This window comes from Sander vitreus, chromosome 13 (assembly GCF_031162955.1).
Source record: "Sander vitreus isolate 19-12246 chromosome 13, sanVit1, whole genome shotgun sequence".
Classification (NCBI taxonomy): Eukaryota; Metazoa; Chordata; class Actinopteri; order Perciformes; family Percidae; genus Sander; species Sander vitreus.
The window spans coordinates 19,613,230-19,757,408 of NC_135867.1; the positions used below are offsets into that span (position 1 = coordinate 19,613,230).

The window sequence follows — 144,179 nt, forward strand, 5'->3', positions numbered from 1 at the left end:
GACACACAAAAAAACACAGGTCTGGTCATCATCAACCTTGATTTTGGAGAACTACATGCCATCTTGCCTTTGATTTGGCTGCAGTGAGCAGCTCATTCAGTGAGTTGAGACTGTGGGAGGTCATCCTGCCCTGCGAGTGTAGGGATGAGTCAACATGCAAATGCAGTAACATCTCTGCTGTGCTCTCCCTGGTACCAGCCAGTCTCCAGGGATTCCATCATCTAGTCATAATTTTTATTTCCAGGTCAGTCACTTCTAGAGCTTAAACATTTGAAATGATCATTCAAATATGTAAATAAAAGAGTAAAGTAGTAAATAGATTTGTTGGAGGCCATGATGAGAGTTGAGGTTAAAAAAAGAACAAAAAGTACAAAATCAGGCATAGAAATGCTGGACAAACCCAGTCAGCTTAAGAGACATCAACTAAATACCTTGGTGACATGGACACATGTAGCAGTAGTAATGGACTAAAGAGAAGCTGAAAATTAACAGGTTAAGACATCATCAGCTAAGGGCCGCTGTGGAGGAGAATGTATGCTAGTGTACCGATTTGAGCTGCAAAGAAAAGAAGACGGACAACTCTGACAGTGTTGGCGACAAATTCTCAATCTGGTGTGACCAAGGGGGTAAGTCTCTCTCCTCAACACGTACCTCATATGGCGCCATTTTGATGCTACCTAGCGCTCAGCCCCCGTTAGCATTCCATTGACTGCCATTCATTTTGACGTCACTTTGACAGCAAATAACTTTACATCTGAAGCGTTTAAAGACTGTATTTGTCCATTGTTTATTTCTAAAGAAACACGACAAATGTATAAAAGGCTCCATTACCTTGTATCTCACGTTATAATTTTTGTAATTTTTGTGAAAACAGGCTAACGATTAATTGTGCCATAACCACGCGACTTACTGTCGCATAGTAGAGGAATTACCGTATAGTACAGGAGAAGCTCAAAGGCAGTTTCGACTTACATTAGCTGTTTAAGTTTAATTACTAATGTTAACTAGCATTTTAGTTAGCAATAATTAGCCTGTGCCCATGTTATCGCCTTACATATACCTACGCTCTCCGTCTCTGCAAGATTGGGAATGATTGAGATTTCTCTTGGCACAGCTACCAGAAGACTTTCAGACAGGTTGCTCACGTCACATTTACGTCTTCAAGCTCAGTTGGAGGATGCGCAGTAACGCTCAGCCCTCAATGGAAAAGTGCTTCTAATATACTTCACTGGTTTCCGTCCAGAGCAACGGGATATGTTGGTTTATTTATTTAACTGTCTATGGGTGTGACCAGGAAGTTTCATCCAGAGCAGCCACAGACAGATGCTATATATCAAGCGTGTATTACACACGAAAAAAGAAGACGTATTTTGGTTTACTGAGCACACTGAGTGGGGAAAAGTGTGGTTTGATGAGTCATCGTGCTCTATTTGGTGCAAACCAAAAGACATAAAGAGGCATAAGGTCTGATAAAACAGTCTGGACTCTCTGTTATGGTGAGGGAAACATTTTGTGACAGTGGAGTTCCCAGGATGATATTTACGGTATCTCTCTACAGGGCATAACGGACAATTTGATAACCACAAAACAACGTTAACAACACACACTATTACCAGGGTCACCACATCTAAGCCCAGCCGGAAGTTTCTGTAGCAGTGCCTGGATGTTTTCCATCATTACAACACAATTAGTAATGTATGTGGTAATGGTGATTGTCTCCAACACAGTTGTTCCTGTACAGATAGCCTGTATGTTGCACATGGAGTTCAACAAAACAATGTAACCTTTCATGGAAATGACCATTACTGTGTGATTTAACTAAATTATTATTTCTGCTTAAACTTTAGTCATACAAGCTGAATACTGGTTAGGAACATAAGGCTGTGAATGTGTGACATCATTTGTTGGTCGTCATTGACATTTTCATCATGTTTTAGGCTTTACCCCTTGACATTTCACTTTACTTTGTAGTTTGGGCACTGATGATTTGGTCTCTTTGGAGCTCTGTTAGTTGTAACTACAGTAGTGACCTCTTTTATAACTTTCATTCAACCCAATATAACCCAACAACAACAAAAGTTAAATTGGTAAGCATACCTTAGAGTGTAAGTCATATTCCATGCACCATTGTGTCTACCTCTTGTAATTACTTAAAAGTAACTTTCATTATTGATTCAAACCCTCTTTATCTGGATGCAGTTGCAGTATATCTTCACCGTCTCTACATGACCTCCCTTGGCGCCACCAGGACCGCACTGCTCATTGCATTCGCTTTCTTTTTTTGTGCAAAACTGAAAGAGAACACAGATCAGTGTCAAACGCATAGACTCTAAAGAGGTCAGACACATGGAAACGAATGAATTGAAAAAGTAAATGTTGCCAACCAAACACACACTGACAACTAAGATGTTCATGGTTCAGTACATGATCAGTAGTATACTGGGTGTGTGCAACCTAGACACATCATTTTAAATAAAATCAAAATATTGATTTGAAATATGTACTTAAGCTGAAGCAAAGACCAAGAGATTTAAAACTACTAAGTACTCTCTATTAGTTCAATCTGTGAGTAGCCTATGTAGCTTTTCAGCCCATAGGACCCCTCATCTAAACCACAAAATGGAATTTTATGATTATTTATTCTTTATCATATTGTTTGTGTTGTTGGCAAACTGCACAAACCCTTAAAAAAAGTCTGGTGCTCTGATGTTTTATTTAAAATGTATAAAAGTAATTGCACTTCTTGTAAGGCTGCTTTAATTGGTGTTCATGTGATGTAGTCCACATTTCTATGTTCTAATACATGAGCAAGAGCTGCCTATATGGATCTGTGTTAAACGTGTCTGGGAGTGAAAGCGCTGGTGAACTTTTTGGCTGGGAGGAGAGGCAGTACACTGCATCCATGATGATGCGTCTGCTGCAGGCGGAGTCTGCTGGCCTGAACCCTCTTTTTCTGTCTGGCTGCTGTCCTGTTATCGGCCTGGGTGTGGTCTTGCAGTCAGGGGTACCGTTAGCAGGAAATCAAGCTCCAGTCCATTTCACTTTAAGCCGAAACAAAGAAAATAATATTCTCACCGCGCTTAGGGTTGAAAATAGTTCTTCGTAGTCAAGCTAAAAGTCACGTTTGTGTCCTCGAGACGGGAAGGCGTTTGATTGGCGCCGTTGTTCTGATGGGAAAAAAGTTTTCTGCTGGTCTCGCTAACATAGTCGTCTGATTTAATAACTTTTTTTTTTATAATCCCTGAACCGGACGTTAAAGAAAGGAAAGATGCCGAAGACGGTAAGAATGAAAACTGCATTTCGTTATCATGTAAAGATGACCGTAGGCTATTTCTTTTGTCTGCATGTCGACCTCTCTCCGGCATCCCTGTAAAATTACAAATGGGACTTATTGTTTGAAACTGGTATTTAATATTAACCTTAAAATAGCCCTAATTGCATCCCTGGTACACATTATGGCATTTTAACATCCTTTAAATTACATCAGACTCACACGGGTATTGCTGGCGTAGCCTACTTTCCGTTATGTGTGTGGGTGCGCGTGCGCGCTCCCGCTAGTTTGTTCATTAAAACTAGCGCCTTTAATCAGAAAATTAATTCAGCCATTCGGGTTTAGTACGGTACGTTATTACGTTACTATGAGCTTCTCTCCGCAACTGAAGAGCCCGTAATCACATTTATAGAATCGGCTTTCGGCGGAAGCCGCTGTGTGGCATGCAGTAGCAAACGAGCTATAGGCCTTCTTTTCAGTCAGGTCTAACAAGGAGGGATTTGAACTGTCATTCAGGCCAGCTGCTGTGCTGCCCAAATCTGGAGCAAATGGAGGCAAACTTAAAACAGGGAGGTGGCATAAGGGGAGGCAGAAGAAGAACTATTATGCCTTATTGTTACTGTTAAGAAAAGAGGCCAAAATGTTGGTCTGCGCTGTGATATCAAATGAAGAAGCACCCAAAGCTTCATACATTAGTGCTGATGTAGCTCTGAACAAAGAGAAGGATGGCCACACACTCACACCCACAGACTTGACTCTTTGTTTTATTCAAACAGCACTAGAATAGGCAAAGCCCAAGGTTTCCGCTCATATCTTTAACCACCTAGCACAACCAGAAGTGAAAGTGGTGTCTAAACCATCTCTGCTGGCTTTGACTCAGCATAATGCTTTTTGAATTAAGAAGATCGTATACAAACTGAAATCTGTGTGCAGTCCTTCTTATCCACAGTTTGTTCGGAGATGTAATACCCACATGCACTCTCGGATAATAAAAGGAACGTTATGCTACAAAAAGAGGCACGCATGACATGGCATGAAGCTGATGCTAAGTACCAAGCCATTAAGATGTCACAATATAGACACTGTAAATCATTAAAGCACTATCTTAGTATTTATTTTTTTCAATGGAACAGCATCAGATTGTCTTGTGTATTATTATTCTGGGTACACGCTTTAGACTCACAATCTACCCCTTTTTTTTTATAAAAACTATATCATTTTAAGCAATGTGATACAAGGTCATTATGTGTTAGTGTAATTATAACAAACTTGCATGCATGTATATTGTATCACTGCTGACATATCATTAAACCTGACTTGTAAATCCCCTGACCTTTCAAATTACAAACAGAAGTACAAATAGTACCAAAGGTTGGAGCTGCTTTCTTCCTGCTGTATTGTTTCTGCTAGTACTCCCTCGATATTCTTTCTAGCTGTCAACCTAAAAAAATGCCATAGCATTCTGGCATTTGAAGTTCACACTTAGAGCGTTCACTACCCTCCTCTTCCCCGAAAGGAATTCCTCTTATCACGTCAGCGTTTTAGAAAAAACTTTACAGGGCCATTTTGTTTAAGTCAAATTGTGCAATTGTATTACTTTATGAATTAGTTATTAGCAAGGAATTGGCACATTGATTCATAAAATGTTGCTTTCAATTTTATGTGCAGAAGAAAAAACTATTGTGACACATTATTGATCAGACTCATAGGTTAGTATATCTAACCTAGTCAATATCTGCAGTTAAGGGGGACTTTCATGTATTCTGTACTGCACAGAAGCTGATAAGAATTAACATTGTTTATATTTTCCACTGCAAGTGTTTACTATGCTTTTCATATGTATTTGTAGTTCTTCGCTTAGTGTCTTTGTGCCAAATCTCTGCAGAGGGACGCTGTTAGCCTCAACAATGCCAGAGTAGTTGCCTGTAGTATGTGTAGCAGCTACTGAAGTAACAGCTGGGGACTTGAAGGACCTCTAAATAATCTGTTTGGCAGTCACGATCAGTTCACAAGCACACAGACACTGCAAGCTGCAGCTGTGTTGCAGACCTTCGCCTGTACATACTAAAAAGAAGAAACTAGTAGTGGACAGAATAGTAAGTCAAGAGGAAGCAGCATGATTTCTTCAAAATAAACAGGGACAACAAACGATGACAAAATGTTGTTGTGAGATATGCTAGACAATAAGGCTTATATTCATTAATGAGCAGCCTATGATGTGTTTCCAATATTAAACATATAAACTAGGGACCACTAAGAGAAGTTATAGTGCAGCAAAGCCTAAATACATCAGGCTAATATGCTGTCATCCCATCCCAGGATCAATCATTGCACCTTCTGTGGATTGTGATATCAGTGTTGATGAAGTGGTCTGCTTCCTTTAGTAAAGCTTGCGACGCCATGTGAAGATGCCGTAGACAAGGCGTATGAAAGAAGGAAGCTGGATGCAGTGATTCAGCAAATGATCCAAGGCTCACTGTGCTGTGCTTAGTGAAAGTTATTTCCCTGATTTGTAGTCACATTTACAACAAGCCAGCTCAGGGAGTAAAATCTGTGGCATAAAAATTAACTGTTTTGGTGGTTTAATTAGTTTTAACTATAAAAACTTTGACATTTCACAAAAGCAATAATTATTGAGAAACTCTGCCTTTGCTGGACTCCTCTTGGCAGTGCTTAACGTTTCCCAAGGAAGTCATATTGTGACTCAAGGTTACTCAAGACTTACATCAGTTCCTCTCTGGTAATTTCCTTGCCTGCAGCCTTATAAGGACTTTCACATCACAGTCTAGCTGTTTTCTCCTCCCTGCTCTCCCCTAGCGTGGTCTTCAGATGCCATGCTCCACTTTAGATTGCATTACAGCAGTGCAACAAGTTCAGCACTTGCTGTAGGTCTGTTTTTACTAGTGTCATTTTACATTTTAGTGGTTATTAGTTTTGTATTATCGATAGATTGATTTGCTGTGACGTGTAGTGCGGCTTATTTGCTTTTTTTAACGGAAGCACTCCCAATTTACATAAAATTACGTTTTAAATAGGCCATTTCTTCTCAAGCACGAAAACTAAAATAATGTTCTGTTTGGTTTAATTACTTAAATCTGACCCCATGTTGTAACAAAAAATATGTATTTTTCCAGTTCACTGACTATATTGCTGAATGGTCCTTAACAACAGTGTGCTCTCTTGTTTTCCTACTTGCTGTTTCAACAATAGAACCATTTTAGTGTAAGTACAGCAGACAACCAGTTTTCGAACCAGTTTTTCGTTATTCACAACAGGTGAATAATGTTAATCATATTAACACTTAACACCTTTTTATACACAAATACAGAAACCGCCTGTTATTGTTATTACACAAAACTTGAGTCTGACTTACCATTTTAGCCTGTTATGTAGAAATTACGACAGCTGCAGTTTTCTTGTTAGGTGGACCAAACTTTTAACAACTGTGGCTATGGAGAAATGGTAAATGAAAAGACCCAGCAGTATGCAAGCAGGGGATTAAATGAGTGTGTCGTGCACATAGCAGAGAAGATTAACAGTGTGTAGAGGTACTGAGGTGGTGGAAAAACTACAATCAAAACTTCTGGAGTTTTTACACAAATAGCCAGTTCAATATTTTCTATTTGGAGGGTGTGAGAAAATCAAACTTCTGAAAGTAAGTAAGTCTTTGTTGTTATTCATTTATTATTTATACTATTTATGTAGCATACTAGTTATCCTTGGTTTTTGTCTATTTCTAAAGCTGCTGTTGGAACAAAATAAATCATCTTAACCAGTTTCTGTTTAAATCATCTAATGTTTTTTTAGTGGATATAACCTACCATTACAGACATTAAATATTATTACAATTAGATTTTTCAATGACATGAGAGATGAATAAATTATGGTTATTTGGCCCTCATTGTATTGAAAGTGTCTAGTACAACCTTCAAGCCAGACAAGTTCAAACTGTGTACATAATAAAAGAACAGCATAAGCAAAGCACTACAGTAAGCATTAGTCCACATAATACTGCAAACACAAGAGCCTGTGGTTTGTATCAGTAGACATCTTGTGTTTATGTGGTAAACGTGTCCTTAATTATTACTACGTGTACACCAAACAAATAGAGCATGAGGCTACTCTACTCGACATAATGTATGTCTGAGTGTCACCAGTGGAAGTCATACTGATCTGATGATACTGATGATTAGGCTAACTGAAATAAAACCATGCCAGTCTCTAGGTATGGTGAAGGGGATGTGATGATGTGAGGCTATTTTAATTCCAAAGGCCAAGGGAACTTTATCAGGATGCATAGTATCCTGGATCCATGAAATAACTGGCCTTTAACAATAAAAATCTGCCTGCCTCTATGGGAATTTAACATAGGGGTGTACTTACTTATGCCCCCTGTATTTTAAGGAAGAACATTTATTTATTTACGATACATTATTCATTCACAAAGAAAATTGGTGTCCTTAAAGATTGGATTTTTCCTCATTTTTTTAATTAAGGCATTAAGATCAATTTCCAAAAGATGATTTTTTTATTCCTCTTTTTAGTCAACTTTAGCATGGGTGTCCTAATTTTTTCACATGACTGTATATGAAAACATGTGACAAGGTGGAGAATATAGTAAGACAAGCATTAGCACCTTCATGTTTCGGCATAGCCTTTTTTGTTGGTTTTACATATTTTTGTGTATATGGCTGTAACAATATAACACAAGGATTTGAACCCAAAAGCAGACTTGGCAGACAAAAACCAGTATGGATAAAACAGTCCTTACTTGGTCAGTAGGAGGCTTACAGTTGGCAGTATGATGGCTGGCACAAATGCACGGGTCAAAAGGAAGGCAGTATGTCATCAGAATAAAGGCAGTCCGAACAGAACAAGTGCTTGAAAGCTCAGGCAACATATTCAATTTGGCAAGGAGTAGTAGCATCCAATATAAATAACAGGATTAATAATAATGGGGTTATGTGGGACAGGTGTGCAAGGTGGTCACCATACATAGGTGTGATAATAAGAGTCAATCAGCAGGATGCAGATGAATGGAGAGGATGAAGCATGCTAAACAGCTATTTCGCGTATATTTGTTTCTATTTCTGTATTGTTTATTTGTTATTAATGTTAAATGTTTGTGTATGTATGCACCATTCCCCAAGGCAAAGGTGCATAGGTGTAACTTACTGTGGCAATAAACTCTTTTCTGATTCTGATTCAGCAGGCTACCATAATGGCTGTCAGAAAGCCATTTTATTATGGTTATAATGACATTTGATTCATTTAAAAAAAGTGGTCGTGGGAAACAGTTCTCAAAGACCCTTTGCCTTTGTGTTTACTGTCCCCTGCTTAGAGAGAAACCTCATCCTCTTCTCTATCCTCCCTCTTCCTGTCGCCAAGTTTGTTCCCCATATCGTTAGGGTTTCTTCAGTGTAATGCTACAACGCACCCAGCACAGGACCACAGGCTAAACTGGATAGCAGACAGGATGAGAACAGATTACAGTACTTCTGTTTTTACTTACTAAAATTTGAATTGTTTTCTTGTAGCTTAGATACTTTACTGTTGGCTCACTGCAAACTCACTTCTGTGGTGGAGGGTAATATGTGTATATTGGCTTTAGAGGATATAAACATGCTTGTTATTTTGCTCAAGTCTTTTCACATGATTTCTCTTGTATTATTGGCTTCAAGTGATAACATAACAAGGCTGTTATGCTCTGCTTCACACAGACTTGGTCATCACTGTCACATTTTCCCACATATTCAGCGTGGCATAAGAACTGTTAACTGTATGCTGATGGGAGTGACACGGTTAAAGTTTAGATTTCAAATACTGTACTGTACTCACATTTTATTATAACTTTTCCACCTGACTGGATGGAATCTGACCCCCAATTTCAAATTTGGTTGCCTCTGACATCCGCAGTTTGTCTTTCAGATAGGATGTGAATCAGGTAGTGGTAGATGTCAGTAGCGTGGTTGCTGTGGTTACCAGGGTGGATCCACTGTTAAAGAGATGTGTAGCGTATAAGCTGAACTTGTGTGACTGTTGTGGACAGCATGACTTAAAAGTACGACTGTCATGTAAAGTAGTTATGTTTATTATATTTGTCACACGTAGGATGGTCTTCGAATGAACGGCCTGCCAGACATGTGCTGCTACGCTCAGTTGATGCAAAACATTTTTTGAGCCTTTTCAGAGCGTTTCTTTATCCCAGACTGTATCTGTGGTGTAGCCAGACCTTGCTCCACAGCACTGTGGAGATAGGTCTGGCAATGTGAGACTAACATTGTTGTTCCCTCCTGCTCCTAAAACCACTTAGCTGTCGGTATCTTCTTTGTTGTCTCAGCTTTGGTTGGAAGGACTGAGGTTGTGAACAGCACACAGAGATAACACTGGTGTAGGAATGTAAGGGTGGTGACTGAATGCTGGGATGTCGAGGGTTCCAAGGGAACATTTTTACTATTAAGTCTTCTTTCTGGAACGTCTATGATTTTTTATAAGGGGATGTTCACATATATGTTTATTTAATGTACATCTTAGTGGAGAAAAAAAACTATGCTAGACTGTACTTACATCACTGGGTGTGCTCTGGGCTATACTGCTTTAAATCACACTGTTACAGTGTTATATTGGTATTGGAATTGGTCTTTCTAAATGTTTAGCTTCTTAAAAATTGTTAATAGTGTTGCTGTGATAAAAAACAATGAAGAATAAGTCATGGAAACTTGACTCATGGGCCTGTGAGGGGTATTTTTGCGCATGTGCTAATAATAGTGTGTTAAGTGTTTTTGAATTCTGGCCATGAGAGACACACCCAAACCAGACAGAAAATGTACGAGCGCAGTTCCTTTTTTTCATGCAGAATTAGTCATTCTGACTCAGGAATTGAAACCCCGCAGGGTGGTCATAAACTGAACTCTTATCTACACACTAATGAAAAAATGTTCATTGAAGTTCATAATTGTCACATTAAAAAGTGGTATGTCTAGATGACTTGAGGCATCTGTGTTGGAGTGTAGGCCCAGGTTGTAGGTTTCACTACAATTCTTTCTGCTGGTGATGACAGGAAGTGACAAGAGGGGCAAGTATCCTGAGCAGTAAATGGGGTCCTGATGACATGAATGGGAAAGAACGCAACTCTAATCAGCCACGCAGCTGGGAAATAATACGTACCATTGTTGGTCAGGGCAGGCGTGGGCCTCAGCCTGCACAGTTTTTTCCCAATAGACATGTTTGCTGCTGTTTTTGTCATCTCTTAGAGAACACAGAAAATTAGAAATGCCTACATGGTCAGTTTACTCTGTGCAGAATTAATTTATTCTCTGGCCGACCTCATTGAGGCTCTAAGGTTAAATAAATTCAGTCAACCCATGACATATAATTTTGCAATACACAAACATTCCCATTCTCTTAAATAAGAAGAGCCTCACTGACTAAATAACCAGTGTGTTACCTGAAGAGGATAAACCTACTTAACAAAGTCTGTTCTTGTTACATTCTGCTACACAGATAGCTTAGCAGAAAGCTGACAGGTTGCTTGATACATGACAGGATGTAGGCGACTCTCAAGAGAGCTCAGTGTTCAGCAGCGGCGCCTCAGCCACCAGAGGATGTGGTTACTTCCTGTAGATAAGTTCTATACTGAGATAGAGCCAGATTGGCACGTTTCTGTACACACTGTGGGGTCATGAGACATGAGCTTTCATGAATTCTACATAAGTATATAAAAATATGGTGCGATGATAGTGTGGTTGGCTGATTGTTCACAGTAGGCCTGATCTTACTGTGGAGTTACCTTGTTCTCCAACAGACGCGGCTGGTGGAGTGTGTGCCCTGAGGGTTGTCGGTGCACCTTTGCTGCTTGTGCACAGCCCGGTTTATTCAAAACCTGCCCTAAATTTAAAATCTGACGAACCACTGTATGTAGAATTATATGTCAGTATATCATCTTTTCATTGTTCTTGTGGCATTCTGTTGATTGGATTTTCTAATACTACCACTGGGGGGCAACAGTGAGCAAATTCTACATATAGTAACTTTAAAGTGCTCATATTATGCTTTTTGCCTTTTTCACTTTCCGTTATCGTGTTATATATGTTTTTTTGTGCATGTTATAGGTTTACAAAGTGAAAAAGGCCAAAGTCCAACCCAAAGGGACTTACCATCTCCAACAGAAAACACTGTTCACAAACTGCTCCAAACAGCTCTATTGTAGTCCAGCCTTTACTTCCGTGACGAACGTGCGTCACTTTGTAACACACGTTATAATGCTCACCTAGGCTAGCTGCTAGCCTGGCACGCCCTCATACTCTGCTTCTGACTGGCTTGTAGTGCTGACCTAGGTACTGCTCATGTGCAACTCCCAACAAAGATGGTACAGAAGTGCGATGCTTCACTCTGTAGCTAAAACAGAGAGCTCAACACACAGGGTGAAAATAGGAGCTGCAGCAATGTGCAGTACAACAAATATATGGTGTTTTTTGAAAATTAAACCATGTAAATCTATTCTGGTACAACCTCTAAATACAACTATGAATCTGAAAATGAGCATAATATGAGCACTTTAAGTAAAGTTCTTATTTGTTAATTTTCAAGCATCAAAGGGATTGTCGACTATACTTTAAGACAGCTTGCTTATGCTGGATGTGTTGAGTCATTAAAAATGGGCTAAATGCTTAAAGGCTAAAACTGAAACTGAAAACTGATGAAAACTGATAAGGCTGATCAGTCAATTTTTACTTTTTAAACAATCAATTTCTTTGAGCGACAAAAGCCAATAATCTCCTGGCCATGCCAAGAATAATAATAAAGCTCTCATTTTGCCACAATGATATATGTGAGATACATTCACTTTATCTAAAATGCGTTCTATGTCAATTTAGAAAATTGCTCATTTGTCCATTGTGCTCTCTTCCTCAGATTAGTGTCAGAGTCACTACAATGGATGCTGAACTGGAGTTCGCCATTCAGCCAAATACAACAGGAAAGCAACTCTTTGACCAGGTATGAAAAACTGATGACTTGTAACCAGTGTTATGTGCTTTCCACAGTAACAGACTTTTAAATCAAACATCATTTGGAAGCAGAAGTTATGGATTGTGTTTGTTTGTGAGTATTTTCAACCCCTAAATTACTGTAAAACAGAACATGATGCTATAAGCAATATGTTTTATTTTGAAATACAGTGTAACTACCATACTAATTACTGCAATAGTTCTATAACTTAGTATTAGGTACATAACAATTGCCATTGTTAATGCAATATATTTTATTTTCCATTGTAAAAACACATTGGATATAATATTGATATATATATATATATATATATATATATATATATATATATATATATATATATATATATATATATACTGTAGTGCAAGGAACACACACTTTATTTTAAAAACATAATAATAATAATAATAATAATAATAATAATAATAATAATAAATTTAATTTATAATGCACTTTTCATCAAAAGTTTAATCTCAAAGTGCTACAGGTTAGAAACAAAAAAGATAAGCATGAATGGTAATGCAGTCAAATTTATTTATTTATGTTTTTTTTTGTTACAAGGAGTGAGTGTGTTTTTTGATTCCAACAACACAGCACAACAGGACTTTTTAATGTCTCAGAATTATTAGTATTCGTTTTTTATGTTTGTAAGAGTGTATGAAACAAACATACATTAGCATGACAAACGGAAAATGACACCTGTTGCCTGTGGCTCACTGTTCATAAACCTGTTATAGAACAGAGTGTGCTGATGTTCTGGCGGGGAGGCACATTAATAATACTTCTGCTTTTATGTTTTTCAGGTTGTTAAGACCATTGGGCTGCGAGAGGTCTGGTACTTTGGACTCCAATACCAGGATACCAAGGGTTTCTCTACATGGCTCAAGCTCAACAAGAAGGTGAGCTCCTCTGTATTTTGCTTCATTGCAGTGTCTAATACACTGTTTTGCCTTTCTCTGTCAAAATTGAACTACTCTGTTGAAGTCAAGTCTATTTACAGAAGTATAACCATTAACCCTCACCCGTGTCACGCCTTATTTTAGGTGACAGCCCAGGATGTGAGGAAGGAAAGCCCGCTGCTGTTTAAGTTCCGTGCCAAGTTCTTCCCCGAGGATGTGACTGAGGAGTTAATCCAGGACGCCACACAGCGGCTGTTCTTCCTGCAGGTGAAGGAGGGAATCTTAAATGATGACATCTACTGCCCTCCAGAGACAGCAGTCCTCCTGGCCTCCTACGCAGTGCAGGCCAAGTATGCTGACTACAACAAGGAAGTCCACACACCAGGCTATCTGTCCAGTGAACAGCTGCTCCCTCAGAGGTAACACAGCTTTATATCACCGTTTCAACCTGGCAGTGAATGTCAGATAGATGTCACCTTTCAGCCAGCGTGTTTGTACGAGTTTCTCTCTGCATGACTTCTGACACTCGGATGTCTCATGTTCTCAGAGTTCTGGATCAGCACAAACTCAACAAGGAACAGTGGGAGGAGAGGATTCAAGTGTGGCATGAAGAACATAAGAGCATGATGAGGTAACAGCTGAAACAAATGCTATTTCAAGAGAATCTTTTATACTCTTACCCCAAAATACTGACTGAAGTGTGTATATTTGGGAGATTATTGCACCTGACTCTAGCTGACTGGAGTGTCTGTTTAACTATTTCTTAGTCTCCTCCTTAAGCGGGATTTATGCTTCTGTGTTAAATCCATACCGTAGGTACGTACGTAGCTACATGTAGATACGGACCCTGTGCCGTGGCCTGACGTGCACCTCTCAAAAAATTAAACTACCCGTCGCGGCGACCCAGACCGCAACAACTGTGATTGGTCTGCTTGGCCGTGGCTTGGTAGCGTTGCATTTCCTCCTACTCATTTCCGGGGTCTCCTTCTCAACATGAAATCAAGGAGAGGGTTAACTTTTCCTGCTACAGCTTTCCCACCATGGTTAGAAAGCACAGGGGAGACACTTTGTTTCTCCCTCTACGCCCCCAGAGTCGGTACTTGCTCCGAAGGTAGTCCCCGTCGCTCTCTCACTCGCTCTACCACAGACCCACCAGCATGCACACATGCTGGGTCTGCTGTTCTCTTAAAGAGATACGTTAGAACGACGCAGACACCAGCGCACAAGTATAAACTTCAGGCCACTTGACGTAGGCCATGGCGTAAACTCTGCGTAGAGCCCCCGCAGAAGCATAAAGTGATGTCATTTGTCTTAGGAGGTCTCAGTGAACACTGGGTCACACAATCTAACTCTCACCGCCTTGAGAATATGAAGCTTGAACTTTTTCTTAATTGTCTGTCTCTTCTCAAGGCTTGTTTTGAGCCGTGTTGCTGTACATTAACACATCCCCGGGACACGCCTTCTTGAGCTCCTGATTGTAGACTACCCTGTGTTTCCAACTCAAAGAAACATTTCAGGCTTTGGTGCTCCTTAATCACTCTCTCTTAAGCACTAGTTAAAGACAGGTCTTATTTGTCCACAGAGAAGAGTCCATGATGGAGTATCTGAAGATCGCTCAAGATCTGGAGATGTACGGAGTCAATTACTTCAGCATCAAGAATAAGAAAGGAACAGAACTGTGGTTGGGAGTGGACGCTTTGGGGCTCAACATTTATGAACAGAATGACAAGTAAGTGATTCCACAACTATGTGAAATTGCCATAATGTGAAAATGCACTTGTTCAGCATACTTTGTGTTTATTATCATTACTAGTTCCTGTCCAATGTAATACAGCAGAGTTTTTGCATTGTCTTCAACAGAATGACGCCCAAAATTGGATTTCCTTGGAGTGAAATCAGGAACATTTCCTTCAACGACAAGAAGTTTGTCATTAAACCAATCGACAAGAAAGCACCTGTATGTTAACCCTTAATAACAGACAACGTGTTAACAATTGATAAATCATCTGCTTATGTATCACTCCTAATACAAATACCTCATATCGCTGTTTTAGGACTTTGTATTCTATGCTCCGAGACTGCGCATCAACAAGCGCATTCTGGCTCTTTGCATGGGCAACCATGAGCTGTATATGCGCCGCCGAAAACCGGACACCATAGAAGTGCAGCAGATGAAGGCTCAGGCTCGGGAGGAGAAGAATCACAAGAAGATGGAGAGGTAAGCGTCACAAGCTGTTGTCAGAGAAACTACACTGCTGTATGTGACTCCTGATGTTTGAAACCATTTAGTAAATTCAAGGAAATAGCCCAGTACTGTAAATGTACCAAACATGTAATAACCAGTTTGTTATTGACCAATATAACCTGGTTTAAAAACATCATGCAACAAGAGGGTCAGGTTTGTTCTTTGTGACAACGATTATGGAAATTATAATTATACCCTGCATTGTGCGTGTTGGCTGTGTGACTGCAGGGATGTGTAAACTAGTATATTATAAATACCCTGTGTATAATATGGTGATCATCTGCTCAAAAGATCCTCCTGATTACTGTATAATCCATTACATCTTGTATCTTGTGTACGGTTTCTGTTTCAATCAGAGCTCTGCTGGAGAACGAAAAGAGGAAAAGAGAAGTTGCAGAAAAAGAAAAGGAAAAGATTGAGAAGGAAAAGGAGGAATTGATGGATAGATTAAAGCAGATCGAGGAGCAGACGAAAAAAGCCCAACAAGGTGCGTGACCCATCGGTATTCAAGAAAAGCTTGTCGTTGTGCTGTAATGAATAGTGACAGTGTTTATTTTCTCACATGGCGCTGACCTTTAGTGCTTCTCTGTGTGTGTGTGATGTGTGTCTGCACAGAGTTGGAGGAGCAAACACAGAGGGCTCTGGAGTTGGAGCTGGAGAGGAAGTCTGCTATGGAGGAGGCTGAACGTCTGGAGAATGAGCTGAAGGGTGCTGAGGACGCCAAGGTGGCACTGCTGCAACAGTCACAGAGCCAGATGAAGAACCAAGAACACCTGGTCAGTTATCAAAAACTATTTGTCTAACAATAGGCATTCAAACTAGAAAAAATGTAAGGCTTTGATGGCTGAAAAAATGTGTGTTCTGATGCTTCAAATATCAATATCAAGAAAATCTAAAAGAAAATGTCCTTTTAGGCGACAGAGTTGGCTGATCTGACATCGAAGATTTCCCTCCTGGAGGATGCCAAGAAAAAGAAGGAAGATGAGGCCATGCAGTGGCAACAGAAGGTATATCTCAGTTACTACTTTTTTATAGTAACCCAATAGTCTTTTTCCTTTGATCGCAGTGATAGTTATAGTTAGTGGAAATTAAAGGAGAGTATTGTAAGTAGAGTACTTTACAGTACTTTAGAACTGATGACATGAAAATAAAGTGTTTGTTTGACTCTGAAAAGTCTTTTTACATATGCAAATAACTTGCATCCATAGCAGCGTTAATAGGTAGTTACATACACAGTTACACAGCTACATTTCTTCTTCGTCTTCCCCCTCTTTTAGTTGATAAAAACTATAATGATGCATTACAGCCATCATGTGGTGAGAAGTAAGACTGACAGGCAGCCAGGTCACTCCGGTGATTCTCATGCTAAATCTCTGTTCTTTAGTTTAGTGTTCACCAAGGGGTACAGTAATTACTGCATTGCTGCACTCAATATTTTGTGGTTGGAAGTCATGGGACAACATAAATAGTTATGGCACCTGTGTTGTGTGATAATCTATGTTAGCATTCAAAATGAGCTGAGTGTGAACATGGCAGAAATGATATTCTGCTGATCATGTTGTCCCTCCCTTGTGACACAGTGAGGACAGACATTCCTGAGGTCTTGTTGTTGTGTGTTTCTGGCGGAGGGGTGAGAGCTCATAGCTCGCCTCATGTCTTTTTTGGTAAAAACCATGTGCCAACCCAGCCCCTTCATTTTTTTGGGCAGTGTGACTCATGCTGACTATGGTAGTGACGGCTGTCCTTGTGTGGAGGAAATCCTGTTGCACCATTACGATGTTCCGTCTGCTGTGCTAAGTGGTGGTTTCCATGGTGTGCATATTTGGCAAACAGTTTTGTTTCAGTTGAAATTCCAGTCTTACTCATAATTGGCTCGTAGCACCCTCATACCACAAACACTCTGGTCAGTTACAGTATGTTTTTACTTTCTCAGTAGCTTTAATTTTTGTTCAGTTTTTTTTGTAGCACAAGTTGTCCTCTGATACCATGTGGCTGAAGTGGATTGTTAGTGTCTTAAATTAATTTTTAGTGTCCAAAATTATAGAAACTATGTTGCACATCCAGCATGGTAGAGCTGAAATGAAAAGTCAATTCATTTTGGATCATTGATGGATCAGTCACAGACTTTTCCTCTAGCACCACCTTGAGGTTGATGTGTTTGGCTTTTAGAGAAATGTCTCAACAACCATGGGATGGATTGTCATGTAATTTGGTGCGACTTTCATGTTACGCTGGATGAACGTGTTGTTTGGCCAGTGTAGAACCAGTACTACTTAATAAAAAATTAAAAAATAAACTGCTTTTGTCAGTTGTTTTGGACACTAACTACATTTCCATCCATTAAGTCTCTGTTGAAATTGTGGCGAGCCCTCTACATATATCGCACAATCACCTCATTGGCGCTCTCTGTTCCCTCAGGCCACCACGGTGCAGGAGGACCTGGAGAAGACCAAAGAAGAGCTCAAAAACAAAGTGATGGCGGCTCACATCCAGGAGCCACTCAATGCAGAGAACGAGCAGGATGATGAGAACGACGAGAGCAACGCTGAGGCCAGTGCAGAGTTCACAGATGCCGCCACGTACAAGGACCGCAGTGAAGAGGAGCGCATGACCGAGGCTGAGAAGAACGAGCGTTTGCAGAAACATCTACTCGTAAGTCTTCGCTCATATCTCATATATAAGTCAAGTTTGATCTGTCATTACATTATTGGATCAAAAGATCAAAAGGCTAATTGTAGAATTTTTATCTTATAAGACTCACATGCGCAAGTGGCTTTTAATTAAAAAAAAATTAAACTAGAATAAAATGATGTGTTGAAGTAAATCAAACTGCAAAAGAAAAAAAATGGCATGTGGGTCTCATTACTGCTTTCCTTCCTTCAGTATGTCAGTTTACAGCTTCAGTGTTGCAGTGCAAGTAAGTTATAAAATTGCCCCGGAAATTAGGGACATTTGCTCTTCTCATGAAGTAGACTATTAAGATGAATCTATCATCTGTTGTTGATTTCTCTTTATTAAATCCATTTTAAAGATACTGCTACAGTCAAGAACATAAATATAGAATAGCTATATTACAATAAAAAGTATGTAAAAAGACACTTTAACAAAATAACAAATATGTACAATATGTAAAGGGTAAGAAGGAAGGCTGTACGGTTTAGTGCGGTTTGTACAAAATATTGATCAGGGTATATATAAAATGTGCAATGATCAGGGGTAATAGTCCAGGATGTGTGTTAATGTAATATGTAGTGACTGTGGGTGGGGGGTCAGAGTCTGTCAGTGGGGGTCCCGGGCCTTGTTGATGAGGCCCACTGCAGTCTGGAAGAAACTGTTCTTGTGGCGTGAGGTTTTGGTCCTGATGGGCTGCATCCTCCTGCCAGATAGGAAGATTTCAGAAAGTTTGTGTCCAGGGTTGGAGGGCCCGCCTCAGGGTCCTGGAGGGATGGCAGATTGCAGCCAATCACATTCTCAGAAGAGCAATGATGTCTATGATAACACACTGCTGTGAGATGCATTAATACTGTGGTGACTGTATTTCCAGGCTTTAAGCTCAGAGTTGGCCAACGCTCGGGACGAGAGCAAGAAAACAGTGAACGACATCATCCATGCAGAGAACATGCGAGCAGGACGAGACAAGTACAAGACCCTCAGACAGATCCGGTCAGGAAACACCAAACAGCGCATTGACGAGTTCGAGTGCATGTGATGTCTGCATGCACCAATGCAAAAGCCCACACAGCTGGGCCTTTCTGCCTGGACTGCAGTCCTGCCTCACACAAGCTGTTTCCTCTTTACCCAAATAAATCAGATCCACATCGTGACATGGTTGCACAAGCACAGCATAATTTACAAATATGGATCTGGGAACCTCCATTTGTTATCATTCCTAACTTTGAATTTAGGCAAGTCACTGGTTGAAAAGGGACATACTGTATTTTATTAGTACATCCCTCACAAGGGGTTCATGTAGCATATTAGTAACGGGCTCATGCCTCATTTCATGACACATTGAGTAAGCATTTTTAATTTCTTTATATATTTCTGTCACGTTTTTGTATCATGATTTCAAAATTAAAGGCTCAGAGACCAATCCAAATCAAATTCAGATTGAAAACTATGCCTGTAGATATATTTCTGCTGTATGCATGTAACGGTTCTTCGAAGCAAGCTGGATTTTTCAGTAATATTTCTCCCATGATCTTCTGCCCGTAGTTAAAAAAAAAACAAACGCACTGTAATCTGTCTATGTGGAGCATTAATTGAGCAGTATTATTTTTTTGTAAATTTACTTTAAATTGACTTATCATTTGAGTGTATTCTGAATCTGCCTACTGTTACAAATCAGTATTTACACCCCACTCACAAGGTGATATTAAAGATCAATTTCATTTAAATATTTTGTCTGTTTTTATATTTCTGAACACCTTCGAGTCGGTTTGCAACTGCAAGTCTTTTGTGTAAATGTTGCTGTTATTCAGTGTCATCATGTATTCGATTCAGCATTCACTTTATTAAACTGATAGGACATTTGAAGTTGATTTTACTGTACCTTAAAGAGTTTTACCCTAGTTTTGTACCTCTGCTTTATTTTTTAATTCTGCTCAACAGTTTGTTTGATAATCAAAATAAAAAAATGTTTTGCATATAACCAGTACAGCATTAGGAATTACACTGTAGTTGTCACACGTCAGGTTGGCTTTTCTTGGTGGACAAATGCCAATAGAATCATCTGGAAGGATAAAAAGTATAGTTTAATCACAGATGAGAACTTTCTTTCCACAACATCTTCATAGAATTTGATGCATAGAATAAAATAATTTCATTAAATATGCACTGGAAAACCATAGCTTTGCAAAATGAGTCAAGACAGACTTATTACTGTCCAAGGTGGGCACTATTTCCAATGCATGCATTTTTTTTTATATACTGTATGTATTTAATTACATTTGTGTATTTTGTAATTTGGATTTTTCAGAAGTGATAGAATTATGTATGGTGGAAAACACACACCACTGAGGATATTTTTGTATTATAAAATCTAGAAATACTTGTCAGTGGTAACAGTTTGTGATTAGCAAGAACAGCACTTTGAAAACAGTATTTTGTTGTAAACTAATTGAACAGCTCACTGCTGTGATAGAAAGCTGATGGAACAAGCAGCACCCCAAAGCCTGTGATAGGACCAATGAAAAGCCAGATGCTACAGGAAGTTCTGTTCATGGTATGTTAATGACAGGCAAAAATGCCATGCATAAAGGTTTTAAATATGGCCAAAACATTTTGCAGAAAAATGAACATAACATCCTTGTGCCATTGTTCCAGATTACATTTTGCCATTCGGACACGTGAAGGGTTTTGTTAGTTCTTGGATATTTAGAAATGAGTGTTTCAAAGATGTATTTACGCTATTTTGCAAGTAAACGTATTTTAGATTTTTTGAAAATTGATATTGATTTCTCTTATTGAATGAGCGTTTGTCATTTGTACCAAGATGCATTGTGATATACAGTATTCTTGCCCATTGCTGCGTATAGTTGTTGTATCTACCATGAAATGTAAAAATGCGGTCGTTGCTATTTTGGATAACTTTCCATGCATGCCTTTGACAATAACTTGTATAATGCTGCGCTGTATGTTCTACCTGAAGCGCCATGTATTGACAGCCTTCTTTTAACAATCAAGTGTATTTTGAAGTCATAATGTGTGCTACTCAATATTTTGTCTTGAATCAAAAAGGGCTGAAACATAATATTGTAAATTGACAGACAGTGCCTTGACCAGGTTTTTCATCAGATCTTGCTGCTTCAAGTCTTCTCTTCACCAATGAATAAAAGTCAAATTAAACTGTATTTTTATTACCAGACTATTCTTTTTCAACTGCTGTTGCTACCATTTCTAAAGTATAAACCTGGTTTATTTGTCGTGTCTCATAAGCACCCTTATACTCCGTGGATCTTTAAGTTTATCATGACCTACATGTAATATTTTACTATGTTTATATTAACTCTATATTATCATCAGATCCACCTTTGGCCTTCCAAGTTCCCATTACAGCGGCTGATGGGATTCTAGTTGCAGTCTTGCAATGAGCCACATGATGGCAGTTTACCCTCAACTGCAGTTGTCAATGAGGGTGACATGGCAACGATTTGAAAGTAATTCTTTTTATTCACATCAATGAACATTTGGTTGATGATAACTTGATTGTCATGAATATAAATGTCATGTCAATTGATTGTGAACTTATCTGTACAAAGATTTAAAGAAATTAGGTTAATTTCCCTCCAGTTTAGCAAGTTTTTTCAGAATAGAATTTCAAAACTAGCACAATTGTCAGATAAGAAAACATGGCTGTACAGGACATCCGGACCACAACCATTCAGACCCTCAATACATAATTATTTTAAAATGCTAAAACATTATGCACTAAAATATCTCCTAGAGTTGTTTTTCCCACTTGGAAAAAGACTCCATATTTGTTGTATTTTTGAAATCCTACTTGGAGCATTCAGGTCTAGACCCAAAACTTGAATATATATTAAACTCAGGACTGACAGGCAAGCAAATAAGAAACTCTCTGTTTGTTTTGCGATTTAAAACCCATGTATCTGTGAGCAGCTATCATTTTGTCATTAGTTTATTAAATGAAAAAGAAGTGAAACTAATTATTTTTGCTGTATGTGGGCAGCATATAACACAATTCAATTATTCATGGTAGCTTCATTACTTTCTACATTTCACCAAATATATTAAGGTAGTCATAAGAATTTTCTGCTTTTTTGCAAGAGGAAATTCAGTTAATTCTTGTCGAACGACTTGATGAAAATCAACCATCACTTTCTCAACACCGAAGGGTGGTGGTGCTTTTCTCATCTTCCACTTCCCCATTATTTGTGGTATTAGTGGCCTGAAAAGGGTGTTGAAATGGTTCACATTCTGAACTGCCACTTAGAGATAAGCTGCGACAAGTCTTACTGTCTGATCAAAACTCACAGTATCTACCCGCATTTTCCACATACAATGACTCAGGATCTCTGTAAAAAGCTTTCCTCGGTTCGTCCTTCTTCAGGTTGTGAGCTGGGAACTCTTACTATATCCTGTTGCCCTTCAAGTCCTTTGCTATAATACTGTATTCTCAAATTGCCAAATATATTGTTCTGAATGTTACCAAACCAGGGTTTTGTCTAATGACTGGAATACTTAATCCTTACACACCACTGGTGACTCACAAGTTTACAAGTTACAGGATTGTACAGTTTGGGAGGTAACAGAAAGTATTTTTAAAAGGGCAGATATCGCTAAAAGCCATTTTGTTTGAAGGTTTCAGGCTTACAAATGATCAGCATTTAACATTAAAATAATGTGATAAGACTATCAAGTGGGTCATAGGCAGCATCTGGGAACTTATAGCCAATCTGTCAATGTAAACATTTCCACTGCCCTCTGCACATTTAAATCATGTATCATGTCAAAAACACAACATAATCTACTTAGTGTTCATGTTTAGCTACATTTATTGTTGCACCATGACCGAGACCCAGGTGGGGACTGATGGCCTCTGGGCAGTGAGGAAGTGTTCAGTAGTATATACACAGATTATATACACAGGTTGGAAACTAGTAACGCTGTCTCTGGAGTGAAACTTTCCACACAGCACAATGCGTTGTTTTATGATTATTGCTTTTCTGTTTTTTTGGAACAAATGTATTGAATACATTATTCTCAAAATCAGACTGTCATAAAGGAAAATAAACAGTATTTCTATGAACAAATTATTTCTTTAGTGGTGATAAGTAGCCTAATGTTTAAAATGTTATGTTTCTTTGCATGTTTAACTTAACTTAACTAAAGCATGTTGACACAACTTGACCTGTTAAATTTCACCTTGTGTAAAAACTTAAAACGGTTTAAGGCAACAGGTTTCCATGCAAATTTCTAGTAAAGTCAACTAATTCAGGATAACAGTGTAGATTTTTACTGAATAATAGTTAACAGCTTTAACATGTTGTATATGGACTGTGAAATGTTAAAGCAAACATAGTGCTGCAGTGCAGCATTAGAAAAACTGAAAGTTATTTAACAAAACATAACCCACTGATATATCCTCTTAAAATGGAGAAATGGAAAAGCATTTTTGCAACATAATCTACAATACAATACTATACAATACTATACTATACTATACTATACTATACTATACTATACTACAGTATATTATCAGGGCCTAAAGTTAACTTTTTTGGCCACCAGCCACACCAGCCAATTATTTTTTTTGCCTCATAATGGTGAAATACAGGAAATGCACGAGCATTGTTCTTGAACTTGTTAAGAATACACATTTAAGTGCTGTCAAGTTATCAAAGAAATCAATATAATAGAGAATAGTTAGTTAGAATATTTTACTCTCTTTTCCTTTTCTTTGAATCATCCTCATCTTTTTGTTGGTTGCTTGTTTCAGCCCAGTAATGTGCTGATACATTTTTCATCTTAAATCCAAGGAAATGGTGGACTTGGTGGAAATGTGAAAGGACAACAGTGGCAACAAACAACTGATGAATCACTCAATTCTCATTGGCTACTCACCAACTTGGCAGGTAGATTGACATTTTCACCCGCCAAGGGCAAAATTGAACCTCATTCACCTGTACTACACTATACTATACTACACTATACTATACTATACTATACTATACTACACTATACTATACTACACTATACCATACTATACTATACTATACTATACCATACCATACTATATAATACTATACTATACTATACCATACTATACCATACCATACCATACCATACCATACCATATTATACTACACTACTAGTATACTATACCATACTATACTATACTACACTATACTATACTATACTACACCATACCATACTATACCATACTATACCATACTATATAATACTATACTATACTATACCATACTATACCATACCATACCATACTATACCATACCATGTTTCCTCCCCTGCATGCTGCTGCAAAGAGATTGGTGGAACATTTGTATTAGCCTGGTACACACAGGTACAGTACATTGACTCAGCTGAGCATCCACCAGAACAACAGTCCACTCTGAACAGTGGGTATACAATATATTCAATGTTTAGTCACTTTGTGTGCGCAGTTGTGGCTGCAGAGGGAAGTCCAGTGAGTGATTCGTAGTGCATTAGTCCAAAGTAACATGAGGACGTTACACAGCTCTGTGCAGAGTACATTCTGCACAGAGCTTTTTGTTTTGCCCTGATCCTTGTAGCGTTCCTGCACGGGGGGACCAACTGATCAGACCACCAATCAGCAGTGTAGACTAAACGTTGACGCTTGTGCTTGAAGCAGGAAGGAGCAGATGATGGCCAGTGACGCATGAAGAGACACGGTCCAAAATTAAAGAAAAATACAACTGACATTACCATTAATGGAGATACTGTATCAAAATTGTGTGATACAGAATAATAAAACAGACCATACCCCTAATTTGAGTTTATACTACATTTTTAACACTATTCTTAAGTTTAACCTTGCCATAAAATACCATCCATACTCTACACTATCTGATCTGTAATTGTCATTAATTAAATCTCACAAGGGATTCCTTGATTTTGAATATTATAAACCTATATATGTACATACAGTTCCATATGCACGTTCTGAGCACAATAGTAAGAACACATGCAACTGTTGAATATGTCTCAGCAAACCATTATCTCTAAAGCTGTGAGCCACCAAAGCCTTCAACAGCATTTCACAACCATGACATGTTGACACTTTATTTCCACATATTTCCTGAGAGCTAGCTTTGCAGTTATCTTCCTTGTTTTGACTTCCTCTTCGCAGCTTCAAAGCTCAATGGTCAAACGAATTGTCTTGTGCACAGTGTCATCATTGTGAGAGAAAGGGGAGCGTTGCAATCGGGCTCTGCTTCAACTTCAACAGAACTGATCACTCAGGTAACAGATTGGGAACAACTTTCTAAAATGTTGTATATACTAAAGACAACATCTTAATGAAAAATGGGAAATGTGTGCATGTTTTTTATTTCTTTGATAATGTTTGGTTGGACCGCTACCAGTGTCTTGTTAATTTATTCCACAGAGCCATCATTAATGTTGTGAGATCAGGCCCCCCACTTAGTGTATTTGACAAGCTGAGTTGGACACTCTGTATCACCGAGTGTCAGTTTGTCAAATACCCCAAGTGAGGTGTCACTTGTCTACAAATATAACCCATCCTGGGTTACTCCAAAGACTGACCAGCCTGCTCCACAGGGTAATCTACTCATAGAAATAACATTTTATTTTATTGTCATTTCTATGATTCTACCACACAAAGGAAACTGACAACACCATGGCAACGGGCTCGGAACCCTTTTCTTGTGAAACATTTGAGTATATAGAAAAGGAACGAGGTTTAATGTGGTTAAAATGGTAATAGTAGAGACAAATGTTTAGTTGTTGTATTATCCATTTATTATCCAACTGTCACACTTCAATTATTGTCATACAAATTATCATTTTAATGAACAGAAAGATTCATGTTATCCCATGAGAGTCCAAATAAGTGTAATTAATGAACCAGCAAAGGCTTGATAGAGATCTTTGAATAATACAGGTATGTTAATAGATTTAATTGGCCAAAAAGGCCAACGCCAATTTAGTTTTTCACTCTCTTTATTTCTAGGCTTATAGAACTGTCACTACTCATCTCAGCCAAATATATAACGCAACATATTGTTATTGTCAGGCCAGGTAAAGCTGCTCTGAAATTCCATCATTTGGTATGTTTGTTATGTGTATCATTTTATTTATCTGTTTTTGAAAATGTTTTGAAGCAATTTGCTTCCAGAGGGATACAGAGGTTATAAAAAATGTTGGTTAATAAGGTTATGAACATTTTAGAATTTTTAATGAAAAATGTTGAGAACAACCTAAATGTGAGGTCTAAGTTTGATAATAATCTGTTGCCAGATATGAAAACATTAAAATGGACACCAAATGTGTCTTATCGTATGGATTTACACACATCTTGTGTAAGAGCAAATCCTACTGGAGAAAATGATCGGTTTCTACAAGACTGAAGGGATGACCAGCCTCTTATGAGACTGCACATTTGTTTAGGTATTGGCCTCATTTTTCCCATTTATTTTAATAAATTATTTTATTTAAACTTAACGGAAGTGTTCTTTCCCTGCCAACATGCAGAAACATGACTTTTCAATTTCACTTGTGAAAATCAGACTTTGACTTGGGCGACATGCAGAGGGGAAGATAATAGCCCAATAAAATATACAATGCCTAATGTGTCCTCTGAATCTTTTGATGGGAATTTATGTGTGATAACACGATCTGCCAAAATGCATCAACCGTGTATAATAAAGATGAATGAGGTGCAATTTTTACAGGCCGATCTGTGATCTCTCAAGGGTTTTACTTATGTTCTAAAACTGCTGGAAGTGCTGCAGAAAGTTATCATCCAACTGACGACACTTATCGGTCCACTTTGCATTTCCTGTTCCTGTGAGGAAGTGCTGCATTGCCTGTATGTGTAAGAACAAATTTCTATACCTACATTCTCCCTGTTTCTAACTCCCAGTGAGGCCTCGTTGTCATAAAGGTAAAAGCACTAAATTCAGTGGTGGAAGAAGTATTTAGATCCTTTACTTAAGTAAAAGTACTAATATCACACTGTAGACATACTCTGTTACAAGTAAAAGTCCTGCATTGAAAATGTTACTTAAGTAAAAGTATGTAAGTATCATCAGGAAAATGTACTACGGTTACGTCATCATACATCGTCGCTAGCTGGCTGCTACAAGTATTGAACATAAACTTCCAAGATGCCGTCTGCAAGTGTGTGTATATGTCGATTGCATGGGTTTTGACAACAGTGTCATATTCATGTATATATTTTATAGTTCTTTTATGTTCACTTTGGTGGTGGTGGTGCCGATGCAGATGTTTTTATCTGTAGTAGTACACTTAGGTCTGTTTGCAATAAATATTTTCATACACACTGCATGGTGTATATATGTTTCAGTTGTCAATGTTTTGAATGTCATTGATGTTCAGAAACACTTTCTTTATTAATTTAGTCTTTATTGCCCAATAAAGTAAACATAACAGAACAAAAACATTATATAAAAATATATTATATTACAGAACCATTATCAACTGTTAGAACTGTAACTTACATGTCACACACATATAAAAAAGGCACTCAAATGTATAAAACAAAAAAAAAAGACACACAAGACCACAAACAAACAAAAAAACTACAACTATTCTGAAATTCCAGACCACAGTCTGATGCCTGTTGGCCAGTAGCCTTTCCCTCCAACCCCATTTCTTTCATTAGTGTGCTGTATCATAACCAACAACAATGTACAAGGCAAGGCAAGGCAGCTTTATCTGTATAGCACATTTCAGCAACAGGGCAATTCAAAATGCTTTACATTTAACAATTTTAACAATTAAAAAGTTAAAAACAGAAAATACGAGAATAAAAGTTACAGTGCAGTATAAGAAATTAAACATTAAAGAGCAGTTAAAAACAGTTTAAAATATAAAAGCAGACAAAATACGAGATTTTATGGCGCTAGTATGGGACAATGTATAAGCCGTTGCTCTATACACGTAATCCACCCGCAATCCTTGCCGTTCCCAGAACGGGCTTGTCCCACCGGTCTTACTTTTTAATTCTCTTTATATGCTTATATAGATTGTCATACAGTTTCAACAATGCAACTTCAGTATAAGAAATGAACAATTATTTAAAGAAAGGCAACATCAAAAAGAAAGGTTTAAAAGAACTGAGAGTTGCGGCGGACCTGTAGTTTTCTGGGAGTTTGTTCCAGATATGTGGAGCATAACGCTGCTTCCCCCTGTTTAGTTATGACAGGTGCATGAACAGGAATGAATTACAAATGATTACAATAATACAGTACCAATACAATAATGAATGGCTACAACATGAACGCATGACTCACTCCCATAGTTGCTTTGCAGCATATTTTGATTTAAGAAACTTCTGCTCGTTTTCAGCCCGAAAGTGGATCAGCTGCCGGGTTTCCTCCAGCGTCCCTGTGTGATCCAGGACTGTAAAGCACGTATCGATGTCTCCAAAGCAAGTAGTGGTATCAAACGAAATTCGCTGCTAATGGAGTTTAGTTAAAACTGTAGACATGCATGGAGTCCATTCAAGGCAGAGAAATGCGGGACTGTTGCAAATAAGCAATGTAACGTTAGCCTAGCAAACTAGAACGTTTAAAATGTTTCAATTAAGAACATGGTTGCAAATATATGTACAGGACTGTGTAGAGCATAAAACAAGACTGTCGTAATTTTTAAATCAATTATTTAAGCCGAAAATACTTACATTTATGGGACTCTCTTTCTGGTTGATCTGGCTGCCATTGTTGCCGGTTGCGCAGTGTATTCTGGGTACCCCTCGGTTTCAAGTAAGCTCGCGACTTTGCTTGGTTTTAAGGGGTATCTACCCATTCCCCTTAGCCCTACCCCTCGATCAAAACGAGAATTGGGATAGCCCTTACTCTCACGTGAACGTGCAAAACTAAGGGGAAGGGGTGAGGGGAAGGGGTAAGACAGAGAAATGAGATTTAGCCTGAAGTATTAAAAGTAAAAGTACTCAATGCAGAAAAATCCTCACATTTTAGAAACTGTTAACGATCAAAACAGTTCTTTCAATCAACTAAGTGTTTAAAGGTGCCGTAGATAGGATTGTGAAGATCCAGGACTTAGCCAAAAAATTTGAACATCACCAACTTCTCAGTCGCTACTAACTTTCCGCTGAAGCCCAAAACGGTCTCCTAAGCCCCTCCCCCCACAAGGGAGAATTAATGTGTGTGTATGAGCAGTGATTGACACACAGTTAGAGTTGTGCAGCTTCATGCATAGCTGCAGACCTACTTTTTGAGGCACTCCCACATACAAATACATTAATTGACTGATTTCTGGCCATTTGGCCGTTTGTTTAATTCCAATTAAAGTATTTTGAGAATAACATTTTTCAAATTGTTAAGCTCTGCAGCCCAAAACTGTATCATGTTGCTCATATTGATTTCCAGATAACTTTTTTTGAAGGTTGTCAAATGTCAAGACGTACTGTACACTGTAACTGAATCTTGTCTAACCTCCAAGGCTGTTGAAAATGTTCTCAAATTAACATTGGACTGACGCAGGACATCAACAAATGTTTTAAAGCCATCTGAATAACTCTGAGACTGTAAAAGAATGCTTTATGTTTTTTTTTATTATCCATTAAACACAGTACAGACATCAATAATAAGTGCATTTTCTTCAAAATGGCCAGTCACCCAGGCTGTACATTTGGCAATGCACAGCCTGGGTTGTTCTCAGCCTACTTCATTGCACAAGAGCTAAGACTGTCCAATAAGGCTGCCAAATTGTGCATCACATTGTGTTACTGCACCCCTGTTTCCGAGATGAAGTCTAAACCACACTTGCAATACCACCTGATGTCAGACTGAATTGCAGAAAAAAAGTGTCACTGTCTTCTCTCTCAGACATACAGTTAGAGTCTGTCACCCATTTTTTTATTACAAGTTTTAATGCAGACTCCAAAATTGTCTCTGTATCTGGTTGATTCACACTTATTCTCAATTATAGTAAGGGAAGTAATTTAGGTAATATGTGATCAATTGTGACAGCTGTGTTTAGGAAATTGTTAAAAATCATAAATAGTATTTTGTTTCAAAATGCCACTGGCTTTTCTGGATTTCTTCTATATTTCCTGTCTTCTTTGCTGTCTTTCGTCATGCATTTGTTGCTGTAATTCTACCAGTAAGTGGTGGTAGAGCTCTATTCTTTGAATTTGTTGCTAACATGAGGCCAGTTTCACATTAAAGAGTCTGATATTGAACACAATACACAAAGCAATGTCTTGCTAACATGTTCAGTTTGTCGAGACATTTATCCTTTACGGCAAAAAAAAAAAGTTCAAATATACAACATGTATTATCATCAATACTGCCATAACACAGGCTCAAAAATCTTTTTCTTTGTTGCGGGGGGGGGGGATTTGAGGGTGTTGAGAGAACAGTTCCAATCACAGATTTGCAATGGCACAAAAAGAAACTATTTTTAACTTTTCAGAGAAAAGTTTTAGGAGTGTGTATTACCCATCATGGAGCAGCAGACTCAGATAACCGACATTAAAAAGATACTGCAAATAGTTATCTTTGTCAAAACTGCATGGAGCATCAATTCCGTTGGGACCTCTGTGTTTTTTTCAGTTACTGTAATAGCTATTAAGGCATGTTTTAAATATACTCTACATGAGTAGCCAGACAAAAGGAAGCCCCCACCACCGCAGTAGGGAGGCTATAAGTCTGACTCCTCCACCTGAACTGGAATAAAATACTTTTTCTGAGGCAATCGAATAGGCCCAACATTCTGAATCAGATGGCCATTAAAGAGGTGTTTGTTTCCATTACTGTCCTTGAGGCTTTAGAGATACTCAACCATGTTGTCTGTGTTGGCAACTACGTTATCATCACCATTTAGCAGGAAGCTAACATTTTCGACATTTTCCTTTTTATCCATTCTAGGAAGAGTATCTGCTTCAAGTTGAGGTTGTAGAATGTGTCACTGAAGTCCCATTGGTGAATGTCGTACTCGCGTTGCTCCAGCTCGAGGACTTTGTTCAGTCTCTTTTTCTCAAAACCAGCGGCCATTGTTCCTGAGATGAAGATCCTGCGGATCCAAACACCATTGCGTAACCTCATGTTAGCCCAGGCTTTGCGCAGAATCTCTTAGCGATTGTGATTCCCAGGGAAGCTTCTGATGACTAGTAGACTTCTGTGGATCCATCAGCTCCTCCACATTTTTCAGGAATATCTAGTTGCGTGGGGAAATGTCGACAGTGTATATAGTAGAGAAAGTGTTTTATATGACCAGGAAGTGAGGTGAAGTGTGATGTTGGCAGCAGGCGTGTTTTGTTCGCATCTTGGCCAGGAGTAGGAGGTATTTGTGGTTGGTGTCTTTGTTTGACTGCCATCCTTTCTCACATCTACTTGGTGGTGGACGGTTTTGTAGTCAGTTGTAGAATCTTCATGGAGATAAAGGAGCACGAGAAGAGCTCCTACCACCATGCAGGTTCCTTTCCTCCCAAAAATTCTGCCATGACAACAGAAATAAAGAAAGAAATCTCATCAAATTGTCTCTATCTGACATAATATTTCAATGACTACTATTACTGTACTAAGTCAACAGACTTGAGAGGCGCACAACATGGACCCATCCCCCGGGTTCCACTGTGAATGACAGGTGTTCAAGATTCGTAGGCAAGTCCAGTTGCCTTTGACTTAATACGTCCAGATGTGAACACAGGATGTTCTAAGTGTTTGGACAAATGACACATGTTGTTTTTCTGTCAGTCTCAAAGACACAAACCATTCTTGATATTTCTCAGACAATGTTCTGTTTAGGTGAAATGGCTGTGACGATGCCTTAAACTGTGCATTACAGGCTTTGAAAAGACTGGGCATCATTAGCATGCACTTTTTCATAGCATTGATTTTAAAGTAAATAGCGCTCTCAACCTGAAACAATGGGAGATTTTTTTTTCATGAAGCAGTCTTGAAATTCAGCCTAGTAGGAGGGGAATGATGAAAGAAAAATCTACTTAGGGCAATTTCTCACTCAATTTGGAATTCAGTCAACCAATCAAATGCCTACCTGAATCCACAGAGTGGCTGGAACATACCGTAACCCAGGTAATTATCTGTCATAGGAGGATAATTTCCTCATCTCGACAACTAGTAGATGAATTTTGAACAGTAGACTTGTTTTTTTTCTTTCTCATCTGCCCCCACACAAATAAATAATCAGAGTTGTGCATATTTTTGAACATGGCTTTGATAACCCCTCTATTTTTTGTGGGTTTTTTTTGCATGAATTGAGGTCATGTTGAAACATTGCAAGGCCATGGAAGAAAATGATGAAAATGAATTAAAAACCTCACAACCATTCATTGGATATAGTTAAAGAGCAGCTGCTGTACAAGCTCAGATCACATATATATTATAGACTATAAGCTAATGTGTTCTTTGAGAATGAATAGATGAGTCAAGTATGAAAGTTTTCGCCATCAAAATAAATCCGACCTCCAAATTCTCTGCTTTTAAAAATATTTACATTAACGCAATCAAGTTAAATATAAGCTTTTATATTATATAGACTAGAATAAGTCAATCAAAATAATAAATTCACACATTTATGAGGCACACAATGAAACCACCCGTCATTCAACAGTAATTACCTAAACATGTTGGCAGATCAATGCGAGCGGGTGAGTGAGTCTCCCTCTGATAGACAGTAGTCAGTGCAGATTGCGATGGTAGTAAAGGTAATGTACAGCATGTCTCTGGGCTCAGCCAATCAGGCAGAAATCCCCCTCTCTAACATTTGTTCACAACCCTCCCCCTCTGCCTGCATCATGATTTCATGACCTGTTCTGTATTTTAAGGTATTTGTAGAGAAAATAAGAAGCAACCTGTTACACTGATTATCAAAATGTATTCCAGCACTTTTCACTCTGCATCATTGCTCTATTGTCTTACTGTTTAAAAATGTAATTGTCTATATATATATATATATATATATATATATATATATATATATATACATTAGTGGCTTTGAGTGATGTACTAGCACCATAAACAGGTAAAATCATTAAAACATGCCTACGCATGGCTAGTGTGAGGCAGTGTTGCATTAACCAATAGTAAGAGCAGTGATTCTAAAACATTTTTCAATAATGTACCCCCTTTGAAATAACTTTTTAGCCAAGTACACCCTGACCAGCGCAAAACATTTTTGGTAGAAAACAAAAACCCTATATAAAGAGGTACAATACAGCACTGCGCCATCAGTATCTAATTTACAAAACAACAACCTTGTAACAAATGTCTCAAATCCATCAATAAAGTAATTCATTACTATAGTATACTAATTTGGAACTAAGCATGACTACTATTTTTCTATTTGAAAAAAAAAATAATCTAAGTAACTACTAAGTAAGTACCCCGATTTGAGAAACGCTGAGTTAGAGGCACAGGTTCACCCTCCTCATGTCCATACTGCAAAACACCCTGGCCAAGGATTAACTCATGCTCCAGTAAAATGTGTTGAATGTGATTGGCGAGATACATTGTCTTTTTTCCCCATTATTTAAACAACGGTTGACTGAAACACAAGTAATTTGCCATATAAGTTGATGTTGCAGAAAAGCGAACTACTTAAGTACTTTTGTACTCAGTAGTTCAGTGTGACCCCATTCATTGTGAATGTTGCACTCTCAATGTCACTCTGACTTGTGCTTGGAGGAGCCAAGCATCCTTTTGGAGGAGACTGTTAATTGAGGTAGAAACATGGTTGAAGGAGGATTACTTGTTCCCTGCCTGCTGCTAAAAAAGTAATTCAAATAAAAACATAATTGAGCTCACATAATTACTTTTTCAGTGACTGGCTGAATATCATTATGTTCAGTCATAGCTCATGCAATGATACTTAATCAGAACAATATTTTAGTTTGAGGATTTTGGGTAAAGTATGTCCAGTATAAATAAGACAACAGATAGAGCTGTTGCTATAATACGACTTACACAAATGCCACAGTATTAGATTTTGGCCTGGTCTTGTTGGACTTTTTCTCAACTCTTCCTTCTATTGCAGACCTATATTTGGTCATTTGGTCCATTTCAATAAAACTAGGGATGCACCAAATCCAGGATTCGGCTTCGGCCGAATATTGGGCTTTTTGATAGGGTTCGGTTTCTGCCGAACCTTAGAATTTTTTTCCACTAAACTGAACCCTACGCTTGCACTACGCACGCTACACTGGTCGACGTAATGTTGCTGCCATTGATTACAGGAAGGTGTTTGCGTAGGTAGACCGAGACAGAAAAAGTGTTGTTTGGCAGTACTTTCAGCCAAAAGAAAGCATTTCAAGTCAAGCCACATGATAAATTTGCAATGCTGATTTGTATCGTGGTGGCAAGGACCCTAAACATTACACAACATCGGCGCTTTTAAAACATTTGTGTATGAAACATCTGAAAGAATACGAGTTGCGCATGAAGGAATCTACAGACAGCAGCCAAAATGCAGCAACTTCAGGTATGGCAAAGGAAGGACAGTCACAGCTAAAAAATTGTGTTAACCAGACAGTGCCTCTCCCGGGCTGTCAGCTGTTCTCTCTGCAAATGAGTCTCCCTACAGTGGGAGCGGAGCGACCGCACGGCTGGCTGCTGCTCGTTAGCTAATGTTAGCTTTCTAATTTCACCCACCCAACACGCCTTCATCATACACTGGTTAGCGAAAATTTGCCAAACAAAATTGTCACTCATCTGGCAATAGCGATGTGCTTTCCTACGATGTGAAAAGAGCGTGTGAATTCAACATTAAGTTGTTACATTTAACTATTTTAGAAGCTGTGGACGTTGTTTACTTCATTAATGTGTTAATGGACTGAATATGGAAGCAGGATTCGGTAGAATCTTTTTTTTTTTCTTTTAGATTATTTTTTTTCGGAATTTTTAGGCCTTTATTTCCACAGGACAGATGAAGACATGAAAGGAGAGAGAGAGGGGGAATGACATGCAGGAAAGGGCTACAGGTCAGAGTCGAACCCTCGGCCGCTGCATCGAGGAGTAAACCTCTATATATGTGCACCTGCTCTACCAACTGAGCTAACCCGGCCACGGATTTGGCAGAATCTTAACCAGTGGATTCGGTATTCAGCCAAACACCAAAAATTTGGATACGGTGCATCCCTAAATAAAAAACAAATAAACTTGAAGTACATTTGCGTATTGAACAAAATACTGTATTACTGACTTTTGCATTTTGAGTGCTAAGGTTGAATTTAAGGTCATGAGACAATCTGAGCAAAGTTTGGCAAAAGGGGAAGGTGTTTGTATATCTGTCAAATGGAGAAAACTTGGAATAAATGTCCCTGTTAGAGAGATTTATTTTTACTTAGGCTGCTACTGTCAAAACAAACTTTTAAGGCTTGATCACAGATTTAAACTCCTATTTTGTAACATGCTGTGCATTTACAAAGCCAGAATGAGAACTCTTTACCTTTAAATGCTCAAATAGTGAACATTTAAATGTATTTTTCTCTTACAGAAGGTGAAAGAAATCCCAAATACTTTTCTTTAAAATATAGGCACATTGTAGTTAGACATTTGCCATCATTCTTCTATTGGCTCAGTTGCTTTACTCCACCAAAGTGAACCAGAGTTTGCAGCCTGACTTGAAGAGACAGTGTTTAGCCCTCCCTACTGTACAAATAACTTTACATCACAGCTAATTTAGCAAACCATGACGGAATATATTTTTTTCAATACTTTGGTTTATAACCAAATACCTGCAAAACTAAGTTGTATTGTCGTACCTCAGTTGTACGCAATGACTGTACATGTGATACATAACCCTAATTTTACAGACTATGGTTGTACGTCGTGCTTAGTACTTAGACGTTAGCATGCTAACATAAACCTAACTAAGATGGTGAACAAGGTAAACATTACACCTGCTTAACATCAGCATGTATGTCATTTTTAGCATGTTAGCATGGTGACTTTAGCATTTAGCTCAAAGCACTGCTGTGCCTTACAAAGCTGCTAATATGGCTAGTCTTGTTTTAACTGTTATAATGGATTCCATTCATTTTGTTGTACAATATAAAATGTATTAGCACAATCTTAAAACTCTCTTACTCTTTTGAGTTGTGTTATCCATGGCTAAAGCTACATTAACATAGTGAGGTTATGCCATGACACACCATATGGAAATTAATGGAAACTGAACTCAACTGACCAGCTAACGCATTGCTCTACTGCAGCTATTTATTAGGGGTGGGAATCACCAGAGGCCTCATGATATGGTATCATCACGATACTTATGTCACGATACGATATTATTGCGATATTAAAACATATTGCAATGTTCTGCGATATATTGCAATTTATTACCTTTTTTCCAACTTCCAATTTTTCTCAATTTCAAACTATGTCCCCAGAAGGAAACTTTGTCAACATCTGTTTTATAAATAAAAAGATAAATTTCTCTGTTTATTCATCTCACTTAAATTTTATTGCTGCAAAATGGGATTGTCAAGCAGACAAACTGACAAACACATATATAATAAAAGGTTGATACTTGGCATCTGTGTATCAAAATAGAATTGCCATGGAATATATCGTGATACTATGCTGTATTTATTTTTCCCCCACCCTTACTATTTATGGTTGATTAGGCATTGAACATTTGGCATTGAGCAGTTCCTTGATATTTGATATTTTAACTTTGAGTTTGAAACACTCCGTGTTGAATCACTAAACAGTAGACCTCCTCATATTTCATTTTCAGGTAAAATTAATGTCATCTTTGACTTTGGTACAACATAGACCTTTTTTGATATGTTTAGGTGTTAAGACTTCATTAGCTCATATCCCTCTCTACATTTCTTTCACCAAGTCTGAACAAATCAAATCAAATATTATAAAGTAATAAAAAACTCTGTAAAAGAATCATAGAATCTAAAAAAAGTTTGCTTTATTTGGAGAATAAATTAGATGTATGATTTTGAAATGAAAAAGCAAAATGTCAGTGACAAGACTGCTCATGTTGGCATACAGTTTCTAAGAACTGTTTCACTGCAAGGCTTACTGTGCTTACACCATTATTTGAATTTGACAGGTACTGTATTTATATAAACAGTCTACACTCAGGGGTTGTACATAAAATTCGATACAGCAGATACAAACGACCCCATCGTCAGAGAGGGCAACAAAATGCACACCTTTGTATTTTGGGGAAGGAAGACATTCAAACTGTAAACCCAGATTTAGTTGTAATTAAACTTTTTAGTGGTCACTTCTTATTATTTCATGTTTTGTTAAAAACCATATTCATTACTAAATCACATTAGTTGTTTGTAATAATCAGCCTAAGTATGCAGTGCACCGATCATATTAAGCATAGATAACTATGGATGTTAAGTTTCTGTATCGGAGGGGCGGGTCGTTTGAACTGTTTTGTGATGCAAAGGCTCATGGGAAACAAAATATATGTTTTGAACAGTTTCTGTCCTAGTTAAAGTGTGTTTTAATAATGTTCTATTAATGTTTAGGGTGTCAATTTCTGCATGGGTTTTAGTTTTGTATGGTTGATTTAGTGTTCATGTTTATCTGTATTTATTGTTGCACCATGACCGAGACCCGGGTGGGGACTGATGGCTTCAGGGCAGTGAGGGAGTATCACATACAGATTGAAAATAAATAATTTTGTGTCTTGAGGGAAATGCCCTTTGCAACACAGCATATTAGAAAATATTAAATTGCTTGTTTTCCCTACTATTTACTTTGGAGCTAATGTGTTGAATACCTTGTTATTCATATTAGATTGTCATAAAGCTGAAAACATATTTATGTTAGCAAATAGACTTAGTGTGTATTTCAGACAACATGACTCCAGATTTTTTTTTTTTATGTTTACTAATGCAAAACATGATTACATGTACATTTTAAATGGTTGCTGAATGCCCTTTTATTCAGTGTGAACATGTGTGTCCTGGTATTAGACACAGGTAATACTGTAGATGTCAGACTTGGAAGAACAATGACGCAGAGATATTTTAAGTGTGGTTAAAGCTCAAATACGTGCAGTTCAGGGGTTAAAGCAAAGACTGCAATCCTGCAGAAATTGCCTGGTCTTGTAAACTACAGCCTTTTGCCACAACTCTGAGCTGTTACTGTAAAGAGTAAAAATACAACAGTGTAAAATACAACAACGCTACTTAGAACATTTAATATCTCGTAGTCGGATAGGTTTAATAGACATCGTGCTCTGGTGCTGAAGTCACAGGCTTTGTATCTGTATTATAAGACCGGCTTTCCGACCGGAGGGATTTTTGCAGTTCCTAGAACATAACGTTCCTAGAACCCTTTTTTTCTTGTGTTCCGACTGGACCAATTTGGGGATTATTAAGTTCCTCTCTCTTTCAGCTCCTACTTCAGGGCAGGGTCTTTTCCCCTTTTCCTTTCCCACATGTGGTGGTTAGATGGCTGTGATTACAACACAAGGTCAGTTTCTATGGCCACTTGGCCAGTGCGAATGCAAATAGCAAAACCGGTTTTGGGGGAGAGTAGTTAATAGAACTGTTTAGAAGTGGACTGTTCTTATAACTGTCTGCAAAGACCAGTGTCTCGATGTCTCATACCAGTGTGTGTGTGTGTGTGTGTGTGTGTGTGTGTGTGTGTGTGTGTGTGTGTGTGTTTGTGAAATTTCTCAATGTTTTGAACACCACAAACAAAAGCCCATTTATTCTTTTTTACGCTGATCCATTTTATGGCCATCACTTTGCAAATCACAGCTTCATTTAATAAAAACAATTCATGGAAAATCCATCACTTCCTGTTAAAATGATTGATGACATACTCTTTGACTTAAAGTCTTTGAACTGCGTCTGCACATATCATCTGTACATTGTGTATCATTAAAATGCATTTCCTCTATTAGCCACTAGATGGGTATAAGGAAAGCCACATTGTACTAAAGTCCTGAAGAAAACTCACAATGTCACTGTGGTCGCAGTAACAATGTTTGAAAACCACTTTATTAAAAACATGTTAAAGCTTAAAGAGAGTTTAGGAATGATTTTGCTTAATCAAGCATGCGTATGAAATTGGTTCAAACCATTTAATTATTCAACCATTTTTCTACATTTTTTTCCAGGCAAGCTCTGAAAGCAAATGTAGTCATGTTCGCATTATTTCAGAGTTGTTTAGGTAAACTTGGAGTCTATCAAAATTAAAGAACACATGGTATTGTACTGTTTATATAGCAATAAACAACATATTTATCTCTATTTCTCTGTTCCCCCACTGTCTTTCCATGAAATGTGCAAAAGCTTTGTGTCATACAATGAATAGACACAGTCAACATTTTTTATTGTTAGTGAAGAGCACCTGGATGAAGGAAAACAAATTTCAAGAAAGAAGAAACACTAAAGTACAAACACAAAAATGTATATGATAATATATATATATATATATATATATATATATAAAATGCTTTGCAACAATTCTAGCAATACAGTAGGCTAAATGGTCAACAGATAAAAGTAAACGTTTTTGTATTTTCATAACATAGCAGTAACTAAAACTAAATACTGTAAGAACTGTTTCTCAGTTGTTTACTATTCAAGTACATGCAATGTCAGACTAACCTCATTAGGTTTCTGCTGTACACAAATTTATAAACATTACATTGCATGACAAGTTCCCAGCTTAAGTCATATTACACCAATTCAATATTTAAGTGTGTTTGATGTAATACTGATATACTAAAACTAGGCTTTATATCGAGATGAAATTACAATATGAAAATGGAGAGTAATGAAGAAGATGCTGTTTACGGAGACATTTAAATGTATCTTTGCATGTTTCCTGAATTACATGTACAGACGAGAAATTATGGCTTTTCAATGCACTTGTTTTCAATTTACCTTCACTACCTTGCCTGGTATGATCATGTAAATCCAAAATAGAAGTACATTGTTTGTATAAGACTCCCAACAATTTAGGGACGGTTCGTTATTTAAGGGGCCAACGTTGGAGTTTTGGGACCTTCTGCCAAAAAAGACGTGACCCTCCTCTTGCCAGAAATAAAATTTCTATGACCTTCCAAAACAATTCGGAAAAAAGGGATGACCCTCCCCCAGCAACTTATCGATACCTTCTGTACTGGTTTGCACTTGGCAAATACACAGATTCCCATAGTTTTTGAACAGCCATGACATAAGTGATTAAACCTCTACATTCTCATCTGACGCATCACACTCCTCTGTTATGGTGTGGTGGCCATTTCAGTAGATTTACTCACTAACATTGTTGTGGAAACAAAATAAGCATGGAAACTAAATGCACACTTCCTGCATTACTGCATTACTTCAAATACCAAGTTACTCCTCTAGTAAACTAGTATTCACTTGAAATAAAACAATAAAATACTGAGACCATTCAGCAAGGTACTCTGGGTAACATTCAACACACAAACTGGTTGCTATGGACTCGTCACTAGGCTTCATCCACTTTGCCGTTTAAACAAAGTGTAATAAACGTATAAAAGTCCAAATCTACACAAAACCCGCAATTAATTAGTAAGCTGACATCAAATGTGGCATTTAGGAAACCTTTATTGCAACCTTGGCACGGTAAGATGTCCAGACTAGCAGTCATTTTCGTTTTTTACGTCCTGCTGCTGCCATCGTCAGCCAGGAAATACTTTTTTTTACTAAAGCAGTATATTAAATCAGATGTACCTACAACCATTTAGTTGTTTTGTGTTATTTAAGATATTTATAAAATATCTGATCATGTCAGACGTAATTATTCCACTCATTTTTTAAACATTGCAATTATCCGTTTCAGCCACCAGGGGGCAGCTCCCCGTGCCCCACAGCAAACTCTTAATACATCCATCGGTCAGACCCATCTGGTAGCGAAAGAGGGCCGAGACTAAGAGCTAGAGGAGACACACCAGCCCGATAATCGGCCGTCGGACCGTCTGGCGAGGTTGGTGACTCGAGTGTGTTCGGTATGTCCCGTGCCGTCGGCCGTCCGAAGAGCCATCGGCCTTCATTTGGGCCGACCCGACAGTCTGGAGACAGGGCAGTCGGGACTCGTCTGGAAATGGGGAGCGGATGAGCCGCTCAAAATCTGACAAAAATCTTTTAAACTGACCTTTGTCAATCTGAAATGAAGACAGATTCAGAAACTGCATGGCTTATTTCTCGCTTAAAATGTTTTCAGAAACACGTTTCGGTGAACTATTTTAGTACAATATGAGATCGTAACAAGCCGCCATGACAGTCTGGCTATGAATTTCCGAAGAAAAAAGAACCACGTGACGCGTTCGTCCAATCAGCTGCCAGTTTTCATTTTCTGGGAAATAATCAGACTGTTAATGGAAACAATACAGAGCAGCGCTGCCTGCTGCTATGGAGACATATTACTTTTTGCGCACGCGCAGAGCGTACGCTCAAGTCGGCGTTGCCTCAGTGTGTTCTGAGACATTTTTTGGACCTCGGGGACCCGACTGATCAGTCCGACTGTCTTTTCTGCCGACGGTCGGGCTGTCTGGTTGGTGTGTCAGGGCCTAACATGGAAAAATATGCACCAAACAAACCACTTTCAAATGTTGCTGTTTCATGAATACAAAAGTTGGGTGTGTGTAAAAAATAGCATATGCATGCATCTTGTCACCTTAAAGAGAAGCCATTATTGACTGCAAAAGCAGCAAAGAAAATTACTAGCGTAAGGAAAGCCATCTTGAAAACTATGGCAGCATTTGCTTAAAATGAAAACTGTCTAAAGCTCAACAAAAGGGATTGATGACCTAACAGGATTATTGTGGCATCAAACCACAAAACTACAACCTCAGAAGTTACCAGAGAGTTGCAGAAATGCCTCCGTGTCAACAAAATATGACACATGGTGGCCAAGGCTTCTAAAAGCTACAGTCAGGCAGTGACTCCCTGGTATTCTTTCCTTTCCTTCTCATCCATTCAGTTTTACAACTGAGAGACTTTGAGCTGAGTTTGGCATGAGCCTGTGTGTTATAGACAAACAATTATAACATTATGAGTTTCAAAACAGACCTCCTTCTTGTTAGGTCATTCCCTTTTTTTAAGGACTGAATTTTGCACTATGAAGGCCATGAATGACTGCCAGACAGAAATGTCCCCGATAAGAAGCCCACTGCAACATTTAACACCTGCATTTTGTACTCTCTAGTAGCCTTGCTTAAGCTGAAGCCAGTTGAAGTGGGAGTCTACCAAACTCACTATGATTTTTTGAGACTTTATAAGCTGTGTTCAGTGCAATTAACTTGTTAACTTGCCTCCTAATGTGAAAAAAAACTTTATATTGTAGAAATAAAACATGCAAGGTAAAATGACAGAATTCCAGTGCAGTGACATTAAAATGTTCCATTTGTGTTTGCTCTGGCTTAAACCTCTCAGGCTCCACAGTGTGAAAACCAACATGCAAATTACATTTCCCTGAATAACTATTTGGCAAGAATTCACAATAACAACTTAGTGTCATTTTTGCTTTTTCTGATAGTATATGAAGCCTAATATTACCGTTACCCTCGAGCTTAGAGTGCGTGGAGATAAAGTTGGGAATGTGTGGGAGAGCAGAGAGGAAAAAGCAAGGTTTCTAAGAGGCAAAATGCCAAGGCTGAGACATTAGATCGTCTTCTCCTAAAAAAAACAGGGAAATCTGTGAAAGTGAAAATTCAAGGTTACAAACAGCATGGGTGTTCACAGTTTGGTCCCCAAGCCCTCGCTGGGGAAACGTCAGATTTAGCAGAGTTTCAATTTAAATTTATAATGCACATATGTGTATCAGTTTCTGTCATTGCTCGTATAAACACAAACATTTGAATCCTGATTTCCTTCAAGGTAACTGACAGTAATATGTGCCTAGATAGAGAGACGCACGTTGTTTCATTACAGCAAAATACAGTTTTTCAAGCCATAAAGTGTCATTATTTTAAAATAAGTCCATCCTTTACTTCCCCCAGTTTAACTGGCTTCTAAAGGATCTCAGTGCTTGTCCTCAAGGCTTAATGGGCTGATCTGGGCATCCTACCAGTTGATCTTAAAGGCCGCTGCACTGCAGAGATGGTTGTCCCGGACAACATCAAGGTAAATGTGGATCAAAAGGAAGGATCCTTGGCCTACATGTACTGCTTTGTAACAAGCCAAGGCTTGGTCACATCGGTGACTGGTTTTGATGCTATAACACCCAAACACTTACACTTGTGGCCCTAGGTTACTGATAATGTAATCTATAAAACTAACTTTATGTTTCTTCTTCATATTATAAATCAAACTTAATAATCACGTCAACTAACTCACTCTCGCAAGTATATCTGTTTTCAGTTGGTTAAGACAAAAGAGTTGATATTTTCATGTTCAGTGTACTAAAGAACAGGGCTTTTGGCTTTATTGGATAGTTGAGAACAGAGAGCAACTGGATGGAAACATAAGAAGGCAAAGAGGGTTGACATGCAACAACATGCATTTACATCTTTATTTGAACGAGTGCATGCTGGACATTGGATTTTACTCTTTCTGATGGTTTTCACTTGAATAGTTTAATGATGGATTGCAAGAAAATACAATGAAAAGCAACGTGATTATTAAAGTTAAGATCCAACAGCTGCCGTGTCTATGTGATTAAAGGTCTCATGGCAAGAAAATTTCACTTCATGAGGTTTTTTAACATTAATTTGAGTTCCTCCAGCCTGCCTATGGTCCCCCAGTGGCTAGAAATGGCGATAGGTGTAAACCGAGCCCTGGGTATCCTGCTCTGCCTTTGAGAAAATGAAAACTCAGATGCGCCGATCTGGAATATCCTCCTTATGACGCCATAAGGAGGAAGGTTACCTCCCCTTTCTCTGCTTTGCCCGTCCAGAGAATTTGGCCCGCCCATGAGAAAGAGAGAGACATCATGGCTTGACAACCATAGACTGTATATAGAATGGACCAACAGATCCCGTTGCTCTGGACGTAGACCAGTGAAGGCCACTAGAAGCACTTTTCTGGTGAGCGCCGAGCGTTACTGCGCAGCCTCCAACTGAGAGAGACGACGTAAATGTGACGTGAGCAACCTGTCTGAAAGTTGTAAGTCTTCTGGTAGCTGTGCCAAGAGAAATCTCAATCATTCCGAATATTGCAGAGACGGAGAGCGTAGGTATATGTAAGGAGATAACATGGACACAGGCTAATTATTGCTAACTAAAATGCTAGTTAACATTAGTAATTAAACTTAAGCAGCTAATGTAAGTCGAACCTGCCTGCAAGCTTCTCCTGTACTATACGGTAATTCCTCTACTATGCGACAGTAAGTCCCGTGGTTATGACACAATCGTTAACCTATTTTTACAGAAACGTATACTACGGAGCCATAACATGAGATACAAGGTAATGGAGCCTTGTATACATTGTCATGTTTCTTTAAAAATAAATAATGGACAAATAAAGTCTTTAAACGCTTCAGATGTAAAGTTATTCGCTGTCAAAGTGTCAAAATGAATGGCAGTCAATGGGATGCTAACGGGGGGTGAGTGCTTGTTAGCATCAAAATGGCGCTATAGGAGGTACGTGTTCTGAGGAGACGCTCATGCCGTGTTCTATTTACCTCGGAATTATGTTTTAACGAGGTCAAAATCGTAAACACGCCCCCTGACCTCGGATTTACGAGCTCGGAACTCGGACAACCTCGCAGTAGCCGAGTTCAAAATCCAACATGGCTGCCCCCTGTATCAACAGTTGTGAAAAGCTGCAGTAACATAAAGTTATAAGCACTTCTGTCTTATTTGTGTCACTAAATCAGTTGTTCACACAGGCATGTACAACTTCTATCTGTGGACATGTTGTTACGCTGTTTGCATGCACAAAAAACGGTGTAATGCGTTGTTATCAACTGGTATTGCTAACAATTGTTAACCGGGCTAGAGCTAATGAAAACAATGAAAATCCGACTTTTAAGTAGAACGCATTCAACTCGGGTATGACGTCATTCCCAGTTCCGGCTTCCGAGTTCCGAGGTAAATAGAACGCGGCATTACCACGCTTCTGACGTTAGCCTCTGCCGGGAAGCTAACGTTAGTTTAGCTAACAGCTAATTCGGCTAACCGCTAGCTGACAGCTTGATTCAGTCTAAAATAACGTTAACTCAAACTTAACACTGGGTAAAGCCGTCTACAGCTGACGTAACAGCCGTTATATATGTTAACGGTTATCATTCAGGTTTTATTTTGAGGGTCTTTTAAAGTTATTACATGCTGTCTCAGCTAGCGGTTAGCCGAATTAGCTGTTAGCTAAACTAACGTTAGCTTCCTTTGTTCAGTGGTGCGCGGTGGTTTATGGGATGAGTAGTTCCTTCGCTCTGAGATGACGATATGTACACAGTCTTGTACCTTTGACTTTTTGGGGATTTTCTGTTTGTTTTTTTACTCAAAATGATACGTTGTATGCTTTTGAGTCACGTACCACCTGGTTAGCCTAAGGCATGGTCTAAAACTCTTTATTTACGGATTTTCATACGATTTTCCAGACGTCAATGGGAGAAATGAATGGGAAATTTACTTCCGGAACCCAAGGTCTCTCAGAGGAGGGGCGGGACTGTTGAGCTCTATAGCATTTAAAGCTACAGACACAGAAATGGCACATCCTAAGGAATGCTCATTGTGGGACTGGCTCTAGTGGCTGTAATTCTGCACCAAGGCTTAATTTCGGGAAAGAGACTTCAGATACAGTATTAGGGGACCACTAAGGCCTATATAAAAGCAAAGGACCTTTAAGATTTTTCAGATTGGAGTTGTGTCTCAGAAGATTTTGATTGATTGGGCAGCTCATGTTTTGGTGCTAGCGCAAAGACATATATACTCAGCAAAAAAAGAAACATCCTCTCACTTTCAACTGCTTTTATTTTCAGCCAACTTAAAATGCATAAAACTTTGTATGAACATAAAAAATTCAACTACTAAGAACTAAACTGAACAACGTTTCACAGACATGTGACTAACAGAAATGGAAAAATGTGTCCCTGAACAATGGTCAAAATCAAGAGTCACAGTCAGTATCTGGTGTGGCCACCAGCTGCATTAAGTACTGCAGTGCATCTCCTCCTCATGGACTGCACCAGGTTTGCCAGTTCTTGCTGTGAGATGTTACCCCACTCTTCCACCAAGGCACCTTAAAGTTCCCGGACATTTCTGGTGGGCATGGTTCTCGCCCTTACTTATCCAAAAGGTCCCAGACGTGCTGGGATTGAGATCCGGGCTCTTCGCTGGCCATGGCAGAACGAACGGTATGGCTGGTGGCATTATCATGCTGGAGGGTCATGTCAGGATGGGCCTGCAGGAAGGGTACCACATGAGGGAGGAGGATGTCTTCCCTGTAACGTTCTGCAACTTTTGATTTTGACCATCCTTTGTTCAGGGACACATTTTTCCATTTCTGTTAGTCACATGTCTGTGAAACGTTCAGTTTAGTTCTTAGTAGTTGAATTTTTTTATGTTCATACAAAGTTTTACTCATGTTAAGTTGAAAATAAAAGCAGTTGAAAGTGAGAGGACGTTTCTTTTTTTGCTGAGTATAGTTAGATGCCTGTGCAGCAGGGCCATATTTTACCATATCATCCTGGATAACATTTAAACTTTATATAATAGTAGTATAATATAATAGTAAAATAATTAGTATTTTTTGAGAAGGTGGAAACATTCCATGGGATTTAACAGGAATTTATGGTAATTAGCTGGAAATAACAGAAATAGAGAATGTATAGAATATATGGGTTATGTTTGAGTAATATGCTCAAGCTGTTTTTACATTTGCAGATGGAAACAAACCTTTCGCCATATGATACATAGACATTTTAAACCCTTCTATAATAGAAAGGAAAAAATCTATTTATCAATCAATTAACCCTCTGAAGAATAAGCCCTTTGTTCATTCTTTGTAATTAAAAAAAGCCATCAATTGGTCATATACATACAATGTGAAATGTGCTTTGTGGTGAGTTAGCTAGCAAGTTAACTAATGGGGAAAAGTACTTTTCTAATTTGAGCCGACAATGTAGGCCATGTGCAAACTTTGGATTTAAAGTGAACAACTAATTAAGGTACATCAGCTAGCTAGCAAAAACTAGCAGAATGTGTTAAAAGTTTATAAACCGTGCACTTTGCTGTGATGAAAGAGTGTGCTGCTGAATGCAGAGCATGGTTACAATTCAAGTAATAGGTATAGTCGTTTTAGATTTTTTAATGCAGACATATTACATCATTATCTTTAACTATTGGAATTGTGCAATTGTTCCAAAATTCACAAGCTTAACTTCCCTTAGAAAATGTACCTTTTGCAACCCTTGTCTCTAGACTTCTGTTATGTATTTTAAAGAGTTGACTGTCTAAAGCACTTCGCTTCAGCAGTTCACTGTAGTTAATGTGGTATTGCTTGAAGTCAGTGGTATAGTAGCTGTTCACAGGCAAGACAACAAGACAAAAACACAAACAGCAACATCAACTGTTGTTCACATTGTGATTTTCAGAGCAGTCTCAGGGCTGCTTTGACAGGCATGACCAACAATATGTAAACTGTTTGACAAGAACAACTTATGTTGTATGATAGTTAGCCCACGTGTAGTCTTGGTGTTGCAAGATATTTGAAGGGTTCCACCAGCGAAGAGAAGCCTTGACATTTTATGGGAGAGCTGCAGGACAAATGTGTGTATCTATATGTTGCTGTTTGCACTGACTGTGGAAACAAATATCCACCTGGGACAATACATCTAAATCTAATACAGTCATGATCAGTGTCAAACCAAATTCACAGCATCAAGGACACAGCACGAGCAGGGAAAACCCCCAGACTTCCAAACATGTCACTGCTGTGGCAATGTAGGACAGATGTTCATATGTTATTGTGCTACCGAATGCTTCGGGACCGTCTGCTGGACAGCAGCAGGCAGAACAGTTAATGGCTGGGATGATTTGGGTCTCTGATAATCCTGTTGACCTTCTTCTTACATTGCTGGGTGTAGAGCTCCCCCAGATCAATGACAGAGGTGTTGAACCTCAGGTCTCTAAGCTTGGTGACAAACGGCATGTATATCACAGCTAACCTAAGGTCTTACAAAGCTTAGATAAAACTTTTGTCCGATTTCAATTTAATGCATTTTTGGGTCTCATTAGGAGGAGGCAAGCTAGCCCTCATTGATAGAGCTCCATCCAGTTCAATAACTCAACACACATATCTGTTATAAGATTAAGATTAATTAAGATTAGAAACTCATTTAGTTACCTCAACTGCCTCGACCTTGCTGTTGCAACAACAAGTAGTTTTTCTGGCCAAGTTTCTAACTTGGGAAGCCAGAAGATCTGACAAGCGTTTCCCAGAAAAACCTTGGCCTTCAGCTGTTGTGGCCATGGCTGGAGAAAAGGAAGTTCCAAAAGCTGATGGGTGCTATAAAAGTAATGTAGAGTGTTTTTTTTTTCTTCCCACAAACAGAACTTCTTCAACTGAAGAACTCCCACAAAAACGCTGGAGATCAGTGGAGCGCACAGTGCGCACAGCCATGTTGCAGTAAGGACTGTGCTGACTAGTTTGAAATTGGTATGTCTATGAGAAGTTGCAGTGACCTATGTGTGAAATAGTACAGTATAAACATGAAATATAACAGGATATGCTGACAAATATTAATGAATAAAAAAAAATTCGGAAAAAAAATTCTGATATATGTTTGAAAAAACATGTATTTACACTGTAAGGGTTAAGACATAAAAATGCTCTGCTTTGAGTAATAACGTGAGTCTGATATGTTTTTTTCCACAAAACGTTCAGTGACCTTGTTGAAAATTACAACTACTCCCTCTTCCTCATTGAAAAATCTGAATCTTTGAATATGCAAAAAGTGTTTATTTCAAAAGTTATACTGGACCCAAGCTATTTAGTCCATTCTCGGTGTACGCTCAGTGGAGGCTTTAAGTTTCCACATCACATTAAGTTGAATATTAGGATGTTGAGATGTTGTGATGTCACAAAATCCTTTAATAGTAGGAGATGTCTTAAACTCAGATATAAGGTGTTCAAAACGAAACCTTCCTCCTTCAGCAGATGAATATGAAAACAAAACACAGATGTGCACACACATCTTCCTGCACAGTAAAGGACAAACATTAAAGGGAGTTTAAGGGGATAGCAAATACGCCCTGAATTCCCGTAATAGCCCAAAACGTATTCCTGAATTCAATGTGTGGTGACAACTGGAACATTTTTGCTTTTCTTAATATTTAATGGATGGCTCTGTAAAACATCTCTGATCCATGTCGGATAGAAAATATGTTGTACATTACTGAATGTAGCCCACAAAACGTGCCTGTTTGAAATGAAATATCAGCTTATTTTGATAAATCCCACTAAAATAGAAAATGGTATGTCCCTTTGACCCATTAATTCATATTGCTGTGTATAGTTCTTCTGGAGTCTGACTGTGCACACAGACCATTGCAGATGTTAGCAGGTGTAACATCTGTATTATCTGAATAACTGACCACTGGCCTATAGCAGCATGTAAACTGTGGGGCACTGTGAAAACACCTCTGTAAAATGATGAACTTCAACAATCACTTTTTAATTGGTGAGTAAAAACAGAAACGACTGAAGAGTATCCGGGCTGAATAGGAAATAGGCGAGTGAGAGAAAGCGCTCGCATTTGACGGATACAAAAGTCCTCTCCTGATTTCCCTTCCCATCAAACCCAACTTGAGCGAATCGCTCTACTCTGAGGATCTCAGTTAAGGAGGAGTTTGTGACTGCTGTAGCTCCCACCTGTTTTTTCCTCAACGTGGGGCTTAAAGAGACCTTTCTCGTGCAAAGTTCGGTCTCTTGGCCGAGTAAACAATTTCTGGGAAATGAGCCAAACTAACCGACAGTTATCTCAGAGCAAAAGTTGGCCAAGTGGGGAGAAAAGAAAGACAGGCGACGTTGTGAGCGCTCCCAGCATGGCGCTAAAAACTGAAGAAATTCGGGTCTATTTTACTAAAAACTCAACAGAAAACGGTGTCGGTGGGTTGATAGAACCCGACAGTACGGACGCAAACATTTACGGCTCCGGACACATTAGTCCGCTAGCCTGTGACATGGAAAAACCCTGCTGCCAGACAGCTGTTGCTCCTCATGAGGAGTTGTTAAACGCTGACTGCCGTATGGACGACAGTCGCTCTTTTTCTGCCTGCGCCACAATCTCGGAAACGACCAGGGAGCTGTGCAAAGCTGTGTCCGTGTCGCTGGGACTGAGCGACATGGACGTTGCTCTGCCCCCGCGTGCCGCAAATGACCAAATGAGAGGAGAGTATTTGTTCGGAGTCGGAGCCGTACCTCTGAAGTGTCCCGGAGCTCATGGTACTGTCACCGAGTACACGTGCCCCGAGCGTCCCCTGCACGACCAGAAGCAACTGGTGGAAATGTTCAAAAGTTCAGAGACTGATGCGCGTCTTCAACACCTTACCTCCACTCGGACATCTGTGGACGAGCAGCACTTTACACTAGTGTGCGAGGCTGATGACACAAATTCAGAAGGGATAGATCATCTGGACAGAGCGCGTGCCGCCTCTTGTTCATATTATGCCACATCCGCGCCAGGCAACTTGGCACACTTCGGTCAGACGGCTACAGAGCGACCGTGCCTAGTTTACAAGCCACCCGATGAAGCGATAGACTTTGGGGAAGCCATGGAGAACAAGTTCGGGGGTTATCAGCCAGAACAATATAGCGTCAAAGTGGAATATGAGGACACCGGTGAATCTGCCGGGGTATTGTGGGGCAGTAATTACACCTTTAATGAGAAGTACAACACTCAGTGTTGGGGCTCGAGGCAGTGCATGGATGCGCAGAGCACAGGCGCCAACACCGCGTTCATATGTAATCCATATGAAAGGAGCGTCATCCGTCCTGAGCAGTGGTACCCTGGCGGGATGCTGAGGCCGCCTTATCCCAACCCCAACTACGTGAAGACTGAAGTTGGCGAATGGCTAGATGGCACCTACAATGACACCAGGTAAGCAATAATAATAATAATAATAATAATAATAATAATAATAATAATAATAATATTGTAGTATGTTATAAATAAGATGAAATAGCCTAATGTTTAGAGAGCAGAGAAGGGTGAGTTTGTTCTAACTTCTAGAATATATTGCAACACATTTACACTCTGATCCTTATTTAGTGCTCCCCATCTCCAATGTGACCACAGTCTAACCTTAATCTGACCCAGACATGAATGTTAATCCCACATAAATTAGATGTGTTTTAGTAGATTGACATTTTAATGGCAACAAAATGCAACACTTTCTCATAATATAACCTAAACGTCATCATAGATCTATATAGATTTAGGCTCTCATTCTGCTTTAAAAAAATGTTTTTTAAAGACAGTTCTTTTTTTTTTCTTTCTTTTTTTTAAATAACAATGAATACATTTATTCTCTTATTTTTCTTCAGTTAGAAACCAAATGTTAAACTGAACAGACAAAAAAAAAAAAATCACATTTTCTACTGCATTGACAAAAGTGTATTTTATGACATTGTTAGCCTACTTTTAATAAATGCTTTGCAAACTTAAGCTCATCAAACTGAGGTTGTACTGCATTTTGAAACAGATGTAGGAATATATTTGGCTGGTTCACATCCTTGACATTTTAACCCAGAGCTGATTTCATGTTTTTTATATTTCTATTATTACTGACTAAGTTTTAAAACGAAGTTCCTTCTGATTATATGAGAGTGGAAAGAGCCCTTGTTAAAATAAATTATTGTAAACATGTTCCTTTAGTTTGAGTAATTCCCCATTATAAAGCCATGCGTTATGAAAGCTAACACTGTAAATAAAATGGATAAAGTAATAATATCTGTAACATTTGTTAAACATCAAAATTCACAAAGTTCTGTTCAAGAACAATTTTTTTCGTCCTTGCATGCTTTTTCATCAAACATAAAGAAATATTGTTTTCAGGGTTTTGTCTGCAGCACCTGCTCATAACATAACATCCATTTGAACACAAATGAAGAAAGTGTGATTCTTTTCTTTAATACAACTATTTTAGAATGCATCCAGTGAAAATATGCATATCACTCAAATGTGTTCTTTGTCTTCTGATATACTTTGCTTGCAAGCATAAATCGAGTTTTCTTGTAGGAGAATATTCTCACTGAATTTGTTTGATTGTTTTCATAAATAGGTCAGATTTGGCTTTACAGAATACACACAGAATTACAGAAAATAATGTTTGATTCAGACGCATGCTGATCATTTTACAAATGTATCCAAAGCTTTTCACATGCTTTGTTAGTGTTGGGTTCAACATTTTCTCAACGTTATAAATTATTTGCATGGTCTGCCAAATCTGAGTGTTGACTCCAGGAATACAAATGCCACAGAGTGGACATGTTGACTGACAAGGTACCATGTGTACCCCAGACTAAGGCAAGGCTAAGTCATGCTTTTCTCCAACTGTCTGTGATTTCACTGGGCTGGTAAATCATTGATAATGATTGTTGACCAGATAAATATCAATGAACTGCTTGAAATACATGCTTCCTTACATAGATTTGCTTCTGTTTGTTTCAGGTTGTTGGTTTATTTTCATTTGTTTGCCTCATTTGAGAACAATGACACCAATTGGTGGCTTTAAGAGCTCAGTACATAAGTGCCAACATGCTCCAAACCAAACAACCATATGAGTTGTTTATGTTACTAAATTAGAAACATCTAAGCAAGGAATATAGATGAAACAGTAATCAGTGGTGTTCTTAATGTGAGGACACAGAGAAACACTGTGATCTAAGTTTTTCTGTGAGCAGAATGTCACCAAGTGCATAAGCATAAAGACACTGGAGTGCTGAGAGGTACAGGTTTCCTCTTGCTTATCACCTCAAGTGCTGCGGAAATTGGGGCGGCTGTGGCTCAGGTGTTAGAGCGGTTGCCTACCAATAGGAAGTTTGGTGGTCCAATCCCTGACCCTGCAGTCCCATGTTGAAGTGTCCCTGGGCAAGACACCAAATGCTGTGCCATCGGTGTGTAAATGTGTGTACAGGTGGCCCCTTGTATGGCAGCCTCAGCCACCAGTGTGTGAATGGCGAATGGTTCCTGTACTATGCGCTTTGAGTAGCCGTTAAGACTAGAAAAGACCTATTTAAACACAGTCCATTTACAAATCGATAAAATCGACCTATAATGTTGTTTAGGTATGAGGATGTGTTGCACATGTGATGATCTTATAGAATAGGATGTATTGCTGCAGATTAAACTGCCCAACAGAACATAAAGGAGTTTAAATTAGCACAACCTTAAACATTTAGAGCAGTAAATTGCAACATACACATTAATGCAGCAGTTAATTCAAAAACATATATTCAAGTTTCAAGTTCATTTGGCTGATAACACTTACGCACTATTACTTGAGTAAGGTTTTGAATACAGGACCTTCACTTGAAGTGGAGAATTTGCTGCTTCAACTTACTGTAAGTGAAAGATCTGAATTCTTTAACCACTGCATTCTGGCACAGCTGGTTGAGCGTACATGGCATGGTTATGTGTAGTTTTGTTTGAATACTGGGACTCTAGCTGACAGTGTGGCCTCACTGGTCTGGTGGCATTGTTCTGTATTTAAACTTTCTAATTATAATTGTCACACAAACAGTGATGAATTTATCTTTAACCAACCAAATTTTAAGACCTAAAGGGGCTTTAGCACAGAGCAGAGTGTGAAGTGGACCCTGTATGCTTTCGATTTGGACTCATCTAGTGTGGACTGGGAGCAGAGCACTTAATCATGAACAGTGAGCGCAAATTTCAGCGAGAGGAATGCACAGTACAGGAATTCAATAAAGAAAGCTCGCTAGCTAGTGATAATGTTGGTGCACTTGCAGTATATGATTGACCACCCTGTCCTCTGACTAAGAAGCAACTGCATGCCGTTACCTCACAAATGAGTGAAAACAGATGTTAACTATTTACCCCATGGATAAATACTGAATACACAGTTTCCAAGCTCACAAGCTTACTTCGACTTCAAAATCTTCATGAATGCATATTAGTTTTAGCAAATAATACAGAGTGAAATGAGGCGAACAAATGAAAATGAAACAAGCTGAAGCAAATCTGTGCAAGAAAGTAGGTATTAAACAGCTCATTGACATTTATCTGATTAACAATCATGGAAGTGGATCATGCAGCAGCATTCGATCCTCAGGCAGAGCTCTGCTGGCTCTTCCTGTCCTGGTTCAAGGCTAAAAGTGACCAACTTTTTTTTATTATTGTTGTTTTTATCTAATATTATTGTTGGGTATTTTATCCTATTTTATTTTTGTATTATTTTAATTGACAGATTTTATTTAATTGCAGTCCTGCAACCCAGGTTCTACAACCTAAAACGCTTTATAAAGTTTTCCATTCTAAATAGAACACTATGGCTATTGCATACTGTACATACAGTAGAACCCCAGGTATGAATAATCCTACTACTCTGCTACATTAATCAAACAGCATTGTGCATGTGCAATGGCTTCAATTAGATTTTACTGACATTTATAGTTAAAAACCATTAAAATACGAAAAAGACCATTCGTTTTATGTAAATAAAGACATTGTGGAGATGTTTCACACAAAATGGTTTGGTACCAGTATAATGTAATAGAATTCATTTATCTGTATGGGTCAGTGAATATATGTGTTTCTGCACATAATTTAATTTTCTCTTGTGCATCATATGTCTTTATATTTTGTTATACAATACTTTTTGTTATTAAAATATATACATTCCAAGGGTGTGGCTAAACATGGATTTGATAATAATCAATAACAGAAATATAAAGCCAATCTACAATATAAGTATAGTCAAATCTGATCATTTAAAAGATGCAATAATAATTAGTATTCAAGACAGTATGTCAAAGAATCTTCTAACACCTGACAAAGAATGAGTTATCTATCTATATATTTAGAACATACAGTGTAAATCATTTCCATGTAACACCAGTGTCCCCATTTTTCCTCTAATTCCCCTAATGTGACCTAAAATCACCCAGGACACAGTTCAGCTTCACCCTTGTCTCTTTTACAGAGAACCTTGATATCTAAGTTGCACGTCACTGAGGCAACGTTATGTCTGAACCTTTTCCAATCTCTCTGTGTTCAAGGTTGAATCTGGGCACCCATCGTTCCAGCCCCCCCTCCTGCTAACCTTCTTGGCAGGGGTAGGGAAATACTGTGAAGTGACCCAGTGGGGAACATCAACAATGGCTTCTAATGAAAAAAAATAATGATAATAACATTATACAGATATAATACCATTAAACAACAATCAAATGTCAGTCATCAATAGAGGATCAGTAAAGTTTTTTCTTTTTAGTCATCAACGAGTGTCTTTTACTGTAGCGTTCATGGTTTATAGAAGTCCTGTTTCATATGTTTGACTGCAGGTTCGAGGCTGGCAGAGAGCACATGTTTCCCATGGAGTTCTTCTTTCCACCACAGAGGATGTGCCTGATCTGTTCAGACGAGGCATCTGGTTGCCATTACGGTGCACTCACCTGTGGCAGCTGCAAGGTTTTCTTCAAAAGAGCTGCAGAAGGTAGAAGTTAAAGGGGGTCACTTGGGTCCCGAGTTTTTCTACATTGATGCTAGTACTCAACAGCTAAACCTGTTGCCTTTTATCTCAACTGGAATCATGTTTACAGATTCATGTACATCCAGTGTTTAATATTTTCAATCATTCAACAGATGTTTGTCTACAAGTAACCTCTGGTTTCTGTGTCCAAGTAGGCAAACAGAAATACTTGTGTGCGAGCAAAAATGACTGCACCATTGATAAGCTAAGAAGAAAGAACTGTCCGTCTTGTCGGCTGAAGAAGTGTTTCGAAGCTGGAATGACTCTCGGAGGTAGGATGGATTAACATACTAAAATCTGCTTTTAAAGAAACGTTGTTTATTTTGTTTTATTGCTGCGGTTAATTATGGTGTTACTAACCACTGATTATTTTGTTAGTGTTACCTGTTATCATCAGTTGCATTTCACATTAGAGAGAATGTGTGCAGTAGGAATGTGCATTAAAAATATATACATGTGTGCAGTATGGACTGCAATAAACACTGTGCACTACATACAGTATGAACAAAGCACACTACAGAGAAAGTGAAGCCATAAAAGTGAAACTATTCATGGTTTCCCCAAGACCAAGTACTTTATTCTCTCTGCACTGCACATCTTAGCTGGCTCTCCTCAATTGCAGCATCATCACAATAGGGGATGTTACTGATAATCAAGCCCCTGACTGAGCTGCCATGCAATTTAGACCTATTCCATTTACTTCTCCTTACTGTCAACCAGACCTGTTCGTCATATAAGGCTGTAAAGATTGACATGTAGTGGACTAATTTTAGTCCTGTGTTCAATTTTCACTCTCTTCCATTTTCTCATTCTGTTAACGGTGACAATTGTGCTGGAAGCACAAAGCTGACATGAGACATGTGAATTAAAGCAGCAGACATGCTGGTAATTTTGCCACCAGTCACTGACAAACCCATGGAGGGAAAATGTGATCTAATGTTGCGATAGTAAGTAAAAAAGCACACCTTTTCTAGCTGTGGTTAAAAAGAGCCTCCTTTCACTTATGTTCTCATCCTGGACATGTAATTCACTGGCAGAATTTCACAGGAACATTTTTGACAATCATTTGTAGAAGTGGAGGCAGAAAAATTTGGTCTCATTATCCCAAAGGGTTTTTACTCAAAATACTTAAAAGAAAAGAGTCATGAATACTGAAAGAAACTGTGATTTCTAATTCGACTAATTGGATTTTGATTGGTTTTCTTTTGGAAAATCGCTAATTAATTTGAAGTCATACCAATTAAATTATAAACTTTGTGTCATATTATTCTGTTATTTACTACACCTCGTAGTTTGGGTCTGAAGAGAAGCAATGAAACCTCAGAACCTTGTGTTCATTGAGTTTGCAGCGTTATTAATTACATCCATAAATAGAAGCTGAGCAGGGAGGCTATTGTTGCCAAACCATGATAGCAGTCTCATTTTAAGGAAGTTCGCTGCACATCTGCATTCAGGCTTCTTGTGTTGAAATGCAAGTATATTTATATATAGATTTTATTGAACAAATTGTGTATCTAACCCAATGCGTACACTTTGGCACATGTGAGGCATGCGTCCATAGCCACTCCAGCTTCTTTTTCTTTTTTTTAAGAGAATGAATTTGCAATAATAAAAACAGAAAACAGCTGCAAATCCTTACATAGGAGAAGCTGGACCCAGACAATCTGTGGTACATTTTCTTCAGAAATAACTGAAACAATTAACCAATCATAATAATCATTTAGTGTGATGTTAGTGTAAAATGTTAACATGTAAAATCTTGTTCCTAGTTAATCATTCTGTTTGGTGTTAAGTTGAACAAAACCATATAACCATCATTCAGAGATAATGGCTCTGGCATTTTTTTTAAGTCACTGGAGTAATGTAACAAGTGATTTTTGCATTTTTCAGACAAAACTACAATTTATGGTTTCAAGTCAATATTCTGGCCTTTGATATATTACATTTGAAGTGATTATTAAACAGGTGTTTATTTTAGCTCCAATTTGGGTTATTTCACAGAAACTATCCTTGCCTTGGCATTGAAAGTATTAACATTAATATATTATATATTTGAACATGTATTGCTGAGCTGAAGCCATGGTTAAAAGCTGAAGCGGGTTTGTTTTGGATCACACCAGCACACTTGTCAGGGCCCGCCCTACTCTGCTTCTGACTGGCTATTAGTCCTTACCTAGGTACTGTGCATGTGCGACTTCCATCAAAGATGGAATAGAAGAGAAAGAGAAATATATGTTCTGAACGGTTTCTGTCCTAGTTAAAGTGGTTTAATAATGCTCAGTTAATGTTTTGGGTGTGCATTTATGTTATCTGGGTTTTAGTTTTGTATGGTTAATTTAGTGTTCATGTTTAGCTACATTTATTGTTGCACCATGACCGAGACCCAGGTGGGGACTGATGGCCTCTGGGCAGTGAGGAAGTGTTCAGTAGCATGTATACAGACTGGAAATCAATTGCTCTGTTTCTGGAGTGAAGCTTTCCATGCAGCACAATGCATTGGAAAACATTGTTTCTTTCTGTTTTTTTTTTTGTTTTTTTTGGAATAAATGTATTTGTCATGATTAGTCAAAGGCTGGAACCCAAAAGCAAACCAGGACAAAGTAAGTAGGAATTACAAGGTGAGTTTTTATTTGGAATATGCTGTCATCAATATGTTGAAGTGGGTTGGTCCAGATGGTTGGCAATGGGTGAAGCAGGAAGGCTGGAGGTTTTTGTGCTGATCCAAAAATGCTGCAGTGAAGTAGACAGCCAGGCAGGTGTGAGTGACAATCCAGGTGAATAACTGCAGACAGAGGAACATGTGGCAGATTAGCGACAGACATAAAGACAAAAACAGCAAAAATACTTTCCAAAACTTGAAGCTTGATACGAGAGCTAAACATACTGGTTACGTTAACGATCCGGCAAGGAATGGATGTCTGGTCACGGCTCATGTGGTGCAGAGGTGATAATCAGGACCGGGTGTGCAGATAGCTGCAGGTGTGCGTAGTTGGGAAATCGGCAAATCAAAAGCAAAACACAGGCAAAAACAGGCTCCGGATGCTGGAGTCGTGACAGTATTGAATACATTATTCTTAAGATTATGCTGTAAAGGAAAAACAATGTTTATATAAACAAATTATTTCTTTACTAGTGATACGTAGCTTAATGTTTTATATTTGTTATGTTTCCTTAACTTAAAGTGGCTGTATGTAACGTTCAGTTTGTGTTGATTCTAGCGGCCGCTTTGGACAAAAGCTGTAGTGTTTTTACTACACTTGCTGTACGGTGCTTTATTGCCCACTGTATATTACTGAGTTAGCGTTACCGGGAGGTCATATGTCAGTTACGATGAATGTTTTGCTCAGACATAAAATCAATCGTTTACAATAAGAGAATAATTTACAGATGCATAGTTGCATTTCAAGTGTTGCATACGATAACTTAGCCTACTTTAGATGTATCGTGAGCTAAACTGGGTATCACTGTTACTGTGTCAAGAGCCAAAGCATTAAGAGATTGTTGTAGCAACCAACAGTTTCACAACGTGGTTTTCATGAAACCCAAGGACACTTTACACAACTACAGGGGGACAAGGCAAATTAAAATAGTAGGCCAACACAAACACGGACTAAAAGGAATAAAACGTCCGCGCTAAACAGAAGGGGGATGTAATTTAATATAGGCTACTGGTGTACGACCACATTGCGCAATCTAAAGTTATTTTATGAATGAAATAGACATATTACCTACCTGAGGACTAATTTGGGGAAGGTTTTGAATCATTTACAATTCCGAAATTGTCTCCTTAGTTAAAAAGCCCGACCAAGATTGACTCTGTTTCGCCAGTCGTCTTTCACTTTCCGTTTTTAGCTTTTAGTTGTTGTTCGTTTAATTTCCTTCTTTTCTGTGATGGTCCTGCCCCAGTATCAGCCATCATCAGATTACTTCTAAAATAAAATTGAAATACAATTAGGCCTATATAAAGAAATCTCCTGCCATCTTTTACCTGGCTGGATACAATAACACAGGCTTTTCCGGTGTCAGACCGAAATCTGTAACCTTCCGAATGTGTGCTCTGTAGCGCCGTCTACCTGCCGCAAAACATTTTGTGACTTCGCTGGAAAAATTAGACCCAGGCAGAGGCATTAATAAAAATGATATAAACATATATACTTCTTTTCACTGTTGGTCTTGTTTGCTGTTACAGGTGATTTATGATCATCAGATAAAAAAAATAGTTTCAGAAACATTCAAAAGTTACATGCACTTTAACATGCTTATTTTAGACAACATGACTCCAGAAAAAATAATGTACGTTTTACTAATGATTTTTAGTAATGACTGCTAATGTAAACTTGATTTGTCTACTGCATCAACTTACCGCTCTGTGTTAATACAACTTGACTTGTTAAGTTTCACCTTGTGTTAAAACTTAAACGGTTTAAGACAACGGGTTTCCACTCAAATTTCTAGTAAAGTCAACTAATTCGGGATAACAGTGCATCCCCTAGTAGCTGAGAGAGTGCAGTAGCAGAGGGGTTGTTTTGTTGATATGTTAGTCTAATATGCCTGACTCATTGATCCTTTATTTGACTGAGGTTTGTGCAAGTTAGAATCTCTGGCCCGGATATTGCTTCGACATGTCAATAGCCTAACTGTGCTGTGTATCGATGAATCCATGGCATGTCCGTGATGCTGAAGTAGCAGACAGATTTGTCAGTTTTGTCTTGGATCTATAATATCCTCTAAACTATATAGCTAAATAAACACAGATTTGCTCTGTATTAACAGAATAAATCGCCTACTGTTCATGACATGAAGAAGGAGATAGTTTATGAAGAAGGAAGTGACAGAAGACTTTGTGGAAGTTTTTTTTATTATCAGACCTCTCTCACTTATCAGACTCTCTCTCCTTGAGTCAGACTCTCTGACTCACACAGCTCCCTCATTCCCTTCCAGAAACACAACTTGTATTGTTGAGCTAATGATGTAATGACATCTACAACCTGGACACCAAAGTGAGAGTAAAGTGGGATCTGCAAAGGCACACATTGCAAAAAGGCATTTCAAGAGGTAGAAAAAAGTGCAAAACTGACCTTTGTGTTTTTTGTGCAATCAAGTCACACCTGGCAACCTAAAAAGATAGTTAGTTAGGATAAAGATGGTGATTATAATGGTGATGAGACGGGTAATGACATAGAGGGAACGGGAACAAAAATGTGAGTATATTGAGGAAAAAATTTTACATGTGCAATTTGAGTGAAAATGGGCTTGAAATGGATATGTCTGCAGCTTATTCACTGGAGGTCAGTTTTAGCTGGAAACAATCTATGATACTGATGCCACAGCTCAGTGCTGGTCAGCCAACGTATACCGACTCTTTATGCAGTTAGTTGACCACATCTCCACTAATTAATTTTTCATCTGAATGTAATCTATGAGTGTAACAAAGGCTGTGCTTAAATCCAACGTTTGGATGTCAACCTCCTTTTTCTATTGGCTTCAACTCAAGCATTAGGATCTTAAGGTTAGCTCAACCCAACCTATTTACACTCTACTCTGCAAAGATCAGATGCCTGCCTGTGTCACAATTGATAATCCCGGGGAGGAATCTTTAATCAACCATTTTTATTTGAAATGTTTGTCATGGGATCAGACATGGAAAATGTGAGACTTGCCAATTATTTTCTTATATAATCTACAATTGTCTTTCAACTCTGCTGCTTTTGACTTAAGTCGTATCTATAACTGGCAATTCAATATTTTTCCGAATGAACTGGAAAAGCCAGGCTGCAGTTTTAATGAGACATTCTCTACACAGAAGCTGCAGGAGGCAATTGCATTACAATTAACTGTTACTTTTTTACGATCAGTCAACATTGATAAAATTGATTAAAGAAATATGTCGCCTCATTCTCAGATATTGATTCTCTAAGGTTTTTTTTAACCTCTTAAAGCTAAGACAGATTGATTGTGAACAACAGAAGTGTTCTTCAATGCAATGAGCACATAGTCACCATCTATGTTTGACTGTCACTCACTCTCCAGCACAGCTGTCATTCTGAAATTACAGGCTGAGCTGAAGCTTAACTGTCTCTATAACTTGTGGAAATAAAAAGTCAGTTATTGAGTGCAGTGAATGGTTGGTGGTCTTAATCCTGACTGTTAAAGAACCAAATGTATTTGGCAGCTGTTTAACAGAATATAATTACTTCTTTCTGGTTGTATCACTACTTACTGTACAAGGCAGTCTACTCTCAAATCAAAGGCTCCAATTTAGTTTGTAAGTGCAGGTTGTCATATGGAGCAGCTGCCTCAATAGTTTCAGCATTTGTGGGAAACAAAATTGCAGCTTTGTCATTGCTCAAGATAGAGCAGGAGTTGTTTTTGTTGTCTCTTAATCCTTATATGCTTTGGAGTGCATAAGCAAATATGCATGATTTAGTGAATGGTAAAAGCTCAAGGATACCTTTCCAATACTCTGAAAATTCTTCTTGGGAGAAAAAACGAAATACCGGGGGAAAAAACATAATTTATACATCTACATCCCCAGCGAGCTCTCATACATGATGACCACAGGCCTTTCCACCAGATGAGGCTCATCTGTTCAGAGTTTTCTTTCAAATGGAATATGATTCAATATTTTTGACCCTATTAGTAGATCAGTCTGAGTATTGTTGGGTAAAATTTATATTCCCCTCAAAAGGTTACTTAAAGGGGAACTATGCAGGTTTTTTTTTTTTTAGCTTAATCTACCTTAACTGAACAGTTTCGGAGTCATTGGAATGGTTATGTGACGTTTTTTGAGTTGAATGGTGGTCGTCTCGCTCCCCCCTAGCGCCTGTGAGCGGAAAAACCACCCTTGCAACCACGAATTGCTTCTGTACACATACGCCCATTCAGGAACCGGATAACAAGGTAGCAATGGAGTTTTTCACATTATCGTCATGGCTGAGCCGGCAAAAAAGAAGCAGAAAGCTAGGAAAGAATTCTCGGAGGAACAGAGAAAGAGGAAACGGCAGACTGACCGAGCAAGGAGTCAGACACAAGTAAACATCAGAGCTGCCAAATATCTATTCCGAAGCTGTAGGGGGAGCTCTATAGAGAAACCTGCGAGCAAAAAGCAAAAAACAGCAAAGAAATGGCCAAAACTGCATAGTGCCTCTTTAAAACCCAGAGTTGCCGTATAAGAGACATTTCTAACAGATAGTTTGGCAAGTAGAATTACATAAAATCTTAGCACACTCTAATGTTCAACAGATGAAATGACTACCAATAGTATGTATGTATGTTCACATTGTGTTATTTAACAATGATGACCTGAGTGCTGATAAATACAGTATTCGTACTAGTATCTGTGATTGTAAAAAGAATTTGAAAGGGAAACCCTGTGGTATCATCACTGAAGCATTGGCTGGTCATTGTGCACACCACATTTGGCTGTAATAGGTCCAGTTGTGCAGTGAAAGATTTTAAAGTAAAAAGCAGAGAATCCATCATGGCTCCAGTGACAAGTCTTTAGAGCAAGGACAGCTAGATTCAAAATCAATCAGATATGCCGTTTTTAGAATGATTTGCAAAATCCATGCAAGTCTAGTGGATTGGAGATTGCAGACTAGGCTTGCTTGTTAACTGGTTGTGTGACAAAATAGCATAAAAAAATAAAACTGAAACTCATTCTTAATTTCTTGCTTTTGATTGTAGCACGTAAACTGAAGAAGATTGGACAACAGAAAAACCCTGAAGAGGATCATCCTCTTCAGGACCATTCAGAGGTCATCCAGAATTTCTCTCCTAAATCAGGCCTGAACTTCAACTCCCAGCTGGTCTTCCTCAACATCCTGGAGTCCATTGAACCCGAGGTGGTGAATGCAGGGCACGACTACGGCCAACCAGACTCAGCTGCCAGCCTGCTCACCAGCCTCAATGAGCTGGGAGAGAGACAACTGGTCAAAGTGGTCAAATGGGCAAAAGGACTGCCAGGTAGGACACTAGTTGAGGTTTTCAACATCTGAAAATGTTTTGATAATTTTGCAGCACAACCAGACAATAGTATACACCACAAGGGATAAGAAAGTAAGACTAATGCAAACAGGAAATATAAATGATGAAAGGGAAATGATAAACCAATAGAATAAATAAAAGTAAAAAAAAAAAGTGTATGTAATAAAATAAATAAAATACAAGTATAAAGACCTAACTTAGCTCTAAGCCTTTGGGGTTAGGTCTCTACCAGCTTTGCAGCTTTGTTTGAGAGTGATTTCTTCTCATTCTTCCTGGCAGATTTGCTCCAGGTTGTTCAGATTGGTTGGATGACACTTTTGGACAGCAATTTTCAAACAGTGCCACAGATTCTCGATCGGTTTGAGATCTGGACTTTGCCTTTGCATTTACCTTTTTATTGTTTAACCACTCCTGTGTTGCTTTAGCCTTGTGCTTTCTGCTGAAAGGTGAACTTTCTCCCAAACTTCAGTTTTTTTAGTGGACTGAAGCAGGTTCCCTTGCAGTATCTGTCAAACTCCAGATGTTGATTGATTTTTTGTTTTTGTTTTTTTGAAATGGCTTCTTTCTAGCCACCCTCCCATACAGGCCAGCTGTATGCAAAGCTCCTGATATGGTTGAGTGGTGCACCTTCACTTTACTCTCAGTCACTGAACTCTGTAGCTCCTTCAAAATGATTGTTGGATTGTTAATGGCTTCCCTCACAAGTCTCCTTCTTGCTTGGACACTGAGTTTTGTCTAGGCAGTGCCTGTGTGGTATGATGCTGCTTCCATTTCCTGGCTGTTGATCCAACAGTGCTCACTGTGATATCCAAGCCCTTGGATATTATTTTGTAGCATTTTTCTAATTCATGCATGTCTATTACTTTATCTCTAACTTCTGTTTGGTCTTCAGTTTCACAGCTTTCCTTTAGATTCCCAGTCTGACCAATTATACGTAATTTACAGGTTTGTAAATCATGAGGGCAATATTTCTCATCTGTAAACTTTGAGCTTCCAAAGAATAGGTGTTCAATACTTATGCAAACAGCATATTTTAGTTATTTATTCTTCTTACAAAATATTTTTTAATATTATATCAATGTCACTTTAAAATAGCTCATTCAGAGGGCCAATCTTTTGAAATAAAATATTACAAATATAAATCTCAATGTGTGTATGCAATTCAGACAAACCTGGTAACTTTTAAGGGGGTTGAATGAAAGAGCATCAACTGGACCCGTGTTATTACATGACATGGCCACATAAAGCTTATGTTATCACCAGCATAGGTATGGAAAGAGATGTTGGGCCACCTGATGACACTACCAAGGGGTATCACTACCAGCCCTAAAAGCAAGATCCTTGGGGAACAGTTTTTTTGAGAAATTATGATCAATAGAGACAAAGAACTCTCCATACAGTATATATTACACTTTATGATAGTATATCGTTAGAGAGAGAGAGAGAGAGAGCCCCCCCCCCATCCCCGCGCCCCACAGTTTGGGAACCACTGCTTTTAATATAAATGTTCAGTTACTGTACACAATTTGATGGTTCTTTTAGTACAAAATATGACATATAGTGTTGTATTTAATGATTCTGCTGATTCTTTGTCTTTAGGTTTTAGAAATCTCCATATGGACGACCAAATGACTGTTATTCAACATTCATGGATGGGGGTGATGGTGTTTGCCCTGGGATGGAGGTCCTATAAGAACGTCAAGGGCAGGATGCTTTACTTCGCCCCAGATCTTGTGTTCAATGAGTATGTACAACTCTGGAATTTAATTATGTGCGCCAAAAGGATTTCATCAGGGGGTGACCAACATGCTGTGCTCCTCATTATATATAGAGGGGACTCCCATTGAGTAAGCTGGCGATGTCCTAAATAATACAGACATCCGTCTTTCATCTCTTTCTCTCTCTCCATCATTCTCTCCTTTGTGTTCCTGCTCATGCACACTGGTGATTCAGTTCTGAATATTACTCATGACAGACAACAGTGGTTAGCAGTGTTAGTGAGGAATATTCTTATTTAGTTCCGTCACTTGTTTACTGCCGTAGATTTGTGGAAGTAGAAAATGTAGATTTATTTATAAATCAATGATTATTTCTTTAAAACGTGTACACAAGTATTTAGTGTGAACTGATGATATACAGTACAAAGGATTTATTACACATATCTTTTAGAAAAGTATAATGTATAACAGCACCATTATTTTAGCTCTGTTTATTAGTATGTGTAATTTATGTGCTGCTCTTCATCTACCGTAACCAAACGAATGCATGCGTCTTTCAGAAGTTTGGTGCTGATAAATACTGCTTATAGCAAGCTTTTATTATTATAACACATGTATTGAGTACAATAATAGGTCTATGATTATGACCAGTTTGTGAAAAGTCAAACCCGTGTTATGTCCATGCTGCATATCACATTTAGTTGTGCAAAATCCATCATGACAGATGCAAGTCTTCAATGATGGAACAGGTGGATAGGTCTGTTACATTTAGAGAAAATGTATCTCTTTAGTTTATTTTACCACCTGTCCCTTCCTATGTTCTGTTTTTTTTAAATTTATTTTTTATGCAAGCTACAGTAACAATAATACTACTACAGAATTTTTATTTATGTATATAACTAAAAGGTTAGAGTAACTGGAAGGTTGCTGGCTCCTTCTTTAACTGTCAGGATAAATCTGGGCATGGAAATAAATGACAACAAAACCCAAACTGCTCATTTGAACGGCGGTTTCCAGTTCGGATTGTGTAACTTTGTGAGTGACTGAGTGTGGCTCTGCGAACCTGCACTAAATAAATGAAGCTTTAAAAGGGTAGTTGTTCAAATTAACCATGTGTCAAGTGTCAGGAAATTTGAAAATGAACTAATGGCTTGAATAGTTAATCGTATCTCACATTGATGGCACTATTCATGAGTGGATTACAAAAGCCCAGCAAGTTACAGCATAGAGAAAGGTCCACTAAACTTTACCGTCTAAACTGTTTTACTGAATAAATGAGGGAGGTCCATTAGTGTGTTGTTTTGTTGACCTTTTTGCTGTTTTTACGCTCCTTGAATGTGACATCGTAATCATAATGCGAAATGGCAGCAAAGCTTTTAACAAATGTGTCAGTCCAGTCCAGTCCGGTAGCATCAACATTTAATACAACGTCATGGCGATGATTTAGGTTAACTCCTGCAGCAATCCGTAAACTTTATAGTTTAAACTGTGGAATTATATTGGACTTGAGTATATGTTTATACTAATGCATTTTCTGCAGGTCTTTGTATTCACCAGCTTTTGTATATGCACGTAGATACTGTTGCAAGTTAGTAAGATCCCTTTATCCCTTAAGGCCCGGACACACAGAGCTGATAATCGGCGGGGCGGGCACTGCCGGCAGTCGGACTCAAATGGGGTGTCTAAAACAGACATTACACATTAGCCATAGAAAGAATTTTGTTGTAGTTACTAGGATTTTAGTTTAGGACAATCTCACAGATATTTCATTTTAATTAAGCATAACTCCAGTAATTTAGTTGTATGCTTCCATAAAGTTGGCGGGATCTTCCTGACTTTTAAAGCTTTAGTGCGTAACTTTTTTTATATTAATGAACGCCTGTTACATTCAAGCCATTGCCAAATGAGTTGCTACAAAGCTAATTAAGACTATCAGCTCCACACAACTCTCTCTGTATTTCTCAGCATGGCTATGTTTAGAAATTGTCATCTGGCGACTTTCGCGCGCAGAAACTCGAGTGAGGATAATGAACTCTTCTGAAGAGTCCATCATATCCTCCGTGTCCTCCTTGGCTACTAGCAGCTGTGTGGAGGAGGGGTAGGGGCGTGTGCGCGATTACGGAAGGCTTGTGTCATGTGGATGCAACAACAGTGGTGTTGTCATAACTTAGAATTCCTCATGGAGGAAACAGAAACTACACACTATAGCTTTAATCTCAAGTAGCCAAAACACTGAATCCTACATTTCTAATGTCTATTACCAAGTCAACTAAATAGTGTCTTCAGTTAAACCCTTTCTGCCTATAGTAAAGTACATCTTTCAAACTCCTACATACCACCAGTTTGTAAATCAGGCTTTCTGCAAGACAACTGTAGTCCCCAAATCCTTGATAACACTGATAACATCACTATTTTGCCAGACATTTGAAAGCTCCATTCACAGCCACAGGCTGAATGAATAATACTCTCTGTGATGAGGTGAGTGTGAATTCAGTGAAGTTCCCCTTTTTAACTATTTGGCCAGCTCTCCATGAAGCAGCTCTCAGTGGTTGGCTGTGTTGCTGAATGCCGCACCGGACTGAGTAGCTGAACACATTATGTTGATTCTTTTATTCCAACAAGGGTTCTTTTATCCCAAATGCAATAAATGTGGTGAACAAAATATACACCCACTGTAAAATTGAGAGATATTTTTCTTTATCTAGTAATGTGATGTTTTTATCTTGTGGACATGTTTTGCGTTTATATTTTCTTGGGGGAGACCAAAATTAATTTTCCAGCCTCGGCTGGACAATAAAGTTTATTCTCTTATGTAAATCTTATGTACACTGGAGCAGAAATCTGCTTTGAACACAAAACTTTCCTTGGTTCACACTTCTGGCCACACCCAATTCAGTGATGTCACAGAAGGTGTTTTTCTTTTTTACAGCTGACAGAAAATGCATGTGTGTTAGCACTGGGCTTAGAGCATGAAGGAACCGTCAGGGAATCCCAAACACATTCCAATCGAAAGTTTCAAGTTATAATGTTAAAATGTAGTTTTCCTTTTGATTTTTCCATAACTTTTGCTCAAAGTCAAAACCTACCTCTTGGAAACTAAAGAAGAAAAAGTTTCATATCAGTATCAGATATTATCAGAAGTCGATTTATGCAGCTGTTTTTTAAGGTGTGGTGGATCAGTAATTCAGATTTTGAGCAATGAATTAGGGCTGGTGGGTAATTTTAAAAAGGTAGATAATTTAAGCTATTTGAAAGTAATTTGAGCATAAAATGTTAATGGACTGTAGTGCTCCTTGTCATCTTTTAAATTTGCTGCCGTCTCCTGCCAAGCCAAGTCTATCCTTTTTCAGAGGGGTAAAAACCCCGCCACAGTCATCCTAATTGAAGACCAAATTAAGGAGTGATTTGAAAGATTGTTGGGTCTTTTCATTGAACTAAAAGTGCAGGTGTACTTATATACCTCACCTTTAGAAAACCACACCACAATCACATCAGGCATTCAGTTCTCTGGTTTACAGAAACGTTGCAACAATGGGTTTATACACTGGACTGTGTACGTTATTCATTTATACGACCACATATCTGAAACTGCATCCATTTCCGGAGAGATGGAGAACATTCCGCTCTATTTAACTCTATTTCATTTCTATCTTCACAGCATAAGAATACGCTACAAACTGTCTCTTTAATCGTTCATAATAAAGGCAGAACTGTTTCATCAGACTGAATAGAGATAGCAAACTTTGATCACAGCGCCTGTTCTCCCACTCATCTTCTCCCATGCTTGTTAAAATAACTGAAGATTTTTCAGGCATGATGAACATGAAATATCCAATCACTTATAATATTACATTATAAATGACTAAAACATCTTACTGAACTTTATAGCCAATTATAAAGGAAGAGATTAGTGTAGTGTAAAGGAAATATTCTAAACATCTTACTGCAGATGTCAAAGATCACATAGCAGACATTTGTATCGTTATAATAATAATTCACTGCCAATGTCCACATTACACCATTACTAGATATGGATCTAACCTCTGACATTCTTTCCTCTTCAGCAGCTATTCATTACAGAATAAATGTCCAAGGTGTAAAGCAATTTGTTCCTTTCCCTATTGTGATTTGAAAATTTCCATAATTTCACATTTCTCATCCTGACCTTTTTACATCTGCAGACATCGGATGCACATTTCCTCCATGTATGAGCACTGCATACGGATGAGACATCTTTCCCAGGAGTTCCTGCTGCTGCAGATTACTCAGGAAGAGTTCCTCTGCATGAAGGCCTTGCTCCTCTTCAGCATTAGTAAGTACTGTCCTTGTACTGCTTTACTTCATTTCGTAAGTGGAAATGCAGCCAAGAGACAAGTGTCGAGCATGTAGTCAAAACAGTTTTTTTTCTGTTGTCGTCAGTTCCAGTTGAGGGTCTCAAGAGTCAGGAGTGCTTCGATGAATTGCGTCACACTTACATCAACGAACTTGATCGTCTCATTAACCATCGTATGGCAACCAATTGTCCTCAGAGGTTCTACAAGCTCACCCGACTCTTGGACTCTCTCCAGATGGTGAGATACACTGTTTCAAATGATTTCAAGGTAACTGTTGTTACAGGTACACATGTATTCCTTTCCCCAACAGAAGGAAAATGTATGGAGTTTGTGAAAGCTAAAGACATCTGAACATGTGGGTGCATTTGACTGAGTTAGACAAGCAGGAGAAACACTAAAGGAAGAATAATTCTAATTTACTTAAAACATTTCTTGGCAACGCTTGCAATGAAATCACAGGGGATGCTGTGTTTTTTAATAACGCACAGAAAAAAGCAGTAGTCAGGCTCGTACAAGCATAATCTGACACCTTAAAATCTAAAAACTGTCCTGCTAGGGTAGAAACACCAAGCCTTATGGATGACGTTACTATGATTCAGAGCTCTCCCATCCTCAAATTCTTACAGTAGCTGTGTGTACCATATATTTTCATGAGCCATGTTTCCTGAGTCATTGTCAAAACACAGATTTGTAGTAAATTGTATTCAAACAATGTCATTTATTTGTATTTCTTCTGTTTCAGACGGTAAAGAAGCTTCATCAGTTTACATTTGACCTTTTTGTCCAGGCTCAGTCGCTCCCCACGAAGGTCAGCTTTCCAGAGATGATCGGAGAAATAATCTCAGTACATGTACCAAAGATGCTGGCAGGTTTGGCTAAACCGATTTTGTTTCATGAGTAGACAGATTTTTTTTTTTTTTTTTTTTTTTAAATCAACAAGTGACTCATCTTTGCTGCCTCCATAAACTTTAATGAAGTTACTGTTTCCCCACATCTTCAGTCTGACCTGTAACAATTATTTTGTTGTTCAAGTTCTTTTGATCCTTTTAGCCATAATAGAGATTGTTTGTTCAAAACTGCTAAAAGCTTTTATCTGAAGCGCTGTGAGGCATCACCTGTTGACAGCTCTGCTATTTCTGAGTGGAGAGTTTGTGTTTTCAGCCGGAGCAGAGATGCTACTTTACATATGCAGTAAGTCATGATTACAGCAACCTAAAAGTAGCAGTAGGTTTTGCATGTGACCTTCATTATACACACACTTATCAAGGAAAATAAAAACAACAAGATATGGCCCAAAGAGCAGATGAGAATTGGATCACAGAAATAAACAAATACTTGTTTTACCATCAACTTACCAAAATCAGTTTTTTTAAGTGCTACCTTCAGGTGCACCTATTAAAGTTGTTACTTTTTAAGAACGATAAATACAACTTGGGAAGCATTTAAGTGCTTTTGTGCCTTAAAGTCAGAAATGTAGACAAACTAACTCTCTAACAAATGGGCAAGATCCATTGCTGCGACAATCATTGTAGATATGGTAATCAAGTATTCCAACTGTAAAACACGAATTTGATGTGCTACATCATACTTTGTGTACAGTGAACCTAAAATATTAGATTGTCCTGCTGTGTGAATGTACAGTAGTTTTAGTGCTGCAGGTGGGTAATTAAAGAGCTGTTTTGCTGATTTAAATCCAGCTCTGTATCATTGCAGTGTGGGCAGGGTGTGCAAATGAACGTCGTTGGCAGCGCTCGGAGCTCTGAGCAGCCAGGGTCTACTGAGATCCGCCGTGAAATGCGTAGTTTCGCGTCATCTGGCAGATCTCGGCAAACCTCAGCTGCTCCGAGTTCCGTGCACTGGTGCCATGGAGGAAAGCCAAACGCCATTCATCTAAACACTGCCCACACAAAGATGACACAGAGCGTGATTAAAATCGGCAAAGTATCCCTTTACCCACAAGGTCTACTGTGTGGACATATGATGTCTTAATAGAAACTAAATTGTGAAATTAGTCAAGTTGAGTACTTTGTCTTTGGGAAGCACAGCGGACAAGATGACAGGTCATATCAGGTCGTAAGACAGGTGTTTTGTCTGGCAGCAGCCATACAACCAAAACTCGCATTGTGTAGTTTAAGCATAAACCTGGTCATCACTATTCACTCTTGTCTACTTCTGAAATCAAATCCTATACATGATCAGTAATACAATTCTTATAAAATAAGAATGTAACATTTTAGCTACATGAAAGAAACAACCTGAGTTATACTGTAAACTATAATCGGTACATTGCCCTTGTTTGACTGAGCCACTGCAGTACAATGCAGACATCTCTAGAACACACTGCATGCTTATTGTCTTTCTGCACTTAAAACCTTTCTCCTCACATTGGCAGCAAATGTGTAGAGCTGTTTTCGTAATGTTACTCATTTAAAAGCACTAACTTATGAATATGTAGAGGGTAAATTTGTTAAAGCAGTTGAAATTGGAGAAACGTTGACTGGTAGTTTGTTAGGAAGATTTATTTCTCCACAGCACAGCTACAAAACTACTGATAACTTAATATTCATAATGAAACTTTTTATCACATCATGCCCTTTTGTGCATGCCAAACTATGTATGTATTTAGATATAGTCCCTTCAAAAAGTATCAAAATCCCCTTTAGATTCTTTTTTGCATTTACTATAAATCATATAAAAGCAAAGCATTTTAGCTTTACACAAAGCAATGCATGGACATCCATGTATCTCTCCAAGTACATGTTTATTCTATACTGACTGACCGCGTTATCATTATTCAATGCATGGGACATCTGTCAGATACCATTTTGTTGTACAGTGATACGTTGACTATAACTATAGTCAGTTTCACAGTGTTTTGTAACTGATAGATTCAGTCAAGTTCAATTGAGCATTTAGGGTACTTTACTTCATTTGCAGAAATGAATGTCTTCATTGTGACTTGTTATACAATATTTGTGAACAGAAATGGGGAAGAAAATTCAAGTTCAGGTGATCCAGGTGAGACTTGACCCCACCACAACAGCTAATTACAGCCACCCTGACACTTGAATACATGTCTGCTGTCATTTGAGAAAGCAGCAGTTCAGTGTAAAGTTGAAACTACACATACATTTAATTAAACATGATAAGAACCCATATTATTGCATGTACAAAAACAGTACAATGATTCTGAGTATCAGTATGTTAAGTAAGCACATAATGCTTAATTTTTTATCATATCAAAAAATTCAGAAATAGATATTTATTGAGCCTTATTACTTTTCCTGATTGCACCACATTATAAGACTGTTGTTGCAGATAACATTTTGTTGACTGTCTGTTAACATCCTTGAAATTAACGCTGGTTCTAAATAATGTAATTTGTTTTACACTTCTTTAGCTTTATTATGCATTACATATGGGAAGTTTGAAGGCACTGGCAGTGCCAGTGGCCACACACCTTAATGAGCCACTTGGTTGCCCTGTACATTTTGAATACTAATATAATTTAATCACAGTAGGCTACAGTGTTTGTATTATGTCAATGGACAATAGCTGGTATGTGCCCAATGTACTGCATATTAACCTGGTTCTTTGTATATGCTACAGTAACTGTATATATTGATTAGTTTAATGTCTGTTTTGGTGTCCCAACACTTGACTTTTAAAGTCAACTCTTGTATGATTTATACATTTTGTGACTTGTGTTTTTTAATGTGTGTTTTTGAAAGGCGTTAAGCTGCATCATCTTTTAAAGGCAATTAAAATAATTCTGATTACTTTGTTTGAAGTAATTGTACAAGATACAATCAATTTATAAAGTAGTGGAGATGGCACGTCATCATTTTAACTCCAAATCCAAATGGTTATGTCATCTTTGAGTGAAAAAAAAGATGCTGGGAACAACTCAGATTTGAGACATAAAGAGGCTTACTTACTTTTATTTGTTGGGTTCTAACTAGCATATACTGCATGAACGCTAGGCAAGAGGGAAATTAAACATGGAAAAGACAATGACATTAAAAACACTAAAATCTTAACAGAACAAAAAGCTGGTAAGCATGATGCCGTTAACTAAAAAGTAGAACAAATATTTAACCAGTTTCAGATGGTACATGGTACATTTCCAAAGTAAAGTAGTGGAATACACTAAATACACGTTAATTCAGTTTGGACATCCAGTAAACAGTGTGAAGCTGAAGTCAGAACACATTCATTTGTTCTTGTGTGCATGCTCCCCTATTTAAGAGCCTCGCATTTGGCTGCATATTATTTACTGAAGCTCAAGGTCATATGAATTGGCACGAAATTGGCAAGGGAATTTCCACCGGCCCTTGATGTAGGTCAGTCAACCACCAAGTCCAATTCAGTAGTTGGAAATCGTCGCGCGATCACGGAAAGCGGTTTCATGTGGACGCGCCAACAGTGTTATTGCCATTACTTAGAATTCCTCATCGGGGTGACATAAACTACGCACTATAGCTTTAAATGTCAAATGAAAAGGGCCGAGGCGAGGAGGCAAGGCTCTGTTAGTGATGGTTGGAATGTGGCGTGAGGAGTGGATGCCAACAAAAATTACAATGTCTGACTGCAAACAGGTTTATAAAACAGATGGAGGTTATTATACTAAACCACTGAGTGCATAATGCTACTGTAATGGAACTGTTAAGTTACGTTGAGAATATCTTTTTACTTCAAAATGTATAGCCTATTTCCTGTTGAGACATCCATGTTGGATATTTGAATGAAAGTGAATAAAGGTCAAACCTTATGCTCCTCAAAGGCAGCGTGGTTGGGTTTTTAGAAAAGATTGCCGTCATAGTCAGATGGCTCTATGAGGTTTGTTCAAGTATTCAACACCACAGGGGATGGACTGGAGAGAGACAATGAGAGAAACTATTAATACTACGAATTAATCTGTCTCACTTAGACACTAGCGATCCTGTGACTTTTCCTCTTGCGCCACCAGCAGGTTGACATTTGTGGTGACAACTATGGGTTGGGTTGCCATTAAGAATTTACTAAACGTATTCAAGTTCCTCTTAGCATGAATTATAGTAACTTTGGTGATCCCGACATTTTATCTGGCATCATCGGGTAAACATTTCGATGTGCCCAATACTTTATTTTTGTCTAAATTAGAATGCTAACAAGCTAAACTAAGATGGTGAACATGGTAAACGTCATACCTGCTTAGCATCAGCCACATCAGCAATGTCATTATGAACATTTTGCTTAAGCCACTGCTGTGTCCGTTTATAGCCTTAGTCTTCTTTTGGGAAGTTATAAGATGTCATGGCAGAGGTGAAAACTGGGACATCTTTCCAATCAAACATTTTCTGCACACAGTGTGCAACAATTCATTCTTTGCAGACATATTTGTTTGGGAATCTACAGGATTCATTGTTGGGCTCCATCATATCCCCATGCATGCTTCTGATTGAGTGTTTTAACAAATATGTCAGAAGTTTAAACTTTCATGGCGACCTGATACCAGAGTGGTTAGGATGCATACCACATGCCTTGAGCAATGAGTCCACGGTTTGATTCCCGGCTGACCGAACAGTTTGCTGTATGCCATTCCCTTACTCTCTTTTCCCCACATGTTCAAATTATTCTTCATTTTACATGTTTTTTTTAAATAAGTTTTGCATTTCATGCCAACAAGCGGTTTACTTGGCCACAAAAAGTGCTGGTTGTTACAGAGATTGCTACCAAATGAGAGGTTTGTTTTTTAGATTTATCTAACCACCATGAATGTCGTTGTCAATGGAAAGCCAGTGGCCAGAAACATTAATGAAAATGTTCATGTTATCTGGATTCTGGCAAAACAGTTCTTATTTAATTACATTAAAATGTTTAACGTTAAGCTATAATGATATCATACACCCTGCTGATATTCCTTACATGTTACAACTCTGCAAACTCCTCTTGCACTTTCAGTTTGTACAAAACATATTAGCTTTAATTCTAACTAAACAAAAAGATAAGCTCAGAAAACCCCAATTTTAGCATTGTTACATTTGTTTGCGGTCTCACCGGCATAAACGGGTCCGGCACCAAATTACTGGTATAATTACAAACCTGTTAACGCCACATTAAGGAGTGATGAACCTTTTAAAGAAAACATTAGCGAGAACACTTAATAATAAATTAATTTAGTGCAAATATGACAGCTATATAAGCGATTTCAAACAGCTCACTGACTGAGGAGGCATAGGACTAAAACATCATGCAATAACACAGAAGTCAATGGTAGCACAGCTTTTAAAAAAAAAAAATATTCATGAGTCATGTTAAGAACTTGTCATGTTTATTTACCTTTTTGACAATAAATCCAACCAGACAACAGCTAAATTTTTCAAGTTGGGTTATCAAAAACAAAAAACAAGTGTAAAATAAACAATTATTTATTTTAAGAACAAAGAAATAGAACAAAACAATGGAGTGTTATTTTTACATATTGTGACAATCAGTTTTGATTCTTATTGGACTTGCTTTTTTAATCCCAACAATTTGTTTGAGGTGCAACAAATTCAGGTAAACTTCGAGGACTCTCCTGTGCAACCTGTCCTACCAACATTAGTTAAGAAGTGAGTGACACCAAGGTCAGAAGTGAGAGAATGTACACTATTGAATCTTGTTTAAGAATTCCCTATTAAAACTAGCATCAAATTCATTATCTAAATTCAAACTACTCTGACTGGAACACAGGCTGACACTGTAGCAAAAATACTTTTTTTGTAATGCCTCTTAAAAAGTGACCTATGGCTAAATGATGATGTTATGTCTCAACTGACATACATGATTTTGATCTAAATATTCTTTTAAAAACGGACTAACTAAAATAGCTTCCACAGGAATAATTACTCCATAGATGTAGCTTAAAATGATGAGTCATCCAGCTCCTTTTTACATGGTCCATTTTATAAAAGCTAGAATATTAAAACTAATATTTCACATTTTCAAATGAATCATTAAATCTTTTTAATCAATTAGTCTTCTTTGGGAGATCTATTTTACAATGCTAAAAATGAGTGTTAAGAGTGTAGACCAGAAGAGTAAGCTGTCATAACCAGTTATGGCAGTTAGTTCCCTCCAATAAAATTGGCCATAACACTTTTTAATACTCTAAAATGACTAAATAGTGTAATATTATCTGACAAAACTGTCAGTTGACATGAAACAAGGGGGAAATAGGGCTGTTACTCCATCCTAATGTTGGAATAATGATCAAACAGACAATTACTTTGCGAGCTCATTCAAAAGTCCATTTGCTACTGTGTAGCAAACACCACTGCTATTACAAATCAAATGGAATCAAATACATCCATTCAGTTCCAAGGAGAGCCACTTCTTCAGTCTATCAGATAAGTTAACCGAGTTCATTGACGGTGACTCACTCCTGCCTGATCAGCACATACAGTACAGGTCAAACTATGTGGTCTGTGTCTGCTTCACTTTAATTCTGTGGAAACAAAACAAACAAGTCTGTCAAGTATAAAAACACTTTAAAACAGAGAAAATAAATTTCAGTTTACTACACAGGTACACTCTTTGCAATTTATTCAGTATTTTTATGCAGTTTAATCTGTCCCAATCACAGTAAATCTCACCTCTTTTCTTACATGTGTCGCTGCTGATGACAACGGTGGAGAGGCCGGTGGACTAAATTAGAAGAGAAAAAACAAATAAATTACAAATCCATTCATGGCTCGTCAGCTCAACCACAAGACCAGACCACCTATGATCTGCCTTAAAGGGGAACTATGGTCAAAAATATTAGTAAACAGAAACAACAATATTCCAAATCCAAACATTTTCTGTTTCACAACTGTGAACACTACAATAGAATAAAACTAATTTTGGTATAAAAAAAACTCAGTCCTCAATGGTCTTTGGAGCAGCTCCAGACTTTATACTCGATGACATGCCAAGTTTGACACTTCTCTGGTTTCCAGCTTTAAGAGAGAGTAGCTCCTGTTCACAAATATTGATTGAACTTTCCTAGGCCATGGAAATAACATTGGAATTCTTAAAGAAGTATTTTACCGTTGGAAAGAGGGTCTTTTCATAAAACTGGGTTGTCTATGCAGTAGCAAAAATTGGTTGTGTGTTAAAAGTGTAACGGCTTATTTCCACCGGTTGCGGAACGGCTGCGGAACGGCGGCGGAGTCAATAGGTTTCCATTAAAGTCAATGTGTGTATTTTCAGTGAATGCGGAACGTCCCAGCTCCGGCGGTCCGCAGCCCTCCGGAGCAGATACACAGAGCTTCTATTTTTGCCGGATGCCGGAGAGCTCCGCAGCAATTCAGCATAATTCAGATTGTGCGGGACAGGAAGTCGAGCACAGAAACAAAATAAAACATCCGGTTAATTTTCAAAATAAAATACACCATGCTCACAGCGGATCATATTTCCATGCACTACACCTTGAAAACACAGCACAGAGTTGTTTCCCCTCAACTCCTCTAGATGGAAACAAACTGTTGTTGGTTTTGTGGTTCTATTCTACGTAAATTTGCGAGATCTCGTGGGTCCTCGTGACTTCAGCTGTCAGTCATGGCTGCAGCCGTTCCGCAACAAATCCGGACCTGGTGGGTATTGACGGATTGCAGAGCACGGAGCCGTTCCGCAGCCATTCCGCAACCGGTGGAAATTAGGAGTTACTTGGAGGTTTTTCTGCTGGCCTGCGAGTAGGCAGATCTGGACACTGGTATGATGAAAGGAAGTTTAACATGGTTTATTTACACATTATTATGATAGAAAGTTGGTTGAAAATCAGCAAAATATCCCTTAGGTGGTGTTCCCCTTTAAGGCCCATATAACTGTGTGATAACAGCGATCTTGCAGGTTCATTGCATTTCACACAAGATCAGTCTAATAAAGTATTAGGAAAGTGCGACTGCAAACAGGTCAAACTGTGCCTGGGTCACTGTAGCACTGTAATGTTAGTAGAAAGAAAACGTTATTCTGATTTAACTTATTTGGCTGTGAACCACCTGTAATGATCTTCAGAGGGCTAACAACTAATTGTTAGCTCTACATATATATCTACACAAAATTCATATTCTACAGCTGCGGGATATAATAATCACTAAAGTCACAATCTGTGCTTATTCTGTCCAAAGGCCAAACAAGACCTTTATACGTCAGCAGAGGCCACATGTTAATGCTAACTGTACGTCACACTGACAGAGGAGATTACAATAAAGAAAAAAGATTTGATAAAACTTCCACAAACTCTTCCAACTCAGGCATTTTTCATTTACAGGCTTGATGACTGCGTGTACAGAGAGGGCAGCAAGGACCTTAACTTGGACCATCCAAGAAAATAATAAAAGAGGAGACGTGTGTCCAAAGATCCTAACTTTAATCTCCTGTTGTGTTTTTATCAACTTTCATCTTCGGTCCTGTAAAAACATGCATGTCTGATTAGAAAGAAAAAGGAGAAACTGGAGCACAGACAAAACAAGTGGCTTTAACATACCTGCCAACGTGCCGGGAGGCATTCTCAAAAAACTTTGTTTTAGAGGCGACACTGCAGAAAAAGAAGAAAACCGACATGATGGTATTGTAAATAAACATATGATTAATCTTATAGCTGAGATTCTTCATTAAATCCTTTGTGATCATCAGTCAACACGTATTATTTGGTAGACTGCACTTTTTATACTCCACTCCCTAAATACTTATCTACGAAAGCCAAGAGCAGCCACTAATGTTACAGTTATACCTGTGCTTTTCCTGTTAGGACAATCAAGTCCAAATGTCCCAAGTTTAAGTTAAGTAGCTTGTTTTTCAAATATAACAAAGCTAACTATCTAAAAGGCCTTATCGTGACAAGATAGGGAGCCAATTATTCTATTACTCTAAGAAAACAACTGTTATTATAAGATAACAAGACACTTAACCATGTATCCTGAGTTTTTTGTTGATATATATAATGACCTTTTAAGTTGTTACGGTAAACGTGTTAACAGTTGCTTATTTATATTAGCAACATTAGCATTTATTATGAGTCGTGTTTTTGGCCACCTGGTGTATTTAAGTGAAATATTCACTCCTTTTTTACCTCTGTTTTTGGTCTCTACCACCTTCTGAGGGAAATATCTAATTATTTAGTTGCTTAATGCTAAACTATGTTCACCAGCTATTTGCTAACTTTTTCAGGTAGTGTACAGTAGGTTTTTAGAGCTTTTACCCTAGAAAACAGCTGCCTGCGGCGTCTGAAAATTATGTTGATAAGAGTGAAACAAAACAGTAAAGTTTAGGACTGTAAAACCCAAACAATGAGCTGAAAGATCCACAAATAAGCAGGGAAGAACTGCAGAATCAGACAGATAATTGTCTGTGGGTTCATCATTACAAGCGATCCCTTTCACTTACAAGTAGTCCATTGTTTACTCATCTTGGGATAAACAAATCTAAAAAGATTATCGTCACCTCGGCTGCTACTGGCAACATTTTCATTCTTTGATCAGACAGTTGGGATCATCAAAGCTACTAATGCTTTGAGGTTTGCTGATTCTAACACTCTGGAATTTGCATGTCTGGCACCATTCCCCAGTGCATTCCTTTTAGAAAGGTTGCTCTGATGTCAAAAATATAATATAATATATAATATTATTTTCCACTTTCACCGAGTTAAATCTCTTAATCAACTTCAGTCCTGATCATATATATGATATATTTATTTCTGTGTACTAAATGCAAGGGGGACTTTTTATTTTTTCAGTCTGGGATTTGTCAATGACCAGCAACAACACTGTTTTGACATTGCATCAAACACTGTAGTGCTAGCCTAGAAATCTAGACGCACCCTAGCGGCAGCAAATTTCATTTGCAGCCAGGGGGGTCTAGGCACTCCGTTGGCTTGCGAGCTGGAAAAACCAAACTCTGGTCAGACCAATCACATCGTGTATAGAGTCGGTAGGCGGGCTTATGGCTGCTGCTGCTGGGAACAGCAGTCTTCTGGAAGACTTGGAGTTAAGCTTTTCTTTGAGAAAAGAACGGCACTGAAATCATTCTTAAAAAAGGAAGATGTGTTCGGAGTTTTGCCGACCGGATACGGCAAAGTTTAATCTATCAACTAGCTTCGCTACCTTCTTCGTTGCTCTGCCTGGTTGTAGCGCTATCCTATTGCGTGCAGAGGGAATTTGAAAGACAACCGTTTATCCCGCCCCTCGGATTGAGCTCCATCAATAGTGAGTTCCCAGACCCAACATCTTGATGTGGGTCTGGCTTGTCAGGCTACTGCAGTGCTTCATAGCAGCAATAACCCTAGTGGAAACCAAGAAAAAAGCCCCATAGGGCAAACAGGAAAAAATGGCTCAATCTGGTGGAAAATGGTAAAAACTACAAATTTGAAGCTCTTGACTGAAAGCCTGATATAATGAAAACATGATTTTTTTTGCTGTAGGATTTTATTTTGTGGAATCAAAAATTGTGGTTTTTATGGATTTTAAATGGGAACATTATTGCCCTTAAGGGTCTGTTTGTCTGTATTTTGGCTACACAGTTTATTTTAGACATATCATAGGAGCGGAGGTTAAACAAAACATAAAAAACAAAAACTCACACCCTTGCTAAAATGTAGGCAATGTGCATTAACACAGCCCAAATGATCGTAAACTACTGAAAAATGTCCCTATAATGACACACAAGGGTTATTATTAAGATCTGTATCATTGGATATTTATTGGAACTCTTGACCAGTATCCCAAAAAAGTTGCAACAGACTTTTGGATGTCTGAAGAGCACTTACTAGGATGATGCTGAGCTCTCGCTGCTGGCTGCACTCGGGGTCTTCTGTGGAGCGGGGCTTCTGGAGGGAGGCTCAGGAGGCCTGACAGGGGGTCTACAAATGGCATGTTTCTCTGTGGGCCTCGTTCTGGTCAGAGCATCAGAATCTCCTGAAAGAAAAAGAACAAAAATAAACATTAAAGCAAAATTAAAGGTTGTGATGGGTCAAGAGGTAAGGAAACACATTTTGACATTCACTATAATATGGAGATGCTGAAAGTTGGAGTTTCTTGGGAAAATAACTCTCTAAGAACCCAACAATTCAGAAAAGACTTTATGTCTGCAAACAAGCTCTGAACAGCGACTGCTTCATCACTGACCATACAGTAAATGCTTGCATAACACTCATTTGATTTTCCGTTGATTACCAATTTCTTAGTAACACTGTTCATTTAAAATGAACAAGGTAAAAGACCGTTGTTATTAATAAAATCAAGCTGTTTGTTTAAAAATAAATAAAAGGGTGGAAAACCAATTACAGATAACTAACAGCAACTTTATAAAACAAGGATGCAGCAGCTAGACACGTTACAGCCCACGTCATAAAGCAACACAACACACTACTACTACAATAAAAATGATAATAAATACAAATCCAAAGGAGAAAAGACTTATTTTCAAGGACTGGATGTAGCCACATGACAAAAGGGTAAATGAGAGCTGAAAATCAAGAGCTGGCAGGCAATGTCTGACCTTTTCATGTCCTAACATATCTGACCAACACATCACGACTGTCTTCTACATTACACTATAGCCCTGTCTTCCCTATTTTTGAAAGCATACCTTCTCTGTTGGCTGGTGTGCCCTTAGGAGGTGGTCTTCTGCTCTGGAAGGATGGTACTCTGCTCACATAGACTCCAGACTCTCCATTTGCTGTTGAAGATGAATCTGGCTTTTGCCTTGTGTTGTCTATCTTGCCAGAGTCAGAGTCTGAGTGTCTGTCCTGACGGAAAGATGGTCTGGGCATCAATGCTAGTCTCGGAGGAGGTTCTCTTGGAACCAGTGGAGCACAGCTTAAAGGTTTTGTCCGCTGCAGGGGAACAGGGTTCGTTGAGACTTCCCCGTCCACAACAGAGCTGTTGTTCTGGCCATCTGTTGCAAAGAAACAACATCCCGATTAATGCAAGGTACTGACTACTTGGAGTTGACAACAGCTTAATACTGAAAAAAAGAATGGGATGTTGTTCTTCCTATTGGAGTACAGTAACTTCAGGCCTCAAATCAAATGCAAATCTTTTCCTGAAATCATGAAATAATTCTTCAATGTACAAGAAAAACAACATGCCAATCACAGGAAAAGTGTACTGAAGGTCACATAACAATACAATGTACAGTAAATGAATGTAAAAAAAAACATTCATTAAATCATTAAATTGGTAACACAAACGGTGCTAACCAACACAGGGAGTACAAATTGCAGGTGCTACAAATCTCTGTTCCACAGTGGATGAAGGGTGGAGACACACCCAGTTAACGAGGGGGTTCAAACAGACAGAAAATTTCACGATTTAGCCTTAGGCCTTTAAAAAAGTGAGATAAAAAAAATGTAGAGTAGACACGTTTATTTGTTGAAATAAATAAAGCACCAATTACCTCTCAACAATAAAGGATAGGACATAAAGACAGAGCATAAATAGATTTTGATTTCACATTCTTTGACAAACAAATGAAGGATTCCAAGTTTAGAATATTTCTTTGGAATGGTATTTGACACACACACACACACACACACACACACACACACACACACACACACACACACACACACACACACTACAGTAAACTAAAACAGCAATTAATTCAGCCCAGATAGGGTGGGATAATGATGAGGATGATGATAACAATCAAGCCAAAATAGGCTGGTAATTACTCTCTGTGTGGAAGTGGTCATGACCAAGAGCTTGATAAACACGAGGTGGCCGCTTGGAGATTGTGATGGGTTGCCGCTTTCTCGGGGTGATCCGCGGAGGAGGGACAGGTGGGGAAGTGCTGTCCTCTGGCATATAACTGAAGATCTGAAAAAAAGTTAGTAACACTTTGGTTTAGTGGCTAATATTACAGCCTGTAATGAAATGAATACAATGCCATACATGAGAAGGAGCAGAAAGAACAATGACAACAAAACTGAAAAAAGAAATTACTGAACAATCTTAACAAATGTACTCAGTACAAATACCAAATTAAACAATGGCAAACTAATGCTTCTGCTGCACAAAAATCACATTCAGAAGCATTACAGTTTTTAACATTTTGGGAAATACAAGAGTTACATGAGCAGATCAACACCACTCCCATAAACGAGAGTGGTATCAATCTTCTCATCTAACTCTCGACAAGGAAGCATATAAGCTCATTTCCTAACTAGTCCTTTAAGTGGTACAAAATGCTATCCCTTTGATGGCCTTTTACATTTTTGTGTCAGACCGGACGAAGGCTGCGTTCTCTGAGAACGTACCTTTTTGGAGTGCTCAATCAGAATCTCAACAACAATATTTTGGAACTTGATATCCAACATGGCCGCCACAGTCTCCTCCTTTGCTCTCATCAGTGTGGGTCCAAAGATAACAGCCATGTTTGAAGGGGTCATCCGGTTATCTTCACTGTGACTGCACACACTGTAAACATACATCAAGTTTGGTTGAATAAAATGTAACTAAACTGTTGGCAACACGGCAGTTACACATTTATCTCAGCTCATTTCAGAAAGAGAGCAAAAGGTCCTGTTGGAGCAGTAAAAACAGTAAATTACAACAATGTATGCTGGCACTTACTTGACCAAGTGTTTGATAAGCATCTCCAACATCTCCCGATTCTTCTCTGGTAGTTTGTAGGAAAGAGAATGAATCTCACTCAGTCGAAAGTCCAGATTATCTGACTCTGCGATACAAAGACAACACAAAATCACCTAATGGAGGGATTTAAAGAACGATCTGTAAAGCTAAATAAAAAATTGTATAATGTGTAATGTATGTATGTATGTATGTATGTATGTATGTATGTATGGAAATCACTGTTTTTCATATGCTTTAATTTATATAATGGCAGTATATTTTAAATTCAGGTTCACTGAAAATATTTGGGATGAATAACAGATATATATAAGCATGAAATGTTTAAACACAATATGGCATAGGGCACAGGCATACACTGCGATGGCATGAGACTAGTAAAAAAGTTTCCAAAACAAACTCAGGCCAATCTCAGAAATCTGTGTCACTTAAATGCAACATATCCTTAAAACCAAGAAAAGACTACTCTTAAGCAACAAGTGTACACAAACGGTGTTTTCCATGCACACATCATTTTAGAATTTGTCTAATCTTTGCAAAACGAGAGTATGTAGACTTTGGGTACTTTGAGTACTGAACGAATAAGCATGCATGTAGTGGAGGAATTGTTTTCCCCTATTGCATGCTAACAGGTGAGGACACGTTTTGGGCAAAAGTACATAATCAAGCTGCAACCTTCCTAATATCTGTTTAAGACATATTTTAGTGGTAGGTCTAGATCAGAGAAAAGAGTTTAATAAGGAGACCAATAAAAACGTGAAGACGCTAACAAAACTCCTTAATCTTAGTGCTGGATAATTTCTTAATAATATTACTTGCATAACTTACTTGCAGCGCACACAAGGTCTCTGTGTAGATTGTAGGTCATCAGAGGTTCAGACAAGCTCCTGCAGAGAGAGAGAGAGAGAGAGAGAGAGAGAGAGAGAGAGAGAGAGAGAGAGAGAGAGAGAGAGAGAGAGAGAGAGAGAGAGAGAGACACACACACACACACACACACACACACACACACACACACACACACACACACACACTCAGAATTAATCATTACAACAATGTCAGTAAAGAACAGCAGTAGACATGGAACTACACAGTGTTATTCAGTTATTCCACAAAACCAACTTTGTCTCCTACTCACATCTACTCACACACAACCATACCTCAGATAAAACTTCAGTGCACTTGTGATGGTTTTATCGTCCCAGTCGTTGCTGTGAAGATCTACATCTCCTGGGTTTGTAGGGTCTATAAAAGGAGCAAATCAAACCAAACAAGCAGAAAATATTTAATGACATTATGTTAAATTCCATGGAAACAACACTGTCAACCACCTGTGATTAGTACCTTAATTGTTCAAAGTAACTGGCTAGCTGTGACATGTGGTAGTCATAATTAAATAATCAGGAATTCACGAGACATACAGTGATCGCAAAAATGAATATATATTACAAAGTGTAAAAACACTGACATATTATTACTTTTTAAGTTGATGTAACTAGTTAGCAAACCGTTAGCTATTTATACACCCAGCAGATACAGAGCAACATTAGCATTCATTTGGAGTTGTGTGTGTGTGTGTGTGTGTGTGTGTGTGCGTGCGTGCGTGGCGTGTGCGTGTGTCCAACTGATGATTTTAAGTTCAATATTCACTCTCTTCTAGCTCATGTTTTTTGGTCTCTACCAACTACAAAATATTTGGCTCTTTAGCTTCTAAATGCTCCACTATGTTCACCAGCTAGCTAGTCGCTAACGTTGTTCGTCTGCTGGTTGTTGCTGAGCAGATAGTGTACAGCGGCGTTTTAGAGCTTTTTTAAATGAAAACAGCTGCCTGTTGTGGCCAAAACATGATGCTATGAGAGCGGCAAGAGTGAAAAAACAACATTGAATTTGAGGATCAGAAAATCAAAGCAATGCCTTAAAAGACTCTATAGAGTGAAGTTGAGCTGAAGAGAACAGCACAGTCGAGTGATAATTCTTTGTTGGTTTGCCAGTACAAGCGCCGCCTTTAATGCATAGTCATTTGATCCATCGTTTGTATACAAATCTAATTTATAGCCTTTTTAAGGCAGAACGCTTCAGAGCAGGAGCAGTGCTGATATTTCCTTGCCATTCATACAGACAAGCTTCACAAAGCGGCTGATTTCTGCTTTGTTTTACAAAGGAAGAAACACAGAATGGACAGATTTAAAACATGTTCACAGGCTTATATCCTTACCAAAGAAGGCATTTAAAAGCTTCTGCACTTGGATGTTGCTGCCAACTGTTCTGTACACTCCTTCTTGTGTTACTCCTGGAAAGAGGAGATGGGATTTAGGATAGAGTTGAGTTATTGGGCTTTTAAGTTTTAGCATGCATGGAGTTGCATGGGTTTTGTTAAAGAAATAAAAAAAGATGTGATGATTAAAATTCTGTACAATTTGAAATAGACTGTTATTTCAGATTACTAGTAAGTATTGTAATCAAGGACATTTATTCCCTGAGAGCAGCCTGCAGGCATGGAACATGTAACCTATGACTCAACTACGCCTCCTTCAGGGCAAGTTAGCAAACTAACAGAACTAAAGACAGCTGGGATAAACCTCTAATAGGACCCTTTACCTTTTGTTTCGATGTAGTTGATGCACTTTCGCACAAACTTGAATCCAATCTCATTCAGTTCCACTGTGGACGTAAAAAAAGATGAAAAAGGAGCAGATTCAAGCTCAAACAATGATTTTAAGACAAATCTAACTGTTAAAACATTAATACAGATGCACTCAATCGCATAACATCAACATCACAACGTAAGACTTTGAGGGTAATGATGACTGACTTACTTTCAGCTTGCTTGTGAATTGGGGAATGATAGATCTGAAATGAAAAAAAAAAAATTGTAAAAAAGGAAATTGAGTACTGTGAAACATAAGAAAGAACCTAGGACTGGGCTAGAGTCTTTCTGAAAACTGAAAATGAGAGAAACTTGATGAAACTTGATGATGGCAAGAGGACACAAAGCTGCTCCACTGAAACCAACTTCCTGGATACTTTGATAGCTTCCCGGATAGTTTATGGGACACAATTTTCCAGTTAAGTTTACTTTATAAGGGGATTCAAATTGCATGAAAATAATAATAATGGAAATGGAGAAAAGTGAGAAAAAAGGATGAGGGGACAGAATGTGTGTCTTGTTAACTGGTGGAAAACAGGAAAGATTTGTGAATCAAAAACGAAAAGAAATGAAAAGAATTCTTATTAAAACCAGTACGTGACTACAGGCATAGTCACCAGTAACTCACAGCCAGCGCATCCAACTCAAAGTAGTTCTTATATCAAAGCATTGTCTTTTTACTCCCCCAAAATAGGTGATTCTGTTTTCAGTTTGTTCACTCTGTGGCCCCTCTCATTAATTGCTGTCAGAGGTAAGGGCCAGCTACAGATCAGCTGGAGACAGCACAGCAGAGTCGTGTTCAAGGACTCTTCAGCAGAGACCAGTGCTTGTTGTCAATGGCGGTTTAAGTGTTCAATATCACTATCAGGCCATGGCATTGATTAATTCCTGAGAATAAAACAGCCGCTACTTCATTCTCGGCTTTGTTTTGGAAGACAATTTCTCAAAATCTTGAAATCGAACATGTTCCGTTTTGGTATTTTCACATGACAATGAGTTACTTTAATTAAAAATATAAGATCACATGGTAGCTATGCTTAAAAACTGACAAATCTGATTTATAGATGAAAACATAGTGTAGCTACCATCAGAGAAATTAACTACTGACAAAGTGAGTGAGTAAAAACTCAGCTCCTCCCTCTCCCTCCAATATTTGAATGATTGTTTAAATTTCAGTGGCTAAAAAGAAAATTGCTCTGTGTTAAGTGTCCTCTCGCTAAAGCGAGTTTGGAGAGGAACATTCAAGCATTTTTCTCTCTGTCCAACACTTTAATGCCAAATGCTTTGAACCTATTAGAAGTTCCAGTGGAAAGTGCACAAATGGGGCCTTAGAGTGATTTGTAAGTTAAGTATTGCATTTTTCATATGTCATCGACTGCATGGTTTGGAAATATGATACATTTTCCAAAAGAGAGACTTATGGACTGATGGACCAGTCGGCTGCCTGTAGAGACCGGCGTCAGCCTGCTTTTGCTTCCAGAGCTCCTGGGGATATTTATTATGGGCACAAAACCTCTAAAATGATGGCCAGTGTCCTTCCACTAGGGCTGCAAATCACCATTCATTAATATTATCACTTAAATCTGCAGATAAAATGGAGAGTTGTTTTATCACCCTCAGTGACATCATCAAATTACTTCTTTCTCTGACCAACAGTCTAAAAGCCTAAATATATTCAGTTAACTATCATATAGAACAAGGAACTGTAGCAAATCCTTATCTTTTCAGCTCTAGTGTCTACTGTATGTCAATAAGTGGGAACTGCTACTTTCTAGAGTAAAAAAGATTAACACTGTACATTAAATGTGCAAGAAAATCAGCATGTTTTAGAGCAAAGTTCAGGCTCAAGAGACTTACAATAAGACAGCAGAGAATGAGAACTTTTCAAAAGATGTGCAGAAACCTGTTAAAACACATAACAGTATGCATCGACATGCTGCACTAGGAGGCTAAAACAAAGTGTCCATATGACTGCACCTTATATTTCAGCTATTCAAAAGGCTAAAGTGCATTCAGAGTGTAATGAAGTCGACAGATTCGGTGTGGCAGAAGGAATTATTCAGAACAGAATACCACAAAGTTGATCCTTGTCCGAGACTCTGCAGACCTGGCGGAGGGTCTTTGCTTGACAATATTTGGGCAGAGTGGGTGGAAACCCTCTTAAGAAATGTGCATAATATACAGAAGTCATTGGGGAAGTTGCACAGGAAGAGGACACTGAAAAGTGTGTTTTCTGTTATTTTCACATCCTCTGACAGTGACGGTTCATTTGTTTTGTCCACATCTCACACGACATCCAGCATATCCAGTCTAAACCATAACCATTATGAAAAAGGTCTGACAAGAACTACAGAGAGCAACAACAAAAAACAATAACAAAATTAAAAGCCACACGCAAAAGAGGAATTAACAATGTCTTACATTTTGCTAGTAAGGCAATCTGGTATTTCACTGCCTCAAAACTGCTGAATACAGAGACCGACTGTGGGAGCAGCACGGTTTGTCAGAGCAAACTTTTTTTTTTACAGGAGATTTCCATTAAACACCTAAAAATGATTATAAGATCAAACCAACAAAAAAGTCACGGTGTGAATTCAGCCCTGCTGTACGGGGCTATTGAGACTACCCAGGTGCCATCATTTAGCTGCACACTGATAGCATTGTGTGTCTAACAAGCTTCATTGCATCTCACACATTTTTAATAGAGAAGCCATAATGAGATCACCCATGCCTAAATACTGCGCTGCATAACAAATGTCACATGTGAGCTGTCATGTTTCTTACATGATGGATTTGATAACAAAACATGATATTGTTTCCTTAAAAAAATACACATCATTTTAAACAGCACACTACTTAAAAAACAATGTAGTTTTCTCTAATTTGTTCCAGTTTCTCTCTCCATGACAATAATCTTGATCATTTTAACTTCTGCAAAAAAACAAGGTTGTGATTACAAATGTAACTACCTGCCAACATTTCAGGAGATTTGATTTTAAACAGGCTTGGATTGACTCTACAGATTGGAAATGGAAAGTTTGGGAGTTTTATGTGTTAGCACAATAGCCAGTAGCCATGTCTCCCCTTCGTAGCAGAGTCCATGTTGCATTGTAGATATTTTGGCAGTAAAGCCGTTTTCACAAAAATGATATCTCAGAGAAGAATAACCCAGACAGAGATGATATGAGGAATAAACTCACAGGCTCTTTTCCATCCATGGCCTCCATCCACAACTTCCTGTCTTCCTCCGAAAGAGCTTGGAAAGTGACGGGTGTGTTTCTATGGAAACAGTAAAAACAACAAAAAAATGCCATTAAAGAGGCAAAGGTTGCAATTAAAAATTTCAGTCACATGTATACTGCTACAGTATCCAACCACTTTCATTTTTATTTTTTTTAAACTCTATACAGATCTTACACATTTTTCAAGAAAAACACGGACAAGTGTGGTGACAACACCACCACAAGAAGAAGTCCTTGGAGTAACTGATTAAATCCCATGTGTTACTGATGGAGGACGCAAATGAAGATGAATAAGACAAGTGTGAAGAGATGATGAAAATCCATTGTTGCAATCTGTCTTCTGCAGAAGCAACACAACCTGGTGCCAATTTTTACAGCTTGTAGGCTACTGAATCAATTGTTAATGAAGACAACTGTTTTACGGGCTTAAAGCTGCCAACTATACAAATTAACTAACTACAAAAACATTAAAAACTCTTATAACAGAACTTTTCAATTGACAGTTAAATATATAACCCTGATATCTGTAGGAGCTACATTGGCATTGATGTTAGTGATATTCATGATTTTCCTTGTTTGTTTCGAAGCTCTTGCACGTCAGTACGCCTGAATGGGACACCTGAAGCAGCCAATCAAACACTCATGTATGCTGGTGTCGTGCAAACTGGGATGAAGACAATTCCAGCAAACAAAAGAGCCGGGATATCAAGAGCATAGGAATATACAGGCCCTATGTTAACTCTTTCTCGGGTGGTCAAAGGTCAGGGTGAAGTACTAGCATTTCAGGGTCATTCAGGCATCTTGAGTCAACAACATTATCTTCTACACTAGACAGCACTGCCACCTTCAGTTTATCAAACAGCCACCTCCTCATCGTGTTGTTCAGTTCACACACTGGCACAAATGAGTTGCTCAACATTCAAAGACACTTGCAAGCACTTAATGAATCGTTCCAGCAGCTCCTAAACCCTTTAAAAACACCTTTGCAAGTATTTTCATACATTTCAAAAAAGCTCAATATGACAGAGCAGCCTATGGCTCAAGTGTCTATTATGCATTTTGTACTGAATGGCCTGCTTATATAAACATGAGCTTGTTGTGTTCCTCCCCCTGACATCCCAGAGTTTGCCATCTGTTTCCAGCCCGTGCCCGTTGCTTAGGGATTATTTGGGCTACAGTCCATTTAGCCCTCACACTCTGTCCTTGTGAGCCACCTGTTCACCTCGCCGCCTGAACCTATTTATCCCACAAGGCTTTCGTGTTGCCTCATCTCACAGTAGAGTACAGATTTGTTTGCGCTAACCTCTCGCTAGTTTCCACGTCAAAGCAAAAGCGCTTGTCTATGGACTCTGTCTTCCGGCGGATGCAGGATTTCAGTGTCAGCTGCGTGGTGCCCTGCAGAGAGAGAGAGAGAGAGAGAGAGAGAGAGAGAGAGAGAAAAAGTCGGTATGTGTGATGGAGGCAATGACAGTAGAGCAAGCAGTCTGAGGGTATAATCTGGCTACAGATAGTGTTAATGTCTGTAGTAATAATTACATATTTCTTTTCAGTGAAGCACCTGTTTAGTTGTAGGCTTCTGTTCACAGGGCACCATGACCAGCTGTCTCCCCTCCTTGTGATACTTGCAATAATATTTGACCCATGACACACCCAAAGCCCCTGTTGGGACAAAAAATAAAGAAGAGGAGACAGAAAGAAGACAGGCCTTGTCAGAGGGAATTCCAGCAAGAGCATGTACACATCTTAATCTTCTATATAAACATCTAGTACACGTACACTTCTCCTGACAGTACAGATAACCTTCCATGGGCAGAAAACTGTGCATTTTACAGATCTGGGATGGGTGTTTCATTCTTTTCATCAGCTCCTCCATCTCCTCGCGAGTGCTTTCGTAGTGGTTCCTGGTCTGCAGGCAAAACCAGAGAGCACTTTAGAATCTTAAGAGCATTCACATTAAAAGGATGTTAAATCTCACTCATGGCATCATTTGTTGCCAGTAACACTACACTTACATTCTGCAAGCTGAGCTGCAGTTCTTGCTTGTAAGGCATGAAGTCCTGAGTCATCTCCACTGTCAGGTTGTTGAGCGTTAGAATGCTGTGAAGAAATGCCAGCACCTGTCCAAAGCATGAATGACATACTTAAAGCTACTTTCAGAACAAAAAAAAACGATCCGGCGATTTGCCGCAGGGAGAGTCACTTAACAAACGACCATTTGTGTGACGTCTTGTTGTGTTATTTAACCCCACCAATGTAGCAGGAGCAAACTTTATACTTCAAAATGACTGTTTTCCGTCCGATCGTTTACAGATCTCAACGTTTCCAACCGCACTTGAAGGCAGCTTTATTTCACAGGAGAGAGAGAAAGAAAAGAGACGAGGGAGACGTAGCGAGTGCTTTGTTGTTGCAGGGAACATTCAGCTATTACACAAACTCCCGGGCTGTTCTGTGTATCGTGTTTTATCCTCATAGTGTTTTAAAACTTTCTTTTGGCAGCGATAAATAATAATAATAAATTTATTTGTAAAGCGCTTTCAGGTCAAAGTGCTGTACAGAGCATAGAAAATACAGTTTAAAAACATTTCAAATAACTGAAACAAAAATAAACACACACTCGGACTCTCAGGAAAACATACAGAGAAATTAGGCCTCATACACAACAGTAAACAGATGGGTCTTTAGCTTTGCTTTAAAAGCCTCAACAGAACAGGCCTGCCTGATGTCCAGAGGTAAACTGTTCCACAATGTCGGTGCACCGAAAGAAAAAGCCCGTTCATCATTGTCTTCTTTTTAACCTTTGGGACACTCAGGGAGTGTGAATGAGGCCTAATACTGCTGTCAAGAAGAGTTAAAACAAAGAAACCGCTGCCATTAAGAATAGATGTGTGACCACTGGGATCTTCCACTTTTAATCATCTATCAAGTTCTCCTTCTAAAGTAAACAGTACCTCATACTTCCTAGATCTCCTGTTACGTGTGTGTAGCCACAAAGAGGAAGAGTGGGAGACCACAGGCAGCACTCACCGGCTCAACCACATCAAACTTCTTCCGGTCCTGCACCTGATGGATCTGGTACACATACTCCACTGACGATTCATAGAAGTTCACTCGCTCTCTGTCAAGGAGTTCATCGGCCTGTAGTAAAAAAATAAAATAAAATAAAAAAGAAAGTTTCAAACAGTGACCTTTTTGTCGCTTAGTTCTACATTTCACAACACAGCTGATCAGTGTTAATTTCGTTGACGAAGACTGTGACGAAAAATATTCGTCAACTAACCTTTTTCACGGACGAAAACTAAATAAAAAGTCATATATGATGACGAAGACTGTGACGAAATATAACAAACACTTTATTCAACAAATACAAATGAGACGAAAATGTTAGGGAAGCACGAATGGAGAAGAGATCCAATCAGAACCGCTCTTTTTTGTGGGACAAGTTGGGAAGAAATCCAATCAGAGCGAATCTTTGAGGGTAGGTTGATTTATGCAGAAGCAGCGGAGCCATTTTAAAAAGCCGCGGCAAATGCAGGCGCAACAGCTAAACAAACGCAGCAGCAGTTACACAGGAGGACGAGTTGGCAGAACTTTGCACAGTTTCGAGGACGTTTTCACAACAGTAAGGTTGTTTACCTTATACTTAGTTGTGTTTAGTTGCACGGTCTTAGTTACACAGCTCTGGCTGATTTCAATTGACTTCGCTCATTAGCAACAAGCTAACGTTTTGCAGTGCACCCGGTCCGAGGGCAATGACATGTCTTATGAACAACAGAAATGTCAGAGCTAGGTCTAGGACGGACCGTTAAATCTGTGTCTGTATTGCATATTCAAACCTTAAAGTGCCCATATTATGAAAAAAACACTTTTTCTGGGATTTGGGGTGTTCTTTTGTGTCTCTGGTGCTTCCACACACATACAAAGTTTGAAAAACATCCATCCATGCCGTTTATAGTGAGATACAGTTTCTGAATGTGTCCTGCCTTCAGTCTCCAGGTGAGCTGTTCAAAATCGGCACAGCTTGTGACGTCACAAGCCGAAACGAGCTGGCTAACCGCAACCATTAGCTCATAGCGTTAGCATGCTAACACTAACACTAATGCTAACGCTAGCATGCTACCTCGTTCTCAATAGCAAAGCACTGCTACAACACACACAAGTTCACCATAATCTACAAAAGAACTACTTACATGTGCGCCCTCATTTAGAAGTCTCCCAGCTAATCCTGCCTTGTAACTGACCGAAGTTGTAAAAACAGCCTTTTTTTACCGTCTATGGAGCTAGCTAGCTGACATGATCTACATCTGAGCTACTGCGCATGTGCGAGTGCAATCAAAGATAGTACAGAAGAAGAAGAAGAAGAAAAGAGGTCTCACTTTGTAGCTAAAACAGAGACCAGATGAAAAGAGGATCTGCAGCAGTGAGAGAGAGCGGTGCAGTAACAAAAATATGGTGTTTTTTGGAAATTAAACCATGTAAACCTATTCTGGTACAACCTTAAAATACAATTATGAACCTGAAAATGTGCATAATATGGGTGCTTTAATACCATTCCATAACAGACTGATGGATACTTCCAATGACCAAAAATTCTGGAGAAACATTTAGTCAACTAAATCCACTGTAGATTTAGTCGACTAAAATCTGCTAATATTTGGTCTACTAAAACTAGACTAAGACTAAAAGACTTAAGACTAGACTAAGACTAAAACTCTTATGATATTTAGTCGACTAAAACTAGACTAAGACTAAAAGATTTCAGATGACAAAAATAAGACTAAAACTAAATGGTGTGTTATTCAAAAGACTAAGACTAAATCAGAATTTGCTGTCAAAATTAACACTGCAGCTGATGGACTCGTTGTACTTGTTGTACTTCACCTCTTGAAGTTGGCTCTCTTTCTTCTTGGCAGAAAGGTTCAGGTGTTTCTCTACCTGGGAGTGATATTTTTCACTTTCTTTCTCAAACTTCTTCTTCTTTTCCTGCAGGACAGATGTGGTCATTGTGAAAATGAAAGATTAAATGAACTGTTTGTGTCATTGTTTTATCTGGCACAGCTTGGCTGAAAAACAAATGGTCATTAGACAATTTCATCTCTCATTCAAATACATTGAAAAATGAGCTGCTCTCAGAAACATACTAGCAAGATTTTTATTTTTAGTAGATTTTATCCGCCAATAGTGGATTTTTCAGGCTAATACCATTTTTTTTTTAGCGCTTAAAACATTTAAAATGTTGGCCAATAGGAGCAATCGCGGAAGTGGATCGTCAAGAATATAGACTAGTTAAACTAAAGCTAAACTAGATACCTAAAATATTGATAAATGGTTGAAATAGTAACTAATAGAATAGAAACTGACAAATGATAAAAAAAATAAATAAAAAAATAGCTGAAAGTAATGAAGAAATGGTGAAACATCAGCTTCTGCCCTCCAAGTGGTAGTATTATGAATGCAAAGTTGACCAAACCAACCTAAAAGGTAGTTCATTAATGTCCAGTTTAAAATCAATTCAAATGATCATATCTGAAAGAGGTACTTGAGATCATCTGATAGGGCTGTGGTTTCAGATAAAAAAAGGTTGTGGACATCTAGTTCACCTCGAATCTAGTAGATTTCACTTTCACGGTTGTTTTCTTCTTCTTAGAACATTGTTCACCCGTGTGTACTTTCTCATTGTAAAGGACATGATACCTTTTTCTCTTATAGAGAAAAGCCAGATTCTCTTAACCAGTACATTATTTTGTTGAAATGAAAAATGATTGTTTTTAAAAAGGGGCCAAAATACACATACTTCTGTATAATCTTCAGTGTTTTGTTGCATTGTTAGATAGGTCGTACATTAAAACATTGTTTTTGAATATATGTTTTTTTAATATGAATTCATTTTCCAAGTCATGTAGGACCTGCATATTTCAATTCTACTTGCGGGTTAAATAATCATCAACATAGCATAAAAAATTACGTAAAGCGTCTGGCTATTAATTACACTGACTGGGGGAAAACACTCTTTTGATCAAACAAACAAACAGAAAAGAAAATGTCCTTCTACCAAGGTAATATCCCACAGAGTTTCCTGATAACTTTAAATGCAAAATAAAACACTGGTGAAGGAGCACACAGGGCGTCTCCTTAGAAACACATGAGGTGTTCTCAACTACAAAACTGCTTTCAATAAAAGGTCTTCTTCAGTCAAAGAGGAAGAAGAGACTTATTGTTCTGAAACAGGTGCATGTTACACACATACATTCATAAATAGATTTGGGGAAGTAGCTTATAACAACTGATTTGGTCTGTGTAAGTACATCAGGAAGTCATATATTGCATTATGATTTGACTCTCAATGCATAGCAACAGCACTGCTTCCAGCCTCCAGGACTGACAGCTTACAGAGCAGAGGAATCAGTAATAACACTCACTTTTGTAACTCCTATTTGCTCCTTTCTGAACTTCTCCAACGGCTTGATGAGCAGATCAGAGGCGTTCTGAACCTGGACAGGCAAACATGGAGCAGGCGTTACTGCGGTGCAATTCTACATGCACAAACACACACACACATACTGTATTGACATAGGTAGGACACACTCTTAAATGTATTCTACACTCTATAACTTGGGTCTGTGGGGCACAAAAGTGTTGAAAGGAGTTTAAATATCTCAAGTGTGAGCGTTGAAATGTATTTTTAAGCACAATTTACCGGATGACCTGCATTTTTAAAATTAGATCTGTATCGAGAAAAGCCAGTCTAACAGGAACTGCTGCTCCTACTGGCATGACAGGTTTTCTGAAGTGTTCGCAGATTAAACAAATAAGATTAGTTTGTGCCTGAGTAAGGAAAGATGTGGAAAAACGTGTGTGTAATAACAATATAAATTATAAAAATAAAGCAAATGGATTAAAATACAACCCCAGAGCACCAGAGAATAAAATATTCAGTATTTACAGTATAAGAAAGTGTGTGAAATAACAGCATCAGACGTGACAAAAACAGTATGACAGTGTACCAACATGCAGGCAATATTAAAACCGAAAGGGGAACTGACAATATTCTTCTCAACAAGCTAAGCAGCACATTTTCACACAAAGCACCTAGGTGTGTGTATGTGTCTTGTGATAGCAACTTTCAATTAACGGAGGCAGACGGAATATCGACTACACAAAAAAAGGTGTTGATTTTGCATCATAACAAACAGGAAGTTAGCCATTGGTAACAGAATGGGCCAAAGCTTTCCAAATGGTCTGATCTTTAGTGCAGCATATGTTAATGTGGTTTCTAATATCTAATGAGGGTTCAGAGGATACAGAGTCAGCTTGGAGGAAGTTGATAACCCACCAGCATCATCCTGTCATGCTCTACTTCCTGCAGGAGTCCGGCAAACTCCTGGAACGACTGAGCTGGGGGTGAAAACACAAAGAATGAAGACTTTGCACATTCTTATCTTAAGTGTCTGACGCAGGAAACACTATTGAAAAGATACGTGCATTAGAATAGGCTTTATGATGATAATATTTCCAGCTATTTTTGATACACTTTTGTCATTAGGCTATGAGGCAGAAGTTTTTCCAAACCAATTTGTTTCCTGATTCCTCACATTCAAATTGTGAGGAATTGCCAAGTGGCTGCCAAAAAAGTTCTCTCAAGTTAGAAAGTCAATTCCTCATCATAACTTTAATAGTCAAACAAATAAACTGGGTAAAGGAGCGTGTCAGCATATCTTACCAATGTTAATCTCATCATCTGTCAGGGAGTCACCGATGAAGTCGAACTGGAACACGCTGAGAGTCTGGGAAAGCTTCTGTACTGCCAAAGAATAGCCTATAAAAAAACAACATTTAGTCCTATTAAAACAATTGAATGGAGTTCCAAATGTTCCAAATACGATATACCATTATTTATCCTTTAAATTCAACCTAACTCTTGTCAAACTTAAGTGCAGTCCAGGATTATTGAAACTGCGTTTTTCTTTTTTCTAAAAAAGTACTAAAGTATGGAAGACATCCTCGGCAGGGTCCATCAGCACAACAGCAGCAAGTATGCGGTCTATGCAATAGATTATCCCTGCTTTGTCTGGTTTTTATTATCAAAACAAAACAGTCTGTCAGATGAACACTGTAGGGCTTTTTGCTTGAGGAACTTGGCTAACATGCCTTGAATCATATTCTAAATCCCTCCTTAAATCCTTCTTTTTGTATTGGAACCGTTTACAACTTTCCATCATTTCACGTTTTTTCCATCAACAAATTGTGTGCTCTGTTTAATTTGTTTATTTTAGCATTCTTGCTTTAATAGGGCCTTTTTTAATAAGACTTGTATTGTAAACAAAGTGCAAGGGAGAACACGCATATTTTACAACACTTACAGCTGGAGTTCATGGAGTTTAAAGTGAAAAAGTTCTACAGTAGCAGTGAGTAGTGATCATTAGGTCTTGAGATGTGACTTTTATGACTTATCTCTTGGTGCAGTTTACCCCAACAACGAGCACTCATGACTGGCTATTCTGTGGACTGAATATACAGCAGGACCCTCACCACTCTGCAGCACTGCTACAGCACCTACAATGACAGTTTCTGTTTTCGAGGTGAAAAGCTGATCACTGGTGATTTGGACAGCGGAGTGGTAAATTGGCAAGTGAAAAAAATAAAAAAAAATAAACAGTGTTCGCCCTCATGGGTGCCACAATGACCCAAATATACACATCTACTGCTATCACTGGCTGTGGTCCATACTACTGTACCAGTGGTCCCATTCTACAGCAGATATGGTAGACAACATGACACAGAGAGGAGAGGTAAGCAACGCAGAAAGACAGCGGTTGTTTGGAAACAAATAGAGCCAGTCATCCTGCACATCTGCACCAGATATTTGCCTTTCAATTTAAAGCAGGCTGTTTGGTCCTCTCCCATGGGAGCACTAGCACCTCCCTGAATGAGTCTCTCACACCCACACTGATCCTGTAGGCCCTTAAAAAAGGCCCCACTGATGCTGCTGCTGATCCTCTGTCAAGCGTCATCACACCACTACAGTCACATGCAATGTGCAAATAAACTGTTATTGATTTAAAAACAAGAGATCAGATTTAAGCATACTTACCTCTGATTGCAGTTATTACACTGTTGCCATCTTTTATCAACTCTTTAAGAAATTTGCTTGTCCTCTCCAGCTCCAATTCATAACATTTGAGAGTCACTCTGAAGTCCGGACTGTCCAGATAGCAATCACTAAACTCCAGAGGAGGATGCCCCATCTTCTGGACAACTGGGTTTTAGACAATAGAAACACTGAATTTGTCCTCGTGAGCCACGCAGCCTACGCTCGTCTACCGCACACTAGTCATTGCTGCTTCGTTGAAGTGACTCCACACACATCTGTTTATAGGAGCAGAAACCATGGTGTCCGTGGGAGCCTGCGGCAGCCGCTGGTCAAGTATGAACAGCACTAAACAGCGATGAAGCACAGTGTTGGTTCACTTCCCTCTTTTCCTCGTCTGACGCGCTGTTTAAGCTGCAATTTGGTTGTATCCTGGTCCTCTTTACCACTTTTTCCTTGTTGCGGTGTCGTGATTAGAAGAGCGGCTAGAATCCATTTGGACGCATCCCATTCCGAAATATTTCACACTTCCATTAAACCTCCTTCCATCCTTTACCTTGGTTTGAAATCAATTTTACTTTTTTAAGGTAGCAGTACGCTATTACCACTTAATACGTGTCAGTTAATATATATATATATTTTTTTAAACAGATATATCACACACGTTCTAAAATCCCACAGTTTAACAAAGAGCCCAACACAAAGCTGAATGGGACGTAACCAACTGGCGCTGGACTCTCTAAAAACTTCCCCTTTTCCACACCCAGGAGGTTCTTAAAGGGGCTGCAGCACAGTTGCTGTAATGGTGTTGACGATGCTGCTTTTAAATGCTGTCGGAAGTGCTGAGTTAGGATTCTGAACTTCTGAGTCAATGGGCCAAAAGCTAATTAGATCTGTTTCCCTCCTCTTAAAATGCAGCTGGTAGCGCCCCCCTCGGTTGTTAGGGTTAGGATTCAGGTTTGGTTCAGGTATATTAGGTAGGGGGGAACTGAGCCTGATACAACAATAACAACTGGACAAGTGGAAATTAAGAAAAATGTTTAGCCCAGTGATTCTACATAGGCCTACTATATATATATATATATATATATATATATATATATATATATATATATATATATATATATATATATATATATATATAACTTTTTTAAAAAGTAATACGTTTCTACTAGAGCTGTCAGCATTAACGCGTTAAACGTGCTGCGATTAAGGGCCGAGCATAACGCATACATTTTTTTAGCGCATTAATCGCATGCCGCCATTTATTAATTTATTTTACACTTCACTCGGCTTCGCGTCGTGCCTAACAGGCTACTATTTTGACCCTTTGCCGCACTTTGCCATACTTCCTCGTAACACATTCTGCTGCAGCAGGCATGATGGAGAAAGACAGCAGCAACACAATTCTGAATGGCGCTTTTTATTTTCCAAAACTCCTGGGCGGCTCAGTAGACAAGTCGAAAGCCATATGCACATTGTGTAAAGCCGAATTAAAATATCACCGAAGCACGTCAAGCTGGAGCTACCACCTACGAGCTAAGCATAGTAGTACAGTTAACGTGACTCAGGTTGATGCTAGCAGGCTCAGGCAAAGCACTATTTTGGAGAGTGCTAGTTGCTGACTTGTGGATGAAACCAAATCCAAAAAAATTACTACAGCTCTTGCAAAATGGGTGGCAACTAACTGCAAACCTGTCAGCATCGTAGAAGACTCAGGTCTTACAGACTACGGTTGGCATGTTCTGACCCGTGTTATACACTGCCGTCGAGGGGGACAGTAGTTTCACACACGCATACACAGCCTGTATGACACGGAGAAAGCAGCCAAACTGGAACTGCTGCAAAGTGATGCAAGGTGATCACTGGACGTCAGTGAGTAATCAAAATTATTTAGGAGTTACTGCACACTATTTTGACTCTAGATTCAAATGTGTGACTAGATTCACACACTCTTCTTTTGTTTACAGTAAATAAATAAATGATAAACAAATCCAAATCTTAAAGTCAAGTTCATAAAGTCACTTTCTTTGCATTCATTTGATTCCCAGTCAAGATGCACTGGTAAGAATTGCTTTCCATTGTTAATATGTACTTAAAAACAAAGCAAAATAATAGAATTTTAATCATGTGATAAAACATGTGATTAATCGCGATTAACTATAGAAATTCAGAGATTAATCGCGATTCAAAAAAATAATCGTTTGACAGCCTTAGTTTCTACATATTTTCTTGAGATGCAATGGCAATTGTGGGGTCATACGATGGAGAGAATAAGGTTAAAAGATTTACAAATTTACCCTTAGAAAGTAATGAAATAAAACAAAGTTGCAAGTAGACATTACATCAACAAGGTTAGAGAAGTGGGTTTATGACCTGAAACAGCATACATTTATGTAGAAAATTAACACCACAGGACCAGCAACAAGGTGCTCTTGAGCTGATCAGGCTCTGGTTGTAAGCTTTAGTGTGAATGTGGACTTCCCTTAATAAATGAAATAAAGGTTTAGCTTGCTTATGTCTTTATAGCTCTTCCATTTAAAGCTACTGTAGCACTGTGTGGAAAGCAGTTTTAATTTCAAAGCAGCTCATACTACAGACACACCTGCACCGACACATTAACGGGTGGGGCCCTGAACATATCATGAGAATATGATTATTTCACAGTGAGATAGGTCACGCCTGCATGTGACTGGGTGTGTTCCAGCATTTAAGATTAAGTACCATATTATAACTGGTCTGGTCACAGGCAGCTTCACCTATACTCCCGCACAGCATGTAATTACAGTAATCCTGCAATATCTTTAGACTTATACCATGGAAACATCAATGTAAAACTATGTATATCACACAAAAACAATAGTATTAAAATCAATAAGGTCACTTGAGTTGATTACCACTTTAGGAATATCATAGAAATATCAAGATATGTCTAAAAATGAATTGAACACTCCCTGATGACAAATGTTTTAAACACTATAATCACCTGACAGATCTGCAGACATGTTACTCTCTTGAGAGGCCTGTGTTGACGTGCTGCACTTGAGGAATGTAGAGTTTGATCACTGAGCAAGATCCTGTTGGTGCACTGCCACTTCCCCAAGACTGAACTCACTCTGAGAAGTGAGTTCAGAGAGAATTGAGAAGAGAATCAATTGCAAATGCAAATTATTAAAAAATGTTGCAATAACTGTTATTACCTCCAGATGTCATCATTTAGACTGCACTGAAGCAGGGGACAACCAACAGTATCCTGCAAACACACACACACACACACACACACACACACACACACACACACACACACACACACACACACACACACACACACACACACACACACACATACATGTATATTCTAGCTTGATATTTGTACCAGGGACACTTTATCAGTTTATCTGAAAAAAGTTTAAACCATGTACATGTCAGAAACACAGCCCAACCCTAGGATGAAAATGTCTCTTTGGGCCTGTATTTACAAAAAACAACATCAGTGATGGAGATGTTGCCGAACAGGTCATAAGTGATTATAAATGATCATCCCATAGGAATGTTTGCACATAATTACATATCTTGGTAACAACTCCCTGACAGGCAGCAGCAAATAAAGTCAACAATATGGTCATGTCGTGTAATATAGTATAGAGCCCTTTAAACAGTGGTGGAAGAAGTATTTAGATAATTTACTCAAGTAGAAGTAGCAATACCACAGTGTAGAAATACTCTGTTACAAGTAAAAGTCCTGCCTTAAAAAACAAAAGTATTAATATCAGAATGTACTTCATGTACCAAAAGTAAAAGTACTCACTATGAAGAATGACCCATTTCAGAATAGCACATATAATAATATATCAAAATGTTTTACTTGATTTGTATTAATAATTAAAATCTGCAAAGTAACTAGTAACTAAAGCTATCAAATTAATGTATTGGTGTAAATAGTACAATATTTGCCTCCAAAATATAGTGGAGTAGAAGTATGAAGCAGCATAAAATGGAAATGGTCTAGTAAAGTAAAGTACCATTAACATTGCACTTAAGTACAGTAGTTGAGAATATTTATACTTACATTCCACCACTGCTTTTTTCAGCATAACAACCGTCACAATGTGTGCAACTGATTCTAAGTGTTCACATCCCGGAGACTGAAATCAGATTCAAGATTCAAGATTCCTTTTATTGTCATTCAGCAAAACGAACGAAATTACGAGCATGGCTCCTTTAAAAACACAGCTTGAGCGAAACATGGTAACGAAATAGAGCTCTATGAATTGATGATTTGAATTGATTGATATGATTTGATACTGTTCATCATCATCATTTTTTTTATATTGGTTTTGATGATTCTGCTTACTGCTGGTTAAGATCACACCTTCCTGGTAGAGTTCATACTGTTGTTGCCAATACCTTTAAATCAAGGGCACATGGTTGTTAAAAGTGTCCCACAAGGATATATACTGTGCCCCTGCTGTTTATGCTGTGCTTAAACCATATCTATTTTTAAAATCAAAATTGCAATGTCCATTTTTATGCTGAGTGACAATAAAGTTGTGTGTGCTTCAGGTTACAGTCTGCTCTCGACAACCCCCAGACCTATTTTATTATTCTGAAGCTTGTTCTAGACTCCAAAAATATAACATGTATGCATTTCAAACAGCATGGAGCTTTAATATTCCTACTCAGAACGGAGTCATGACCACTAAATGCATAATGAAAAGTGTCAAATCAGGTCTCCTTTCTGCAGTATCTGCAGAGTTTTCCCTAAACTGGCCATGCATTAAACTGGACTGGACCATGACACTAACTGTTCCTATGGATCAGGGGGAAGGCATAAAATATTATGAGGGAACTTAAAACTTAAGGTGAGAGAATACAGCATTTCCTGTCAGAGAACAGTGATTCTACAGGGTTCCATACCTCTGTGACGTTTTACAGATGAAAATAAAAAGTAATACAAAAAAATGCTTGTGTGGATTTTGTGGAAATGCTTCAATACGTAAAGATTTTGTTAAGATTATTTAGAAGTACCTGAATACCTCACTGCTAAAAACAGTGAGCTAAAGAGGTTATTCAGTCTAAAAACCAAGCAATTAATCCCAGAGAAGCACGTCAAACTGTGGTCCCATCAACAGCAGGTTGAGTCAGTGGTCAAATATTAGGCGGGCAGCAGCAATGTGGATGTAAAGGCTGAGCAGAAAAAAACTAGATAATTATTGTGATAATAAACTCTTGTTCCTTATCTTAAGATTTTATGGCTCATTCTTTGTTTTAGACCTTTATGTTTTACTCCATATTGCGTCAAAAACACCCTCCACTTCCACTGCAGAACACAGCACAATGAGGACGAGAGGACCAACTGCAGTCCCCACACAGATTCCTCAGCTGGGCAGAAATTAAAACGTTTGATCTGAATTCTGAAGCCGTTTGTTTAGTGTTTGTAAATGGGGCTATTGTATGCAAATATTGCGCACAGAAGCATATGACCTATCCAGTGCAGGGCAGTGGCTAGTGTGAGGGAAATCATTAGCAATGCAAAGTCATGGTGCTCTGATACTCTTGTTCACAGTCACAGATTGAAAAAAAAAATCTGCTAATGTCAACGTAAATGTTTCTGGATGTACTTTATTCCAAACTACAGCTGAAGGTGAGTCTGCTTAATTTCTAACTCTGTTATCAGGTGATGTAGCTGAGGATGAGATTAGACAGTTTGTTTTCAGTGTGTCATATGGTTAAATCTGTGTCCATGGGTAGTTTATGCTGTACTGTTATGTCTCAACTTGACTCTGAAGAAAAAAAAAATTCTTCAATACACAGTTAGAGTTAAAGATAAAGCGGTGACACTCCAGCAAGTATGTTTTTCTACACATTTCATCCTAAAAATATGCCTTTATTATGGTGATATTCAAACAGTATTTATTTTGCAGTCCCTGAGTCATGTTTACGTATAGCTATGCAGCTGATCACGAAGATTCTCTGAATCATCATACGTTTAGAACCAAATGATCCCTTCTTTAATGTACATCAAAACACTCACACAATCAAAAACCACACATTATTTTCTTGCCAAAAAATTAAGAGTACAGACACGGTTGTGTTGGGTGCAGATGCCCACTTTGCATGCTACACCATTGCGACTTGTGAAAGCACGTCACATGACGCATGGTGCCAGACTTCAGTGTTGCACTCTTAAGTGGCCTGCCAACTGCAGAGGGGGGCAGAGAGGCATCCTTCTTCTCTGGATTCACATCCATGCCAAACCAGCGGGTCAACATTGTCCTCTACGCTGCCTCCTATGCCTCTTACACCTCCTGCTGAGCCGGGTAACAACTCTGACATCAATACTAGACTGGAAATTCACGCATGTTGAGGACTCAGGACAACCAATAATGATCAGCACAAAGGAGATAAAACATTTTGGATGCTTTTTAGGCTTGAAATTAATTCTAGACTTGAAAAAAACTTATGACTTACTAATTTGGTGGAAAGACGAAAAAATTAAATAAACTGGAAGTGGTATTAAGTTTTATTCAAGTATCAAGTGCTCTAACCTAAGTTCACTTTTGAGTGTACTCATTTCTAGGTACAGTATTGTGTAAATTGTTATGTAAGAACACAATTTGCACTTAGACTGAAGTTGTGTTTGTAAGTTTGCTTCTGAATACTAATACTTATTTAATAATCCTGCCATATCTTGAGTCTCTGGTCATCAGTGGACACAACAGAGAGACAGAAGGTTAGGAATTGAACCTGCAACATCTTTACTGTCAGCTGCAATGACTATTTTCATTATCAATTAGTTGCCAAGCATTTACTTAAACTTATATATATCAAGAGTACAAGTGTAGGCTAAAAGAATAAAACAAACTATAGCGATACCTCAATATAAGTAAAGATATGACCATAAGCTTTTTTTTCCAGTGATTATGCTCTACATTTTTTAACAGTATATTAAAGAAAATGTTTTCTCCATTTAAAGATCATCACAGTAACTGCTGTGGTACCTAGAGCACCACATTTGTCAATTTAATAAGAAAACAATATCTGTTAGTGATTTGTATAGAGCAAACATTTTTCAAGGTATCTACTATTCAGGAGCTGCAGAAAGGCTAATACTGTATTAAAGAACTAGAACAATAGTTATCTGATCTTAATTTGCCCAGGAGTTCAAACTCAGCCTCAATCTTTTACAAATTTGTTGGGAATATTCAGCATGGTGACCATTTTTGAGAAGGGGCTGTTAATTTAAATGTAGGAGAAGATAAACATAGTGGCTGATGATGAGTGGTCAGTTAGTGATGCATGCGGCAAATTTATAGACTACAAAATTATTTATACACCAGTTAAAAACAAAAAAATGGCTGTAGTATAGAGTGAAAATGAACAAGGTACTTAAAATAATTTAGTTTCTCCTTTTTGGAAATGAGTAATCAAAAGTGGTTGCATAAACCACAGCCAAATTTTCAATTTGAATCTCTAATCACAAGGCCAAAAACGATCAAGGGAAGTTTGGTTTCATTTTGTAATTTAAACAAAGAAAGACAAAATAGGAAGACAATACTCCTATTTTTACTGTGAAAATGTTGTATTTTATTTGTACTTTTATTTGGTTTGTGTTTTTTTCTTTCTATTAGCTACTTTTATGTGCCCAATGGATTTGTTCTGTTTATTCCTTTACCTGTTCCTCAATGATTTATTGTAGGTTTGTTTCGTCTTTTATGTTCCTTTCGTATTGGAAAAGCTTAAATTACAAAAAAAGAAAATAATATTTACCACAATATTTTCTCAGCTGTTGACTCTTTCATGTGTTTTCCCTCAGACCCGGAACTAAAGATGAACTGGGCATCGTTTTATGCAGTCATCAGCGGTGTGAACAGACACTCCACAGGCATTGGTCGCATCTGGATCTCTGTCCTGTTCATTTTCCGAATCCTGGTTCTGGTGGTTGCAGCGGAGAGCGTGTGGGGTGACGAGAAGTCCGGCTTCACCTGCAACACCCAGCAGCCGGGCTGCAACAGTGTCTGCTACGACCATTTCTTCCCCATCTCCCACATCCGCCTTTGGGCACTCCAGCTCATCCTGGTCTCCACTCCTGCCCTGCTTGTAGCCATGCACGTGGCCCACCGCCGCCACGTCGACAAGAGGCTCTACAAACTCTCAGGGCGGACCAACCCCAAAGACCTGGAGCAGATAAAGACTCAAAAGATGAAAATCACTGGGGCTCTCTGGTGGACGTACGTCATTAGCCTGTTGTTCCGTATTGTCTTAGAAGTGATCTTTATGTATTTGTTTTATATGATCTACCCTGGTTACAAGATGATCCGGCTGGTGAAGTGTGACTCGTACCCCTGTCCCAACACAGTGGACTGCTTCGTGTCGAGGCCCACAGAGAAGACTGTCTTCACTGTGTTCATGCTGACTGCGTCAGGGGTTTGTATTCTACTCAACATTGGAGAGGTGGTGTTCTTGGTGGGGAAGGCCTGCAGCAAGCATTTGCACACTGCTGGAGACTCGACTATGGGGGCTTGGATCCAACAAAAGCTCTGCTCGTTCTAATAAAACACACAGATTTCATACTTGCACATAGGGAGATATGTATGCGACTTTAGATCCAGGTGACAGCCAATAATATAACTTGTGAGTACACCAGACTTTTTTTCTGATTTAAATCCAACTCTGTGTCATGGCAGTGTGGGAAATTTGTGCAGATGAACTGTGTGTGGCTTCTCTCAAAGGCTGCAGCGCATGGAGCTCCCAGCTAAGCAGAGCAGCCAAGGTCTGCCGAGATCCGCTGGATGACGCGAAACGACGCAGATCTCGGCAGACCTCGGCAGACCTCGGCAGACCTCGGCAGACCTCGGCTGCTCCAAACTCCATGCACTGGTGCCACATGGGGAAGCCAAAGTCGTTCATCAAAATACACTGCCCACACAAAGATGACACAGAGCTGGATTCAAATCAGCAAAGTATCCTTTAAAGATAATACTTCAAAGAATTCCTGCAGGAACTAGAGTCTACTGTATCAATATTTTCTGCCATGAACTTAAAGACTGTATACAGCAGCACTTTGTACTGACATAACATAATAATAGCTTGATGTTTGGCCAAATGAAGATCAATTAAGTAACATTTTATGATAGCAATATTCCAAATGACCACATTATAGGCGTTTTCACTATAATGGACTTAGATTTTGATGGAGAATTTTGGTCTTGAAATGAAAATTTTAAATCATGAAATGTGACTCATGCTACTTTAAAACCATCAGATTGTGTCAGAGAAGTGTAATGGAAATACGATGTAGTAATATTTTAATTTATAATATTTTATTATTTACATCAAATATGATCGCAAACGACATGCTTCTGCCTAAATCACCATGAATTGAATCTAAGGGAATGGAGGATGTATGGCTTTTCTTCAGCTGTTATTAGTGAGATGTTATACTAATACATGGAAAACATGTGAAATGTTTGTTTCATACTGATTCTTTACTTTGGTGGTTAAATGGTTCCTTCAGATATAAACAAAGCAATAACTCACAACATAAAAAAACTTGAATTGCAAACTTTTTGTTTCCTGAAGTTTACTAGTGATTGCTAAACATGTTATTTAAATTCATTTACTTTGAAGCTGGATGTTTATATATTGTCTGTACACAGCAGAATAAAATCAACCGGAGTTTGTGTATTTTTTACTACGTTTTCTCACCAAATACAAAACATGATTAATAGATTCAAAAATAAATGATTATACATGCTGAAATGACTCATGTCAAATGTCTACTGCCTCTTTAATTGTCCAGTTTGACTCCAATAGGAGTACTCCAACATATAACAGGTTGAAATTGCTGAAATCACCAGAGAGCAGCAGTGATCTGCAAGAAGAAGCAAAGTCACAGTCACAATGGTGCCACTTTCTGTGATTCTCCTCAGCTGTCAGCAGTGTAACTGCGAGAAAAAACAAGAAACTGAATGAAATTTCATCACACATTTACTGTACCATTTTTAGAAGAGAGATCCTTGGAGCCATGGTGCCACCAGTGAGGTTGATGGAGTTCTTCTAAAGCTCATTCTCAAGGCCAGAGTGCAGGGTTTAGGGTTAACAATAGCCTAGCCATGTAAAGGGTCAGTGTGTGGGTGACAATGTTTGACCCCGCGGACAGCTGGCTCTGCCATGACCTGGCATGAGGGCACTTGTCTTTTTATGGAACATGTCGACACACCATCTATAGAGTTCCGATTGACGAGAAGCATATTGGCAGCACTGTAGCAACAAAACAAATCCTCCAATCTTCTATTCCTGTCTGTGATGAGCGTTAGTGGTGACTGTGTGAGCAAAAGTTGTGACATGTTGTTCCTGGGACATCTCAGTCCCACCCACACACATTCTGTTGTATGGATTAGAAAAGTTAGTTTATAAAAGTTCATCAGAAGGAGGCTGATTTTGATGATGAGTTTTACAGCAAATTAGGCAGTTATTGGGTTAGAGAAGTCAGCTACAACACTGCTCAGAGTTTTCTTAATCAGCAGTAGTCATCTTGTGTATAAGATAATTTATGTATGGCGACGATCTGGCTTTGATGGCAAAAGTTGTCACTGATCATCTGCGACCATGTTGTGTGGCAATGGTGGAAATATATATATAATTTAGCTAAAATTGGAAGAAGATAATGTAAAAACAAATAATACAAAATTACAAATTAAAGTCCTGCGTTCAAAATTGAAGTTAATTTTACTTAAGTTAAAGTACAGAAGCATTATCATAATGGGCTGAAGTACCATAAGCAAAGGTACTCAGGATTCCTGACAGAGTATTACATTATGATGTACAGTATATTACAGTATATTGTTGTTTTTTTTGTTACTGATGCAATCAAATATCAGCAGCATTTTAAGATGTAGCAAATGTATGCTATTTATATAGATTTTCACAGTCTAATCTGTAACAATGCCACACATTTTGCAGCTGATCATGTCAACAGCTATCAAATAAATGTAATATTTCCCTGTGATAGTATATATAAGTTAGAGTTTTAAGTAAAGAAAGTGGAAATACTAATCTACTTAGTAACTACTACTAAATAAAGTACAAGACAAGTACCTCAAAATTAACTTAAGTACAGTGCATGAGTAAATGTACTTAGTTTCTGTGGTCTGCACCACAGCAACATGATGCTGTAAGTAAACTTTGAGGTGACAAAGAATAAAGAACTTCCAGATGACAGTTTAAAGAACAGAATCAAGTCTGTATTTGTATATTTATATGTATGTATTTCTCTGTACCAGAGGTGGAAAAAGTACTAAAATATTGTACTCAAGTAAAAGCACCAATACTTTGATGAAATATTACTCAAGTACAAGTGAAATTACCTATCTGAAAAATTACTCAAGTAAAAGTAATAAGTAGTTCATTTACAGTAAAATGTACTTTAAGTAAAAGTTACTTAGTTACATAAAAAAAACCTGTAAAACAGGGCGGGAGGATTTAGCCAGTGTCCTACATACGTTGTCCTACGGGTTGCTAGTGCTAGACAAAAAATGTACAATGCCACGAAACATGTTGTTTTGCTAATTGGCAATTTGCTATTAGTCATGAAAACTTCATTTGAAGTACCAATGCACAAATACTTACCAAAACATGCTTCTGCAGATTAGATGTGGAGTTATTGAATGCTGCCAGTTCAGTCACCTTTGGCAGGCACATCTGACATTGCATGATGATACTTTTGGCTCTCTTGAATTTAAATGAAAAACAGTCTTTCAAATGTGGCCAAGGATTTTCGTCATTTTGGGCAGCATAATTCAATTTTTCAGCTAGCATTTCTACTGAACTGTCGTCGGTCGCCTGTTCCACCTTCATCTCGTTCTCAATCTCCTACAGAAAGCCTTGACGCCTGGTAGGCAGCCTAGATTCTGATCATTCGACACTGTAGTGGTTCCAGGCGATTTTTTTCTTCCTTTCGGTTTTCGTTAGCCAAAGTTTTTTTTTTTTACTAATGGATGGGATTTGTAATGTAGCGAAATACAATACTTCACTCAAAACGTAATCAAGTACATTTTAAATTACTGATTTTAAAAACTACTTGAAAAATACAAAATACACAACAAAACTACTCAATACAGTAACGTGAGTAAATGTATTTCGTTACTTTCCACCTCTGCACATAACCACAATGCATAAAGCTCATCGGTCACTCAACAAGCAGTAACGCTCACTGCAGCACTGAGGTAAGATTCTTAACGGTCCTCCACACACAGTCAAGGGTCACCATGAGAGTGACAACAAAGCCACTCCCATCACCATGAATTATATTTAGATCACACTGACGTGTAAAATACTAACGTACATCCTCACTGGACTCTTGAGCTGCCACTCATTTGAACAGGAACACCTCTTATACTTTTCTACAAGTGGGAATGTTTTCATCTGTGCTCGCACAGATACCAGACAGGGGTTTAGTTGTGGTGGCTTGTTGAACACTGGGCATTGATCAGTTCAGAGTGGGAGGGAAGCAGGCGGGATCATAGAGCCTCTAGTGAATTATATTTAAGAAAAGTTTATCTTGGCGCTTCAGTTTCCTCAGTGGCTCAGGAGAACATGGCCTCGCTGTAACTGAAGAGGCTCCAGCTGACTCTGGATCTGCACTGCTGTAGGAGATGAACATTATCAGGTATGTCTTTCTTAATGAAGATACCAAAGATAATTATTTTGAATGGCTAACTTAATAATCAAAAAACATAATACAGTTCTGAAGTTAATTTGGCCATCTACACTCTCTTTTATGTAATATATCTAAGTATCAATTTGGGAATGAAGGCCCAGCAAGTACTTGCAACAGTTACTAATGTGTGAAAAGTGTTGATCCTTTAAGTGATCTTTTAATTCCTGGCTGACAATCTTAATGGATTTCAAACAGGTGTTAAGATTCACACTCCTGATCACTAAAGGACAAGTACAACTATTTTTAAAGTACATTTTTTTGCTATGTTGTAACTAATAGGCCCTGAAATCTAAGCTAGAAACCTAATTCTGGAGTCAGGGAGCACTGTTGGGTACTGTGTCACAAGGTCTCCCCAACCTGCTCCAGGGCTTTCTCTCACAGACAGTCAGCTGTGTCCTGGCCCTTTTTATCAGCATGCAGGACACAACCTTTGGGATTACAAACAGTGGATTCATGATAAATCAGTGTTTCCATAAGTCTCTTTTATACAGTAGCCTTTGGTTGTAGGGTGACCATTAAAGAAAGACATATCATATTTGTAATGATAAGCATACAAGGAATATCATGAGAAAATTGCACAGCAACTAAACACTTTTGACTTTGTGCTTTGATTGAATGTGATTATAATTTCAACGTGTAGATTGTCACTTTAAATTATTATTAAGATGAATCAGATTAAAAGTGTAACAGACATTAAAACAGTTGATTGAATTAATGTCATGGTTCCCTCATTTAGGTGTGTGTGACACAGGTATTGTGCATACATAAAAACACCAGATACTGTATTCAATGATGAGTAATAATAATGATGAAAGTGGACGATGTGGGTGATTGTGGTCTTGTTAGTCTTTTCCTGTTGTTGTTTTCATTTTCTTCTCTTTTTTCCCTTTTCTTCAGTTTAATCTCTCCATCTGATCAGCCCAATCTTTGTCCTTATTATTTAATTTAATAATTTCCACCTCTGGGGTATCGTTTATTTATTTTTCTAACATTATCACTATAATCACATTATTGTCACCATTACCACTACTATCATCTCATTCATTACTAATATCCTTTGTATTATATTCATTATTATGTAATTGCTCAAGAAGATGAAGTAAAGTAAAGTAAAAATAATAATAATTAAGAAACAGTAATAATAACAGTGATGACAATAATAATAATAATAACAGCAACAATAATAATAATAACCATTACAGTAATACTAACAATGATAATAACAATAATAGCTTCTACATTTCTCTTTTAAGTTGCTAGAATTATTATTTTATTAATGACAATGGATCAAATGACTATATATGTCAGGTGAATGGGGTCATTTGCAGTAACGCACCCACAGAAAAATGATCATCCGATTTTGCAGATTCCCTTAGCTCTACGTAGAAATTAGTCACTTTCAACTGATAGTTTTGGTTTTACAGCCCACAACTTTAGTGATTTGACCTCTCACAGCATTGTCATCGGACGCAGCAGGCAACTGTAATGACAACTGTAAACAACAAAAAAGGCTTTCGAAAACCCTCTATATGCTTCCTTCTGAGACCCAAACCACAGACACGCAAAGTAAGCAACTAGCTAGCAAGCATAGCGGAGCATTTATCTGCTAAATATCCAAATATTTCCCTCTGGGGGTTAGTGGAGACCAAAAAAGAAGTGGCCCAGAAAATCAGTTATCGTTGATTTCAATTTCTCTATGTTAGTATGTAGTGTATTTTTAGAAGGTTCAAAAAGTTAGAAAAGATACAAGAAAAGATAGAAAACCATTTTCACAACCACAGTTTCACAGCCAAACCATGTCAAAGGAAGGGCCTGATGTGTAGCTTCCAGCCCAGTCTCATGGCAGTTCATGAAATGGTCACATTATTGAATCTATTGATTTGTGTACTGAACACGTTAATGTTGTTATTTTCGTGTGGTGAGCACGAATTTTAAAGTAATGTATTTCAATGGGAAGCATATTTCGTGATCACAGAACAATTACGGTAGCGAGTAGTATTAATAAGGCGAAAACCCGCGCAAGGAGGTTGGTCGGGGTGGTGGATGGGTCAAACAACACAGGACTTTCACCCCATAGACCGGGGATCGTGTCCCACGTGTTGCAGTTCCTTTCCGCGTTATTCTCTTCATAACCACAACCGTCCCGTTGTTGTCGGCGTCTCCTGCGTGTGACGGTTCCTTTCCCTATTCTTCTTTTCCTAACCACAACCTTTCCCTGTTCTTCTTTTCCTAACCACAACCGTCCCGTTGTTGTGGCCGGCGTGTGGCGTTTCATGTCCCCGTTGTTGCGTGCCACATAGACCGCGGATCGTGTCCCTGTGCCTGGGGATCAGAGATCACGGTCCGTCACGTTGTTGTTGCCAGCGTGTGGTGTTTCATTTCCCCGTTGTTGCATCCCCCAGTGTCATGGCAGTTCGTGAAATGGTCACGTTTGAAAATCGTGACTTGTACAAGAAATAAACGAGAAAATCGTGACCTGTACACGAATCAATAAATCAAAATAACGTGACCATTTCACAATCTGGTGTGAGACTGGGTTGGTAGCTTCAGGACATACTGTACCAAGTCTGTTTAAATGACTAGGCCATGCGTCTGCCGCATTACTGTGTGTTTATTTCATCCAAGTCAAAATACATTTCTTTCCTCTCCTTACAGGCGTCTCTCCTGGTTTTGTCGCTAAAACTGAGTCTATATTTGTGAGTCAGTATGGGGGACTGGAACTCGTTGGGGAAGCTGCTAGAGAGTGCCCAGGAACACTCCACTGTTGTGGGCAAAGTCTGGCTGACAGTGCTGTTCATCTTCCGCATCCTGGTGCTGGGATCGGCCGCTGAGAAGGTGTGGGGCGACGAGTTGTCTGGCTTCACGTGCGACACCAAGCAGCCCGGTTGTCAGAACGTCTGCTATGACAAGACCTTCCCTATTTCCCACATCCGCTTCTGGGTGATGCAGATCATCTTTGTTTCCACGCCAACTCTCATTTACCTGGGCCACATCCTTCATCTGGTCCGCATGGAGGAAAAGGAGAAGCAGAAAGAGAAGGACCTTGACATCCAGAGTGAAAAACACCAGCAGGCACTTGGCACCAAAGCCAAAAAGGCCCCAATTAAAGACAAGCAGGGCCATGTCCGTTTGAAAGGCGCACTGCTGCGAACCTACGTCCTCAACATAATTTTCAAGACCCTATTTGAAGTAGCCTTTATTGTAGCTCAGTACTTCCTGTATGGTTTTGAGCTCAAGGCGATGTACACCTGCGATCGCTGGCCTTGCCCTAATGTGGTTAACTGCTACATCTCTCGACCCACTGAGAAGACAATCTTCATCCTCTTCATGCTGGCCGTGGCCTGCATCTCCCTGCTGCTCAACCTAGTGGAAATGTACCATCTAGGTTTCACTAAGTGCCACCAGGGCCTTGGTTACAGACGATCACGGGCTGCAGGCGTGGCCTCCGAGGCCCTAACTGAGGCGGTCATGCCCTATGTCCCAAACTATAACTACTTTGCTGGTCATCCTGCAGTGCCTGAACCTTTCCCCGCAGATACAAAGTACAGCATGGCAGAGCCGAACTCTGCCTACAACAGCAAAGTGGTTTACAAACAGAACAGAGACAATATGGCTGTGGAGAGAAAAGGTAAAGCAGAGGGAGACGATGTGAAGGAGAGGAAAATCTCCAGCCCTGTCTTTGAGTTGCCCATTGAAAATCAACGCAGAAACAGTCAGTCAAGCAAGTACAGCAATAACAAGAGCAGGCTGGATGACCTGAAGATCTAGGGACTTTCTGTGTTTTTATTGTAGACTCAGGAACGGCAGACCTTAGCCTATGAAAACATATGTATGAAACACTATTGAATGAACACAAAACAGATTACAGATTACAAATCACAATTTAATCAATTCCTCTCGGGGTATCAAATCATCAACTACGCCCACAATGACTTGTTTGTACTCAAAAAAAATTCTGTCTACACATCTGCTCTTGCATTTTCTGAAGTGGTGATTTGCAGATTAATGAATATTCAAATTTGTTTTGCACTCGCTCAGTAGTTTTGACATTAATGGACTTCCATACTTGTCTGTGATAAGGATGCAGATAACTTGAGAATAGTTTTGTTTACAATCAATTTACTTACTAAAACTGTGAGATGTATGGAAATGATGTCAAATCAAAAGCAAAAAGCTGTTGTAGACAGAATTGAACCTCTCACTGTAGTTTGAATATGTGAAATGTTTGGGGGACACAAACTCCAGCTTTTATCACCACGTTACTGTACAGTTTGTGGAGCATGCACAATCCATTACTTAAGTTTTTCAATTTAACATTTGCTTTTATCAACCAAATGATGGCCAATAAATGCATGCTTATTTGGATTTTGTACAAAAGGTAGATATGTTGATACCCAAACATTCAATTGTCATACTTAATTATTTGTGACTGTAATTTGATTAAAGTGATGTGCAGCAAAGGAGTGTTCTGTCAATATTCATGTTAAGTCAGAGATCAGATCTATTGTGACCATCGAGAGGCCAAAAATAACATCCATTTCTTTCTCACCTGTCATAGAAATGTCACAGATACACTCTGGCTTTTCAACAACATACCCACTGCTGGAGGCAAGTTGGTGACAGTGATAAAAACTAATTATTTATCCTGCAGCTCAGCAAATGTCACAGTGTTAGTTACTTAGTTAGTATTCCCATTAGCTCTTATAAGATGGCTGAGGTTTCAGTGTTTATCACAGCATTAATTCATCAAATGTAAATTTAATATGTGTGACAAATGTTTTAGTCTGCACAGTTTGGTTTGGTTTGCACTGTCACCTTGATTGAAAAACGTCCTTGTTTGAAATTAAGTGTCATGAGTTTATTCAAAAGATAATGTCACATGACTAATGAGCTGAAAAATTTACATCACCATCAAAAAATGCTTGCAAATATGTATTAGTTATAAATCACATGCTTCTGGACTAGCTACATCCAAACAGTGTCTTATTTTAATCTGCTATAGCTCAAGACAAGAATAATGTAGGGATATCCCAAGGTGCTCCTCTGTACCTGGTCCATGCTGGACCGGCTACCCACCGGTTCATAGACCATAGTCTATATTGACGACAATTTATTTACGGGATAGTTCCTGTGCCACCGGACATTCTGTTGCATGTCCCTCACTTTCCGCTTTCTTTGAGTTAACTTTAAACTCCAGTCGGATCGAGCAGCATTACTAGAACCTCTGAGTAATGTTACAGGCTGATAATAGCTAGTTTTAAGGAACATTTGGATAGTGGGACAAGGCAGGCCTGCTTAGTTTGTTCGTTTGGGCAGTGATTATAAAGATTTACAAAGAATATGTTTACGGCATTTACTATCTAACTAGGACGTTTTGGGACCGATTAGCGAGGATTAGCTATTGACAAAATACACACGCCGATACACTGGTAAGAGCAAATTACAATTAACCATGTATCCAGCTAATTTAAATAGCTCATGTTACTGTATTTTGTGAACATTTAACTTCATTTAAGAAGTTTAAATTTGAGGAGTGAGGCCTGAAGAGTTCAAATAGCTGTATAGCCATGTCCAGGAGACAGTGCAGAATTAAAACGTTACTTATGAAAGACTAATTTGTTAACATTTTAATAACTTAACACTCTGAAACGTCTTGCTCTAGACTAGGTTGCGAAGCTGGTTTGGGTTGTTCTGCCTGTGTTTCGGGATCAGACTAGGGTTCTAACATGTATTGCTGAGCTGAAGCCATGGTTAAAAGCTCAAGCGGGTTTGTGTTGGCTCACACCAGCACACTTGTCAGGGCCCGCCCTACTCTGCTTCTGACTGGCTATTAGTCCTTACCTAGGTACTGTGCATGTGCGATTTCCATCAAAGATGGAATAGAAGAGAAAGAGAAATATATGTTCTGAATGGTTTCTGTCCTAGTTAAAGTGTTTTAATAATGCTCAGTTAATGTTTTGGGTGTGCATTTATGTTATCTGGGTTTTAGTTTTGTATGGTTAATTTAGTGTTCATGTTTAGCTACATTTATTGTTGCACCATGACCGAGACCCAGGTGGGGACTGATGGCCTCTGGGCAGTGAGAACGTGTTCAGTAGCATGTATACAGATTGGAAATTAGTTGTTCTGTCTCTGGAGTGAAGTTTTCCATGCAGCACAATGCATTGGAAAACTCTGTCCTTTATGTTTTTTATGGAATAAATGTATTGAATACATAATCCTTAGAATTATACTGTTATAAAGGAGATAACAATATTTATATATGTCTTTAGTAGTGGTACGTAGCCTAATGCTTTATATTTGTTATGTTTCTTAGCATGTTTAACTTTAAAAAAAATCTCCGGGTAGATTTTTTTGGTCCCACTCCGCCCCTGTAAACAAGTGTATTCCCGAGACCATTTTGAAGAAGAACCACTCTCGCTGCGCCGGAGCTTAACTCCGCTCAAGACAACTGTGATTGGTTAAAAGAAATGCCAATAAACCAGAGCACATTTTTCACCTATCCAGGAATGTTGTGTGGAAGATAGGTCTGGCAATACGAGACTACCTAGGCCAAATCCCTACGGACTGAGCTACTACAGCCTTAAAGGTTGAGTGTGTAGGATTTAATAGCATCTAGCGGTGAGGTTACCGATTGCAGAAAGTAATTGCAAGTTGAATGTATTGAACACATTGTTAAGCATCAAGCTAAAGATAATATTATTGCATGAACATGCACCTGTTACTTATTTCATAATACAAGTTAACATAATCTATTAGCTGGATGGAATCTATTTCTAGTATGGTAGAAGAACGTGACATTACTAGTAGTTTCCCTTTGCCCCATATTATATTTTACACATTTCTCTACATCTATGGACTAAGAGATGTTTGAAAGGCTCCTCATTGTACATAGACCCACCAAGCGTGTAGGAGAAGCGTAAATTTGTGATCATTCATAATAAAAATAAACATCATAATTCAACGGCATTATGTAATAAATAGAGGGTTTGAAAGATGTGTGTAACTGTGTTGTGCAATCACTGCTATGGTTCGATTTGCCAAGTGTATATATGATATGCAGCCCTGCTATTTTCTGCCATTTTAACTGCTTGGTTTCCAGCAGCTGCAGCAAAATTGCACACACAGAGTGTGGTGTGGATGGACCCGTTACCAAAACACATACCACCATACACTGGTGAGAGCTCTGCTTCAAAGACCTCCTCACTGCTGCTATAAATAGCTCTAATGCACACTTGCAGGATATTGTGGGTGAAATGGGGGGTAGGGAACCAAAAGTTTCTCTTCCTGCATCAGCAACAATAACACGTTGTTGACAACAATTTAGCCCAAATAAAGACAAGAAAGTTTATTGTGTATGGTGCACTGTGTCATCTGCCTTGCAGCTGATTAGCAACCGCAATGGTTTCATTCATTCAGGCAAATACTACTAATGCTTGTTGATTTTTTTTTTTTTTTACAGTTTTCAGCAGTAACCCAGATTAAAAATCTTCAGAATTTAGCAGACTTTTTTCTGCTTGGGGTGGAGATGTTTTAACATTCTGAGTTTTATTTCAAATTTTTTAAATTTGTTTAAAATCTGTGGAAAATCTACAGACAATTCTGCAGAATTCTGCATCTGCAGATTCCGTGTGGCCCTGGTGATGAAGCTTTGTTTGTTATTCAAACAAATTTTAGGTATTCATTTTTTTATGTTTTACAAGTGTGTCTGAGAAGTTTTAAATTTAAAACACCAACATCATTTTATTATCATTGTTTAACCAAGGCCAGTGACATGTATGATTAAAATATCAATCCTGGTGCAAAATGGTGGTAGTCTGGTCAGATAGGACAGTTTGCCTGTGACAACTTAGAAGAAATGCTTAAGCTCTCCATTGGCTTTTACTTGTGTTATGAACTAAGATAAGAACTCTCAAACTGCCAGAGCAGCCTGAGCTCTCTTGACAGGACAAGGCTGAAAACTGAACAGGTGACAGGGGTGAAGGTTGTGAACTCTGGGTTACATATGCAACCAAATCTCTGAGCCAGTAGTATGAGTGATAAGCAGAGACCATCCGTCACCGAGTCACACTACTTGTAAATCAGACAGACAGAGTGCGCGCTTTCAGACGAGTTAACAGAGGGACATTTCACTATTAATAAGATAATATATTGTGGGCCTGTATGGTTCCATGTGTTTGTCATGCCATGAAGAGGCTATTCTTGTAGCTGCTATGTCACCAGTGAGCAGACAGACTATAAGTGCCTTGCTTTTTGGTCAAAATATGATCCACTAATGGAGAAAGAGGATATGTGCTCTCTTTCCCCAAGATATTAAAGCTTGGTCTCTAGTACACGATAGCACCATATTTAATTTTGCTCTGTTTACATGCTCCAATTTGGAAAATAAAATTTCTCATTTTCATCCTACTCCCACATACTGTACATGTGGTGTGAAAAGCCAGGAAGTAAAGTAATATCGATGTAGTTTAATGTATATCACCAAGCGCAGTAATGTTTTAAAACGCTTTTAAAGGTCTTATTGACTGGCTGTGAAACTATGCTCTTCAAAATGCATTATAACATAACCATTATAACCTAATGCCAGGATTTTCCATTAAAATGGTTATTCTTACTGGGGCACCATATGAGATGTGAACCTTTTAAGGCTTTTGTGGGGCCAGATCTGGACTGGAAAAAATCCAGGGACTGTAGATATTTATTGATGTTGGTGGTGGGGGGAGTCAGCTGTTGTGAGGGAGGAGCGAATAATTTCCAGACCTGTGGGTGACATTTGGACCTTCTCTCATGACTATGACAGATACAATACACATTTATTGAGTCATTCTTCCTTGTATCAATTGACAGTGTAAAATAATGTGTAATGTAATGTAATGTGAAGTTGCTCATAGTGATGAACCTACAGAGAATTATAACTTGCTCATTGTTTAGCTGTCCGATACACAACTTTAATGTGTTGGTTCACTGTAACGCCTTCATAATGTTGTTTTGGGCCACAACAGGCAGCTGTTGTAATATTGAACATAGGCTACTATTCTTAAGCATCGAGCAAAAGCTAATATTAGGCTACTGCATGAATATGGACATGCTACGGATTTCATTAAACAGGTAAACATATATGTAGCTGGATAGAATCTATTTCAGATATTGTAGAAGATAATATTACCGGAAGTATCCTTAAATTTCATATTACATTTTACACACTTCACCTATGGACAGATTATGAAATGGCTAAAAGGCCCCTCATTGTACATAGACCCCCCCCCTCCTTCCTTTGTTGAGACATTTTAAAAATGATGTTTCCCAAAAGGAATTTTTACTTAGCCCTTTGTTTGTCAAATTAGAGATGTTACAACAATGCAGATTGATTATCCATCAATAACTATATTTATTATACATTAAATCTTACATAACTATCCCTATATTGTATGCATATAGACAAATATAAACATGACTTACTGACAGACAAGGCAAACAGGCAGAATATTCTGACCCTTAAAACACATAGAAATAAGTATCCATTAACATGTCAAAAGTCACATTTCAATTAATGTTGGTGTGTGTAGATCTAAGGTGCTTCAGGTAACACTCAGAATGACCCAGAACATATTATTCATAGAAGCATCACTCTTTATTCTGATACCTTTGAATGGAGATACAAAATAAATAAATCATAATCAAGCAGGTAAACAGAAATATCTGTGCTTCACATATTTTGCAAAACAAGTTTTTGATCAAAAACTACAGCCTATAAAAGCTGTAGACTACACTTGCACATCTAAGGACTTGATTAATCATATAGTGATGCAGGAGCTGGAGAAGTATCCATGCCTACTGTATACACTCTGATGCTTAATGGCAAATCTGACAGCATGTCAGAGGGATGAAGATTTCCTTCCACTGTTCCGACAAAGTATCTCCTTTCATTTATTTCCCCACCAAGTGGAAACCACTAGCTATTTGGAGCTAGAAAACATCATCTTATGGGGCCTTTTTCCAAAAGCTATGCCTAAAGAAATAGTTTGGACATTAGTGGGCATCACAAGGTTAGTTTTGTCTTAACCACTTTTCAACATGTCTGTCTTTCACAAGCCCAACAAATGAATTCTTGAGAGCCAAAATTTCTAATCTCAAAGATATTATTAAATAGTCAGAAATAGACATGAAAAAAATAAAATGAAAAACCCTCACAGAAAGATTACAAGAGGTTGTAATTTGCATTTAATAATAATAATTTCATGACATTCAGAGACGTTAGAAATGCAGCATGAAACTGCCGGGGAACACCCCTACTGAAATGGTCAGACCATGGTCGGAGATGATTGTTTTAAATAATGGAAATAGAGTTGCTGTTTTGAAAGGTTGCTGAGCTCTCCTGTTGAAACTCTGCCACTTCAGTCGTCTCATTATGGCTTTAGGTACTAGCCTGAAACCACAGATCGAGCTTTGGATTTAAGCAGTGACAACACATCAAAAATGAATGGGGTGTATTTTGATATTCTATTAGTCATGTAACCAGTGAGAAATTTGTCTATTCAGTTTGAATGAGTAATGTGTGTTTGCAAAAAGCTTATTTTCAAAGGAGTATGTAGAACTCACTTAAACAATCTATATCAATTAACCCAATAATTACAAAATGAAATACATTTCAGATTGGTCCTAAAATCTTAAGTGAAACAGCAAATGGCAAAATAAAGACAAGTATAGGACACAGAATTGCACTTGCGCTTTAACAGCTTCTAAAACACTTTTCCCCCCCTAGACAAGCAGAGATAAAGCTCTATGAATATGGCCCCTTGAGATGACAAGCTGCAGCTGCAACAGTCATGACCTTTTGGAATCTAATGCCTTTGAGATCTGGCCGAGATACGGGCATATCTAACAAAGTATGAATCTTAAACAACTGTGCAAATGATTCACTGAGATAGAAGCAAAAACAAAAAGAAGCAGAAACTGCACAGATAAAAAGGAAACTGAAATACTGAAAGTCAAATCTGGCTTTCTGTAGCGAGCAGTAATAGTTTCTGTTCATTGAAAGCTAGCATAATGTGGCGAATCCTGTAACTATGCTACACATGCTCTATATTTTAATGTTACAGACATTTGTAAGCTATATATAATATACTTTATATATCCCAGGTTGAATAAAATATCCCTTTTCTCCTTATTATTTTACACAAATTGCACCCTGAGATTTGATAAAACAAAATGTCCTTCAAAAGCTCCATATCTTAAGCCTCATAATACAATAAATGACTATTAAACTGATCTTTATGTACAAAATGCTGCACTTATACTAGAGAACATCCTACAAATACAGTAAGACGGACATAAGCGAACAGTACATCAACCAATCACACTCTGAAGATAACACACTGCTTTCTGAAGCGGATGCAGAAGATTTCCCTGCAGCAGCACTATAAATTCAAGCTATTTTACCTTGACAGACCATAGTTTCCAGTATGACATACTTGGAAGTCATGCTAAAATATTGTTACTGCATGTGCTGCTGTTGGAGGAACGAGACAAATGAGTGTGGCAGTACGGCATCCTCTCGCGTGTTATTGCAAATGTATAATACATAATTGAATCTTCCATGCTCTCAATTAAATGTATCTGACATCCTCACTCAGATAATCTCTGAAATCAATTTATGGCTTTCAGGGACAACACTACTGCTTGTCCTTACTCACTGTACTACGGTTTATTCTGTCTCCAACTGGAATGCTGGTGTTTTCTCACAATAAATTGACATTTACAGAATAACACTAATGTTGCCTAAGAACAGGAGACACTGAAGTCACGGGACACATTAGCATTTACAGTTTGTTTCACTATCGCAGTGACTAGTTATCTGCAAAAAGAAAATATATCAAGATATCCAGAGGGAGAATCTTCCTGACCTTGTCAAAGTCATTTGTTATGGATTTGAACCTCAGCATGACATCAGAGACAGACAGAAGGACAAACTCTTCTGTCATGTTTCTAAATATAGGGGACAGTACTGTATGTCCCATGCACAATACAAAACTATACTGTATGTGTTCCATGGCATAAAAGCAAAAATAATGTGTCAAACTCAATTTCCATAAAATCCAAAAAATCTGAGGCTACATAAGAGACTGAATAACCCTAATGCATAATCAGATTTGAGGAACGACAGCTTACAGTATGCAACAAGGCCTGACATGAAAATGCACTGAAGGTGTTGGTCAGTGGACTGTAACAACAGTGCTTGTGTCTTAAAGTGACTTAAGTGAAGTTATTTATTTCATTAGCCATCGTTGCTGATCATCATCTGCCTGAACATCGAATCCACAGACACACACACACACACACATTGCACCCCAGATTTTAAAATCTGATGTCTCCTTTTCATTTATGATACCACTTTAGCAGTAATTTCACTGTCTGCCTTGCAAAAAAACTGCTGCCCTATCCAAGTGGAGAAAGGAAATTCATGGTGATTTCTGGGTTTGAATTAGAAGCAAAGTATCAATTCACTAATGTTTCCTTTTACTTATTTGCCTTTAGCTTCAGCTGGGCAACCCTAGCTTGTCCCAGTTTAGTCTGAATGTCGACAGGCCTTTCAAAGAAGCGGACTATGGTCGGCTCGTTGAGCAGAGAAGCCAAGACCTGCTCAAACGAAAACGACCAATCCTGCTCTGTGAGGTCGGGCCCTGCATCCTGACTGTTGAAGGAGCTGGAGGTGTCGGAGTTCTCTGGGGTAGTAGAAGCTTCTTGGGTTGAAGACTCCGCAGCAGCAGTGTTGGCAGGTTTTGTGGACTTGGGTGGGCTGCTCGACTCATGCAGCCTCCGTCCCACCTCTTCCATCCTCAGGAGAAGGCTGGTTACGTGGGCCACGGCTTGGTACAGCGACTCCTCCTCTGGATCGCCATGAAAAATGTTGTACAGGGTCTTGGAGAACTGGATGAACTGAGTCTGACATAGAAAAAAAAATAAGATGGACAACATAACATGTTGTACTTAATTGGATAATTTGACATATCAAGTTACATTTCTTTTTGCCACTTCAGATAGAAAATGGTGTCTTCAGTCAATAAACACAACATGGGTTGAATTACCTGATTAATTCGAGGTAGGTCCTTGATGGTTTCCTCTTTCTTAAGTATTTCGTTTTGCCATTGTTTCAGGTAGGCCTGCAGGTCCACTTTTCCTCTACCTGTTCATTTCGTACACAAACTCGAAACAATCAGACAAAACTAAGACATTTACAGTTTTTTTTATATAGCCATGTAGTGTTTGTGATCAAATGGGTGAAATCCTACCTCTTTCAGGGCTTTTCCTTATCACACCATCTTCTGGTAGATCAAATGCTAAAATATAGAAGCAGCATGTGAACAAATTGCATAGAGAAATGCTTAAAAAACAATCAATACATTCAAGGAAATCAAAACAGAATTATGACAGAATATAGGAGGAAAGTACGGAGGTCCTGAAGGGCAAAGCGCAATGACAAAACAGAAAACACAACAGCAAATTGCAAAACACTTTGCTTTCCCCTTCATGGCCACCGTAGGAAAAGGGTAAAGGTGAAATTTAAGTGTTAAAAGAAAAGAAATAGTAAAGAGGCTAACCAGCGAGTCTAGTCAAGTGAGAAGAGTCTTCAGGCACTGGAGTAAAGTGCTGGATTCTTTGTTCCTTTATGTGCAAAGGACTACCTGTAAAAGCTAAAAGATACCGACTGTTAGTGCACTGAGAGGAAAGATGAAGAGACAGCGGTGATAGAGGATCCACATGAGCAATGTAAATGAAATGTGTTAAATAATTTGACTAAAGAAAACATAGATGTCCATATACACTGCATTATCAGTTTATACAGTCTACTCTAACCCCATCTAGCAATCCTGAAAAATATTGCATCATACTTTACTTCTATGCTCCAACCCCCACCAATGACTCTGTGTTTGTGTTCATGGATGCATGTCAGTTTGCACTGCTGGATTACACAATAACCCTCTCAAGCCAGCAGTGTCATTATATTTGCCCGATAGCTCCGTGCAGCATAAGCGGCACAGCCGGAGGATTGCCATGTTGGTTAGTCATTCTGTGCGTCTGTGACATGAAATCTGTTGCTGATAATCAGGATCCAAACAGAATGAACCTTAAAGGTGCTGTAGGTAGGATTGGGAAAATCCAGGACTTAGCCAAAAAAATTTAACATCAACAACTTCTCAGTCCCTCCCCCCCTTTTTGCTAAAGCCCATAATGGTATCCTAAGCCCCTCCCCCCACAAGGGACAATGAATGTGTGTGCATGAGCAGTGATTGACACACAGTTACACACACCCCCTGGCCCTGATTGGTGCATCTGAACAGGGATGTGTTCAGATGCTGTGGATTTTTGCAAATTGCACTACAGGCTGTAGGTGGTGTAGGTGCAGGCTTTGGTGCCAAAGGAGCCAGATTTTTTTTTTTTTAATGACCTGCTTCATGTAGTTCTACTGGAACATAGGGTCAGTTTCAGCAAATAGGACAGAAAGATAGTTTTATAAGTCTTACCTACTGCACCTTTAATGATTGTGGTGACCTTTCCTCACTTGCCAGACTCCGGCTCAAATTTCCCCCTAAAATCTAAAATATTATTTAAAATCTAAAGGGCAGATGAAAATGAAACTATTGATTATCTCCGAATTTGTATTATCTTCAGATTTTGACCTTTCCCTCGGGTTAACGATACATCACATGATCCCCTTTGCACACAGATAACTAATGATCAGCTGTGAAAACATATACACTAAATTTTGACTTGCACACCAGATGCAGTGTAATGTAATAGTCCATTTGCCATGTGTTGACTTGTTCATGCTCCAGAGATGTACATCCGTCAATAGTAAGTGCAATCCTGATGTTAACATTCTGAGCACTCCCATTTGTCCCTTCAACCAATCAGGACACAGATGATGTAACTGTGTAGTCATTGAAGTTGCTGCATACAGCTGCTATACTTTGTGTTTGGACTGAAAAACCTGCAGACTCTCAGCTCTAAATAGTACATGATTGCATTTCCTTGATCAATGGAGTGTTTGGCCCCGCTCCTGGACTCAGGGCTGTGTTTCGAGTGTTTAAGGTCACTGTGGTTTACTTTTTCAGCTCCCTGCACACTTTCCAAAAGTCTACAACTCTTTGCATGAGGGAAAAACCCACAACGCATAGCGGTGTGACGTCAAAAACAGGTGATGACAGCGGATTCTTGCATCATAAAAACCAAAAACTAAATGCATGTGTAGTTGTTTGTCTAATGATGGCAGCCATGGTGACATCAAATATTTTGATTTGGTCCAAAATAAGTCTTTTACTTCTACACAAGAAGCAAACAACAAACTGTCCAGTCCATTAAAGTCCATACTGAAATATAAGCCTCATTTCCCTTCTTCACTATAAGCCTTCCACTTATCAGAGAGTGTTTGGAGCCCTCACACCGTCCTGCGTTTAGACACTTATAGCGATGTCACAGGTGACGTGGATTAAAGTCTGTGAGGGTTCAGTACTGGGGACCTGTCCTTGGTGCTGAAGCATCATGCCATGAGACACAAAACGAGCTTTGCTGCTTGATGTTCACTGGCCTGGCACATCACAAACGGTGACTCAGTGCTCTTCTGCTGCTAAGCTGTCAGCTGTAATTTCAGCAATTCATCCTAATCACAGATCCTCCTCAGGGAGAAACTAGTCCACTGCAAAATGCCCCTACAGCTCCTTACATCCATCGTTGCCATGGCAAAGTTCTTTCACCCAACATAAACTATTCTTACCCCTGCCTTCAAGCACACACTGCCACATCGTGCAGAAAAGCCACACATTCAAGGACAGTTTCCACCCCCGGGCAATTGGCTCACTCAACAAATGCTGAGTTATTAGCTGGATTATTTTAAATAAACTACTCCTACATTTTCAAGCCCAACAGACCCTGATGGTCATCTGACCTTGTGTTTTACTTTAGGCTGATTCTGTCTGCTGCTGTTGTGTTATTGCTCTCATGTTAGGTCGAATCTAGAGAATGATAAGGATCCAGTCTGAAAACACTTGCTGCGCTTGAACTTTGAACCTGCAGGAGTATATCCTCACTGTAGATATGTTGTGAGAGAGGACACAGGTTGAAAGACAAATCTATTTTTTTGTTTATAAGAGACAGGCGGATGTGACTACCACACCATGGGTTAGGAGTTGTCACATGAGAAATGTGAATCTTTTTTCATTTCGATTTTCTTGATTTTTGGCTTTTTCAATTGTTCATCACTCACCTGGTGGCAGGTGCAGCTTGAAGAGGAATTTCAGCTTATTTGTGAACGATCCACTGTACAAAGTATCTGCGGGAGAAGAAAGTAGAAATTATAGCAGTGGGGATACTAAGGTTAACCGCTGCGTTGTCGAAGAGCAGAGAGCGAGTGAACTTGCCAAGGGCACAGCAGAACTCTTTAAAGTTGACGAGGCCGTCCTGGTTCTCATCTATCAGGCGGAAGATCCAGAGGGAGAGGGTGCTCTTGGGGTTGCAGAAAGCCCAGGGCTCCAGCAGAGAGAAGAGCATGCTGAACTGTTGGAAACCCAACTGGTACTGCTCCAAATAGGCCAGGCTGGGGTCATGATGGAGCAGAGCTGGACTCTTCATTGTCCAGTAGCAGCAGAGGAAATGCTGCCTCTGCAAAAGGAAAACAAAGACAAATGTAACGTGTCCACTTCTCATTTTTTAATTACAACTGTTGACATTTTTGTATGATGACACTGAAAATACTGCATCATGCATTTGACTCACTTTGAACAAGTTATAAAGCCTGTCAAGATGTGAGGCACTGAATCTGACTTCTTGGGTCACCACCCGGATCTGAAATTTTTTTTGAATAAATCCTTAATACCACAGTAACAATACAAGTACACTAACTAATGTACACTCAATGGCCACCTACCACATTTTGTTTGGTTGTATCCTCCAGTGTCTGGATCACATGCAGTTTGTTTCTTTTCCGTGAACTCTCGACTTCCTCTGAACGGATATTTCCATATTTCTAAAAACAAAGCACAATTCGTTAAATCAACCACAACACAGAGATCGCTGAATAAAACTGACACACAAACATGTTGTACCTCGTAGGCCTCTTTGATCAGTTCACTGATATCCACGTTAAAGTGGGATGCTTTATCGTTATTGCTCACTGAAGCTTGCTGCACTGTTGGAGGCAACGGGCTGTCTTTGTTTGTCACACTGTCAAAGAATCTGAAATAACACCATCAGAGAAAGAAAGACAATCATTTAGACCGTAATGTTAAAAACAAACTCAGTCCCGCTTTGTTTGTATTCACACAGACTTGTTGAGGATGGTGACGGCCTCTGCATCGTCGTGGCAACTGATCAGAGCCTCCATGTTGTAGTCCAGCACTGCCAGGCCGAGCTGCAGAATGGCTTTTATGCCGTCGTAGAAAAAACAGTCCACCACGTTCACAGCGCTCTCTATGGGCAGGACACTGATGAAGAGAGTGAGGAACCAGGACAAGGACACGGACGAGAAGAAACTCAGGTCTGTCATGTGCTCCACCAGCTGGGGGAGGTTTTCTCGAATCAGGTCCTCGAACACTGCCTGGTCAACCAAAGCACCTGAAAAAAAGATTGGCAACATTTCACAGTGCAACTTCAGCATCATTCAAATGTTATGTCCCAAAATTACCAGCAGAAACAGGATGAAAATTGCATCCCCTCTCACCAATAATTCGGCGGTTAAAGTAATCCGGCAGCATCCTCTCACAGACAGCCACTAAGAGCCAGAAAGCCTCCTCTTCTTTCGCGTAGAGCAGCAGAACTGACGTGAGAATGTTCATGGCCTGGAAAAAAGGATATATAAAAAAAACAGACTACTTTAGTTGTAAGAATAAGATTGACTGCAGGGAGGAGGCCAGTATAAAGGTGTGTGTGTGTCTGTGTGTGTGTGTGTGTGTGTGTGTCACAAAGGTACGTTTTTCAGAGAATCAGTGCCTTTTTAAAAATGATTTCAGTTGTTTTAGATCACCTGTGGCCTTGTTTTAAATCACCTCTGCTTTTCAGAGTTGCTGCACTCGTCAATGTCATAGCATGACCAATCACAGTAAAGGACAAAGGGGTTTAAAACTGTTAAGGGTTCAAACTTTTTGTTAAAGTCTGACTCTGTACCATAACCGTCACCTCACCTGTCACTGTTAAAAAAGCAAAAAACAAAGGATAATCTCACCACAACAAAGGAAGCGATAAAGAATGGTCATGGAAGCAAATGCACAAACCCGTTTTTTGTGTGCATGTTTTTTTTATATTCATCATATATTTTCTGTGATAACAAACGTCTGGCTACATAACATAATTAGCTAATGACGGTTCCTGTATTTTACTCAAGGCTTTCTAAGTGTTTGTAATCAGAGTCGATCAGGGCTTTTCTACCTGTTATAAACAACAAATCAAAGTACCTGGCAATAGCCAATTTTAGGGTTCCTGTATGCATAGGCAGTGAGGACTCTGCGTAGAGCTGAGATTCCTGTGTCACTCTGAAAGGCAGGGTGCTCTGGCAGAGAGCGGTGTAAGTCTCTCTCGATCTCATCTGTCGCCAAAGTGCTCGTGCCCAGAGACTGTTCAACCAGATCAGCGTAATAGCCGGGATGAGTGGCCATGTCGTTCACAGCTCCTACAGAGGCAGAACCACAGTCAGTCCAAAAACAGATGCTGCACAGATCCCACTCCTAGCATGTTTTACTTAATTATTTATGTTGGGTAACTTTAGTATTTAACACTTTCAATCATGCGAGGCTTCGTTAACAAATCACTGACACTGCATACACTTTACTGTACACGCAGTAATGTCTGCTGTATAAATACCTGAAAAAAGCATCCACAGCTCTCCTCTCAAGGCCTCAGGAACACCACGAACAATCAGGTCTCGTGTCTTCCTGGTGAAGAACATACTCGTGCCACGTCCATATTCAGAAAAATGGATGTTCCAAGACTGTTCCTTCATCTTTTCTTTAAGCTGTCATGCACATGTAGCACACACCAGAGTGTTATTCAAATTGCTCTGCAACACTGTTAAAACTGGTTGTATCTCTAAACAGATGCATGCTTCATTTTTATTTATGTCCACCTCAGAATTGATTAGACACCCCCAATCCTGCAGAGCGTAAGAAGGTTCTGGTGCATTACAATCACATGCTGCTGAAAACAAGCAATATGTTTAATTTGAAAGAAACTTTGATATTTACCATTTTGGGGTCAAGGTTTTCAACATCTTGGGGGTGGAAAACAGTCATGAGAGCCTCGGTGCTTACAGCCTTGCTGCTGTCTTTCTGTCCTACCATCAGTGTTACATCCTCTGGGTTGTCCTCGAAGTGATTGATGAGGGACTGGCACGTGCCTCGTATGGCCTTAGTCATAAATGTATATCATGTCAATGTCAGACAGCCCTGCTAACTGTAAGTAAAGAGTACAATGCGGCACAAAGAAAACAAGGGTTCAAACACGTTACCTCTGATGATGCAGAGTGCTGAGGGCTGGCACTAATCCCACACTTGCTACGGATCGTGTTGGCAAGCCGCTGGTAGTCCCGCACCTCGGTGAAACGCAGCGCCTTCTTCCCACGCACACACACCGTTAAAGCCCTGCTGCTGGAGTCTGACTTCTCAACATTAATAACCTGGAAGAAGGCAATGTTGGCAGACCACAGATTCATCAATATGCGGGGTGCTATTTGAGAAGTTATTTGCAATGTTTTTAACAATCCAGTTTTCACTTTACCTCTCTCATTGGAATGATAACATGGCATTGGCTTCCATCTTGGCTGGCAAAACACAGGTAGTTCTCAGACAGACAGATCTTGCCAAGTGTGTTAAAATGGCTGAAGGGCACCCACAGGAAGCTCTCATGCACCTCTAACAGGTTCTCCTCTTTGGGAAGCCTGAAAAACATCCGGAACTGCTCACTCTTTGCATGCGCTTCGAGGCCTCTGTGGGGAAAGTAAAGCAAAAAAGAATGTCATGAGCAGAAGACCACGTTTGAGTTTTCTAAGAACATCACCCAGACTCACACGGTGTAAGTCTGGATGAGGAAGTAGTCAAAATGGTCAACGTGAACAACAACAGTAGTTGACCTTAAAATATCACTGTATGACCACTCCAGGCAGGTTAACGCAAACACAAATGGTTTTCGACGTAAGTCAGACATTATGTTTACTCTGGTTCTTCAATTTGGCAGCCAGCACTAAAAGGATCATGTCAAGCGGTGCAGTGCAGCAGACAGGCAGTACCTCTTGGTAATTTGCATGGGGTCGGAGAGTGCTGGCTCTCTCTGGAAGGCCTCTTTATCAAAAAGGCGCTTGATGGAGTAGTCAGCCAGCTGTTCCATGATAACAAATGTTTCATTAAGGTGCATCAGCATGGAGAAGTAGTGATCCTCCCCATGAGCCAAGACATGGATGCTCTCAGTCAGGATAACGTTAGAGGTTTTCTCCAGCCTCCAGATCTCATCCCAGGAGATGATCAGTTTCACTGCAGAGTCATCACAATAAATTAAAATTAAATTAGTGATTAAGGTTCACATTAGGAAGGACAAGGATCTTGAATGAATGGGTAAGTCCAATTTCTCAATATTTTAAATATATAAATGCATTTAATCAACAACATATTTCATGGTGCCATTATAAATAATCGATGATACAGAAATACATCTTAAAATGTCACTTGGTGTCATTAAATTCAGTATTATCCTTTATCCACACTGCTTTACAAGTCTGCCTCCACTATTAGGTCTGCTATGATGGTTTTTCCACAATATGGAACCTGTAATTACCTGGAACTATTTTCTAATGAAAGAATGTTCAAAGAATGTTCAATTTAGACCATAAATGCCAACTATGGTGGCCATTAGGAGCTGCAAAAGTCTTTGTTACTACCAATCCAGAAAAAAAAAAAAAAAAAAAAAAGAAAGATAAATGGCTGCTCATGTTAATAAATGTCACGGAAATGGCTTACCCTCAGCTCCCAGCAGGTATGAATAGAAGCAGAGGAAGTTTGTGCTGAGGTACAGCCAGCCTTGGCAGGGCACTTTGCCTCTCCAGTAGCTGCATGAGTAATATGTGACCAGTTTTTCCTTCGGTGGCAGCTCAAACCACTTCTCAAACCTCAAAAGTGCTTCTCGGAACTTCTCCGGATCTTCCTCCAGCACCAGGGATGATTTCCCTTCCTCAGCGATAAGACCCTAACACATTAAACATTGAGGGTTACTGCAGACTGAGGGTGATACCATTACAGTGCGTCATCTTCCTTGAAGCTGCTTGAATCAATATCTTTATATCAAGAATGGAAGAAGGACTGCGTGTAATGTAGATTTTGCTCTTGGTGACGAACGCACACTTATTCGCTAAGTGGCCAGAAGAACGACTCCAAATAACCAGGTTTAAGTAACTGACAGTCATAGAGTAATTTTTATCATATAAAATATTGTATAGCGTGACAATAAGTTCTTACTCTAATCTTGCCCTGTACAAAGCTGGTGATGTCTTCGCTGGAGTCAAAAACAGAGAGTGTCCTCATGATGTTCTGCTGCAGCCAATCCCAGTGCTGAACAATCTCCTCTTTGGTGACACCTGACCCAAAGTCAAGAGACAACAAAAATACAAAAAAGTCAAATATCATGTTTGGGTTGTTGGTTTTTTTTAAATGGTAAAATCTCTTAACTTGAACTTTTTTTCAAACCTAATCATTTGACATCACTATTGAACATTTTTCCAGGAAAAGATGAAAATACAGCGACATACCACATGCTATGGTCCAATACACTTGTGAGTCTGGTGTGTGGTGTAGAATGCGGTAGGGAGCAACTTTGGATGTGGAGTCCAACACAGTATCCAGAGTTCCCACAAGGAGGCCTGTAACATACAGTACATCGATATGTTTAACCACCAGTGTCACACATGATCTTCAGCCATGTGAACCCTTTGAAAATCAGAAAAATAAATACCAGATATGATATTCAAGAAACTAAGAGCGAAAATGACAAATCTTCCATTGTTTTATTATTGACAAATCAATGTTTGTTTAACTGCTGCATTTACTGATAAACAACCATCTGACAGCATCAGAAAATATGAATAACTTCAGCTAATTTAGCGAAGGCGTAATGTTAGTCGTTTATCAAAAGACCAGTCAATCAATCTTTTTTTTTTTAATACTGGGATCGCAGACTATGCCTTTATACTCATACTGACAGTGTAGAAATAGGATCTAACCCTAACCCACAGGCAAACTAAAATGAGCTAAATCTCTTACCACAACTTCTCCCTCTCTGACATGCCCTCCATGAATAATTAACAAGGTTGCAGTGAAACCACACTAATGCACTGCATCAGCATCATACTAGCCTGCCGGCTGAACATATGTTCTACCAGTGAGCTGCCAAGGAGTAAAGGATTCAAAGGATCAAATGCAGATAATTTATTATATTTTAACCGGTGTAGAACAACATCATACAGTAGAGCATTGACATAAACACATAAAAGATACTTCAGACATAAAACGCTCTTGTGCTGAAGAGGGCTTCAACTACCATCAGGTAGTATTTAACCTGCACTATCATTAAACCAGCCAATCAGGACATTGGTCATTTTCTCTTCAGCTAGAACACCATCCATTAACATTCATTATCTAGTAATTACCTTACAGCGGCCCCATTGTGGCATATGTGCTTAGAAAGTATAGGTTACAATCATTGGTGGTATTACAAGCATCACTTTTATGCTGGCAGGTGACAATGGTTGTTAAAGATCCAAGTCAGTAAAGAATGTCATGCAGTTAGGGGGTTAACACAAGGCTGTGTCTGCATTTGCATGTTGGGAACTTAGGACCTGAGGGTGCACTTGACGTTGCCTGATTTAAAGGGGGTGCCACTATTTTCAAGAGTTCTCACACACACACACACACACACACACACACACACACAATTTTTGGGGGTTTTAACAGTTATACTAGTTACTTTGAGCATACTGCACCACTCTTTCCTAAAACTGGTACAAAATGTGTGTTTAGGTTTAGTTATTGTCCATCAGGGGATATTTGGCTTCCAGTAAGGAAATAATACAAACAGTTCAATATAAGTAAATAAATAAAATTCATAATAAACTATATGGAGTAGTGCAACCCATGACTGACTTTTCCTTAGCCAAGACTTGTCATTTTAAATTATCTGATCAATGTGTCAGCTAATAATATTGCTGGCCAATTATACCTTACATGTGTGTTTTGTCATACATATACATTATTCACATTTCCGTAGCAAAAAACAGGGAAAGCTGTTATACCAGCTCTACAAAAGATCTGAGATCTGGGCTGAAATGATTAGTTGATGAATCAATTAGTTGATCAACAGGATTAATCAACGACCACTTTTATAATGAACTAATTTAACAAGGAAAAATGCAAAACATTCACATGTGAGGTTTCCCTTCCCTTTTTGGCTTTATATCATTGTAAATTCAATAGCATTGGGATTTGGTCTATTGGTAATAATTGACAGATTGATCAATAAAAAACAATCAGTAGTTTGCATCACGCAAAAACAACTGTCAGGGTTTTCTGCCCTCTCCATGCTTTAACAATCGTTCATCTGATTTTAGCAATGCTAAAATATAACCTAAATTACAGTATGACAACTCAACTACGCACGAATGTCTCCACAAAGTCGCTGACGAATGTATTGCCCAGGCAGGGAGCAGCAGTTCCTGACATTGCAGTCACAGTGGCATTATAAATGCAAAGGTTTTCTCTTTTATTTCTAGCCTCAGGGAGAAAGTGGTGCAAATATTCACAAACTGACTGAACTGCCATGAGGAAATGTAATATCTGTATATTCTTAGAACATAGCTACTCCAAAGTAGCCTTCATGATTGGGTCTGCTGGTACTGTGATTGGAGTCTAAATCTGACACAATAATGGCTCAAAGTGTTTAGGCCTATGAACATCCTGTAACCTAACCACAGGTACTGGGTAGTAAAATCAGCAGGACATGAAATTAACTGAGTAGTGGACAGAAATACTTTTACCCATGTAACCTCCTTGTCAACTCTATAAACAAACCCAATTTTTTGAGACGTCAGCTACACATAAAGAGACCTTTACTCTTGCGAGCTGGCGTGTCAACAAGATCAACCAGCTGTTCAGCTACTGACGCGAGTAATTTTGACACTTGGCTTGGCTTAAAACGTTACCTGTTGCTATGAGGATTTTTTGTTCTGTAGACGAGGATACAGCACCCGCCCTATACACGACAGACAGCACAGCTATGCAGACACATGGCGAGTAAACCCGTGAATAACTAATTTGTTTTAACGTGGTTCGGCGAAGACGCAGCGGCTGTCCTACACATGCGAGGAGGTGATAATAACATAACCGCTAACGTTACCTGTCAAACCGCCTCCACCTTCTCCGTAACCTCGTCTCCTTTGCAGTACGAAATACTCGTTATCCTCCTCGGTGACCCATAATTTAAACGCGTTTTTCAGCAGAATCTCATCAGGTTGGAGCCACATGTTTCAAATGTCATGGAGTTATCTATCAAATACACCTGACATGTCACAGCTATCTGTAACGTAGCCCAACATCAAACCCGTGGACGTTTGTTTGTGTCCGAATCCCTCCCTTCCCACGTCGACAAGAAATGCTGCCAATGCTGCAGGGCATTCTGGGATTGTAGTTTCTGACGAGAAGGCGGTCCTAGGGAGATTCATTCTCCGAGCAGCTGTTTCATGAATTTTATTGGCTTTTCTACATTCTTTAAACATACAGTAGGTGTTTTTTTTCTGACCCATTTCTTAATAACTCAAAATAAAAGACGAATAAGAGAAGTTTTAGCCCTACATAATAAATGCAATTACTTTTTACCTTACTGACATTTCCGTTTCTGTTTTCTAAATCACATAATATTTTGCATTGTAAAGTAGCCTATTATTTCACTGAACTTGTGACAGTGTTTGCTCTATATTTAGCCTACATTTATGTCTTTGTTGTATCATCTTGCCTTCTTTATCTTCAATTGAAAACGTTTTAGCTGTACTGTGTAAATTTTTTTTTTTAATTTTTACACATTTTACACATTGTCTGAATGGTGTAGTGTTTACACCATTATTATTAGGCCTATTATTGTGGTTGTTGTTCAAATGTAGATACATTAAAAGATTTATACAGACCAAAGATTTTTATTAACAAAAACACAAAGTGCTAGCAGGGCATACAATAGCTACACAGCATAGCACCGCCATATCTATACTGTGTATCAGTTTGCTTCCTAAAAACATGTGCGTTTGCATCAAAAAGCATCTCCGTGTGGATGGCCCCTAAATGCAATGGAAACACTAATAGTATCATCATAAAAATCAGCAGGTCTTGGTGACAGTGATTCATTTGAGTAACATGGATTGGAAATTAAACATGCACTTTAATGCTTTTATTTCATTGTCTCTTTCATTCTTACCACTAATGCTAGGGAAACTTTAAAAGCAAATACACTTTAAAGATGTAACCTGATCTACAAATGTTAACTGTACAAGATACATGGATCTATGCTGTGCTGGATCTTATTATTAAACATCTCATGGTAGCAATTTATTGAGCACTAATACATATAAAAACTAAGTGTGTGATGTGTAAACATGACTTAGTTTAACTCCATGCAGTAATGCTGTAAAATGTAACACACCAGACTTACATGATTGTTGCTTCATTGAAGGAAATGAGAGTACCATGATGGCTAATTCACTTGCCAGGAAGTTTTTTTTTTTTTTTTTTTTAACAGATCAGCAGTACGAATAACTGTAAATCCTTTCCCAACTTGTATTTATGGTGTGAGTGGTAGGCTACAGATTAATGTTAACTTCTGGCAGAAGCATTGGGACTTGCTGAATTGAATGCGGACAGCGGAACGGTTATAGTTGATTGTTTGCAACATGAAAGTGAAGTCTGGTGAAGTGTCTGAAGTTACACTATGTGGCCAAAAATGTTGACACCTAAACGTGACACCCATATGTGACTGTTGATCTCACTTCAAATCCTTAGGCATTAAAAGCCTCCACTCTTTCGGTAAAGCTCTTCAAAACATTTCGGAACCCGATTGCAAGAATATGCTCTCACTCACTGTTGGATGGGGTTGAGGTTGTGGCTCTGTGCAGGCCAGTCAGATTCTTATACACAAAACTCAGAAAATTGTTTCTTAATGGACCTTGATTTGCGCAAGGAGATGTTATGCTGAAACAGGAAAGGGTGTTCCCTAAACTTTTGCATCAAAGAAAATGCAGTGTTACAATACCATTGCTGTTGCATTAAGGTGTCCCTTATTTGGAAAAAAAGGGGACTGGCCCAAATCAAGATCAACAGCCCATGCAGTCCCTATATGTATTTTTTTGACCATATAGGCTACTGCAGACAAAAGCAAAGGACCCACTTTCTGACTGAGGAGGTTGGTTTGCAATAACTTCATTTAGACAGCAGAGGTCATATTTGAGCTGAGTTAAAAGATGTTTCCTGATCTCTATCAAACATCTCAAGACTTTAGAAGCAAATCTACAAAGTTCATTCTCTGGATGATTTGCATCAAGTCTGTGATGTCAGCAGGATTATTATGAGCAGTTCTCACTCTATGCATCATGTAAGCAGCCAGACACAGCATATTTACAGTATATATCAATTCATAATAATAATAATAATAATACTACAACATGTAGCCCACAGACATAATTGTCCACTCCAAAATGTGCACACTGCATGCACTGACAGGAATCTCTGTCTCCTGAAACAGAAACTCAGATCTGCCTTGGAAAACATAATTGGGCTGCTGTGTAATACATTTGGGATGGTTTATATTCATATTTGGGTTGCACATAATATTTAGGGGAGTGTATATTTTTTCCTTGGAAGAATGTGATCTATACAGAATGTACTCACACTGTTGTTTCAATAATTATTTTGACGTCAAATTAATTTAGTTTTTGGGAGTAGTATTATCTTTGTCTGTTTGAAGTGGATCAGTGTAGGATCCTGTCCTGACCAGTAGGGAGCAGTAAGCCTTTACCCACGGACTGCTGGCTCCTAGTCATGCTGCAGAGAGCGACCTCATCAAACGCTGCTTGTCCTGCCATCCGGGACCTGCAACAAGAACAGTTTCTGCTGACGTCTGGGCTCATTAAACTGTCTGTTGCTTATGAGAGGAGCTGATGTGATTGGCATTAGTGACGCTTCCTCTAAGTCCACCTGCTGCTCTCAATTTGGCCATATAGGTCATATAGGTCATCAGAGCTCTTTCTCTCTCTCTCTCTCTCTCTCTCTCTCTCTCAACATCTGATCAAATTGAGAATGATTGGATTATTTCATTATTTCATTATTATTGGTGACTGTCTGTGCTGTTGGGAGAAGTTTAGTCTCGCTTTGCCAGACCTTCCTCCACAGCGCTGCGAAGGAGGGTTTGGCTAGTCCACACAGCATTCTGGGATGGGAGAAAAACATGCTCTGGTTTATTGACATTTCTTTAAACCAATCACAATCTTCATGGGTGGCGCTAAGCCCCGGGCAGAGCCATGGTGCCGCTGCAAAGTAGCTTCGGGAAGGAACTTGTATTGGTGGAACGTGTAGGTTCAAAAGTTGTTTTCGTCTTGCAACAGAAAACTCAGATTGGACAGATAGTCTAGCTAGCTGTCTGGATTTAACCTGCAGAGATCTGAGGAGCAGTTAACCATAAACCATAAAGTTCCTCATAAATCAACCGGAGTTTAAAATTCCAACACAATGAAAGCGGAAGGTAAAGGACATCCGGCTGAAAAGAGTGAAATACGGTGGAATTTCCATTGGCAACGGAGCAATCCCGGAAGTGGACCGTCGTGGATATAGACCATCTTAATACATCCATGATATAGACCAGGAGAAGCCAGCCTTGGAAGCCCTTTCTGCCACAAATCTGTTTAGACTTAGGAAAATATTCTGGTTTGGGTTAAAATAGCAGAAAGCCCTCAAGGCTAACTTCTGCCATGTGCAACAAGACTACTGTGAGTTGAGGGTTGACGTCACAGTAGTGTTCAGGCATTACAAATGGTTGTATAATATCTGACAGAATGGCAGCCTTATTATTCCAAAAGAGCCTTACATATGTAAGATAGAAGTCAGATCATCGATAGACTAATCGCTATGCAATGTTATAACTTTAACAGCTTGATCATTCACTGGATCAAATAGTCCTACATATATTATATCATCACACACTGTAATGAAATACACAACAAAAAAAATGTATCCCGTGAGAGAAGCTTACCTTATAATTTATCTTACCAATGAAAACAATTACATGTCACCAATCGCTTATCTCATATGACCAGTTTAGATTTCCTTTCTGTCAAAATAAAAAATGATTTCTTATCATGAATAATCAGCTGCCTTAATATTAAGAAAAATGGGACCAATTTAAAGTCCACTGCAGAAGACGTTATGAACCTTCAGATTTAGCATTCTCCAGTTGATTGCAGTCAAATTATAAATATGCAACATAATTAAAATTTCTTGAGCAACCACCAGATTGTGATAATGGTCTAGTTTGTTATCGAGTCTATTGGCAAATTTCATGATGACTCAGTGAGGTCTTGTACATTCTTGATGAAAACCAAATGAAGATTTGTGAAAAAAAACTTTACATACAATGCATTGTATACGTTAATATAATGTCTTAATTTAGGCCTAGTCAAAATAAAATGTTAAATAAACTGTAGAGGGCAGCAGTACACTTTGGTTGCATGTAACCTGTAGAAATGTCAAGAAGAAGAACCGGGTTCACGTCAGTTACCAAAGAGTATTGAAGGAAAGAGCTCGAAACAGCGTCGACTCGGTGTAACAGTCTATATTACAGAGCTTAAATCTGAAATGACAACGTTTACTATGTAGCTAAGTGAGTAAAACTGCTCTGATCCGTCATAGCACAAAAATAACAGCAAAAACATGTCAACTCATTCAAGACTTTACGGAACTTATGTTCGAAACTGTCACTGATTGTTCGGCGGCGCCATCTTTTTTTCCTAAGCCGTTATCCTACGTAGTTTTCCATTGGTGAAGAATCTTACGTGGTCAAAGAGTCTTTACAATTACCCATGACTCTCCTGAAACGTATGACCTGTCTCTGGCCTTGGCGTGTAGCGCGGTGCTGCTAGTTGTGTGCCAGGTGTAGGACTGAATAACGTGAACTAGCTAGCTAGTATTCCTGACCGAGAAGTCGGCTAGTAAACTGGGAACCGTTACAGCGGAGCTGAGCCATAATGCTGAAATGTAGAACTGTATGGAAAAAGCTTGCACCACTTGCTAGAGCTTCTTCAACTGTGTGCCGACAGAATGTGAGAAGAACAGGTAACGTTACGTTAAGTTAGGTAACAAATGTTAAGTAACGTTACAGTAACTTGGTGTCTCCTTGTTAGTTTCCCTCAATTCAAACACACATTGCTTGTAGCATGATATTGCACAATGTTGACAATTTCTTAAACCAGACGGGGTATATTTTGGTAATGTTAGCTTAGTAGCTAAGTATTTTGACCTTCGATTGGCAGTTACAAAGCTTATATTAACTGAGCTAATTAGCAAATGGCAACATGCAGAAGCCACTGGCACTTCGAAAACTAGCTAGGTTATCTCAAACCATATTGCACTACACTGGTTGCTCTCACCTAATGCCTAGCAGAAAGCAACGCTAGTGAATGCAATATAAACGCATGCCGCTGTCATACATTGATTTTGATTCAGTGCTGGTAACGTAATGCTTATTACAGATCTTGATTTTGACCATGCTTACATAGGCTGACTTTGGTTTGGATCACGGGGTATTTTCAGCCCCCCGTGACCCTGAAAGAAAAAGCACAGCGTGTACAACGTAAGTCCCTCTGCATAGGATGCCTGTAGATTGGTTGAATGTAATGATGAAGAAAGGAAGCAGTGGGGAGTTACTGTATGACAGGAATGAGAGAAATTGATCATAATGAGGATTCAAGCCTCTAAACTCAACTCAAATTGTGTGTGTGCTTTCTTTAATTAACCCAATAACAGGCACAAGGATTCCTGAGCATACGTATAGACACACACACCAACGTGTGCCAGTCCCTTCGTTTTGGAGGAATTTAATCCCAGATGTAGCTATATTACCACAATCTTTGATATTACCTTGCAAATAAGCATTAATATGCTTTAATTGATGATCTTGTAGTAAGACATGTTTTCATTGTCAACATCCACAGGTTATATTCTGTAAATATATCACACAGCCTGCAGCATTTACACAGTTTAAACTTTTGTAGCCCACAACTTGTCTACATATTTCACATTTTCACCAGGATAGCAATGTATCCGTCACCTTCATACTTAATGGCTAGACAGACAGCCGCTGTCATGGCTGTGTTTATTTAAATTTTTTGCATATATTAACTGCATGCACCTTTTCACATGCTATAAACTGTAGAAAAGAAATGACTTATTCTTGTTACGTCTGGCCTCATTGTTGTTAGTGTCCAGCCAAATAGCACAATGAGATGTTATTGACTGAGCAATGAATACATAATTTGATTAAGTGGCATTGTCAGTCAGATACCTGCCACCTGATAAGCCTGATTAACATAAAAAAAAAAACTGTGGCAAATGCTCCAGTTTTAGTGTTTTCCGCCATACTGGAAACAATATATATTAAAAAAGCATAGCACATTTCTTCTATAAGTCCAAGTTTAGTGTAGGGCTATTAGTCATGTGTGTATAATACATGGCTTGGAGATGTAGGCTACTGCAACTACGGTTGACCTCCAGTTGGATTACCTTTGTGAGCACCATCAAAGTTGTTTGACTGAAATTGATGCAGTTTTTACGAATTTACATTTTTATTATTTGTCAAATTGTTTTCAGGGTTAAACAATAGCAGAATACCAGCATGTGTACCTGTGGCTCACATGTCCACCGGGCCTGCAGGGGGAGGCAGGGAAAACCAGCTGTACGTCCTTCTGGTTGGAGCAGCCTGCGTTGGTGGTGCAATATATGTGAGTAAGCTTAGTCCGTCATAACATACAGTACATGTATTTAAAATCATAAGTAATCAGTTGCAGTCAGTTCGCAAATACTCATGGTTGAAAACTTCTGTTTTCACAGACATACCGAACTGTCAAGGGAGACAACCAAAGATATCAGGACCGTATTGATGAAATTTCATCCAGACCACATAAAAGAGCCACAGAAGAACCAGCCAGCCCCATCCAGTCAGAGCCTCCTGGTGAGCAATTTATATTAACTGATTTTAATGATAATATTAATTAAATAAAAGAGCTGCAGCCTTCTACTGTGATACTTTTTTTTGTTGGTTCTGATTAATTAAGATTTCACTGTTTTTTCTTGTTTTAGCTGTGGATGCCACTGAGGGTGAGTGATTGCTATGTCATTTCTGAGTAGATATTTATCTTAACATTTATAGATCAATCTCCAACTCTGTTAATAAGTTAAAGGTGCAGTAGGTAAGACTTATAAAACTATCTTTCTGTCATATTTGCTGAAACTGACCCTATGTTCCAGTAGAACTACATGAAGCAGGTCATTAAAAAAGAATCCAGCTCCTCTGGCACCACCTACAGCCTGTAGTGCGATTTACAAAAATCCACCGCTACCTGTTCAGATGCACCAATCATGGCCGGGGGGGGGGGTCTAACTGCGTGTCATTCACTGCTCATGCACACACATTAATTCTCCCTTGGGGAGGGAGGGGCTTAGGAGACCATTTTGGGCTTTAGCGGAAAGGGGGGAGGGACTGAGAAGTCGCTGATGTTAACATTTTTCACAGTCCTGGATCTTCACAATCCTATCTACAGCACCTTTAATAATGAAACATCTATTATAGATTCATTACAATGAACAAAGAGCTTGTGTATAAGCTACAAAAATCTTAAAAGCAATGCCTGTATTGTAAAAAAAATAAAAAGCCCTTTCACTTAAAAGAGTGAAAGCATTGTCACTCTTTTAAGTGAAAGGGCTTTAGTTAAATATTTTTTGGTGTAAGTCGGCTTGCAATCAGCTGACTCTGCAGTGCACAGTTTAGCTTCCTTGAGACTACAAAACAAACTT

The 144,179-nt window shown here is 38.7% G+C and overlaps 7 protein-coding genes, 1 long non-coding RNA gene and 1 pseudogene across 13 annotated transcripts in view; 6 read left to right on the forward strand and 3 right to left on the reverse strand.

The window, feature by feature from the left end:
• Window positions 1-2,952: 2,952 nt before the first annotated feature.
• On the forward strand, window positions 2,953-19,821 carry LOC144527315 (moesin a). Its single transcript, XM_078265227.1, has 13 exons — window positions 2,953-3,280; window positions 12,185-12,268; window positions 13,084-13,179; window positions 13,324-13,598; window positions 13,727-13,810; window positions 14,762-14,908; window positions 15,040-15,136; window positions 15,234-15,397; window positions 15,781-15,911; window positions 16,040-16,200; window positions 16,339-16,431; window positions 17,843-18,076; window positions 18,969-19,821. Exons 1-13 carry the CDS (start codon window positions 3,269-3,271, stop codon window positions 19,131-19,133), a joined length of 1,743 nt encoding a protein of 580 aa, XP_078121353.1. The 5' UTR covers window positions 2,953-3,268; the 3' UTR covers window positions 19,134-19,821.
• A 5,478-nt stretch (window positions 19,822-25,299) lies between these two features.
• LOC144527581 (uncharacterized) lies at window positions 25,300-26,846 on the forward strand. The gene is made up of 2 exons (XR_013502837.1): window positions 25,300-25,390; window positions 25,536-26,846. It is a non-coding gene; the product is annotated as an uncharacterized LOC144527581 (long non-coding RNA).
• Window positions 26,847-28,950: 2,104 nt separating this feature from the next.
• LOC144528261 (N-acetyllactosaminide beta-1,3-N-acetylglucosaminyltransferase 3-like) lies at window positions 28,951-48,170 on the reverse strand (annotated as a pseudogene).
• Window positions 48,171-49,932: 1,762 nt separating this feature from the next.
• On the forward strand, window positions 49,933-71,984 carry LOC144527998 (androgen receptor-like). Of its 2 annotated transcripts, none has more exons than XM_078266383.1 (8): window positions 49,933-51,120; window positions 55,545-55,696; window positions 55,885-56,004; window positions 63,419-63,697; window positions 65,318-65,462; window positions 69,618-69,748; window positions 69,856-70,007; window positions 70,513-71,984. In XM_078266383.1, exons 1-8 carry the CDS (start codon window positions 49,976-49,978, stop codon window positions 70,669-70,671), a joined length of 2,283 nt encoding a protein of 760 aa, XP_078122509.1. In that variant the 5' UTR covers window positions 49,933-49,975; the 3' UTR covers window positions 70,672-71,984. The 2 variants fall into 2 exon arrangements, with proteins under 2 accessions (XP_078122509.1, XP_078122510.1); XM_078266384.1 differs by having other exon boundaries at window positions 55,888-56,004.
• A 4,077-nt stretch (window positions 71,985-76,061) lies between these two features.
• On the reverse strand, window positions 76,062-100,037 carry ophn1 (oligophrenin 1). Of its 2 annotated transcripts, none has more exons than XM_078265706.1 (24): window positions 99,339-100,037; window positions 97,968-98,063; window positions 97,581-97,642; window positions 96,667-96,738; window positions 95,129-95,230; window positions 93,275-93,385; window positions 92,263-92,367; window positions 92,027-92,156; window positions 91,809-91,909; window positions 91,554-91,645; window positions 90,209-90,287; window positions 87,178-87,211; window positions 86,960-87,022; window positions 86,577-86,651; window positions 85,522-85,606; window positions 85,193-85,251; window positions 84,347-84,452; window positions 84,031-84,190; window positions 83,446-83,590; window positions 82,359-82,667; window positions 81,538-81,685; window positions 79,261-79,311; window positions 77,399-77,438; window positions 76,062-77,238 (listed from the first exon to the last, which is right to left on the reverse strand). In XM_078265706.1, the coding sequence occupies exons 1-24, from the start codon at window positions 99,490-99,492 to the stop codon at window positions 77,233-77,235; spliced, it is 2,385 nt and encodes a 794-aa protein (XP_078121832.1). In that variant the 5' UTR covers window positions 99,493-100,037; the 3' UTR covers window positions 76,062-77,232. The 2 variants fall into 2 exon arrangements, with proteins under 2 accessions (XP_078121832.1, XP_078121831.1); XM_078265705.1 differs by having other exon boundaries at window positions 77,387-77,438; window positions 99,339-100,036.
• Window positions 100,038-105,627: 5,590 nt separating this feature from the next.
• On the forward strand, window positions 105,628-107,888 carry gjb1a (gap junction protein beta 1a). Its single transcript, XM_078265967.1, has 2 exons — window positions 105,628-105,655; window positions 107,152-107,888. The coding sequence occupies exons 1-2, from the start codon at window positions 105,628-105,630 to the stop codon at window positions 107,886-107,888; spliced, it is 765 nt and encodes a 254-aa protein (XP_078122093.1).
• Window positions 107,889-114,762: 6,874 nt separating this feature from the next.
• gja2 (gap junction protein, alpha 2) lies at window positions 114,763-115,824 on the forward strand. The gene has a single exon (XM_078265830.1). It carries the CDS (start codon window positions 114,763-114,765, stop codon window positions 115,822-115,824), a length of 1,062 nt encoding a protein of 353 aa, XP_078121956.1.
• A 5,839-nt stretch (window positions 115,825-121,663) lies between these two features.
• On the reverse strand, window positions 121,664-136,711 carry tbc1d8b (TBC1 domain family member 8B). 2 transcript variants are annotated; one of them, XM_078265581.1, is made up of 21 exons: window positions 136,474-136,711; window positions 133,835-133,945; window positions 133,545-133,663; window positions 133,050-133,275; window positions 132,326-132,566; window positions 131,818-132,025; window positions 131,549-131,716; window positions 131,286-131,447; window positions 130,906-131,056; window positions 130,500-130,714; window positions 129,770-129,887; window positions 129,378-129,663; window positions 129,156-129,285; window positions 128,978-129,076; window positions 128,827-128,895; window positions 128,472-128,712; window positions 128,318-128,383; window positions 125,655-125,747; window positions 125,346-125,393; window positions 125,142-125,239; window positions 121,664-124,998 (listed from the first exon to the last, which is right to left on the reverse strand). In XM_078265581.1, exons 1-21 carry the CDS (start codon window positions 136,598-136,600, stop codon window positions 124,573-124,575), a joined length of 3,402 nt encoding a protein of 1,133 aa, XP_078121707.1. In that variant the 5' UTR covers window positions 136,601-136,711; the 3' UTR covers window positions 121,664-124,572. The 2 variants fall into 2 exon arrangements, with proteins under 2 accessions (XP_078121707.1, XP_078121708.1); XM_078265582.1 differs by lacking the exon at window positions 125,655-125,747.
• Window positions 136,712-141,051: 4,340 nt separating this feature from the next.
• Window positions 141,052-144,179, forward strand: part of aifm1 (apoptosis inducing factor mitochondrion associated 1) — a 13,690-nt gene continuing 10,562 nt past the window's right edge. Inside the window, exons 1-4 of one of the 3 annotated variants that reach the window (XM_078265663.1) lie at window positions 141,052-141,443; window positions 142,977-143,107; window positions 143,217-143,337; window positions 143,466-143,483. In XM_078265663.1, the coding sequence (XP_078121789.1) occupies window positions 141,356-141,443; window positions 142,977-143,107; window positions 143,217-143,337; window positions 143,466-143,483 (358 nt within the window). In that variant the 5' untranslated portion in view covers window positions 141,052-141,355. The remainder of the gene's footprint in view (window positions 141,444-142,976; window positions 143,108-143,216; window positions 143,338-143,465; window positions 143,484-144,179) is intronic. The other 2 variants (XM_078265662.1, XM_078265664.1) reach the window with 2 other exon arrangements.

What these genes read in the sequence shown, in the direction of transcription:
- LOC144527315 (XM_078265227.1), top strand. An exon ending in TGAAGAACCAAGAACACCTG is followed by an intron (nt 16,201 to 16,338) that starts GTCAGTTATCAA and finishes ATGTCCTTTTAG; the next exon opens with GCGACAGAGTTGGCTGATCT. An exon ending in CCATGCAGTGGCAACAGAAG is followed by an intron (nt 16,432 to 17,842) that starts GTATATCTCAGT and finishes CTGTTCCCTCAG; the next exon opens with GCCACCACGGTGCAGGAGGA.
- LOC144527998 (XM_078266383.1), top strand. Translation starts at nt 49,976, where the DNA reads ATGAGCCAAACTAACCGACAGTTATCTCAGAGCAAAAGTTGGCCAAGT. An exon ending in CCAGATCTTGTGTTCAATGA is followed by an intron (nt 65,463 to 69,617) that starts GTATGTACAACT and finishes TTACATCTGCAG; the next exon opens with ACATCGGATGCACATTTCCT. An exon ending in CTTGCTCCTCTTCAGCATTA is followed by an intron (nt 69,749 to 69,855) that starts GTAAGTACTGTC and finishes TGTTGTCGTCAG; the next exon opens with TTCCAGTTGAGGGTCTCAAG.
- ophn1 (XM_078265705.1), bottom strand. Translation starts at nt 99,492, where the DNA reads ATGGGGCATCCTCCTCTGGAGTTTAGTGATTGCTATCTGGACAGTCCG. An exon ending in AGCAAATAGGAGTTACAAAA is followed by an intron (nt 95,231 to 96,666) that starts GTGAGTGTTATT and finishes TCTGTCCTGCAG; the next exon opens with GAAAAGAAGAAGAAGTTTGA. An exon ending in AGACCTTGTGTGCGCTGCAA is followed by an intron (nt 84,453 to 85,192) that starts GTAAGTTATGCA and finishes TTTGTATCGCAG; the next exon opens with AGTCAGATAATCTGGACTTT.
- gjb1a (XM_078265967.1), top strand. Translation starts at nt 105,628, where the DNA reads ATGCCTCTTACACCTCCTGCTGAGCCGG. An exon ending in TACACCTCCTGCTGAGCCGG is followed by an intron (nt 105,656 to 107,151) that starts GTAACAACTCTG and finishes GTTTTCCCTCAG; the next exon opens with ACCCGGAACTAAAGATGAAC.
- gja2 (XM_078265830.1), top strand. Translation starts at nt 114,763, where the DNA reads ATGGGGGACTGGAACTCGTTGGGGAAGCTGCTAGAGAGTGCCCAGGAA.
- tbc1d8b (XM_078265581.1), bottom strand. Translation starts at nt 136,600, where the DNA reads ATGTGGCTCCAACCTGATGAGATTCTGCTGAAAAACGCGTTTAAATTA. An exon ending in AGCACTCTGCATCATCAGAG is followed by an intron (nt 131,448 to 131,548) that starts GTAACGTGTTTG and finishes TTTATGACTAAG; the next exon opens with GCCATACGAGGCACGTGCCA. An exon ending in GCCGTCACCATCCTCAACAA is followed by an intron (nt 129,286 to 129,377) that starts GTCTGTGTGAAT and finishes GTGTTATTTCAG; the next exon opens with ATTCTTTGACAGTGTGACAA.